The sequence below is a fragment of the Marmota flaviventris genome, chromosome 4 (genome assembly GCF_047511675.1).
Source record: "Marmota flaviventris isolate mMarFla1 chromosome 4, mMarFla1.hap1, whole genome shotgun sequence".
Lineage (NCBI taxonomy): Eukaryota > Metazoa > Chordata > Mammalia > Rodentia > Sciuridae > Marmota > Marmota flaviventris.
The window spans coordinates 125,299,332-125,443,510 of NC_092501.1; the positions used below are offsets into that span (position 1 = coordinate 125,299,332).

General features: G+C 37.7%; 2 protein-coding genes, 2 non-coding genes and 2 pseudogenes across 6 annotated transcripts; 3 read left to right on the forward strand and 3 right to left on the reverse strand.

Annotated features, from left to right (window-relative positions):
- The first annotated feature begins 2,747 nt into the window (after positions 1–2,747).
- Positions 2,748–44,968, forward strand: LOC114087273 (large ribosomal subunit protein uL1-like; annotated as a pseudogene).
- Trnae-uuc (transfer RNA glutamic acid (anticodon UUC)) lies at positions 21,485–21,556 on the reverse strand. The gene has a single exon. It is a non-coding gene; the product is annotated as a tRNA-Glu (tRNA).
- On the reverse strand, positions 29,744–29,849 carry LOC114087503 (U6 spliceosomal RNA). The gene has a single exon (XR_003581838.1). It is a non-coding gene; the product is annotated as a U6 spliceosomal RNA (small nuclear RNA).
- A 2,258-nt stretch (positions 44,969–47,226) lies between the features above and the next one.
- On the reverse strand, positions 47,227–90,069 carry Nufip1 (nuclear FMR1 interacting protein 1). Its single transcript, XM_027928853.2, has 10 exons — positions 89,616–90,069; positions 87,373–87,455; positions 85,930–86,028; positions 84,801–84,863; positions 83,764–83,840; positions 71,706–71,798; positions 64,317–64,507; positions 58,624–58,740; positions 49,056–49,288; positions 47,227–47,537 (listed from the first exon to the last, which is right to left on the reverse strand). Exons 1-10 carry the CDS (start codon positions 90,022–90,024, stop codon positions 47,442–47,444), a joined length of 1,461 nt encoding a protein of 486 aa, XP_027784654.1. The 5' UTR covers positions 90,025–90,069; the 3' UTR covers positions 47,227–47,441.
- An 80-nt stretch (positions 90,070–90,149) lies between these two features.
- On the forward strand, positions 90,150–118,076 carry Gpalpp1 (GPALPP motifs containing 1). 3 transcript variants are annotated; one of them, XM_027928987.3, is made up of 9 exons: positions 90,150–90,334; positions 98,837–98,969; positions 99,888–99,983; positions 103,735–103,840; positions 105,735–105,866; positions 106,551–106,715; positions 109,099–109,197; positions 113,903–114,118; positions 114,735–118,076. In XM_027928987.3, exons 1-8 carry the CDS (start codon positions 90,247–90,249, stop codon positions 114,116–114,118), a joined length of 1,035 nt encoding a protein of 344 aa, XP_027784788.1. In that variant the 5' UTR covers positions 90,150–90,246; the 3' UTR covers positions 114,735–118,076. The 3 variants fall into 3 exon arrangements, with proteins under 3 accessions (XP_027784788.1, XP_027784787.1, XP_071467589.1); XM_027928986.2 differs by lacking the exon at positions 114,735–118,076 and having other exon boundaries at positions 113,903–114,244; XM_071611488.1 differs by lacking the exons at positions 109,099–109,197; positions 113,903–114,118; positions 114,735–118,076 and adding an exon at positions 107,584–109,079.
- Positions 118,077–118,122: 46 nt separating this feature from the next.
- LOC114087441 (cAMP-regulated phosphoprotein 19 pseudogene) lies at positions 118,123–119,803 on the forward strand (annotated as a pseudogene).
- Positions 119,804–144,179: the final 24,376 nt, after the last annotated feature.

Below are 144,179 nucleotides of genomic sequence, written 5' to 3' on the forward strand. Positions count from 1 at the left end.
GGAGAGAAGCAATGAATGAATATAGTTGGGTTTGGGTGTACTTTTCTTGTTTAATCCAAAAGTTTCCAAAAAGCGAATTTAAATTTAGAGGCTTCAAAGTTTGTTTGTTTTTTTTTTTTTTCCAAGCAATCCTCAATGTTACTTTCAGCCCAGTGTACACATCTCAACAGAAGAGGATCCTTTCCTTCTGGGTGTCCCACCTCCCATACCAGGGACTGCCTTAAGTGATTCCTCACCTGAGAAAAGGAGGGTTTACCATGAGGACAGCAGAAAGTCCAGGGGCTGGTTGGGTTGGTGGCCCACTCCTGTAATGCCAGTGACTTGAGAGACTGAGTCAGGAGGACCCCAAGTTTGAGGCTAGCCTCAGCAAGTTAGTGAAAGCCTGTCTCAAAATAAAAATAAAAATATGGGCAGGGGATATAACTCAGTGGTAGAGAGCCCCCAGGCTCAATGACCAGTACTGCATAACAAACAAACAAACAACAACAAAATAAAACATTCCAGGGGCTGAAGGGTGTAGGAAAATACCTGAGGCCTTTCAAAGTCTCATTTTAAAGTGACATGAGGCTCCTTTGTATAAATTTCATATAGACTTGTCTTAAACGGGAGTCCAGTCATGGTAACTAAAACTAAGGTTTCTTTCCTTTCTTAAAAGAAATTTGCCATTTCCTGTGTCCATACAATCATGGCAAAAGAAGGCAAGTCAGTTCTCCAGATGTTTCAGGTCCCAGGACCCATGTTTAAATGACAAAAACATAAAAATAAACCGAATGAATTTATTTTAAAAAGTAGCACACTGGTTCTCAGTCAGAAGAAGCTTTGCCCCATGTTGGGCCACATCTGCAGACACTTTTCGTTGTCACAACTGGGCATGTGCTGCAGGCACCTGGAGAGCAGGGATGCCACTCACCCTAAGTGCCCAGGATGGTCCTTCTCAGCACAGACTTGTCTGTCCAGCCCCAAACATGAAGAGTTCCAAGGCCAAGGAGCTCAGGTCCAGCGCTTAGAAAATCTCTTTAAAGCCACACGTTGATCATGTTTCTCTCCTGCTCAAATGGCTGCACATTATCTTTGAGAATTTGAGTTCTTTGGCCTTTCAGACCTTCTAGAACTTTCCCCAAGCTTCCCTTTCCAGCCTTCTCTCTTACTATTGCCCAACACCAACCTGCCTACCCCCACCCTGGGCCTGCACACACACCGCTCAAGGCCTTCACAGCTCTCCCAACTTTAAAAGGTCCATTCCAGCCTCAGCTCTCCACCGCAAACCTTCCCTGTCCTCCAAGGACTGGCCGAGCCCTGCCTCCTCAAAGCTCTCAGGACCCACCCTCTGGCTCCACCACACGTCCCCTCTCCACCTCAGGACACTCCAGGACGCTCTTCTCCTCCTGTCCCACCAAGGTACCAGCTCTTTTCCACCTCTGTCCCCCTGGTTCCTCGAGGGACCAGCTGCACCTTATTCTTAGGTTTCAGCTTAAATGACATAACTTCAGAAAAGGCCCTCCTGATGTCCCGTTCACTCCCTAAGTTCTCTGTCACCACTTTTGGTTCCTCAGTACTACTTGTCACCATAGAGTATCCTGTCTACTCGCACGCCTAGCTTACTTCTCTCCTGCATTTTTTCTCACACTAGAATATTCATGCAGAGGACAGGAACTTTTCAGCTTGTTCTTCCATATGCCCCAGCCCCTTCACAATCCCATGAGTCGGATTCAAGAAAAGGTTTCGATACTTATTTGTTAAATGAATGAATGAGCACTCTGACTCATACACGGGGGTTTTGTTCCTGAACTCCTGGGGTATCTCTCTCAATCTCAAGAGCAGAGCTGCTTTGCCCTGGAGGAACAGCATCATGCATTAGATGAATAAGTGTCTGCCACACTTTAGTATCTACAGTTTCCTTGTATTTTATTTATTTATTTATTTATTTGGGGGGGTACTGGGGATTGAACATAGGGGCACTCAATCACGGAGCCACATCCCCAACCCTATTTTGTATTTTATTTAGAGACAGGGTCTCACTGAGTTGCTTAGCATCTCACTGTTGCTGAGGTTGGCTTTGAACTCGCCATCCTCCTGCCTCAGTCTCCGGAGCCGCTGGGATTACAGGCCTGCACCACCACCACTGGCTTTTCCTTGTATTTTAGATTTAGACTCCACAGTAAGCTTGTTTCACAGATAATTCTAAATAGTTGATGGCGGAAACAGGAAGCAGTATTCTGATTGGTTAGTAAACTAACATGTAGGTAGTAAATGCTGATGGGGATTTCCCAATTGCTACACTTCCACTATTTGATAGCACTGCTGTACCTCATTTATTATCACTGGGCCTTTATGCTCTTTCTGGGGACAAGTTTCCATTGGTCTTTTTATCAAACTCTACTAGTTCCTTGCTCTGCAAAGATCTGGCCAACAGCCTCTCCACTGCCATTGGGCTTTGCTCTCTGGGGCAGATGTGAACGAGAATTGGGACTGGACTTGCACAACATTTTCCCATAATTTCCTCCAGTCACCTGGTAGAAAGGCAATCTATCTCCTGCTATTCTCTTTTATCCTATGGTTTTAGAATTTTCAGTTGGGAAAGACACTTACTTAAAGACCATTTCTCCCAGATGCCTTTGCCCTTAGTCATGGGCTGTGAGACAGAGTTCTGGATGGTGGGAGGCCAACAGAAGCTATCTGTGCAGTTTTCTAATGGCACACTTAAAAGATGAGGGCCTTCCCTTTTCCTCTCCTGGCTCAATGTAGACATGGCAGTGCCTGAAATGCAGATGAGGGCAATGTCCAGTGATGGCAGAACAGTGAGACTGAAGGTAACTAGATCAACAACATCATAGCTGCCACGCGGCCCTGATGAGGGGTCGAGACAGTTCCATGCTTTTCTATCTTCTCCACTAAGAAAATCAGCAGCACCATTTTGCCAAATTGAGGTAAAGGAGGAGTATGTGCATATTGCTCAATAAAAACAGGAGAAATTCTAGATGTTGAGCTCATGTGTCCACTATGTTCCTCAGCCAACTCTGCTGTCCAGGCTTCTCTTCATTGACCTTCATTGGCCTTCCAACTTTTTTTTTTTTCAGTACCAAGGAGTGAACCCGGGGATGCTCAACCACTGAGCCACATCCCCAGCCCTTTTGATGGTTTTGTTTTGTTTTTTTGTTTGTTTGTTGTTGTTTTTTTATTGATACAGGATCTTGCTAAGTTGCTTAGGACCTATTAAGTTAATGAGGCTGGCTTCAAACTTGCAATCCTCCTGCCTCAGCCTCTCAAGCCTCTGGGATTACAGGTGTGCACCACGATGCCTGGCTGGCCTTCCAACTTTGATCTTGTCCATGGGCACTGCTGAGACTGCACAAAATTATCTGAATAATGGATACCTTGAGAGGACCTGAACAGGCGTGTCTTCTGCCAGCAGTGCTTTCTGCATTCCCACATGGAATTTGCCCCTTTCCCTTTTCTCAGTTTTCCCTCAGGTTTCGTTTACTGCACCAAGACTGAAGCAGTTCCCTTGGTCCAGCTTTAGAAATGCCCCAGAACATGTGCTCTGAACTTGCTACTGTAGATTGTTTTCAGGTTATTAGAGACCCCTCAAATTTTAACACTCTTTATTGACAGCAGGACTATAGATGATCAGGACTGGGAATGTCACTCAGTGTAGAGTGCTTATGTAGCATGCACCCGGTTCTGGGTTTGATCCCCAACAATGCAAAAATAAATAAATAAATAAAGTTGCATATGATTTCAATGAGGCTAGTGAGGACTAACTAGTCCAGCCTGATGCTGGAGAAGGAAAAGGAGGAGAGGAAGAGGAGGAAGAAAACAAATGATCACAGTGTCCCTAAGCAATCTGAATGGAAGCAGCCAGGTAGGCGGGAAGTCAACTTATCCATGCCACAGGTGTTCGGCACCTGCTCAGGTACTATCCTAGACACTAAGAGTATATCAGTGAATGGACAGATTAGGACCCAGAGATCCCACTTGACTTGGAGGGAGACAGACAAGGAAGAAGAAAAGAAGGAACAGAGGAAGGAAAGAGAGTAGAGAAGAAAAGGGAGAAGAGGAAGAAGAAAAAATAAGCCATTTCAGGTTTTGATAAGAGCACTCAGAAGAAAATACAGAGGGTCAGAGACTCTGACTGAGCTGATCAGAGGCTTAAAGATGCCAGGCCATTCATGGGGATGATGGTCCGGGGAAGGAGGCAACAGAGGCCAGTGCTCTGGGGCAGGAACACTAGGTGTACTCAGGGGCAAGTAGAAGACCTTTGCTACAGCCACGTGAGTGAGGGGGGGAAAGCATAAAATGGTTCCGCTCATATTCCTTCCAGCCCCTCAAAAGTCCACTCCAAGTGTTGGAAAGATCAGGAAAACAGAAAATTGGAGGCCCACATTTAACCAGTGTTCTTTGCAATAAGAAGAGAGGAAATGAAGGAATCTCTGGAAATCTGGCTTCAGGTTCTGAATGCCCCTGACATGTCACTGTCCCTCAGAGAATACCCTGCCCGCAGAGTTTCTGCGTATTAAGTGTGATCATGACAATAAGTGCTGACAGTCAACAGTAGGACAAAGCTTCACTGTTCGATGTTCAGTATCTAAAATGCATACCTTCTAGCACATGTGGATTCTAAAGCTTCCTTTCACTAAACCTGCATGCTTGATGGAATGATCCATCCTAAAAGCAGGTCTGAACCTTTTAAACCAGAAGATTCTTGCCTTGAACTCCTCCTCCTCCTCTTTTTTTCCCCTGCATTTGTGACCAAAAGCCCAGACAGCCTCAACTCAACTTTGAATGATTCAAGACAGGGATCCAGTCGTGCCTCTGGGATGGATGAGATGGGCTCATGGGACTCTATGTCCTTGGACTTCAGATTGACCTTTGAAATGAACATTACTATCTCAGAGACTGCTGTCAGGCAACTGGGATGTAGATTCTAGAATATACCTTTCTTCTTCTTCTTCTTCTTCTTCTTCTTCTTCTTCTTCTTCTTCTTCTTCTTCTTCTTCTTCTTCTTCCTCCTCCTCCTCCTCCTCCTCCTCCTCCTTCCTCCTCCTCCTCCTTCTCCTCCCTCCTCCTCCTCCCTCCTCCTCCCTCCTCCTCCTCCTCCTCCTCCTCTTCTTCTTCTTCTTCTTTAGTCATATGATAACTTATGCCTGTTTCTGTGGCATTCCTCCTATTCTCCTTAATTTCTCAGAAGCTGTTGCTGGCAGGTCCTCAGTCAATTATTTATTCATTCATCAATGGGGGTACCATCATGTACTGGCCATGGTCCCTCCCTTGAAGAAGCTTAAGTCTGGTGGGGAACACAGATACTGAGCAAGGAATTTCTGGTATAAGTGCTATGGAGGACAAAGTTAGGTCCCTTTGGAAACAGCTATCTAATGTCCAGCTTTGGCCCAGGAGCTCTTGAGAAATTAATTCTATCCTTTGAAGATTGTTCTAGTGAGCCCTGAAGAAATAACAGAAGAACTGGTTTTGCTGCCTGCCTGCCTGCCTGCCTGCCTGCATTACGCTATCTCCCTGAGCCTGGCTTCACCTCATCTTTCTTACTCAGAATCAAAATGGACTTTTGAGCAGTGTTAACACAGAACATGGCGGGGTAGTGGAGAGAGCCCAGCATTTGGCCTGAGATGATCTGGGCTCAAATCCCATCTTTGCCTCTGAGAACTCTCTACACACTCTTAGGATAATAACCCCCATCCCCTCTCACAGGGTTATTGTGAGGATCAATGGGATCATTTACATGAAAATGCTTTGCAAACTATAGTGCATTATTCTCATGTCAGCTGCGGTTCCACAAGTCTTAGCGTATTCTGGACTTCAGCTTTTCCTGACACTAATATACAGATTCCCGCTATTCTTTTGTGACACCCTTCATTGCATGCCCCTCCTTCCATCTTTTGTTTGCGTGCATATGAAATCCCAGAGATGATGGCTTTCCCTCTCTGCCCCCCTTTAAGGCCTCTCCCTTTCTTCCTTGTGATTTTCTGAAATGGTACAGATAGGGCGTCATTTAAAGCTTCATCACCTTCCTGGTATCTTTCAGAGTCATCCTCAAACCCAAATCTCACATGCCTCTTTTCCACTTGAACAACCTAGAGAACCAGAAAGTTCCTCTTAATCCAGATAAAGATTCTCTCTCTCTTTCAGACTAGGGTCAAGCCAAGATCATTCTGCCCCATTTGGTGGTGGCTCTGGAGGCACTACATGGAAGCCATGGGTCAGAACTCCCTGCAGTGACTGATACAATATTTCAAGCCTTAGCAGCTATTGGTCCTCATGCTCCCAAGTTTTCAGAGCAACCCGAGACCTACCTCAAAATAGGCTTAGTCAACCCGAGAAAGCCTTGCATGCTTGGCTTTGCTGGCTGCCATGTGCCCCTTCGCCGCCTCACCAGGGACCTTGACCTCAGCCTCCCAGGCAGTTTGCAGCAGAATGCCAGATGCAGCAAGCTTAGAGCCGATTTGCACCTGCCCAGAGAGGCAGGTCATTTCTCCCAGGACAGGAAGCAACACAAGCATAGCTCTTCTTGGCCCAGGCAGGCCACCATTAACCGAGTGAAGTTACTTCCCACTCTATTCTGAACTACACAGAGGTCTTTGCATTGTTAGAGGTCTTAGAGTTAAGCTAGAGTGTCACGATCCTCCACATTGGCAAGTTCTAATGGTTGCCAGGTGACATCAAGGACCAGGGTTGAAGAGGAGCCTTGAGGCCAGCCAGCAAGCAGAGGCTGTGGGTTAATTGGGTGTTTAAGTACAAACAGGTGAAAAGTCAGCATACCAAAGGGAAATGAGCATCATCTTTTCCCTACATCATTTTGAGAAGGTAGCTGGGTCATTGCAGTCCAGATACAAATCCTGCATTGGAAGCACCCTGCTTCCGGTGACAGGAACAGGGAAGCAAGTATGACAAAACGCCAGGTTGTTGAGGTGAGGTGAGGGGCCAGCATAGCCCCTCCCCACTCTGGGCAGATAAGCTGGGGACCTAGCAGGGTCCTCATCCCAGAGTTCACAAGCTTTCTTTCCTGGCCAAGGCAGCATGATAAACTCAGAGAAACATCCCCCAGAACATTAAAAAGGATGCCACCCTTGTGCAACAACCCAAAGTCCAGCAGAACGGGGGCAGCACCCCAGCTCTCATCCTCCGACCTTTGCTTTACCAAGCTACGGTCTCTTTCTTTGGAGTGACGAATGAGGAATCCTGGAGGGTGTATGTGCATTTTCAAACAAAGATCCAGGAGCCATTTGGTTCCTGCACAGGACCAAGTCTTCTCTTTATTCCTTTTCTTTAGCCTTCTAAATTCAATCTACCATCTTCCATAGTCATTACCAAATCTCCTGTGTCAGACAGAAAGTACTATTGTTTGCTTGGAACACAAGTTTGTTGATATGCTGGGATAGGACACATCTTGCAGACAGCAAATCAAGAAGCATTCTGAAAAACAAGCACTGGCAAAAGAAAAAAAAGAAATGTAACTTTATATTGTCCAAAACACTCATGGGGGAAATACCATCATTTTTCATTGCTGCAGTGGACTTTTAAATTCTGAGTACTTCTTTAAAATGTGTGTCCCTTTAGGTTCTGACAATGAAAGCCTAAGATTTTTGTTGTTTTTTTTTTTTTTTTTGGTCATGATTCTAGAACTGATTAAGGGTTTTCTTGGAGTTATTTAAGAAAGTGTGCTTTTCTCCTTTTTTTTTTTTTTTGGTTTTGGTTTTATGGAAATGTTGACCCATCAGGATTTACTTAAATCCTCCTTGGTTATGGGCCTCCCAAGACAAAGCCATATCCATGGCAACCACAGGCTGCCAGCACAGGAGAGAGACACATCCAGACACAGAGTATAATAGCTCTGTTTACTGATGACTAAGATCTTGAAAGCTCCACTGTACATTCCCACTCGCAGCTCAGGCCTAGCTCCAAGCTGTCCTCGTCCTCCAGGCCCAGCATCCATAATCAGACCCCCAGAAGGAGACAGAAGCCCTTTTTCCCAGCCCTGGGGGCAAAGGATGGGCCGCCTCTCCCAAGTTCTGGATGGTCCTGTGGAAATAGTAGGCCAAACTGAGAGGGAAGCTGGAAGAGGGCGAGTCATGAGGACACCTCTGGTGACTTCTTGGCCCTGGGGGTTTCCTTACCTAGCTGCAGCTGGGAGCAGCTGCCCTCTAAGGCCATCCCTGCTCCAGAGATAGACCCTCGGGCCTTAGAGGCCCAGGCAGCAAGAGCAGGCCCACTAGGGTTCACGGGCAAGTGTTCGGCAATTTACTTGGACCCCCTTCTTACTCCAGTGCATCTCATTCATCAGCCTTTTCCACGTGGCAATAAAAACCTGGGAAACATACCAACCCCAGAAAAGCACTGTGCACACCAACACCTCCCAACTTTCTGACACACAGCCACAAAACAAGCACACACACATTTCTCACCTCCAATAGCTCACTGTGATATGTTGGACTTGTATTTGACCAAATTTATGGGCAGCGATTGATTTGGAAATAGTACTGTCAATTCCATTTTACTGCATATATCAGAACAATTTCCTACTAACTAATACGATTTTTTAAAAAATATTTTTAAAATATTTTTTTAGATGTTGATGGACCTTTATTTTATTTATGTGTATGTGGTGCTGAGAATCAAACCCAGTGCTTCACACATGCTAGACAGGCGCCCTTCTACTGAGCTACAACCCCAGCCTCTAATATGATGTTTTGACTTTTAGTTTTAGAAATATCCAGGGACAAACTCTTCAGTTGCATACATCTGAGACAATTGTTCAATTGATCCAAATTTTTTTTTTTTAAATAAATTCGCACAGCTCAGGAGTCTGTATGGTGGAAAAGGCCCTAGTGTGTGCTCTCAGTCACCCCCAGGCATCAGGATGTTTCAGAGATGTCAGCCTCCTGTTGACCTTCATTTGTTGCTTTCACCTTTACATGTGGATGATTGGGTTGACTCTTGAGTGGCAGGGCTGGCTGTGAATAAAGGGACAAAGCTTCAGGCCAGTTATCAAACCCCTTCCCCCAATCCAGGGGGAGGTAGACGGTCCATCTTCTCAATCTGAAACAAAACCTGGGTGTGCTGGGCCTTGCCATTTTAGCTGTAGGTGATATTATTTACTTAATCAACATTGTTAACCATTCACCAAATGCTCTTCTCTAGAATTTGAAGGTCTGTTAGTGCACAATCTAGATCCCATTAGATCTTTCTCAACTGAATCAACGTTCCCCTTGTCAGAGTGCTACCTTCTCTTATTGTTCTTTGCAAGCACAAATCAAGATGGTTTTAAAAAAAAATCTTGTAAGGTGGAGTTTTGGTCTGCTCCCCTTTAGCTGAGTATGGAAGACCTTGGAGAGATTTATGAAAAAGAAATTTCTATATTAAGAATCACAATCATTTGAGTTCTTATTTAAGGGTTAGCAGAAACAACTGGTACTTTCACATGGTAGAAAGAGACTAATTTCAGATAAGATAGATAAAATAATAAAAAGGGAAAATGAACTTCATCCCATATTAGACTCAGCTAAAATTAAAAACATAATGAAAAACTTGGATATTTAGAGAGAGCTTTGTACATTTTAAACATGATCTTTGCACTGGGGATGTAGCTCAATGTTAGAGTGCTTGCCTAGTGTGCATGAAGCCTTGGGTTCAATCCCTAGTACTAATAAATAAATAAATACATGTGATTTTCTAGGGACAAGATATAAACACAGGTCTGGGGCTGTAGCTCAGTGGTAGACCGCTTGCCTAGCACATGTGAGGCCCTGGGTTCGATCCTCAGCACCATATAAAAATAAATAAATAAAATAAAAGTATTTTGTCCATCTATAGCTAAAAAATGTTTTAAAAAAAGATATAAATACAAATGCATATAATTATTTTGCTCCCAAGTAAGTCAGATCCCAGGAGTTTGTAACTGTCTAGTCTCCAATTCAATTCCTCTTTTCTTTAGGTTATGTCCATCCTAAGGCAAACAGACCTACAGAAAAAGCCACATCTCTTCTTTCAGGAATATTATTAAAATTTAAGTCTTTTGTGAGCCTATAATTCATTCAAAATAGAAAAAGTGAAGTGAGAACAATAAACATGAGGAGACTAATGAGCTATGTAGACTCAGTTTACCAACTACAGTTTGTCAGCAAGCCTAAGAGCACATGACACATAGGTGAAGTTAAATGGCTGACGAATGAGGACAACTGGCTCTGGAATAGGTGGATAGAGAGCACATGGAGGGAGGGCCCAGAAGAGGCACTGGGAATCTATGACTCCATCAGCAGTTAGTGGAAGCAGCAGCTTATTTCCGTGGTTGCTTCGTTTTAAGGTCCCAGGTGTAGACGCACACCTCTGGCACCACGGCTGGATTGCAGTGTAGCCACCTGGCCCTCTGATCCTCTCCTCCCCACAGATAGGCTTACTTGTTTCTCCCAAGGCTAAGTTGGGGGAATCAAGTTCAACAAGCCTTGGGGACATTCTGAGGGATCAATTGTGCTGCCAATACAAGATTCTTTTTTGAAGTTCATGTCTTAAACTCATTCTCCAGCTTCTGAATGGGCCATAAGCCACTGGTGAGTAAACTGAGCTCAATATCAAACAGAATGTGTGGCACTGAGGTGGGTCACTATTCCTCCCCTGATTCGGCCCACCCTGGACACTCCAGGAAGATGCCCGGCCAATGCCAAGTTGAAATGCTTTAAAAGCCAGCAGGTCTGGTCTGAGATCCTCGGCTACCCCCACTCGTCTCTTTTTGAGCACAAAAGCCAGTTCCTCTTTGTAAGCGGTTGCCCAGCACACGGCTCTGAATGGAGGAGCCCTTCGCAAATCCTTTTCGCTTGGCCTTGTAACATGAGCTCACGCTCCTTTTTTGGCAAGGACACTGTGGAAAATTCCCTGTACATAGAGAGCTGGCTCCATTGCCTAGCAATTCTACGAAGTTACCTCTGTGCTGGTCAAAAATGGAACACCCAAACCATCCTCAAGCACCAGGATCTAAAACAAAGAGTTCTCCTGGCACTGACAACAAGAAATAGGTCCCAGCTTACAGCATGGGGCTTTGCTAAGGATTTAGAATAAACCTGGCTCTGAGCCTAAGTCACAGTGACTGCTGTAACTTGGAGCCTGCTGGGACCTTAGCAGGCTCCAGATATTGCCAACGTTTTGGCAAAGCTATCGAGCCCATGTACCTTTCTCTGTGTCACATTACCATCATCTGTAATCATGAGCAAACAACGACTGATTTCATAAAGACATAAATTTGGGGAGGGTGCTGGGGGGGATCAGGTTGCCCTGGGAGCAGCATCTGCTTTGGCACCTACCCAACTTGGGACGACTGTCGACATGTGACACCTTAGGAGAAGTTGTGTATTTTCTTCAAATCCCACTTCCTTCACTTAAAAAAGAAATAATAAATTATTTTTGAAAATAGAAAACAAAATGCCTACCAGATGAGGTCAATATGAGAATATTTAAATAAATAATGTATATGGCTGCTTCACAGAAGACATGCTGATATTCTTCTTTTTTTTTTTTTGAGGAGGGTACTGGGGATTGAACCCACGTTTACTTAACCACTGAGCCACATCCCCAACCCTTTTTTAAAAAAATATATTTATTTTTTAGGTGTAGATGGACACAACACAATGCCTTTACTTTTATGTTGTGCTGAGGATCAAACCTGGATCCCGCTTGTGCTAGGCGAGTGCTCTACCGCTGAGCCACAACCTCAGCCCTTTTTAATGTTTTATTTAGAGACAGGATCTCACTGAGTTGCTTAGTGCCTCACTGTTGCTGAGGCTGGCTTTGAACCCACAATCCTCCTGCCTCAGCCTCCCGAGCTGCTGGGATTACAGGTGGGCACCACTGCGCCTGGCTGATATTCTTGCCTTCTCTTACGGTCCTCCTCTTCCAGTCCCCTTTTCTTTTCTCAAGCAGTAATTTTCAAACTCTTTTAACTGTGAGAGCTTTTAAAAAGTTCAAATGAATATGTATGCAGAAGACAGACATTGAAAGTAGATTACAAACCAAAGTGTCTACAAACGAAGCACCTAGTTTTGTCCCTTCTTCCTTGCCTTGATGGTGGCTTCCAGAACTTAAACACCATAGAGACAGACTTCCTCATTCACTGGGAGCCCCTGGGGGTGCAGGTATATATGCCTTTACCCACCTTCCACAGCCCGGCAACCCCCCATCTTCCTAGACCTGGGAAACTGAAATCTTCCCAGAGAGGGCTCTGGTGTGTTTAGGGTTTAAATAGAAGCCCTTTGGACCAGCATTCTCCCTCTTCTGGCATTTTCTCTGATAAATTCACTTTCTAAAGGGATGGCTGGGCTAGCAGCCCAAGAGCTCTTCCCAATCCCGAGACTCGATTGTTCTTGTTGAACAGTTGGATCAATTGAGCAATTTGCCTCTCAGATATTCAATTGAAAAATTTGTTCCCAGATACTCGAACTAAAACACGATTATGATCATAATTACATACTTATTCTCAAAAGCTGGAAAATTAAATTAAGTATAAGAAGGAGAAATTATATCACTTGTTTTCAACCTTCTGTAAATAGCCATTGTTGATGTTTTGATCTATTTCTTCCCTGCTTTTATGTATATGTGCACTACTTATATAAGCATATCAATAGGTAATACAAAGTTGGACTCAAACTATACATATAGTATGGGATTCTGCTTTTTTCCATGTCATTAAATAATATTGCCTATAAATAATACTAGCTGTAAAACATTCTATCATATACAAGCAAAGTTTATTCATCTTCCTATTGCAGTTTCTTTTAATCATTTTGAGCATTTTTTAACTAAAATGATGTTGTATAGAAAACATCTGTGTTCATAAATCTATCTTTGTCCTGCTTTGATGCTTGATGTATCAAAGATATAGATTCTAGCTAGGTGTGGTGGCACACATCTACAATCCCAACAACTCAGGAGGCTAAGGCAGGAGGCTTGTAAGTTGGAGGCCAGCCTCAGAAAATTAACAGACCCTGTCTCAAAATAAAAAATAAAAAATATCTGTGAATATAGTTTAGTGGTAAGAGTGCCCCTGGGTTCAATCCCCAATATTGGGGGGTGGGGGGAGATATAGATTCTAGGATCAAGAAACACATTTATGGCTCTTGATATGCATTATATGCTAAATAGTTTTCCATGAAACTTGTCTCAGTTCATCTTCCCCAAAGAGTAAACAAAAATCTATATACACAAGAATTTATCATTCACCAAGAGTGTGCAAGAATCAATATGCCAATATCAAACACCCACTTTACAAAATTATCACTGAGTCTTTAGTAAGTCAGAATCTTTGACAGATTCCTCACAGAAAATCGTAAGATCAAAAGGGATTGTAAAATTTGCAGGCTTTATTGACCAAGACTTATAAAAACAAAATAGCTGAACAAGCAGCCCAGAGCCCCTATTGGCTCATAGGGCACTTTTGCACAAATTAGAAAAAGTCACATCTTCATCATGACACTTTCCTGCCATCCACCTGAAAACAATCGTAATAAAGATCAAATCTACCATAAGTGTGACAGGAATGGGGGCCTTTTGAGCCCTACAGTACTCAAAGATGTCTGTCACTGCAGGTCTAGAGGTCATTATGCAAAAAGTTGCCTCTGTCCCTGCAGACCAGATGCAGACGGAACCCTTCAACACCTGCCAGGTGTCCCTCTCCACCCAGTCCCTCTCCACCACCCACTGCTCAGTTAGAAAACCCCTAAGCCTTCTATTTGCCTGGAAATTGTGACCGCCCCTGTAGGTGTCTGCTTTCACAGGTGTTCCAGCCTGTATTTCCTGTCCTCTTAGTTGCTCCATTTAGATATCCCAGCCAGTGCCTCAGATTTGTCAGTGCAGACCAATCTCATTCTCTCTGCCCCACTTCTCTGCTCTCTGGGGATGCTTATCATCTTGGGGTTGTCGACAAATCAACCCTTCCCTTCACGCCCCACCACCGTGCTGTTGCCAAATTCTGATTATTCCTCCTTCACCTCCCTTAGCACGTCACTCTCTCCACCTCCCTTGAATGCATTAACCTCAGTCAGGACATTAACGAGCACAGGTGATGGAAAATTACTCCTGATAACTGTCAGGTTCTGGACTTAGTGAACACATTTGATGCTTACAAAATCTCCTGCTTTGCTCTTCACTCCAAGCTCCCTTTATTAAAACTTAAAATGGAAAATAGCACTGGACGCGGAGGTATCCAGAAGCAAGAAATGATTGCTGGGCTCACTGTCTTTGCCAAAGAGACTTGCTGAGCTTGTGCACAGTGAGAGTCAGCGTAGAAACTTAAGCACAATGAGCGTCAGGGTAGAAGGTGACGGAACTGGACTGGTTGCAGGAGACTAGCCAATGTAGGTAAAATCTACTGAGGGGGATCCTTGATGAAAAGATGAGTTCCCCAGGTCTGTTGTCAACTGCTGCAAGATCCAGACAAAACCCTGATGCTCTCCCAGGTGCTGCACACACCAACATTCCAGTTTGGTTACTTTGCTTTTGAACCATCCAGTGGAAATCCTATTGTAGGTGCCATCCCTCCAACTAATCCACGGTTCAGATGAAATAAAAATCCCCAAATCCCCAGCATCAGACACAGACACACCCCAAGGATCCACTGTTCCCATTAGAATTGATTAATTAATTAATCTATTTATGTGTTTGGTGAGGGTACTTCCCCTTAGGATGTCTGGAAAAAAGATGGAGCGAGGCGAATGCCAGGATGTCTCAATTGTCCCTTGAGCTACTGCCCTGAACACTTACCCACCTATTGGTTAACAGCTTGTGGCCATAACTGACCTTCTTTCCTCCATCTCCATGGAGAAGAAATGATGACTGGAAGTAAAGACTTTGGCCTTGCTCAAAGAATTTGGGTTCTTTCCTTATTTTTTTTTTTAGGGAAGTCATCTGTGTGCTTTCTGGAAGGAGATATGCATCTTTCTTTAGGGCAGGGCTGATGATACCAGAAGATGGGGTGGCCAAAATGATGTTGTTATGCTGTGTGCATGTACGATTGTGTAACAACAGATCCCATCATTAGGTGCAACTATTATGCACCAATTAAAAAATATGGAGAAAGAGAGAAGAAAATAAAAAGATGTAGCTGGCCACACTTAATGGTCTTAGGGTAAGAGGCAGCCAGGCTAGAGAGACCAACTTATAATTTAGGGGGGGTTTGGACCCCATGGAATCAGTCAACTCAGAGGCTGTGTTCAATCACTTCGATTATCAATTATGCCTACATAATGAAGCACCAATAAAAACTCTGGACAGCAAAGTTCAGGTGAGCTTTCCTGATTGGCAACACTCTGTGCATATTGTCACTCATCAATACCAGGAGGGTTGCATGCTGTGACTCCAGAAGGAGAGAGAACAGAAATTTTATATGATATGTCAAGAGCTTTGTAATGTTTTGAACAACTAATAATAATAAAAAAAGAGAACAGAAATTTTGCATTTGAAACCTTCTCAGCCTCTGCCCTAAGTGCTTCCTTTGACTGATTTCAGTCTGTATCTTTTCCTGTAATAAACCATAATTATGAGTTCTACAGCTTTCAGGGAATTCTGTGAGTACCTCAAGAACATCCTTAACCCTGAGGGTGATTTTGGGAAACCTCTTACAATTGTGGTTGGTGTCAGAAGTGAAGACAATTTTGGGACTGTGCCCTCAAACTTTGCAGTTTGACTAACTCTGGGCAAATGGGCTGAGAGCAGAGTGTAATGTGATCTAGGTTAGTCCACAAGGAAAGCTTTCTTTTACTACCCAGTTGCCAAATTCTGAAAATGAGGTTATGGAATCCTTCTCAAGAGACCTGCTAAAACAGTCCCTTCTTCCTTCAAAAGTGTGATTTGTGTTGCCCACAGCAGAGGACCAGCCAGGAACTCTAAAGAGCAAGGAGTTCAGGGCTGGAACTGGGGCTGGAACCCTCCCTGCACTTAAATCTCCAGAGGTTTCCCATCACATTTATAAAGAAATTTAAACTTCATACCCTATTTATGTGTTTTGGGGTGTGCAGTTTCCCCACTATAATGTGACTTTAGATCAATGCCAGGATATAACAGGTACCCTATTAATTTTGCTAAATAAACCAATAGCCCAAACCTAAAGAATCTAAAAATGCATATTTGCCAGTATGATTTTACCTCTGGCTTCATTTTCAAACTAATTTTATTGAGTTGCAATTCATATACCATATAATTCAGTCATTTACAATCAGAGATTTTTAGTGCAACATTGTAAATATATCAAATCACTACTATGTATATGAAATCACCACTATTCAATTGTTCTGACTTTCTTTTAACTCCAGCTCCTCTTTCCTCTCTAAAGGAGATGCCAATCATAACACCCAGTAGGCATCAATTGTAGGGAGGGCCCAGCGCCCAGCAAAGACTCATTCCTTTCTAGCACCTCCCAACAGAAAGCTAAGAAAAGGAAGATCTTCTTTCAGGTGGGGAAGCCACAAGGAATGAGTCCCAAGCCACCAGTGCCCAGATCCCTTGCAGCATGGAAGCAGCTAGACTATAAAAACTGAGGATAAATCGGACCCCCAGGTGGAAGGAGACACTGGTTCTGTTTGTCCCCGAGACCTGCCACACCACTTCCCACAGTTCGGTTATATAAACCAATGATTCTCTCTCAGGTTTGAACTGAAGTCCTTGTCCTGCTTACACACTCCCTCAACACACGTTTATTAAATCTCCTGTGTGCAGGGCACTGACCTTGGAATGTACCATCTCACTGGGCTGTGGTAAGTGTGGTAAATGCCAGGAGAGGGAACGTGCAGACCTGAGCATCTCACCCACCATCCAGGCCAGGGGGGACTTTAGGGGAGAAATGACTTTGAAGACATAACCTTAGAAAGCAATAAGTATCAGAAGAGATCTCCGAGATGCTAAGGTAAATCAAAACAGATCACCATCAGAAGCGAGGGAAGCTGCGTGAAGGATGTGACATTTGAATCACGTCTTAAAGGATAGATAAGATGCAGATATTTAGAGAAAGGATTTGGGGTAGAGGAAAAATTGAGCAAAGGCCAGATATAAGAAGCAGTGTGAAATTAACCAGAACTTAAGGTGCGTGAGGGAAAGAGGCAGGAATTAAGCTGTAAAGGGACCTTGGGAGCACTCAGCAAGTCAAAGGCCTGAAGGTTTACAGCAGGGAGCAGCATGCTCAGCTCTGTGCTGTAACAGGCAGTGGAATGTGAGCTAGAAAAGATGGGTGAGATGGGGTCAGGAGAAGCCAGTGTGGTTTCTATTGGGAAAGCCCAGGGAACAATACAGCCTAAATCAGCTCAGCTGATTCAGAGGAAACAGATATGTCAGTGCCACTGAAGAGGTACCAATAAGATGTAATGCTAACGCCTGTAATACAAGCGGGCTCAGGAAGCTGAGATGGGATCATGAGTTCAAAACCAGCCTCAGCAACTTAGCAAGGGCCTAGGCAACTCAGTAAGACCCTGTCTCTAAATAAAATACCAGAAAGGAATGGGGATGTGGTTCAGGGGTTAAGTGCCCCTGAGTTCAATCCCCAGTACCAAAATAAAGTAATGCTATGATTAGATGAGGTGGCTGTAGAATTTGATATAAGGAGGCTGATTCATACTGGGATAGGGAGGGGGAGCATGGGAAGAATAGATGAACTCTAGGTAGGGCAGAGGGGTGGGAAGGGAAGGGAGGGGACATGGGGGTAATTAATGATGGTGGAGTGTGATGATCATTATTATCCAAAGTACACGTATGAAGACCCATATTGGTGTGAATATACTGTGTATACAACCAGAGATATGAAAAATTGTGCTCTATATGTGTAACAAGAATTGTATTGCATTCAGCTATAATATATTAAAAAAAATCAGTGGTGGGCTAGGCTTGCCTCATGCATGTAAGGTACTGGGTTCGATCCTCAGCACCACATAAAAATAAACAAATAAAATAAAGAAAAAAAAAAAGGAAGAGGTGGAGGAGGAAGAGGATGGTGGTGGCAGCAACCAGCATTCCTTGACCTTAAACTGGACCAAGCACTTTATATGCATTGTCTCAATCTTCACAACCCTAAAGACAGATTCTATTATTATTATTTTTTATTATTTATTATTATTTTTATTCTATTATTATTATTATTTTATTATTTATTATTATTATCTTAGTTGTAGATGGACACACTACCTTTATTTTATTTGTTTTTTATTTTTATGTGGTGCCAGGGATCAAACCCAGTACCTCATGGATGCTAGGCAAGCACTCTACCACTGAGCCACAGCCCCGGCCCCCAGGTTCTATTATTTGACCCATTTTAAAGCTGAAGAAACTGAGGAACAGAAATAAAATAACTTGCACCAAAAGAATCTTGATGACACTTTAGAAAATAAGGAGTGGGGCAGAGGAAACTTGGGAAAGGAGGAAGAGGTCACTTCTGTACAAATTTAAGATGGCCACTTTCAAGGACCTCAGCCACCACTGCAGTTTGAATGTGTCCCTGACAAACGGGAATGGTCTTACCTACATTTTCTTAATGAGAATACAACAAGATTCAAGATGCCAGGCTTTCCTAAATCAGGATAGATTATCTTGACCACTCCCCCCCCCACCATGCCTGTCATTCTGCGACAAAAGGAAATTAGATTCTTCTGATAAGCTTTGTTTTTCACAAAATAATGTGGGATGATTACCCTGTACCCTGTGGTCTTCTAGGTGTTTGCAAATTGATTTTTTGATTATTTGTTCCAGTGATTTTCCAGGTATTCAGTGTTTTTCCAAGTTAGATTTATAGTGTGGGTGAGCAAAATTCATACCTGCCTTCCTTTTTTGTATGAATATGAATCTTTGATGTTATTTAGGATATTTTCATGCAGAATCAGACATACTCTAAGGGAATATACATCCAGACCTATGTGATGTAAGTCCACTTTTGAGGGACATAAAGCAATCTTCCTGCAGAATCCCTCAGAGTTTATAACATAGGCAAAACCAGAAATGTATTGAGAAATATAGTTAATTCAAAAACCTCAAATAAATTCAGTTCATTGCTCTCTAGAAATGTTTGTATGATGAATTTTTTAAAAATATTCAACAGAAAGATTACTATGTTAATGTAGCTACACTGTGAACACTGACCAAAAGCAAGATAAAAAAGAATTTTCTATCATTTACTTTCTCTGCACTCGGGGCATCCTTCCTGAAGCCAAGACTTGGAGGGAGTGGTGGTTGACTAGCCCAGGAATTCCATTTTTTTGTGAATACATTCTACTATGCTTTGGATATGGTTTGAGTGTGTTCCCCCAAGGGTTCCTGGACAGAAATTTAATCCCCATTGTGAGGTATTGAGAGGGTAGAAATTTAATCCAACCATGGTGTTTAGATGTAGGGCCTTCTGGGGGTGATGAGGGTTAGGTAAAGTTCATCAGAGTGGAGACCCTAGGACTGAAGACTGGTGGCTTTAGAAGAAGAGGGAAACCAGAGAGACACCTCTGTCCTCCCTATCCCCACGCCATGCCTTGTGTTGCCTTTGGCCAACAAGGAGTCCATAAGGGCCTCACCTCCCAGATGTGGCTGCCCCATCTGGGACTTTCAGCCTCCAAAAATGTGAGTTAAATAAACCTATTTTCTTTATTTCATTCTAGTAACAACAACAAAAACAGACTAAAACACGATCTAAAGTCCAATACTAGAGAATTGGAGGAAGAAAATCCCAGAATAGACCTTTCGTGGCCCTAACCACAGAGTCCTTTCAGCTCAAATAGTCTTAAGTTAAAGACTGGTTTTGAGGATATTTAATGAAAATTATGTCAAAAGGCCATACAAATGCTAACTATAACTTAAGTAACCATTTCCCTGCAAAGTTAAACACTGTTGCAAACACCTAAAAGACCACAGGGTACTGGGGAATCACCCAATATGAAAAGTTAAGAACTTGTCCTTAGATGTATTAACTATGCTCTGAGTCCCTGAAATACCACAGACCTAGAGAAAGCATTTGTCAAATCTGTGAGACAAAAAAAAAAATGCATTTTATGAAAATGAATGATTAATAAGATGAGGAGATCTGACAGCTTTCATATAAATGGAACTCACCTGCTGTCTGAGAGCAAATTTTAAAACAAAAAGACAGGTAGCCCTTGCCCTTGGCTGCCCTGGCTGCCCTTGCCTCTTTATAGCCAGAAGCCCTAAGGACTACATTATTTCTTGTTGTTTTCCTAAACCCTAAAAAAAAAAAAAAAAAAATCCTAAATATTTAGCCCCTTTATTAAGCATTGTGTTAAGCATGCACCTTCAGTCACCTACAGGACCCCTGCCTGATTCAGGGATAATAATATTATCTAACAATAAAATAAAGACCAAATTGAGAAAGTGTGTAAAGTACTTATCCTTGTTCATAGTAAGTGCTCAATAAATATTACCTATTATGATTATTAAGATTTTTATTTTCTAATCAATTCTGCTTCTTTCAATACATACAAATTATCTGCTGACTGATCAGTTTCTCCTCTAAGCTCTTTAATAGGAATTTTAAGTAAGCATATATTTTACCTACTATTTTTCTCATGAAAGATGACATTTGTTTTGTGTCCCTTAAACTCCCAAAGGAGTTTAAAAAGAGAACACTCTGCCTGGCATTTTCACAGTCATTTCTCAGTGTTTATGGCATTCTGGGAACAAATCGGGGAAGCTTCAGAGAATTCAACATGAGTGGGAGAGAAACGTGGCCTCTAAACGCCTTGGAGTTTTTCCTATTGGCAGAGGTTTGGAGAGGCAAGCAGAGGATGCACTTATTTGGGTAATGCTTGGAAACGGTCTTGTCACATGGCAATACTAAGATTTCTAATTGTAGTTGAGCGTATCATGAATGTTGAAAGACTCAAAAAACAAACAACAACAACAACAAAAACCAAAACCAGAAAGTGTCAAATATGTTAGGTAGTGAAAAGAAAGTGGTATTTTTTGCCATCACTTCGCTCCTCAATATTTCTAATAACCTAATTTTCTTTTTCTGCTTTTTTCTATCCTATACAACTGGCTCAGTGAGTTGTCTGAATCCCAGGCCCAATTGCACACTGAATTGCATTGCCCTTAATATCTTTTATGGTTATATTGCCTCCCACAAAGGAATGGTTTAGGCAACTTAGGAGCCCTATAAGTTCTAAAATTGCATATTTTCTTTTTCTTTCAAAGAAGAGCATTTTGAGTCGTTTACTTCATATTCACAGTGCAAGGAGAAATTATGGCAGGAATATACATTTTACCACGCGACCTGCCTAATTCCCTGCCTCTCGGCTCCAATCCCTTATTTCAAAAGCGAACTTTGCTTTAGTGAGCTCTTTGCTTTCAGCTGCTACCGGCATATGAGGCCAGTTCTGGTGGTTTTGACCTGACCCTCTTAAGACCCATTCTGCCCAGCCTGTTCTAAGTAGAGGCTATAGCTTTTACTAAAAACACATTCCTCGCAGTTACAGTACGTATAAATTAGCTTTTCTTTCTTTTTAAAAGGTTGGCGTTCCCACACCGGGAGTCGAACCCGGGCCGCCTGGGTGAAAACCAGGAATCCTAACCGCTAGACCATGTGGGAGACGACGAGGGCGCTCCTGAGCTCAGGCAAATTGAGTCTCTTCACTGGGCTTCCGCCAGCCCCGCCCTGCTCCGCCCCGCCCTCTTGTAAATGCCCTCTGCGCCTGCGCGCGCTCTGCAGCTTTTTAACCCTCTCTGGCCCACACGCAGTTCCTTCTTAAATATCCTTCCAATCTTTTTTATCCGTCTACCCTCGCGCCTTTTGTCATCGCATTCTGTCTCCTGGTCCTAGATACCATGTCGACAGCGACGTGGACATTGGATTGGATGAGCCATGGTTTATAATTCCTCTCTAGAACTCGAACAGAACACGCACTGAGCTGTGTTCCAAGGTTAGAGGCTCTTGAAGAAGCGAGCACCGTGGGGGTCGTGAAACCGCCGCCCCGGGTCCACCCTGACCGGCTGGGCCCCCAGAGCGCTCCAAGCCACCAGCCTCCAGGGTACTCTCCCCTTTCTCTGGTCAAGGCTGGCCACAGGCACCATCCTGTCCCCAGAAAGTTGATCTTTTCCCTTGAAGAAACAGAAACAGGAATGAGGACTGCCTGGAAGCCTGGAACATTCCAGGTCCTGTTGACTCAGTGGCTGAAGGCGAGATTTGTGTCACTGAGAGCAGGCTGTGGCGGTCTGGAGAAAGGCCCTTACTGCGAGCCTTCAGGATGGGTGGAAATTCCTTGTGGTTTCCAAACCCCTTCTCGATTTGAAGCAGCATTTCATGGGGAGCAGTTCATACTTTAGCATAACTCTATGTTTGGATAAGGGCAGTACAGAGAGTCATTTATTCGGAATGGCCAGTGTGGGAGAGTATGGCTCTGGCGTCCTTGTGGCTCAAGCTACACACAGTTGTTTTTATCAGCAGCGGACTTTTTGGAGCCCATCTAAAAGCTAAGGTCCCTCTTGCTCCCCACCTGCTTCAGGGGCTGAGAGGTCCCTGAGCTCTGTATGGTTTCAATTGTGACACTTCTCATGAAGAGGGAAGGCTTGGGACAGGCCAGAAGAAGAAACTTCTGCTTTTCACTCATTTCCACGGAACTAGCTCCCCGGCCAGGAATGAACACAGTACAACATAATTAAAAGTTAAGGTAGCTGTGAAGAAAAACTAGAAGCATTGACTGCAAACCTACTATGCATATGAGACACACCTCCAAATGAAGTGGGTCTTAACCACAGGTGGCTTTTCCTGTTCTGTCTTTGAACAGTTTCATTGTTTGTCTTTTAATCAATGAAATAGTTTCTTTTTCTTTCTTTCTTTCTTTTTTCTTTTTTCTTTTTTTTTTTTTTTTTTTTTTTGGTGGACATCTACTTTGGAACACCCAGGAATCCTTTCCAAAACTAACCTCAACAACAGAATACCTAGCATCCATACTTTTCTTTCGGATGCCCAGAGATTCATTGTACTGACACTTTTCAGTTTTGTATTTCCACGTGATGATAATTCTTATTAAAAGTATCTTCCCAGTTTTAAAGATAAAATTTCTCAGTGTTACCTATACATTGGGAGAGCACCATTCATAGGCTATGACCAAAATGCAAGTTTAACTTTTGTCTCATTATCCAACTAAGCTGAAATATGTTCCACTTTTCTTTTAAACACTGAATGAATACAGTAATAGAAAAAGCTTTATGATCACTTGAAGTAATATAACTCACTTAAAGATAGTATGCTGTTATGATACTGTCTTTGGGGTGGGGTTGTGACTCAGTGGTAGAGCACTTGCCTAGCATGCATGAGACCCTGGGTTTGATCCTCGGCACCACATTAAAAATTTAAATAAATAAATAAATAAAGATATTGTGCCCACCTAAAAGTGTAAAAAAGTAAATATTAAAAAATATAGTATGCTGTTCAATAACTCAGTCTTCATTCAAAATAGTTCTTCTCCCTCCCGACCCTATCCCCAGCTTATGCAAGATTTCAGGTTAGAAGCAGTGGTTTGCTGGGCCTGGCTTACATTGGCTCACAGGAGCCAACTGTGAGCTTCCTAACTCTGTGTTCAGTAACATTGTCCTGGTGGCCTGAGCTGAGAGTATTTACACCATGGAAATCCGCAAATGATAGGAGGCCAGGGCTTCTTTCCTTGGCAAGCTGGAAAGATTGATAAAAAATAGTGGTGTGTCAGTTAAATTTTTATCACACAAGATATGATCCACTTATTACTTTGGCCTTCCTCCCTTGAAGGCCCCAGGGCTCTCCAAGATTGAAGTGTAGGAGGGGAGGAGAAAGAAAGGACAGAAGTTCCTACTCAACTGCTACTATCCAGAGTCACCTTCCTGCTCTCTGAGCCTGCACTTGTTTTAGGGCTCTTCTCAGCCTACTCAATGGGCTCATCACAGGCTTCCCTGCGTGGGCCCCTTAGTCAGTATCTCACAGTGAACCAGCCATGTTTGGTCTCAGACTAGTGGTACCAACATCACTAGTGAGTTTGTTAATTCAGATTCCCAGCCCTGCCACTGGAAGACCTTCAGGAGGGAGGCCTGGGAATCTGAATCTTAACAAGCTCCTTCCCATAAATGATTCTGATACCACGAGATTTCCAGAAATACAGAACTACAAAGACTTCAATCTCTAAAAGCCCATTATCCCCAAACCCTCGGATCTCTGATTGGTTTCCATTATTCCCTTCCTTGCTCAAAAGCCTGAAAAATATGGCTTCTGGCTGTCTGCTGTGTAGAATCTAAATTCCCTGGCCAGGCCTTCCCAGCCTTAGCACAGCTTGCTGACATTGTCCTCTGGTGCCCCTCTTCAGAAATGCCACATTCCAGCTTGTCTACCTGCTGTGCCTCACCTGTCCTTTTGCTCTGCCTGGTTCTTCTTTCCTCATCTGACCCCAAGTGCCAAGGCTAGCTCAGCCCCATGGAGCCACCTCACTTCCTTCCAGTCACAAGGCATTCTGTTTCTTCTGAATTCTAAATCACAAGCCTTTAAAAACTGGTAATGGGAGTTTATGCCTTGCCACCCTTATTAGTTATTTAATAGGAAGGCCTGTGAATAAAAATTAGATTCCATAATCCCCCTGGGAACCTAGTCCAGCACTCAATCATTCTCGCCAAATAGTCCTTCCTTTTATCTAACTTAAATACTTCCTGTTATACTTCTATGTGAAAGCTGCCACCTTTTCACCAGCAGCATGAACAAAATGTTCCTGGGAGGAGGGGAGAAAAAAAAACGACGAATTTTTGAAGCTTAGCCAGACCAGTAAGTGAGCTGCATTTCTTTAGACACACACACACACACACACACACACACCCTACTTGTGTTGACACAAGGAACAGTTATTCCTGTTCCCATGCATCTAAGGCTGATTCTCTCTGGGCAGCTCTCCCATTTTATCCACCATTCGATACTGGGGTGGGGGGGCTCAAACATATTGTACTTGCCAGACATCTACATTAGCCAGAGTCATGTGGGTGTGATTGAGGCCTGTGTTTGCCAGTTGTTTAGGATTAAGGGTGGTTTGCACTGCAGTGAGCCCAAGAGTCATCATTTATCAGGACCTCCAAAATAAGGACCCATTAAAATTCCACTCTCCCCAGGAAGCTCTGCTCAGCACAAAGTCTCAGTCTATGGCACCAAGTTAACCTCCAAACTCTTTTAGGTAGCAGCACCTGCCCTGCTGACAAGGCAGGGTGAGTTAATCTTCATGGCCTAACCCTAGGATCAGTTTCTAAAATTGGGTCTGATCTCAAGAGGTCCCTGGGTGACAGAGCTTCCTCAGGAACTTGTTTAGATCATGTAACTCTGCTCCTCACCTCTATCCCAAACCTACCGGCTCCTATTTGTCCTGTGACTGAGGGCAAACATCCTTGAACCTCTTACACTGGGTCAGGAGCTCATTCTGTGCATCCTCGCTGTGCATCAGGCTGGACCTATTTCCCTGCGTCCTCCCTGTGGAAGACTGTGTGCTCCTTGATCATAGAGTCCCGATCTCAGTCTGTTATACCCCCAGCTTATGTATAGTACGGGGCTTTAACACACCTAACTACTTAATAAATCAATGTCAAAATGACTTCATTTCTTTGAAGACTTTCCTATAAAGTTCACTTTTTTTTCCTCAAATCAGCACATAACAAGAGGAAACTATTCCTCAGCTAGGTAAATATTTTTCTTGACATATGGGCAAGAAAGTGTTTGAGTAATTGATCATTTGATTCATTCCCTTTTTTTCTTTTTTTTAAACCAAGGATTGAACCCAGGGGCACTTAACCACTGAGCTACATCCCCATTGCTTTTTATTTTGAGACAGGATCTCGCTAAATGGCTTAAGGTCGGCTAAGTTGCTGAGGTTGGCTTTGAACCTGCGATCCTCCTGCCTTGGGCTCCCAATTTGCTGGGATCACAGGCATGGGCCACTGCCCCAGGCTCATTTACTTAGCCATTAACCAATCTCAGAGGAATAGTCTTGGTTTCTACCTAGCACCTACAAGACAGAGCAACTAACTGAGAGTCTCAGAGGGCCATGATTTTAAGATTTGAATACTACAACATAAAACAAGAAACCACAACTCTGTCTCCTAATGTCCTTCACACACACTTTGTCCCATACCTTCTCTTCACCAGTCTGATAGCATAAGACATTGCCAGACCATGAGGGTACACATCCCTATTCTTGTGCTATTGGTTTGTTCCCACCAGGGCTCAGGCCTGGTATAGATGTGCTTTTCTTGTTTTGTTTTTTTTCTGCAACCACATTCAGGAATGGTGAGTCTTTGCATTGGCATCTTGAAATTTGCCCACCGGGGTAGTTTCTTTTTCCAATTTGCTCAAGTATTGAAATCATGGTGCTCCAAGATCCTCAGTTAATTTGTTTTGTCCCTAGATGCTAGGAAGAAATTAATTTGGAAGAAATCAATTTATGAGAGGTTAAAACTATTTGTTTCCTTTCAGGACTTCCCACCAGTACTTCTAAGTTGAATAAGTTTTCTAAACTCATTTTCTTTTTTCCCTGTGAGAAAATCAATCTCAATTATCATCAATGAATCCATGGATAGGGATTGTGTCAAGTTCAGTGTTCATCATGGCATCCATATTATATTCACCCAGTATATGTTTGACAGTGCTTGACATAAAAATAATAGCTCTCACATACAGGGTTCACTGTGCCAGGAAATTCTGAATATTTTAATATAATAATTTAATTCTCACAGTGTTCCAGTAAGTAGGTACAAATATTATTCTCATTTTACAGATAAAAATGTTGAAACACAGTATCCACCAAATTACATTGTGTGCATGTACAAATATGTAACAATCAATCCCATCAATATGTACAACTCTAATGTACCAATAAAAAATGTGGGGAAAAAAGGTGAAACACAGGATGGTTATATAACTTGTTCAAAGTCTGACACTTAAAAGTCATCAATGCAGGATTCAAATGCAGGCATTTTGTTCTGGAAACTGAACTCTTAATATATCTTCATATATCTTAATAAATCTGTCTCTACTACTATGAATATATTGCATAAAATAGGGAACTGTCATTAATAATGCCTTCAGCAACAACGACAGCATATATTCTGAAAGCTGATGACATCTTCTAGAGAGAATGAGGATGATGTTATGGGATTTTCTTAATTTGGTGAAAATACACATTTTGTGATCTAAGACTTCCTAGATGCTAATTGGCTCAGAGAAGTCATCTGCTCTGTCCCTTTTACTCATTCACTCATTTTCAAAAATATTACCTTCTTTATGACTAGTTAAAAATAATATTATCCTCTATCAACCCAGCCTAGCAAAACAAATCTCATTCTCCCCACCCCTACCCCAGTCTGTACTCAGAGAGAACTTAGCTAATGTTCACTGATTGCTGGATTTGAATGATTCATACAGTCAACAAACCAGGTCCAAAAGATGTATGATGCATTAAACATTCTGTCCTTCCAAAGCTACAATCTACTTGACATCTGCACCAGTCCCTCAGGAAGCCTTCTTAGCTTTACCATGAAAATGTATCCAGAATTTGATCAGTTCTCCCCATGCTATGGCCAAGCCACTATTATCTCTTATGTGGATTACCAAGAGTCTAACTCGGCATCTCCCCTCTTCTCAGCACCGTAGGCAGAGGGACCTTGTAAAACAAAGCAGATCGTGTTTTCTCTCGTCAAAACCCTCCAGTGGTTTCCCATCTTGCTCAGAATAAAAGTCTGGACTAGGACAGCCCGCACCTTCTGTTCACTATCCTCCCTGCTGCGCATGCACTTTGCTCTAGCTGTACTACTCTCCTTGCAAGTGTGGGGAGGAAAGAGCTTTCTAGACTGAAGGACCATCTTTACCCTTTGCTTCCTCACCTTCCTCAGGTCCTTAAGAAATCATCTCAGTGAGATGTTCCCCATCCACTCTAGCTAGAATTTCAGTAAACTGCCTTTGCTGGCTTTCTGTTTTCTCTTTAAAACTGACATTTGACATACTATGTGTCTTACATATCTATCTTGCCTGCTGTCTTTTCTAGCAGTTTGCAAACAGTGTTTGCTGTTTTGCTCACTGCTCTATCCTGTCTTCAATGAAACTTGATATTCAATAAATATTGGTTGAACAAATGAGGGAACAAAGATGGCTACACAGGTGACTGCTTTCAAGATCTGCAAGTGGAATCAACAATAATCATTGAGAGGATGGAGAGGTGAAGAATCACTTCTGGTAAGGGTCATCATAGAAATATCAAAAAGGAGGTAGGATTTGAGCTGGTCTTTGGCAATGAGGAACTTTTGGGTAGGTGTAGCGGTGGAGAGAACGTAATACATGGAAGTGTAACATCAGCACACCCCAGGAAGAGGTCACTGTGAGACATGCTGGTGGGAGGTAGAGTGGAGGTTCCCAGAGAAGGTGATGTGGAAGCCTTAGGCTGGGGAAACTTTGCAGGAAACTCATGGAGCTTGGGTTTTATGGATCAAGATTCCACACTGAGTCTTTCTCCCTGCTTGATCTATACATCCCATAACCAGAGTATTCCAAAATCACAGAGTATCAAATATCTGATGTGTTGACAGGGCATAAGAAAAGTAAATACCAGCATTTCTCATCAGTTACACAGTAATATTGACTGACACTTGCTATTCACAGAACCTGTGTTATCAGCAAACTTATTGTTTCCCAAGAACAGAAAGGCAACTTTGATCAAGTATCTGGAGGCCAGGACTTCAAGCATTGCACATAATGAAGTTGTAAAAAGAAAACTCAAGAATGCATTGGAATTCCTCCTACAGTCAGTATATTATGACTTCCCGCATACTATATACTACTGTTAAGTTCATACCACTAAGACTTTTCAAACTAGGAAGCAAGCTAAGTAGATATGACTCTGAACCTTTAAGCTAATGTGATTTGGGAGGGGAACCATTCATTAGAACATGCTGTTAACTTCCAAGATGCTGATAGACAATTCCTTACCACTGGAAACTGTTGAACAATAATATCTGTCTTTGGATCCGTTCTCTGGATAATAGCATTGTAGAGGAGATAGGGATGTACTAATAAGTACAGAGCAAGTCAACTACTGATTACTGGTCCCCAAAGAGTTGAATATCTTCTTAGCAATCCTTTAAAATCATAAGTTCCCATACCACATCAGAACAGTGTTCTCTCCCATTGCCTGTTCTTTTGGAGCCTGTGTTCTTTCCATTGTACTTAAGAAACAAACAACAGCATTTTCTAGTGACCCTCAAAAAGCAGACACCCATCTGCATTGCTGTTCATCCATTTTTTTTTCCCACTCTTTCCCCGGGTAAAATGCTAAGCAAGGGATTCACAGCCCTTGTTAAAGCAGAGGCAGAAATGCAAAAGTGAAGCTGTGCAGCAGATGGATTGGAACCAGCAGCTGTTAATATTCCTGTGGAAATCTATGAAGAACAGCCAAATAGGAAAGCAAAGCCTATTCTTTTTTTTTACTCCCCTCTCCCCATCCGGGTACTGGGGATTGAACCCAGTGGTGCTTTATCATGAGCTACATCCACAGCACTTTGTGTTGTTGTTTTCTCCCTACATCTTTTATTGGTGCATTATAGTTGGATATACTGATGGGGTTTGTCGTTACGTGTTGGCACGTGGCACACAATACACAAGATAACAGTGTGATTTGGCCAATATCACTCCCCAGTACTTTTCCCCTCTCTCTTCACCTTTCACCCCTTGGTCTCTTTCCTCTATTGATCTCCTTTTTCCTTCCTAGCCTCCACAGATGAGAGAAAACATAAAAATGGGAAACACTTCACGAATTTGCATGTCATCCTTGCACAGGAGCCATCTAATCTTCTCTGTGTTGTTCCAATTTTAGCGTGTGTGCTGCTGATGCGAGCACCCAGAGCCCTTTTTATTTTCTCAGTTTGAGACAAGTTCTGGCTAAATTGCCCCGACTGGCTTCAACCTTGCAATCCTCCCTCCTCACCCTCTAAAGTCACTGGGATTAGAGGTGTGTGCCACCACACCTGACAGCAAAACTATTCTTTCAGAGCTAGTTATGGAGGGAGTCAGCATTTAGAAAGACTCAAAGGCAGCAGAGGAGTGAGAATGCCTTAGTGTAGGAAGCAAGGAAGGTTTCAGGCTTGTCCCACTGATAAGCTGTTGGACTAGGAAACTGGAGGTGGGCTACTTAGAAGGGGGCATCCTACGGCATTGGTTTGGGATGCATGCTTGGCTTTCTCTGGTTGGTCCTAAGTTGGAAGTTGGGGCAAACTTATGGAAACTCAGTTATTAATCAACTGCTGGACAATTGGGGCTATTACAGACATTGCTGTTAGCTTCCTGGATTGTTACTGGAGCCAATATTCAGACTGCTGTGAGTATGACTTTGAGCACGCTGGCTTCCCAGGATGTTGGTTAGAGGTAAAGGGCTTGGTTTCCTGGGCAGGTTGCTGCAGTGTGGGTCACAGTTCTATTTTGGTGCATGGTTTGGCCATTGTCCACATGAATACTCAGGTTTTCATTCCCAAGAGGTCAGCAGACTCCCTGTATTCAAAGCTCTTTGCCCATTCAAAGCTCTTCTTCAGGACAACACGCACTTTAGCTTCTCTTCATTCCTTGCTTCCACTCGCCAGGCAGGGCCTCACTTAAGGCCCAGCAACGCTGAAGCCTTCCTTCATTTTCCCCTCATGGTTACAGCCCTCCTACCTTGTTTATCTATTTGAGCGAGACCTCTCCTTTACATTTAAAGCCACTTCAAAATCACCTCCATACCGTTACAGATGGCAGGACACCCCAAATGTTCCAGTTTCCCTTCTCTTTCTACAGTGTTTACATGCCATGTATTTATTTACAAGGGCATTCTGTATCATATGATATTAATATAAATGACAGTGACAATGCCCATTCCAAGACTGGCGAGGGTAGTGACACATATGGAGAGGTGTTTGGTAAATGGTTCTGAATGACTGATGCCGAAGAGATGCCCCTACACAACAGAGCAATTCCAGCAGACCAGTCAGAAGAGTCACAGGTGACCTAGTCTGTTCATTTCTTTTGCTATAAAAAATGACAAAGTCTGGTTCAATCCCCAGCACCACACACACACACCAAAAAAGTGGCAAACTCTCTCTCTCTCTCTCTCTCTCTCTCTCTCTCTCTCTCTATATATATATATATATATATATATATATATATATATATATATTTACACACACACGTATTACATGTAATATATGTTACATATACACAGAAAATATAAATATGTAGAAAAATTTGCATCTGCACAAAACAGGTAGATACTTTTGTCATTATTCTCTAAATAATACATTATATTCTATTAGAATATATTTTCTAATATAACATATCACCTAATATGATATATATTATGTTGTATAACATAATGCAATTATGTATAATATATGATGTTTATTATATATATGATTTTGTTATATAATATATATTAGGTGTTATAAGTAATTTAGAGATTAAACTTTACCAGAGGATGTACATAGTTTATATACAAATACTCTGCTGTTTCATATGAGGGACTTGAGCATCAGATTGGGGTATCCATGGAAGATACCCTCAGATACTAAGGGGTGTGTGTGTGTGTGTGTGTGTGTGTGTAGAATATACACATGAATTTTATCCAGGTACTAATTTAATAAAATTATCACTATGATAATTTTATTAAATTTATCTAAAATCCCCATGGCAATTGCAAGAATGAAAAAAGCCTTTCACATTCACATTCAGAATTACAAAATAATCTGGGTAAGTATAATAAAGGCGAAAACAACAGAATCCCATAATGACATAATAAATGTATCATGAAACCTAGATCCAGATCATCTTCTGGAATACCCTAGATCTGACAATATATCATGAAAATCTGATGTGGCCCAAGCTATTGGCAATACTCCAGGATCATCACTATAATCAAGATCCATTCAATTAAAATAAACGTGTTTTTTTAAAATTAAAGCTGTCCATTATAAAACCTTCAAATACTTATATGGTTAAAGTCAGTTATTGCTATTTTAAAATGGCAACAAGACACAGTAGGGTTCTGTTGATATTTTTGTCCAGTTTATCTGGGCCTGAATTCTGGATGAAAAAAGAATGGTCAGTAGAGCCATTATTGACAAAATCTTAAGAGTGTAACACTACTCTGTTAATTTGACAAGTTCTGGGTTTTGCTCTTTGTCCTCTTTCTCTCCTCTGAGAAACTTTCTTGAATACAAAAACCCATCACCACTCTGGAACTCAGCCAAGGGCCAGAGGAAATACAAATAATAAACACCACTGCTCATTTGCATCAGGATTTATAGCCTATAAATCAGCTCATATACTGAAGTCATGTGGGCCTCAAATTGCACGAGAGATATAATCAAACATCTGTCGTATTTTCCCTTTAAAAATATATCAGTCACTATCAGGGTGGGGTATAGACTCAGGAATCTGTACACACTCTACGAGAGCCCATAAAATTGCATGCAATCTAATAAAGCTGCCACTGGGCCTATATCTCCCTGGGGTTATAACAGCATGCTTCTTCCTGCCTCTTCCAGGATACCTTGTAAAATAGGCCAGGTAATCACCTGTGGTGCCAAGTAATAATGCAGGATTTCCAAGTCAGCTGTTCATGGCTATTCCTTTCTCTGACCCAAGAAAGATATTAAGTTAATGCTGGAGACCTTTCAGGAACTGCCTACCTGCTTCCCAGGTCATGAATCATTCTTCCTCCTACCTTCCTAACCTCTAGTCAAACAGGCTTTTTAAAATCCTTGTTGGTTATTAATGTCTTCAGTGATGCTGGAGTGGGGACTCTAGTCCATGCTAATAGGAGGCACTAGAGGAAGAGTGGGAAGCTGTGGGATTCCTGTTTTTGAGAGTGTGGCTTATGACCACAGCATCTCATCCTAGCAGCAGTGGAGGGCTCCACCACCAGCAATTGCTTACAGTTATTCCAACAGTTCTAAAACCAGCCTCATCACTGCCTCACCTCACTCTCCCTGCTCAGAGAGACCCACACTAACTAGCCAGAATGCCCTCCTGAGAAGTCTGAGTTCCAGCTCCACAGTCTCACCTTTATGATCCTAAAGAACCAGGACCTGCCAAGCAGGACCTTGCCTAACCCAGAGGTCTGGATCTCAGCCCTACAGGGCTATGCTCCCAGCTGCTAAGTGTCAAAAAAAACTCCTAGCTTCATGCTTTTTTTTTTTTTTTTAATCCCCGGCCTAGGGGTGATTAATGTTTCCTATCATTCTTACTTATGTGACAACTGAGTGTCCCCCTTTGTCTTTTCTTTTTCCTAATACCTGGTTAACAATTCTTTATAAAAGTTCTCTGTTAAAATTCTTGTGATTTCCGTCTCATAACTGTGTTCAGTACAAGTCTAATTAATAAAGGAATTCTTTCTATCTGGTTTCATATCAACAATTCTTTAAGAACACAGGGGCTGGTTGATGTATTCCAGGAAGACTTTAATTGTATCTATTAATTTATGCTACAAGAACTGGTCCTCAATTTACTAAGCTCAGAAATTGACCATGTCAGCAAATTGAAAGCAAATTTGTCCCTCAGATCATTGGCATAAGGAAGGAGACATATGTGAACCTGCATGACTGCAAGTTATAATAATACTAAAATATAGTTATAATAATACTAAAAGTTATATAATACTAAAAGATATAATATCCCTGTGTCAGAGACAAAGGATTTATTCTAGCCAGCATATCAGCATTGTTTATACTGGTTCCTTGAGCTCTGATTTGCACTCGACATCGTGAAGAGGGATAGGTGATATCTGTGAGCTGAGTTAGAACAGAGTACCCCTGATCTTAGGGAACCTGGATCTTTTATAACGGGCAGTAAACATGCCAGCCCTAATCTCCACAACAGCCACTTACTCTCTTTTCCTAAGATATTTGCTATATGAACATCCTTGAAAAGAGTCCAGAACAAAGGAAACATAGGAGACCCTGTCTGCCAACATTGATTTGAGCTTACATGTGAACCTAGAGCAAGGATAATTCAATTGCTTGTGTTTATACACCAGGGATCTCTATAGAAACTACCTATAGTAGTTTTAGTGCCATTGCATCTCTCTGAAAATCTAGAGATTTCTAAATCACAGGAAATTAATCCATTTTCTCATTAATATTCTGAAAATGCACACACTTTATAGAGACAGAATAGTTTAGTTATTGGCCAGAGTAAGACTTGGCTAACAATATTTGTATATCTAATATATATATATATATGTTTTTATAATCTTAACAAAAGATATTGCCCTAGATATTTGGTGGACCAAGATGAATGACCTCCTAGAGCAATGTAAATGTGAGATCAGAGTTGATGCCTGAGATATATAGCAAGCACTCAAAAATCAGTAGTTATATTGTAAAGGACATGGCAAATAACAGAAATGAATTTGAGTATAGTTGTATAAAACAAGGAATTTACAGGCTGGGGTTGTGGCTCAGTGGTAGAGTGTTCAGCTAGTGCGTTGGGGCCCTGGGTTCGATCCTCAGCAGCACATAAAAATAAATAAAAACAAAGGTATTGTGTTCAACTACAACTAAAAAAATTAAGGAATTTACTACAAAAATGACATACTATCTCCTAGAACACAAATAGAAATGTAAACAATTTTGGAATAGCTACCACTATGTTTGGATATGGTTAAGTGTGTCTCCCAATGCTTCTTGTGTTGAAAGCTTGGTTCCTACTGTGGCAATGTTAAGAGGTAGTAGAACCTTTAGGAAACTGGGGCCTGGTGAGAAGTTATTAAAGTGTCTTGTTGGGGGCACAACCCACCAAAAAGATTAAGTTAGTTCTCATGGAACCCTGAGTTGATTATTGTGAAAGAGCTGTTACAAAGAATCACACCTAGCCACTCCCCAGAAACTCTGGCTTCCAGTCTCACCAGGTGATCTCATTCATGTTCTCACTATGATGGCATCTGCTACAATGTCCTCACCAGAGCTTAGCCAATGCTGATACCATGCTCTTGAACCCCCAAACTGAACCACATCCCCCTTAGGAAGTTTATTTATGTTGTTCAACTTCAGGTATTTCATTATAATAACACAAAATGAATACACCAACCCTGCCCTGGCTGCTCTGTTCGTAAAATATGGCATCATTTCCCACTGCTCATTCTACAGTATGCCGGGCACAGTGCTTGAGACCTGGAAAACTACAGGAAACACACACAGATACAGTTATTTTTTTCTTTTTTCTTTATTTTAAACGTTATAAGGCACAGAGCCTGCAGTCTAATAGAGAGAGAGAAATCAAAATATAACACAAATAAATGTAATCTGAAATGGTAGTAACTGATGAGAAGGGCAGTTGAGGGGCAGAGTAAGTATAAGGAGGACCTGACCCATTTAGGAAGGTCAAGAAAGACTTTCCCAAGGAAGTGATGACTGACCAGAGACCCAGGCTTAAACAATAAGACAATAGGGAAAAGGAAATAGCTTTCCAGGCATGAAAAAGAGCAAACACCTCCTGGCAGGGAAAGTATAGTGAGGAACCATAGCTGGAGCTCAGGAAGATTAGATGAACTGCCCAAGGTCACAATAAAACCAAGGTCAAAGAACAGGGATTTTAATCTAAATCTTTGCAACTCCTGGGCTACTTTCATTATACTATCAATTTCCTCCATCAGCAAAGATGATCTTTCCACTCAAACCTTCCATCAGAGATCTATCAATTAACACTCTCTCCATAGGAAAATCAAATCACACAGTAGAACATGAGGGAAAAAAAAAAAAAAAAAGGCTTGAGCCATGGAAACTAAAGCCCTTACAATGGAATTCAGCTTGCTGTTTCTTTGTTGAGTGTGGCCAGGAATCTTGGGAATGGTCCACGCCAGTGGTTTTCAGTGTGGTCCCTGGACCACGGTCATCAGCATCTCTTGGGAACTTCTCAGACAAGCAAATTCTCAGGCCCTGCTCAAAACCCATGAATCAGAAACTTGGGAACTGGGACCCAGCAATCCAGTGGGAGCTATGGATTTTATTTAGAGACAGGGTCTCACTGAGTTGTTTAGTGCTTCGCCATTGCTGAGGCTGGATTTGAACTTGCCATCCTCCTGTCTCACCTCCCCAGCCACTGGGATTCCAGGCGTGCACCAGCACAACCTGTGTTTTAACAAGCAAGAGCCCTGCAAAGACTTCTGCCATACACAGTGGCCTACATCAGGGCTTCCCAAACCTATCTGATCATCCTAAGCACCTGGGGGAACTTGTTAAAAATTCCTGAGCTACACTCTCATACCTACAAAAACCAGATATAGTTTCCTGGGAACCTATATTCAGATTATCAGACTGGTTTTGTAACCACTGATGTACACTGAAGTAATAGTATTTCTGACATAGTAAGCAAATAACTTTCAAAAGCCATTTGTCCTTGTTGGGTAATTAAAAGTAATAAGTATTTCGGGTTCTACAAGTCAGACTGAGCATATAATTTGATAGCTATCTTCTTAACCCTCGGATTTTAAAACAATATCTTTCAGAAATTTCCTATTTGGACCCTTACTGATAAATGTCTCCTTGTCTAACAGGCTTATATTATCATGACTACCACAAACTGTATGATATCTAATAAGCGCTGACCAAATATGTAAGTCTTGTTATTTTAGCTCCAACCTAAAAATCTGTTCTTGAAAACATCCCCAAGATTTGAAACATCAAAAAGAAAAGTGTTCAGTCTTGTAATACAAACACTCAGTTTAGAATTATTTTTTTCCTGTTTCTAGAATGAAACAGATTTTCTGGAAAGAAATAGTTTTTCTATCATAGTAACTTAGCATTGATTTAAATAAACATACAAATAAGTAAGAGAGATATAATTTATTTTTATTTTTTGAGATTGAGTCTCACTGTGTTGCTAAGGCTGACCTCCAACTCTTGGAATCATGTAATCCTCCTGCTTCTGTCTTCCAATTACAAGGTACATGCCAACCCCAACCAGCCAACATTATGTTTAAAAAACAAAACAAAAACTTCCAGAGCTAAAAGAAATGTTACTATCCTAGATTTATTTCCAAGCAACACATTTTCAAGAATTTTTCTGTATTAGAATTTTCCTGGATTTGTGCAGTTCATATGCAAATAGAATAGCCTGGTCTCTCATAGGTAATTTTACATTTCAGAAGTTCTTAAGACGTGAGCACTCTACCTCTGAGCCACAACTCCATCCCTTCACTTTTTAAAAATAGGCCTAATTATTGGTTCAAATGTCTTCTGACAGTTTGGTGGTTAGGGCCAGCAATCATGATTATGTAAAATCTCAATTTGTGCTGATACCACTCCAATAAAACAAGCAAGCACTTTCTGTAGTTTAAGAACATGAAAAAGAGCATAGGAAAAAGAAAAGTTACCCTTGATTAAGTTACTCTGCCCCTGATGATATAAAAAATTGCTTAACTGAAAAATTACACAATAATGGTTTATTTCCTAGGCTAGGGATATAGCTTAGTTGGTAGAGGACTTGCCTTGCATGCACAAAGCCCTGGGTTCTAATTCCCAGATCTCACACACACTCACACACACACACACACACACACACACACGTTTATTTCCTATGGTAGGGTATCAACATCTTCAAAGAAAAACAGAACAACAGAAATCCTTCTGTACAGCACAAAACCCAGAAGGCAGTACTAAGAAGATAACCCATTTTACCTGTAGAAATAAGAGGATTAGAGAAAAAAAAATTGCTTTAGGCCCTCTTCTATAAATAGGGAATTTAAAAAATGGTAACAGATTCCTATCTCATGCCATATGCAAAACAGATTAAAGACTGAAATTCAATATTATAAAAGTGTTAGGAGGAAAGAATATAATGTATTTGGGGATGACACCAAGATTCAAAGCCATCAAAGAAGCAAACAGAACCAACCTTACCATTTGTTAAAATACTAGCAAGAGATTAAAATATTTCACAAAAGATTGAAATCTACAACAAAGCGAACAAATTAAAAAGAAAAAGACAAGCAACCCAAAGAAAAATAAAGGATTAAAACAGACAATTCACAGAATATAATGGCTAATAATAGTGATAATGTGAAAAAAAAAAAAATGGCCTTACTCATACCAGGGAAATGAAGAAAGAAAAAAAAAAAAAAAAAACCCTTCTTTCACCTGACAGAGTAGCATCATTACTTTATTTGCTGTTGCAGGTTCTCATCCCTCGTAGGGTCATCTAAATATTATAACCAGTGTTAAATTTGGGAAGTCCAACACTGCAGAGCCCTGCACTGTTGCTCTGAACTTAGGGCTGCTAAGTGGACCCGTGCTCAGGGCAGCGGTATTCTGGAAGGAAAGAAGCACCACCTCCCCATCCAGTGCCACATGAGTTATGGAAAGGGGACTTGGACACTACTTGGTCCTTTTTTTCCAGTCTCATATCATCCTGAAGCACAGAATGGCCAACCCCTAATAAACTGAGGAAATACTTAAATGCTACACATGACATACTTCATGCATCAGCAAAGCCAGTCAGATCTGTAATGCATTGGTAAGAGCATGCGCAAAAAGAAATTCTCCGGCACTTGTCAAAGAATAATTTTTAAAAAGTCAAAAGTATAAAGTATGGACAGGTCAAAAGATTTATTTAACTTATTACCAAAGGACCCTCCCAGATAACAAAAAATGACACCACAAAAGGCCACTGGAATGAGATTATGAAGTGAGATGCTAAAGTGGTTAACACCCTACCAGGTTAAAACACTGTAACCTCTTTTCTACCAGAGAAGAATAATAGATAATTATTTGCAGATTATCAATATTGTATAAGCTAACAAGTAGCTTTAAAGTCTGGGCCTGGATTGACAGTAAATCATAGCCAAAAAGTGTCAGTTAATCATTGGATGGGTTTGTTGGACACAGCTCTAATATATGGTTTCTCAACCATTTTGGTTTCAGGATCCCTTCATGCTCTTAAAGATTATTGAGGATATCTAATCCTAGAGATTTTGTTTATGTAGGATAATATCCTACCAGGGTAAAAAGCATTAGAAATTAAAATTTAAAAATTAAACATATAAATTCACTTAAAAACACAATAAATCTATTTACATATTAACATAACATTTAAAAGAAAATTCTGCTTTCCAATACAAGAAATATTTTTGGTATCATATCAGGGTTTTTCAAAATCATTGGGATTTCTAAATAACAACTTTTTAATGACAACAAAATCACAGACGTGACAGACACTATAGCAAGGATAATCAATAGCTAATGTGTTAGTCAGCTTTTTGTTGTTGTGACCAAAATACCTAACAAAAACAACGTAAAGGAGGAAAAATTTTGGCTCCTGGTTTCAATGGTCAGCAGGCTCCTTTGCTCTGGGCCTGAAATGAGGCAGAATGTAATGGCAGAAGGGCATAGTGGAAAAGCTGCTGTACTCATGGTAGCTAGGAAGGAGAGAGGAGAGGAGGCAGGGGGTCCCAAGGGCACATTCCCACTGACTTACTTCCTCCAAGTATGCCCCACCTGCGTGCTTTCCACCACCTCCCAGCAGGCCACTCAAATTATTGATCCATCAAATGGATTAATCTACTGATAAGGTTGGAGCCCTCATGGTCCAATTATTTCCTAAAAGCCCCATGGTCCAATTATTTCCTAAAAATTATTTCCTAAAAGCTCATGGTCCAATTATTTCCTAAAAGCCCTAACATTGCTGCACTGGGGACCAAGACTTGGGGGGGACATTACAGAGCTAAACCATAGTGGCTAGTAAGCGTACAGTTAAAGCACTGAGTGTATCTGTCTGTCTCTCTCTCTCAAACTCACAAATCCTTAATCTACCACTTTAGAAAATTCTAGAAATAATGTAATAATCAATGACACTTTCCATTAGCTAGTATTCTGATGACATCATAGTTTACACAGCCTTTGGAAAACTGTTGTGCAGTAATAAAATAATGAGATTGAAAAAGGCAACTAATGCCTTAGAATTATGAAAAGTTTTAATTTCACAGAACCCATAAAGTCTTGGATATATACCCACAGGTCCCTAAATTACACTTGGACTACTATTATTCTGTGTGACATTGAAAGGACATGCAGTAACTCATTTTCTATATTTCAAGTTTTGGTGCGTTTTTAAAATGTATCTTTAATGAGAGTATAATTTGATATAGCCTTTAAAAGCCACTTGACTTTCGATCCTAAGACTCTCCTACAGAAATACACATACAGTGTTTCACTGTACATTCAGCAGGGATCACTGTAGGATAATTAACACTGAAGAAAAACCAGAAACTGATTTCTCCATAGGGGAATGATTTAGAAGGTAAAAGCAGAGTTCAAAGACAGCTTCAGCAACAGTGAGGCACTAAGCAACTCAGTGAGATCCTGTCTCTAAACAAAATACAAAATAGGGCTGGGGATGTGGCTCAATGGTTGAGTGCCCCTGAGTCCAATCCCTGGTTCCCTCTTCCCCAAAAGTAAAAGCATACACATACATGTAGTGCATATATGCTGTTATGGTTTAGATATGAGGCATCCCCCAAACTTATGTGAGACAATGCAAGGAAGTTTAGAGGTGAAGTGATTGGATGATGAGCGTTTTAGCTTCATCAGTGTGTTAATCTGCTGAAAAGGATTAACTGGGTGGTAATTATAGGCAGATAGAGTGTGGCTGGAGGGGGTGGGTGCCTTTGGAGTATTTATTTTGTCCTTGCTAAGCAGAGCTTCCTGATGCCATGTCCCCAGCTGCTTTCCTCTGCCACACTTTTCTGTCATTGTGTCCTGCCTCACCTTGGTCCCCAAAGAATAGAGTCAGCTATCTGTGGACTAAGACCTCTGAAACCAGGAGTCCAAAATAAACTTTTCCTCCTCCAGTTGTTCTTGTCAGGTCTCTTGGTCACAGAAGTGAAAAAGGTAACTAAAATATGCACACACATACACATTTATGTACACATGCATATTCATGAAATATTGTCAAGTGAAAAAAAAATGTAAAGCAGCATCTGATGATTTGTGTGGTTAAAAACAAATTTATACACACATATTTAGACACTTATAAATAGAGTTTAAAAGTTATACTGTCAGTATCTCTGAGGAATATGATGGAAAGGGAAGAAGAGGGGGCAAGACAATTTTCACTTTTTCTTATATACTAGTGGATTATTTGAGTTTTTAGAAAGAGCATATTATTTTTGTCATAAAAAAACCACCTAAACTAAAAACAAATGTTATGGTTTGGATCGGAGGTGTTTCTTCAAAGTTTGTATGTCAATGAAAGAATATCCAAAGTGAAATGATTATGAGAGCGATAACATAATTAGTCCCTCCTAGTCGGATATACTAACTGGGGAGTAACTGTAGGCAGGCAGGGCATGGCTGGAGGAGGTTGGTTACTGGGGACGTGCCCTGGAACGGCGGCTCTTCCCTGTGGCCCCTTCCCCTTTGTCTCTATCTGCCATGTCCTTCCACCATGATATTCTGCCTCACTTGGGTCCAAAGCAATGGAGTCTGCAACCACAGACTTCATCTCTGAAACCACAAGCCAAAATAAACCTTCTCTTCTCTAAGTTGATCTTGTCAGGTATTTTGGTCACAGTGACACAAATTTACACAACAAAGAATTAAGAGACATAATAATTAGGTGCAATATATTATGTTACACTGAATCACCAAAAAGGACATTCATAAAAAACTGATGAAATGCGAATATAGTCTGTTGAGTTTTAAAAACTGCACTGAGATTTCATCTCACTCTAGTCAGAACGGCAATTATCAAGAATACAAGTAATTCTTGGCTGGGATTGTAGTTCAGTGGTAGAGTGCTTGCCTTGCACATGTGAGGCACTGGGTTTGATCCTTAGCACCACATAAAAATAAATAAAATAAAGGTATTGTGTCCATGTCCAATAAAAAAAAATTATAAAAAAGAATACAAATAATACTAAATGTTAGCAAGAATGTGGGAAGAAAGGTTCATTCATACAATGCTGATGGGATTACAAATTGATGCAACCATTCTGGAAAGCAGTATGGAGGTTCCTCAAAAAACTTGGAATGGAACTACCATTTGACCCAGTTATCCCACTCCTCAGCATATACCCAAAGGACTTAAAATCAGCATACTATAGTGACATGGCCACATCAATGTTTATAGCAGCTCAATTCATAAAGCTAAGTTGTGGAACCAACCTAGATGTTCTTCAATAGATGAATGGACAAAGAAAATGTGATACATAGACACTATGGAATATTACTCAGCCATAAAAAGGAATGAAATTACAAATGAAGAGATTCAGTCTGGATTAAAAGAATCCACTACCTTTCTCCTTTTGTTCCAAGTACCTTGCATTGACATATTTTATTTTATTTATTTTTTTAAGAGAGAATTCTAATATTTATTTTTTAGTTTTCGGCGGACACATCTTTGTTGGTATGTGGTGCTGAGGATCAAACCCGGGCCGCAAGCATGGCAGGCGAGCATGCTACCGCTTGAGCCACATCCCCAGCCCAGCATTGACATATTTTAAAAGAAATAAAGATCAGGGGTTGTAGTACATTCCCAGGAAGCTGAGGCAGGAGAATCTCAAATTCAAGGCCAGTCTGGGCAATTTAATGGAGGAACTACAAGCATGATTAGAATACCTACCGTTTTGAGAAACTTCTGTGAATTTCTCAAAATATTGTCCCCCAGAGAACTGTATCAGGATCAACTGGAAACTTGTTAGAAATTCAAATTCTTGGGCCATATCCTAAAGACTCTTCTGAATCGCTGGCTCTGGGGCAGGAACTTGCAATCTAGGACTGAGCAAGCCCTCCCAGAGATTCAGATGTACAGAAAGTTTATTGACCCCCCATAATACTGATTGGACTGACAAGAAATAAGAGGGGAGAGGTTCAACCCAAGCTGGCCCTGAAGACAACAATTAACAAAGTTAAAGCAGTCCAGGGACACTCAAAGCTCAGTAGATTAATTGATGAAAGCTGGAGATCTATATAGTTGAGTCAAGCCCTAACCCACCCCACCTTCAAAACCAAGTGGCGGATGGAAGTGGGACATGGCTCTGCCAAGAAGAGTGCCATTTTCAGAATAAAGCCCTTTATATGTTGGCAAAGACATAGGAATGAAGGTGAAACAAGAGCTCGATCTTCTGCCAACTCCCCATCTGGTATCTTCAAAAAGTCTGCCAGTTAACAAGCCCCCTTTCTCAGTCAAGGCTAATATCTTCAGGAGAAATGCTGGGAAAATGCATGTCAAACTACCAATGTTAATTAAGTGAATCTTTGCTAAGAGGGGACAACAGATAGCAGTAAAGTTAATTAGTAAGTTGAGCAAACAACACTTGACAATCAACAGGGAAAATAAATAATTCAAGGAATAGAAAATAATTTGAAAATTCTGATTGATATCCTGAGATGTAAGGATTCTACATCCATGAAAAAAGAGGAACAAGAAAGCAATCTTGAATATTTAAAACATATTCCTAAACTTAAAACAGAATAGAAAAACTGAATAATAATGTAATAGCTATGTCTAAAAAGTTAATTAGTGAGCTAGAAGATAACATCTGAAGAAATATCCCAGAACAGAGCAAAAAGAGCAGACCAAAAAAAGAAACAAACAAACAAACAAACAAAGTGGAGTGACAAAAGATCAAGAGGTCTCACATATATATGCAGAAATAAAGTAGATAAAAACAAGAAAATGAAAAAGTCATTTTTCAAATGGCCCTTAGTTCAAGAATGATATAATTCTTGAGATGAAATGACTGAGAGTGGGGTAAGCAGAATGAAGGCCAAATGTCCCACATACTAGACACATGTTGGTGAAATAGGATTCTAGGCATGAAAAAGAACATACTAAAAGTTTTTCATGACAGAAAAATAAGTTAATTATCAATAAATAAAGAAGAAAGATAATCAGACTGGTATATGATCTTAATCAGCAATACTGGACACTAGCAAACAATGGTGTTAGACCTTCAACATTCTGAAAGGAAATGATTATAAGCCTGAATCTCTAAACTAAAAAAAATTTTCAAATTCAGGATTCAAAATCTAATTGCTTGAGGATATGTTGCAGCAAGCCAGAAAATTAATCCTGGGTTGTAAGAAAAAGCAAGTAGGAAACTGTAAAACTCAGTTGTCCAATAAATATTTAAACAGAATGTTAACACACACCCACACCTCTCAAGATAATGGATTGATCTGAAATTAAAATCCCTCATGATTTCACTAGAAGAAAATGTCTGGGAGATGGGTATAAGTCATAGCAACTGGTAAACTCTAAACATTAGCAAAAAGGATGATCACTAAAGGAATAGCAAAAGGTTATTTCCAAAGCACAAGGAAACTGAGAAAAAACCAGCACCCAATCAAGTCAATTATACACTGAAATAAAAACAAGCAGCAGTTATTACAGCACAAGGCACCACAAGCACCAAAGTGCCTCTCAGCCCTGTACAAAGCTGTGCAAGAACTCCTGCTTGGGACCAGCACAAGTACTAGAAGATTTTGGAAATGGTGGAGCTGCAGACCAATATGAAGAACTATGACCCCTAGAAGGACAAATGCTCCTGAGTTACCAGATGGCTGACGTCCACTCCCTATCCCAAATTCTCCACCTATGTTCTGGGGCCCAGAAGCAAGTGATGAAATCTAGGCTGCAGACACCCCGACATGGATGATAACAAGGCTGTGGTCAAGAAGTATCATGCCTTTCTGGCCTCAGAGACTCTGATCAAGCAGATCCCATGAATCCTGGACCCAGAAGGCTGGCTGAGTCCAAAACATTGAGGCCATGACAGTGGATAAGGTGAAGTCCACCATCAAGTTCCAGATGAAGAAGTGCTCTGTCTGGTCATGGCTGTTGGTCATGTAAAGATGACAGAGAGTGAACTTGTGTATGATATCCACGCAACTTCGTAGTGTCACTGCTCAAGAAGAGTTGGCAGAACATCCAGGCTTTCCACGTCTGGAGAACTCACAGGGAAAGCCCCAGAGCCCGTACTGCGGTACATCCTAGTCAATCCTACTGCTACCAAATAAGCAAACGACCAAATAAAAAATAAATACAATCTATACAAAATAGAAAACAATAGGAATGATTTCTAAAATTATAGAAATAATTCAAGCATTTCAAGTATTTCAATTAATATAAATGGATTGAATTCCTCAGAGATTCTGACATTAAACTCTCCAAAAGCTGTTTTGATTGCATTAAAAAACATACTAACAACAAAGGAGAGTATTTCATAGTTATAAAGGCACAGCTCACCAACAGTCATGTAATACTTTCATATTTCAGAAATCAATTGGTTAAATGAGTGTTAAGTTAGGAATATACAAAGTTTAAAAAACTAATAAGCTAAATCCAAGATACCTTTTATCCAAAATCAGACAAAGTATCCTCTACTCTCTAAAACACAAAATATTTACAAAGATTGATCATCTATTCCATAGAGTCATACAGACTATATTCTATCCACTTGGAAATTTTAAGCGTATTTTAAAATAATTCCTAGGTTACATATAAAGGAAACTGAATCTGAAATTACTTCTTAGAAACAAACAACAGTCTACACAGCCAGTGTCAGCTGTAGCCAAGGCAGTAAGACTCAGGAGCATTTTCAGTCTTAAATGTATTTATTAGAAAACAAGAAATGTCGAGAATAAAATTGTCTATAGAATATACCTTAAAGCAGCACTTGTCAATCTCTCTAGAGAGAGAGTGGTTTGTGTAAGTAGTCCAGGAGCCTGTGAATTCATTTGTCAACTCTAAGCCTATGGAATTTGCAAGCTAATCAGGAATAAAACTACAGACTGCATCACAATTTAGAATATCAACTTGGTTTGTAACATTAGTAGGTCATCCTGATGAGATGAATTGGGTTGGGAATCACATCACTGAATATATAAAAATGAAACTCAAGCCAGAGGCAGTGGCATAGGTCTATAATCTCAGTGGCTTGGCAGGCTGAGTCAGGAGGATTGCAAGTTCAAAGCTAGCCTCAGCAACTTGGCAAGCCCCTAAACAACTTGGTGAGCTCCGTCTCGATACAAAAAATAAAACTGCTGTGGTGGTAGCTCAGTGGTAAATTGACCCTGGGTTAAATCCCCAATCCCCCAAAGAAAGTAAAACTGAGTTCTTGAAGTCAGGCAAGGCCTTACTCACTTTTATACCTTTAATGCCGGCATGGTGGGAGCACATAAGTAAGTAGTAAACAGTTTATAAGAACTGAATTAATATACCAGGCAGATAATTTTCCAAAATATATGGGTTTCATTCATTGGAGGAGCAGGAGGAGACAGATTAAAAGGTCTGCAGAGTGGTTACAAGACTGGGAAACAATGACTAAACATGAATCTTAATCTCAGGTCTGTAATGTCGCTAGTGTTACATGCCAGGCATTCCAGGATTCTGTGGAGAACCTCACGAATATAAAGGAGCCTGCCTGAGAGCCCCAGCATTCTTAGTTTTGTTTTGTTTTCCTGGCAGCAAGACTCATGAACTTCAATAAATTAATATTCAACTATAATAACAGAGAAGTTTTAAAAATCTAGCCTCTTTTAGCTATATGTCAAAAGGGTAGAATCCAGCTATAGCTAGCTCAAAGCTAGAACATATGATCAAATTCCCTATTATGAAAGACAAAAAGACCTCAGCTTTCACTTAGTTAAAAAAACTTAAAGGCTTCAATTACTACCTTCATTGGAAAAATTTTAATTAAACCTTAAAACTGAGATGATTATCACATTACCTCATAAACCAATCTTTCTGCTACAAAAAAACAGTTTGAACCTCATCAATTATTATACTTTATATATTTTGGGGGGGAGGGAAAGGAAGAGTCTGAATTTGAACTACTTTTTAAAAAATACTTCAATTAAATCTAAACATACTAAGAAGACATAGCTATACTGATATTTCAAACATTTAATATCTGAGCTATGTAATATCTGAAGCTAGTATAAATGAGGATAATTTAAATTTTAAGACCTTCTGATTATATATTAATTGGATATGGTTTATTTTTTAAAATCCCCCTTGTTACAGTTACAGAATAACTCTTCATCTTCTGCATTAAAAACAAAATGTATTTCTTTGCCTAATTTTGCTTAGCTGAATTAAGCATTTTAAAAATTTTCTTCTTTGCTATTAAACCAGTATCTTCAGTTCTTAACTGGACTAATAATAGTCTTCCTTGAAAGACATCAATACATAAAAATAAATACACATTAAAATTCTCCCAGCAAGTACTATATATAATCCAAACACACTCCTTCAAAAATTAACCACGTTATTTATTTGCACAGAATCAAAGCAAAGACTTGAAATTCCAACATAATATTCTATGAGGCTTATAGTTTACCAATACAGTTTTGGGGAAAAAAAAAAATGGTTTTGGGTTTTCCTCCATTAACTTGAGGATGGTATTATTTTACACATTTTATATGCTTCAGTTATATGTGCTGAAACATTACACACCTATACATCTTTAGTTTTCATTAAGTCCAAAAAAGTCTTTTTTGATGATATATCGAACACACTGAAGAATCACGTTTCTTTCATGTCGAATGTCCGGAGCTAGAAGCTAAAAAAAACAATTAAAAAAAGAAGATTATTAAGTGATAAAAAACATACTTGGGAAATACAATTTAAAATATTAAGGTGCCTTCCTCATATAAAAAATAAAGAATAATAGGTGTGATTATATTTACTGATTATTTTACTAAAAAACAATGCAAAAATATTGCTTTTCCTTTTAGCTTATAAATAGAATACCTGTTTTTTTTTTTTTGTTGTTGTTGTTTGTTTGTTTGTTTTTTAAATAGCACAGTTTCACATTTGGGATCCTTTCTAGGGATATCTACCAAAGGACAAGAAAACAGATACAAAAGTCTCCCAATTATTTCATCTAAAAATCAAGTCAAGAGGATTCCCTTAATAGGACACAGTGATCCCTGTCTTTGAGCACAGCTACTTGGGAGGCTGAGGCAGGAGGATTGTGTGAGCCCAGGAGTTCAGAGTCAACTCAGACAACATAGTGAGGCCCTGACTCTTGAAATCTGTAACAGTGTAGAAACTGTTAAGTACAATAACACTGAAAGTAGTGGCAGAAAAAACAACATTCATAGACTTTCATAACTTTCTATTTTTGTGCTCATTATAAATAAAAAAAAAGTTAAGGGATTTATTTTCTATTTATTTTCTGATGGCATTAATATCTTCAGAAACATCACCCAGGGACCTTCAAAAAACTCAGGGAACCAAAAGGAGAAATAGACAAATCAATGAAAAGATGATTTAACTTACCACTTATATGGCAAATATTTTAAAAGTGTGATTTATTATATAGAGAATAAAGAGTATATTGATGATTCATTTTAATAAGCAACTGTATCCACATCTAACACCTCATTGTATAGTCAAAGAACACTTGAGCTACACTTTTTTGATAACTCAAAAATGGACTTTTCACAGAACAACAATGGTTTCAAAACTCCACTAGAAAAAAATGTGGAATACTTTTATTATTCGTCTTAACCAGGAAGATAGCTGATCTTTGTACAGCTTCATTTCCACTGCTTAGAATCAAGACACATCACATACTCTCTAAATCTGAAACAATTTTTGAGCGAATAATGCCAAAAGGAAAGCCAACAATGCACAAAATAAATGAAAGTAAATACAGTTCCCAAAGACAGGAAATGGGGATTTTCAGAAAACCTTAGGTCTTTTCTTCCCATTACTTTGTGTTTTCAAGAAGTATTCACATTAAATAAATAAAACCTTTTCTTCTTTTTCAGCCTGCCACTGTATATGGCTGTGCTTTCAATGAGAACTTTAGCCTTAATACATGTTTCTTCATCAACCAGTCAAATCTACATTCTTTGATTTTAAGCAGTTTTGAAAACTATAATTATTTCACATTTACTAACACCAGCTATATGCCAAATGCAGCTTTAGAATTAAGATACACAGACAAGTCTTCAACAACCATATGCCTCTGGTATCCTGAAAACATACACACACGAGCAACAAAACCATAGTGGTCCTACCTTAATGACATGAGGACACAAATGTTACAGTGCAAAGAAAAATCACTTACCATTTCCAGGAGATATGGATGGTGTGTTCTTGGCTGAAATAATTTTTCATAGTTGGGACAATGTTTTTTCCTCTTAGGGTTTGTCTTTTTAAAACCTTTCTTTCGGTTCTCATACTTGGCTCCTGAGAAATTTCTAACAGTTGCTTTAACATCTTGTCTTGGACTCTTGGGAGGACTGCTATGAGCAACCTGGTTTTCTGCCACAGCTTCTGTTTCAGTCTTGACAGGAGTTGCTAAGTGTGAGGAAAAACAAATACAAAAATTATTAAAAAAAAAAAAAACAACAGGTAAAACTTTCAAAATTAATGAAAACAGCCATAATATTGTCTACTTAGTAACTTAAAATTATGAGAGGTTTTGCAAGGCATTTACAATGTATTCCAGAACTTTTTTTGGGGGGAGCTATAACTGCCAAGAATTGAGGAGACTACTACAAACAGCCACAGAAAGTAATCCCTATGAAGGAAGTAAGACCAGATGGAAATTTGAATAAAATATCTATAGAAATAAAATCTATAACAACAGCACAAAGGAAAGGGAAGAAAATGCTAAGTATATTATTATATAATTCTTAAATTACATGTAAAGTGAATGATTAAAAAAGTACATGTGGTAAGTTAAAACTGTTAAAAAATAAATAAATAGGAATAGCTTTTAAACCAATAGTTTCACTGACCTAAAAATATAAAATTGATCCAAAACAAGACTGGGAAAAAACGGAACAAAAATCAGATGAGACAAACAGAAACAAACCATATCAGCAAATACTATATATGTATATAGTTTAAACACCTCACTTAGAAAGCAGAGATGGTCAGACTAGAACTGAATTGAAATGCAAGAATTCCTTTCCTTACATAGTTAAAACTGAAATTAAGCCTCAGTTTCCAAAGAACCATACAAAGCAAGGACTGCATATGACAATCACTAGAAAGCTGGAGTGGCTGTATCAACATCAGACAAAAAATAGACTTTAGAACAAGGAATATCATCAGCAATGAAGAACAGTCTTCATACATAAAGAACATAAAACAAAAACACCCAATAAGATTTTCAATATACATGCAGCAAAAACTCAGGGAACCAAAAGGAGAAATAGACAAATCAATTATTAAGGCCAGAGATGAGAGCACTCTGATCTATGTAATTGAAGAACAATTAGAAAATAAGTAGGAATACAGAAGACCTGAACACCCCTTTCCACTTTGTCAACTCAAATTGACAAAGAATACTCAACCTCAACACATATTCATGTGAAATCAAATGAGCATTCACCTTGTATTGGACCATAAAGACAAGTCTCAGTAAATTTTAAAAAGTGAAAGCAGACAAGAGTTACATTTTCTGACCATAACAAAATTAAAATGAGATCATTAATGGGGAACTAGCTAGAAAACCTTAAATATTTAGCAACTAAACATACTTCTAAATAATTGTGACATTAAGTATACACTTGGTCTTTCTCTAGTTTCCTGTCATACATCTCTTAAAATTCTTGGAATCTCCAAAGTGATAACTGTAGTTTTGTATGCTAGTAAGTTCAGTGATGGCTGGTAGTCTCTAGGTAGCTTCATGATGAGGTGCCACTCACTGGAAGGAACAATAAGGTTAGAATTTTGCCCATCTCCCAACTTCCAGGAAAGAAAAAGAGGCCGAAGGTTAAACTGATCACCAGTGGTCAATGATTTAATTAGCCATGCCTGTACAGCTCAGCCTCAATAAAAACCCAAAAGGACAGAGTTTGGAGAGATTCTAGATAATCAAACACTTGGAAGTTCCTGAAGATTGTTAAGTACGGAGAGGGCATGGAAGCTCTGCAACTCTTCCCCTGTATCTTATCCTATAGATATGTCCATTGATATTCTTTATAATATCTTTCATAATAAAATAAATCAGTAAATTTAAATATTTCCTTGAGTTCTGTGAGCTGCTTACCAACTTAATCAAATGCAAGGAATGGGTATGTGGGAATGCTGATTTATAGCCAGTCAGCCAGAAGCAGAGGTAAAACAACTCAGGACTTGCAACTTGCATCTGGTGGGGGTGAGGAGACGCCTCAGAGATTGAGCCCTCGACCTCTGAGATCTGACACCACCTCCAGAGAGTGTCAGAACTAAATTAGAGGAAACCCAGTCCACTATTGGAGACATTCAAACAAATGAGAAACTAAGACAAATCAAAAACCAGAAATAAATAAAAAATGACAGGGAATACAAATCATATCTCAATAATAACCTTGAATATTAACGGCTTAAACTCATCAATCAAAAGACTTAGACTGGCAGATTGGATTAAAAAGCAAGACCCAACAATATGCTGTCTTCAAGAGACTCACCTCATGGGCAAAGACATCCATAGGCTGAAGGTGAAAGGATGAGAAAAAACTTATCACTCATATGGATTGCGTAAACAAGCAGGGGTTTCCATTCTCATTTCAGATAAAGTAGACTCCAAACCAAAGTTAGTCAGAAGAGAGAAAAGACATTTCATACTTCTTAAGGGAAGTAATTATAAATATTTATGCCACAAACAATGGAATATCTATGTACATCAAACAAACCCTTCTCAATTTCAAGAGTCAAATAGACCACAATACAATAAACTGGGTGACTTTAACATACCTCTCTCACTATTGGACAGATCTTCCAAACAAAAACTAAATAAAGAAACTATAGAACTAAATAATACAATCAATAATTTAGACACATATAGAATATTTCATCCATCAATGAGCAACACATGACTCCTTTTCTAAAACAGACCATATCTCATGCCACAAAGCAACTCTTAGTAAATACAAAAAAACAGAGATAATACCCTCCATTCTATCAGACCACAATGGAATGAAATTAGAATGAATTAGAAATCAACAATAAAATAAAAATAGAAGCTACTCTAACAAATAAAAGACTAAATAATACACAATTGAATGACGAATGGATAGTAAAAGAAATCAAGGATGAAACAAAAAAATTCTTAGAGGTAAATGAGAACACTGATAAAACATATTAAAATCTCTGGGACACTATGAAGGCAGTACTAAGAGGAAAGTTTACTGCACTGAGTGCATTCATTTAAAGAATAAAAAGTCAACAAATAAATAACTTAACACTATATCTCAAAGCCCTAGAAAAAGAAGAACAAATCAATCCCAAAAGCAGAAGAGAGGAAATAATTAAAATCAGAGATGAAACTGAAACAAAAGAAACAATTGAAAAATTTGACAAAATGAAAAGTTGGTTCTTTAAAACAGATAAACCCCTGGCCATGCTAATGAAGAGAAAAAGAGAGAAAACTCAAATTACTAAAATACAAGAAGAAGAAGGAAATATCACAATAGATACGTCTGAAATACAGAAGATAATTAGAAACTATTTTGAAAATTTATACTGTAATAAAATGGAAAACATCGAAGACATCGACAAATTTCTAGAGACATATGACCTACCCAAACTGAATGAGGTCACACATGATTTAAACAGATCAATTTCAAGTAATGAAATAGAAAACAGCATCAAAACCTACCAACCAAAAAAAGCCCAGGACCAGATGGATTCTTAGCCAAGTTCTACAAGACTTTCAAAGAAGAATTAACACAAATACTCCTCAAAGTATTCCATGAAATAGAAAAGAAGGAAACTCTTCCAAACATTTTATGAGGCTAATATCACCCTGCTACCAAAACCAGACAAAGACACATCAAGGAAAGAAAACTTCAGACCAATATCCCTAATGAACACGAATGCAAAAATTCTCAATTAAATTCTGGCAAATCGCATACAAAAACATATTAAAAAGATAGCGCACCACAATCAAGTGGGATTCATCCCAGGGATGCAAGATTGGTTCAACATCCGGAAATCAATAAATGTAATTCATCATAATAATAGACTTAAAAACAAGAATCATATGATCATCTCAATACATGCAGAAAAAAGTATTTGACAAAAAACAGCACACCTTCATGTTCAAAACACTAGAAAAACTAGGGATAGTAGGAACATTCCTGAACATTGTAAAGAGATATATATGTTAAACACAAGGCCAGCATCATTCTAAATGGAAAAAAAATTGAAAGCATTTCCACTAAAAACTGGAAGACAAGGATGTCCTCTTTCACCACTTCTATTCCACATCATCCTTGAAAATCTAGCCATAGCAATTAGACAAAAAAAAGAAATTAAAGGGATACAAAGAGGTAAAGAAGAACTCAAAATATCACTATCTGCTGATGACATGATTCTATATCTAGAAGATCCATAAAATTCCACCAGAAAACTTCTAGAACTAATAAATGAACTCAGCAATGTAGCAGCATATAAAATCAACACCCATAAATCAAACACATTCCTATATATCAGCGATGAATCCACTGAAAGAGAAATTAGGAAAACTACTCCATTCACAGTAGCCTCAAAAAAAAAAAAAAAAAAAAAAAAAACCCTGGGAATTAATCTAACGAAAGAGGTGAAAGACCTCTACAATGAAAACTACACAACATTAAAGAAAGAAATTGAATAAAACCTGAAGATGAAAAGATTCCCCATGCTCCTGGATAGGCAGAATTAATATTGTCAAAATGCCCATACTACCAAAAGCGTTATACAGATTTAATGAAATTCCTATTAAAATCCCAATGACATTCTTCATAGAAATAGAAAAAGCAATCAAGATACTTATTTGGAAAAATAAGATCCAGAACAGCTAAAGCAATCCTTAGCAAGAAAAGTGAAGCAGGAGGCATCACAATACCAGACCTTAAACTATACTACCGAGCTATAGTAATGGCATGGTATTGGCACCAAAATAGACTTTTAAACCAATGGCGCAGAATAGAGGACACATAGACAAACCCACATAAATACGGCTATCTTATACTAGACAAGGGTGCCAAAAACATTCACTGGAGAAAAGATAGCCTATTCAACAAATGGTGCTGGCAAAACTGGAAACCCTTATGTAGCAAAATGAAATTAAACCTCTAACTCTCACCCTGCACAAAAATCAACTCAAAGTGGATCAAAGACTTAGGCACTAGAACAGAGACCCTGTGCCTAACAGAAGAAAAAATAGGTCCCAATCCTCACTATGTTGGCTTAGTATCCGACTTCCTTAACAAAACTCCTAAAGTGCAAGAAGTAAAATCAAGTATCAATAAATGGGACGGATTCAAATTAAAAGCTTCTTCTCAGCAAAGAAAACAATAACATGAGGAGGCAGCCTACAGATTGGGAGAAAATCTTACCACATGCATTTCCAATAAAGCATTGATCTCTAGGCTATATAAAGAACTCCAAAAACTTAACACCAAAAAACCAAAAACCCAATCAATAATGGGCTAAGGAACTGAAGTGACACTTCACAGAATAAGAAATACAATTGATAAATGAATATATAAAAAGGTGTTCAACATTTCTAGCGATTAGAGAAATGCAAATCAAAACTATTCTAAGATTTCATCTTACTCCTGTCAGAATGTCAATCATCAAGAATACAGCAACAATAAATGTTGGCGAGGATGTAGTAAAAAAGATACACTCATACATTGCTGGTGAGACTGAAAATTAGTGCAACCAATCTGGAAAGCAGTATGGAGATTCCTTAGAAAACTGGGAATGGAACCACTATTTGACCCAGCTATCCCACTCCTTGGTTTATACCCAAAGGACTTAAAATCAGCACACTATAGTGACGCAGCCACAACGTTTATAGCAGCTCAATTCACAATAGCTAGACTATGGAACCAACCTAGGTGTCCCTCAATAGATGAATGAAAAAGAATATATACTCAATGGAATATTACTCAGATTTAAGGAAGAGTGAAATTATGGCATTTGTCAGTAAATGGTTGGAGGTGGAGAATATCATGCTAAGCGAAATAAGTCAATCCCACAAAACCAAAGGCCAAATGTTTTCTCTAATATGTGAATGCTAGTTCACAATAAAGTCAGGGGTGTGTGTGTGGCACTAGGGAAGAATAGCATTACCTTAGATTAGGTAGAAGGAAGTGATGGGGGGCATATGGGTATAGAAAAGATAGTAGAATGAAACAGACATGACTGTATGTATATTTGTGACTACATGACCAATATAATTCTGCAACATGTACACTCAGAAAAATGAAATTATATCCCATGTACGCATGATATATCAAAGTGCATAAATGTATTCTACTGTCACGTATACTAATTAAAAAATTTAAAAAATAAAATAACAAAAACATTTGTAAAACAAAACAAATTAGCAAATCAAATCCCTCAATGTATTAAAATGGCAATACACCATAAGCAAATACATTTTATCAAAGAAATGCAAGTTCATTTGATATTTGAAAAATCACTCACTATATTTCACCATATTTTGAGAATAATGAAGATAAAGCATATAAACAGCTAAAAATTCACAATTTTTTTAGATAGGGATCTCCACCCCTCCTCCCAAATGGTTATTCTTTTTTTTTAATATACTTTTAGTGTTGATGGATCTTTATTTTATTCATTTATTTATATGCGGTGCTGAGAATTGAACGCAGTTCTTCATATATGTGAGGCAAGCACTCTACCCACTGAGCCACAACCCCAGCCCCAAATGGTTATTCTGTGTATTTATTTACCATGAATCAAAGTGATGTGATGTGAAGAGTTCTATCCTAGAAGTTGAGAAACTGAGTTCATTGCTTAGATAAGAGTTGGGGAGTCTAATCATATTTCTTAAAACCCTCCAAACTCAAATATTACATAGGACTGAATGCAGCAATTACATCAAAGAAAGTATAGGGTAAATGTTGAAAGTACAGACTCTGGTGCCAGACTGTTAGGTTCAAGTCTTGTTCAAACACTTACTAGCTTCGTAACCTTGGAGTAAACTACTTACCTCTACCTAAATTTCCTCGTTTATACAATGGAGATAAATGATGGCACCTACTTCATGAGCTTGTTGCAATAAGTGAGTAAAGCACATAAAACAGTGCCTGGCACCCTGTATGCACTATATGAAAATCTGCTGCGATACCTGTGATAATGTTTCTGCAAAGTAATGAGGAAAATAAGATAAATACAGCTATAAAAGAATAGAGCTAAGAATCCCTAAAGTAGTTTGTAGGCTGAAAACTGTAGAAATAATAATTAAAAGGCAAGAAGAAAATCCAGTGCACCACTTCCTATCATTTCCTTTCCTCTTCAAGTGTTAATCACTTGATCTAAGAACGAAAATGTCAAATGAATCAGGGCTTGTATTGTCAACGATCTGCTAAAGAATGAGGAACTGGGACATTTGTATTTTTCTCTTTCTTGAGATATACATTTCCTAGCTAAGTAGTGCTCTTCAATTCAAATAAAAGTTAAACATAGCATTTAGCTCTTTCAAACTGAAGTCACTATTTGCTCTGTGGTCTTTGGACTTAGTTTTGAGCTTGGAGGTCTCCTCATCAATAACTGAACCAGTTTAAAGAAACAGTTTTTAGGGAGTTGCAAACTCCAGGAGGATAGCAAACCAACCCATTTGGAAATAATACTCATGGAAATTTTCTTTCTTATTTATGTAACAATGATTCTGGCAGCCCCAGATCTGCACATACCTCCTCTTCCTTTGCTTCAGTCTTGCTTAGGGACCCCTTCCTGCTTACCCCCTCATACACCACAGAATTAAAACTGAAAGCTAGAGATTTGCTACTGACTGGATGGCTTAATAAAACAATTTGAACTATATAAAATAATTCTTAAGACTTAGAAATACACCACAAAGGCTTTTTCCTTAAAGCAGAACATTTAAAATAATTAGTCAAAATTAATTCATACAAAATCAAATATATATTTTATTAGGTAATATCCTCTGTTATCTACAAAAGGAAAGGTCAAGTTACTATTCAGGAAGATAGCCACGTGGAGAAGGATATGAAGGAAGCAATATAGTTGGTTTCTTTAAGATTTTTTAAGTCCCTATACTTAAATTTTACACCAGCTCCACCACATACTAATGTAGCAAATATATCCTAAGTCTGAGGTATAAAATGAAGGTGTGAGAGCACACAGATCCCTTCCAGCTTCCTTTCTTTCTTCCAATTTTAAAATGGTGACAGTCTCAAAATGAAGACATAAATATAAAAGTATCAGATGTTTCATCTTAAGATTGAGAAAAGAAAGCATCAGCTCACCCTGTTTTTATGGGATTCAGTAATTTGGAAATAGCTTGCTTTCTTATCGCCTGTCATAAATACAACTGAGAGGTGGGAAATATAATATGTGTTTAAAGAACAACTCCACCTTCATATCAGTATATTGGAAACAAGAGTAAGAAATCAATATTGTGTTTCTTAAAATTAAAAATAAGAAGAGGCAACCATCTGTTAAGGAATACTCTGATAAAGCCAAAGTAGTTTATATTTCAAAATTTGAGTAGCTTTTAACAAGCTACCAGAATAAGCTATAGCCCATTAAAAAGAAGAAAAAATTCCCATGTTACAGAGATATAAACATCATGTTTCTTACTAAAGCCCAACTCTTTCTTAGTCAACATCCTCCAAACACACACACACACACACACACACACACACACACACACACTGATTGTCTTTAGTCAACAAAAATGTTGCCATCTATATCCCTTGACATTCAACTCTTCATTCTGTTAACAACACTTTCAGACCCTGTGTTCTTATCCTCGGTATAGCAACTACTTTGATTACACACCTTCTCCTGAGATACATACACAAGAATTCTCTCACAGTTGGTAGAGTCTTAATAAAATTACTATGCAGATACAGGTTTCCACAATTGCAGGACAAAGACTTATTCACTCAACATATTCTAGGTTATTGATATAAACATTGGATTAAAATTTACCAAACTATATTACATCTATAACCTACTCACAGCTCTTGTATGTGGCCCTAAAACAGATGCTACAGGAGATTAAATTGGTTTATCATAATAAAATACAAAATAAGGGCCCACATACTATCATTTGCGACATTACCTTTAAAAGTAAGTCACGTATCCTGAACATCACTGACCTCTCAGAAGACTCTTGAAGGAATTCCATTTCTTCCAACCTTTAAATAACACAGGCTAATATGCAACCACAAGTACAGAGTTCCTGTGTTTCCAAATAAGATAATTTATGTAAATGTGCTTGTAAAGAGTAATATCCTCTACACATCTAAATTTTTCCATCATCCTCTTTATCATCAAGGGCCTCTCTCCATCTACCAAAGGTGCTATGAACATATTGTGACAAGGGTTCTTGATAGCAAAGAATAAATTCACTTTCTTTTTGCTATTTCTTTTATTTCATTATTTCATTTTCTCTTTTCTTTCCTTTTCTTTCATTATATTATAATCACTTTTGCTTTTTTCTTCCAGTAGCAATCCATTTTTTCTTCCAGTAGCAATCCATTTCCCTATTTCCAACTTTATCCCATGTTAACTTCACTTCTGAATCAAAGGAAAAAGGAACTTGAAGATCAAATAAAGAATATGAATCTTGGATGCTATTAATGCACAGTGTGCACCAAAGGCAAAGGGCAACAAAATAAAACAACTTTGCTGTAGCAACAGAGGCCATGACTTACCGTCTGGTTCACTCTCTGACCCTGAGAGACTGCCATAGCTGCTCATTAGTGAACACAAAGCTGGTGTGACTTCCTTAGGTACAACTGTATGCTGTGTTTTCTCCTCCTTATCAGACTCTGAAATAAAAGGGGAAAGAACAAAGATTCAAACAGTGTATCTCCAAATATCCACCACTATAAAAAAAAGAAAGCTGTCTTCCAGTCTTTCATGCTAGTAAAAACAAAGGAATTTCTGCTGGGCACGGTGGCACATGCCTGATCCCAGCAGCTCGGGAGGCTGAAGCAGAAGGATGGCGCGTTCAAAGCTAGCCTCAGCAACTTAGAAGGCCTTAAGCAACTCAGCAAGACAAATTGTAGTATTTCCTTCAAAGACTTAAAGAAAGCCCACCCTCCTTTAATCCTTATGCAACATCCTACGACTTTCACTATAGTTACAGGTGATTAAACCAAAACTCAAATGGGCTGGGGATGTGGCACAGTGGTTAAGTGCCCCTGGGTCCAATCCTGGGTACCAAAATGAAAACAAACAAACAAACAAAAAACAATTTTCTGATCATTTCTTTAATCTTCCCAAAACACAAATTGCAGGAGTATTCTTAGTTTAAATCTTGACCAAAGAAGTTATGTGCTACAGGGAAGGAGAAGAATGAATGGAAGCTGTAAACAACTCAGTTAACTTACTGTGTTTCACAGGTTATGGAATCTAGGCCTGCCCTAAATTAACTTAATTACACAGGTTTTACTATTAATTTACAGGTAGTGGGAAGGCCAAAATTGATTTAACTTTACTGGATGAGGATCATTAACTCTGAAAATTCAATTTAGGAATAAAAAAATATATAAAAATATCCACCCCCTTTTGTTGTTTTCAAGACTAGTTTTTAGGACCCAAATAATATTTAAACCATTCTAGGCTTAGTGAAAGAGTTTTACTGAAATGAACCTACTCCAAAGATTTTATTATTTAGAACTTCTAAGAATTTATGTCAATAGGCCAACCATGAGAATTTAGCAAACACTAAAGAGCCTGCCAAAGGTAAAGTGTTTGATCAGAGCCCAGCAATCCTAGTTGTAGCCCCAGGACACCACCCATTACATTTATTTTTGGCAGCTCTAAAAAACACATCAACAACCAATAAAAATAAAGCCTGACTAAAGACAATAAGTAGCTTGTCCATTTAATGAACCAGCTCAACCTACAACCAATATGAAATGTCTCAAGAGGAACACTTAATGTTCACTAAGACAGTCCAAGGGAAACTAAAATATGCCACTAGGAAGTGTCAGTAACTTTTCATGTGAATGTTGACCAAGCACCTTCTGCTAAAGATATATCCATCCTCCTATGCCACCCACAATGCCAGCACCACATCCCCTAATACTGTTCCTTATTTTAAGCTAGATTATTACCTTTTCTCTTGGATGAATAAAGGAAAACATGCAATTTATATGAGCAGAAATCTACCACAATATTAGTACAAAGACTATTCATCCACTGTCTGAACAACCAAAGACAAAATAGTAGCATTTCCTTCAAAGACTTAAAGAAAGCCCACTCTCCTTTAATCCTTATGCAGCATCCTACGACTTTCACTATAGTTACAGGTGATTAAGCCAAAACTCAAAAGAATTCAACTAAATTTCTTTCAAGTAACTTACTATAAAATGGTTGGGTCAATGTAAAATCTAGGCTACCTCCCCAATTCTCAAACGAATGAACTATAATGTCTCCTATAGATTATCATTATTATTAAAATGAAGCCCCTGTATCAAAATGTATTAATGGCCAACAATAATGTTAATGACTTTTTGTCACAGTTCCATTGCTCCCCCCCCCCCCTTTTTTATGGCAAAACTCTAAACAGCTACTTGATAAAATTCACCACAGAAATTTGGGTCTAAAATTTCCTTCAGTCCACTACTCCAATCTGTTTCTGAGGACCACCACACCAGAGAAACTTTTTCTTCTTCTGAGTTCACCTGGGTCCTCTGTGTTTCCAAATCTAAAGGTAATTTCTTGGTTCTCCTCTTATTTAACTTACCAACAGTATGTAATCATGTTCTGTTTTTTAAAATCTCATGGCTTCCAGAACGTTTTCACTTAGCTGTCTTTTCCCAGTCTCCCTTCTGAATTCTCCTCACTTACCAACTTCCAAAATTATGAAGTGACCCTGGGTCTAATTCTGAGAGACCTTTCTCTTTGTGCCTCCCCTTCCCTAGATGATCTGATGTTCCCTAAAATCTTAACATTATCTATATGCTTGTGAATCACACATTTGTACCTTCAACCTTCAGTTTTCCCTTAACTCCAGAATAATACTAACTGCTCATCAAGCATCTTTACTTAGATGTCAATTATCTCAACTGTGTCCAAAATTAAACACTTGATTTCCACTTGGCACATGCCCTACAGTATCTCCCCCTTGATAAATATCAACTGTTTCTTCTTAGGGTTAAGCCCAAAATGTAGCAATTATCCATGAATCTTCTTTCTTTCTCATACCTCATCTACCCAATTAACAACTGCCAACAGTTATTTCAAAAACAAATCCAGCATCATACTTGTTTCTCACTACTTCCATTACAACCCAAGGCAACATTGCTTGCATGGAGAATTCTAACAGCCTCCTAGATCTTGACAGGACTCTGCCCAATTCTCTTCATAAAAAGTCTATTCTCTACCAAAAACATAGATCATATGACCTCTCTGCTCGACCTGGGAATAAAATCCCAAGACCTCCCTGGGCCTACACAGCTGGCCTGACTAGACTGGACCTTGCACTTGTCTTGTAACAAACCCACTTTCTTCCTGGCTTACACCACTGCCACCTGGCTGCTACCTCAGCATGCAAGGCAGGTCTCCCTGGGGTATGTGCACTTGCTGCTCCCTCTGCTGGGACTGCTGTAAGTATGCAGCACTCGGATGTCTTTTTCATGTCACCTCCAGAGTGCCTTCACTGATCACGCCACAGAAAACAGCAGAACTCCTCCAAACACCATTTTCCTATCCTTTACTCAGCTTCATGATGCTTATATCCACCCAACATATTGTGAGTTTGTTTACTGACTCTCCTTATTATGGTTTGAATGTGAGGTACCCCCCAAAAACTCACGTGTGAGACAATGCAAGAAGGTCTGGAGGAGAAATGATTGGGTCATGACAGCCTTAACCCAACCGGTGAAATAATCATCTGATGGGATTAAATGAGTGGTGAGTAGACGTAGGTAGGGTGTGGCTGGAAGAGGTGGGTCCCCAGGGGCATGCCTTTTGGGTATATATTTTGTATCTGGCTAGTGGAGTCCCTCTCAGCTACTAATCATCATATGAGCTGCTTCCTTTTGCCACACTCTTCTGCCACGATGTCGTGCCTTACCTCCAGCCCCAAGGAATGGAGCCAGCTGTCTGTGAACTAAGACCTCTGAAACCATGAGCCTCCAAATAAACTTTTCCTCTTCTAAAAGTGTTCTTGTCAGGTCTTTTAGTCAGAGCAATGAAAAAGCTGACTAAAACACTACCCAAACCAGAAGGCAGCTATAAGACAGAAGGGGTTTTGCTGTATTCTCAGAGCCAAGAACAATATGTAAGTATTCAATAAATATCTGAAGAACAAACTATTGCATGAATTAGACAAGGTTAATTAGCACAGAATCAGAGTGCTAGTAAGAGGTTGGGCCAGGATAGAAAACTAGATTTGCATGGATCTAAAGTGTATAACATGATTCCATTTTTATTTTTAAAAAATCATATAAATGGGCACAGGAGGTGGCTGGGTGAGGCTCGGTGGTAAAGCGCTTGCCTCCCACGTGTGAGGCACTGGGTTCGATCCTCAGCACCACATAAAACTAAATCAACAAAATAAAGATGCTGTGTCCATGTACAACTAAAAAATATTTTTTTAAAAAATGGGCACAGGAAAAACATTGGAAGGATACACAAAAATATGTGAGCAGTAGTTGAATTTTTAAGTTAAGAGAGCAGTTTTTAAAAATATTTTATGCTTTTAATATTCCCACACCTTCTCTATTACTTTTGTAGTGGGAAAAAAATAAAGAATGAAAAATAAAGAGAAACAGTGTTCTTCATAATTCAGTTCATAAACACAGGCAAGGCTTTAATTGGCCCATGGAGTCTTTTACCCTCCTCCCTTTGGTTTTTAACTTTCCATGTGAAACAATTTTGGAACTATCCAAGTATTACAAAGCACAGGAGTTTCCTTCCATATACCTCTCACTCAACTTCCCTAATGTTATCATCTCATATAACAAAAGACACTTATCATAGCCAACAAATGAACACCAGTGCCATCTTACTACCTAAGCTAAAGACCGTACTGTCATTTCCTCAGTTTTTCCATTAATGTCCTTTTCTAGTGCTAGGATCCAATCTATCATTCCAGACTGAACTTAGCTATCATGACTCCTTAGTCTTCTCCAAATATGTGATAGTGTCTTAATCTTTTCTTGTCTACCAGGAACATTTTTGAAGACTGTTGGATCAGATAACAGCAGAAAGTCCCTCAGTTTGGGTGTGTCTGACATTACTGATGATTAGATTGAGGCTAGGGATTTTGGGGAAGAATAATACAGGAGATGAAGCCATCTCATCACAACATAGCCCATGATATCAATATGACTTACCACTGGTGATGTTCACCTTGATAACTTGGTGCTCTGCCTGATATCTCTACTTTTATAAAGTTACTATTTTTCTCTTTCATTATTTACTCCCTGAAATGAGTTCATAAATTTATTCTTATTATTCTCAGCCCAACATTCCCTTTTGCTAAGATCCTTTATCATCCTAACACTGTCAATAAACTGGTTGTTCCCACATTTCCTGCCATCTATGAATTCAATAATTTGTCATGTGATTATCATGAAAGCAACTGTCATCTGAGCTGAACAGAGATTGGAATCAAACCTATAACGAAACATCATTCCACTCATTAATCATCTTTTGGAACTCCTCTTCAGTAGGAAGCATATGCAATTAAATACAAGCCTCACAATGTTACTGGAGGGGAAGGTCATACAGAATTTTTACATATACATTTTCATTTTTCTGAAGGGAAAAACAGAAGCTAAGGAGCTAAGGGATATCTGTGTGATAGCAATATTTGGGGATGTTCAATTTTTGCCTTTAAAGCAAGAGTCAACTTGTCCTATTAGTTATACAAGGAATTTAAGGATAAACCATAAACATATGAAAATATATTCTATACTTTGAAGAAAAATACTATTATGCAAATACAATGAATTAATGTCATTTGCCCATAGGGACCATGATTGTGCTCAGTAGTATAAATACTGGCTTCCATAGAATTACTGATTTATAAGCAAGAGGAAAAAAAAAAAAAAAAAACATGTAAAAAGGCCAAATTGCATCTATGGAAACTCAAAACAATCTTTAAAAAAAAAAACAACTCCCAAGATTACAGCATACTTTGGAAATTACCCAACAAATCTTTCTCCCATAGCCTGCCTGCCCCATGAATTCCGGCCCAAGACTCAGAAAAGATGTTCTGAAATGAGGCTTTTCCACAAGAGACTTCTCTTAAAAACAAACAAAAAAAAGCATCTTTCTACATTTTTATGTATGTGTTATCCAGCTTTCCACAAAAGGGGCTATGAGTAACCAACTTCAACATCATTGTCTGTATGCTTATAAACACATTATTTTCCTATTAACTTACCAGAATCGCTATTTATCAAAACGCCAAGAGGATCTGCCTTTGCCTCAGGTGGACCTTCAGGCTTTGAACCAGGGAGGTTTTCTGATCCAGGGACACCGCTCTGTTTGACATCATCATTTTTCCATTTGTGTTGTCTACCAGGACTTCTGATCTTGGCCATCTGTGAATTTCTGGACATCCCCTTCATCTTGCTGGAATAAGAAAAATGCAATTCTTGGTATAAAAGTCACTAACCTTTCAAGGAAAAGTTGAAAAAGACTACTGAATGAAAAAAAAAACAAACAAAAAACCCAGATGTTAAACCAATCATTTGTTGCCTAGTACATTAAATAGACCAAAACAAACAAAAGTCAGTGGTTCCCAAAGACAGAGAGGTGTTAGTAGAACTTTAAAAGGATAACACTCTACAATACACCATATTTTATTCATCCTCAGCCACACATTACCACCAATAAATATTTTTGCCCCCTGAAATTGAGCTGTGCTGTGCAATCACTGACAAATCACAATTCTACAGCCATCTTAAATAAAGTGCTCTTCAATCACACAACTACCTCTTTTACAAAGAAAACAAGTACTTAGGAGGCATTTTCTAATTTAAGTCAATTTAAGAACAACAACAAAAATTCATTAATAATAAATTCTCTAAACAATAATCAAAGTGTCTTCTGGTAGAACTGAATTTCCTCAAGGACATGCATGCTATTCCAATTTGCCATTGTTTGGGCAAAACTCCTTTTTTTTTTTCTTTTTTTCATTAACAATGAGGTGACAGAATTAGAAATTGGGTCCAAATTTCAATTTTGTCTGTGTTCTTTGGATATATTAATATCCCTGAGCCTGTTCACTCCTTCACTTACAGAATGGAAATCAGAGACATGGAGAGAATTAAGATAATATAAAGTACTTCACTTAGAGCAAGGTAACATCTTGAGCCCTTAATAAACTATAGTTATTACTATAACACTTTCTGAATCATTTGTTGAACCAATATATTCAGTTTACATCTGCCATCCAAGGGCTCAAAATCCTTTCAGGGTCACTATAACTCTTACAGAATATCATTCCAAAACTTCATATACATATACTCCAAATTTTGCAGAAAGCCAAAATTTATCATGAACCAATTTCCAAGACCCATCCACAAGGATCTAAGAACTCAACAGCTTCATTGCAGGCAAAACAGGCACAGTTTTACTGGTTTGCCTCTGGTATACTCTGTCTCTGGCCCCACGAGGACAATGAAAAAATGCCATTTTCCTTGGGCTCCCACTCAGATACCTTCCCTGCATCCAGTTCCTATTGCATCTGACCATAGCTGCTTTTTAAATATTTATTTTTAAAGTATTCACTAATATGTAATGAGTTAGGATGATCCTTAACTGATAAGATCAATAAGATTTTATTTAAAAACTAGTATATCTGGTATCTGTACTCTACCCCTCATTTGAGAATGTAGTTCTACCACCTTACTTTTGACAAGCCTTTGAAAGGAAAAGTTCATTTAATCAATACTTTAAAACAGTTACAAAAGGTATAAGTAAAAATACAGATGTCTATAAAATGGACTCAGGAATAATTTTAACTAAAAAGCTAATATAGATGAAAATGGAGCATTAAAAAAAGCTCAATCAAAAAAAGCAAGGAAGTAACAATATGACAAATTAAAAAATAAAACAAGAGAAACAAATAGAATGATGGTGATGAAAAACTACATTAGCAATTACACTTTACATATACTTACATTTATATATATATACATAAACGTACATATACGTATATACGTACATATGTATAAACTGAGGACTATTTAAAGACAAACGTTTTCAGTTTATTTTTATTTTTATTTTTTTTTTTGCGGGGGGTGCCAGGGATCAAATTCAAGACCTCACACATGCTACGTAAGCGCTCTTAAAACTGAGATACACCCCCTACCTTCAGAATGGATTATTTAAAAGGAAAAAAAAAAGTTAAAAAAATCCAAATTATATATTATGTAAGAAATACACTTTAAACATGACACAAAACATTTAAAAAGCAACAGGCTTTTGAAAACACTATCCTCTCTCCACTGCATTATATTGCCATCTTTATCATAAGTCAGGTGATTGTTTATCAATGGATCTGTTTATGATCCTTATTCTGTTCTATGTATCTGCCTATATTTGGCAGGTAAATGGATGGAGTTAGAGAAGATAATACTAAGTTAGCCAATCTCAAAAAGACAAATGTACAATGTTTTCTTTGATATAAGGAGGCTGATTCATAGTGGGATAGGGAGCGGGAGCATGGAGGAAAAGACGAACTCTAGGTAGGGCAGAGAGGTTGGAGGGGGAGGGTGGGGGCAGGGGGTTATAAATGATGGTGGAATGTGATGATCATTATTATCCAAAGTACATGTATGAAGATACTAATTGGTGTGAATATACTTTGTATACAACCAGAGATATGAAAAATTGTGCTCTATATGTGTAATTAGAATTGTAATGCATTCCATTGTCACATATAAATAATAAAAGAATAGATGTTAGATTTTACCATATATTTTTCCTTATGCATTAATCTAATATCATTTTACTCCTTCATTATGTTCATGTGTTAAATAACATTTTATTTTCAGTTATCAGACTCCTAGAATAAATCTCATTTGGTCATGATGTATGCCCTTTTTTCATTTGGCTAGATTTGATTTGCTAAGCCCTTGTTTAGGACTTTTGTGTATTTACTCTATATATATGCTTCTTATTTTCCATTATTATAATGTCCTCAAGATTATATATATTGGACTCTTGTTCTTTTTTGTTTTTGTTTTTTGTGGGGCTAGGAATCAAACCCAGAGCACTCTGTCACTGAACTACACCCTCACCCCTATATTGGACTCTTAAAATGAAATGCTGAGTTTTATAAAACTGGTAATAGTCCTGTAAATGCATGAAAGAATTTGAGTGAAGCCATCAAGACCTAAAAATTTCTTTTGTAGAAAGGTTCTTAATTATGGATTCAGTTTTCCTAATAGGCAACTACCAAAAAAAAGTCTGATGTTAACCTCTTGAGTCAGTTTTAGTAGTTTATATTTTAAATGTGTTGCTGAATTTCCAAGCATTTAGGGTTTTTCTAGTTGTCTTCCAATTTTTGGTGGAATTTCACTTAGGTTGTGTGATTTCAGTCCTTCGAAATGTATTGATATTTATTTTATAAAGTTATGTTATTAGATACATACAATTTTTTATTGTAGTGGTCTTCCTTTTTTTTTTTTTTTTTTTTGGTATTTTTTCAGTGTATATGTGTAGTGTAAGGGATTAAACCCAGGAGTACTCTACCATTGAGCAATATCCCCAGTCCTTTTTGTATTTTATTTTGAGACAGGATCTAGAGAAGTTGCCTAGGATGGCCTCAAACTTGCAATCTTCTTGCCTTAGCCTTCTGAGTAGATGGTATTACAGATAGGAATCACCCTGCACAGCTACGCTGACCTTTTTAAGGTTATAAAATATTCTTGTTTATGTCTAATGATGTCACGCTTTAACATCTGTTTAGTCTGATACTAATAATGTTATACCAGGTTACTTTTGGTTGGTATTTACATAGCAAAACAATTAAAACTCCATCAACTGAAACTCCTAATGGGAAATTTTTAAAAAGGGACCTCAATCCTTATACAATAGTTAATTCTAGGAAAGGTAAAGCAACAAATCTTCCTATAAAAACAGAGGAATAGCTTCAAGAACTCCTTCAGAAAGTTTTCTTAAGCAGAACAAGAAATAGTATTCACCATAAAAATAAAACACAGATAAATTAGACTGGGTGAAAATTTAAAACTTTCATTTATCAAATGACAGCATTAGGAACTTCCATTCTGGTCAAAAGAAAGGAACACTGACCATATTTTTCCTGCCATCTGAATCAACAACAAAAAACTAGGCAAAATGCAGAAACAAGGGTTTCTATGACACAGGCTATCAAGCAACAGGAATACTGATTGCTGAGAGATGGGAAATGAATGAGCAGTGAGCCCTACAATTGCCAAGCTTACTGCCTGAGAGTTTCCAGATTGCCAGGAGGACTGCACCCAGCTGGAACCTGGTGGACTCCCTAAGTTGAGGAGTTGGAACTGGGACTCCAGGGAAAAAGACTTCTGCAGTTTTCAGAAATTCACAGAGGGCAAAAAGTTGTAAGAGACAGAAAATTCAATTATTTAGCAGAGAACTTATCAGCCCATACATGCAAGAAAACTATACAAGGGCCACGAAAGAACCACCCAAAAGATTAGAGGTAATGGTGCCTACACCTTCACATGAGAGTCAGAACACAGTACCTGTTTTCACCTACCAGCATAGGATAGTATCTCAGAAAATACATGCCACAGTAATGAGGAAGAGTTAGTTCCAAACTAAATACTGCTTTGGTCACACCCAACAATTCTCGAAAGCAAAATGCAAAAAGATCAGATTGTTGTTAAGCTACTTAGCTGTGTACCCTTCCCTCCCCTGCCAAATTTTTAAGAACATTTAAAGGAATGTAAAAATATTTAGCACCCAATGAAGTGGAATTTTCTTATATTCTGTCAAAAGTAATTAGACATGCATTCAAGCAGGAAAAACATGACCCATAATGAGGAGAAAAATACAAACTGATCCAGAACTGACACAAACATTAGAATTAGCAAAGTTCAGTTATGATAATTGTAGTCCTCATGTTCAAAAAGTAATGTCTGAGATAAAAAATGCAAAATATACATCGAGACAAAAATATGAGATTAATGCAAGATTAGTCACTGCACAAGAAAGAATAATAAACATAAAGGTATAGCATCAGAAACTAGTATGAGGCACGTAGAAAAAAAAGAATTATATAAAATGAAGAGAATTAGTGACTTAAGGGACAATTTCAAGTAGCCTAATATACATGTAACTGAAGTCACTGAAAGGGAGAGGGAGGTGAAGAAAAAAAAAAAATTGAAGAAATAATGGCCAAAATTTTTTCAGTTTTGATTTGAAACAAAACCCATAAACTCATAATTCAAGAAGCTCAACAAACCTTAAGCACAAAAAACATGAAGAAAACCAAGGCACATCATAATCAAATTGCTCAAAACCTGATGGAGTCAGAGAAAACAGGCACTTGTATAAAGAAACAGTAAAATGATAAGAGGAGGTTTTTTCATTGGAAAAACTGAGCAACACCTTGATAGCATTATAATTAAAAAAAAAAAAAAAAAACCTGTTAACTCAGAAGTACATATACAGCCAAAATATCCTCTAAAAAAGGAATGCAAAAATAAAGGCTTTTTCAGACACACACGCTGAATGGAGTAATCGTCAGCAGACCCTCAGCTCACTATAAGAAATATTAAAGGAAGTTCTACAAGCAAAAGGAAATAAGCATCAGATGGATCTACATAAAAGAATGAAGAGCATCAAAACAGTAACCACATCGGTATCCTAGCTATCAACCAACCAAACCCCAGCTATGGCTGAACCTTTTCAGCAGATGTGCCTGGCTTCCATCTGACCCAGATATCTGAGTAATTATTAACTGTTATATATTTTAAAAAATAGAATAAAAACATTAAGAGAGTAAAAAGGCAAGCCAAAGATTAAGAGATAAATATATACACACATGTCATTCAAATGCATATCTAAGGAAATCCTCCAAATCAAGAAAAGCAATCCCAATCAAAAACTAGTCAAAGACTTGAACTTGTACTTCATAAGAGAATATTACAACAGGCAATAAGCATATGACAAGATGCTCAACACCATTAGTCAGGAGGGAGCTGGCACAACATGGGAGAAAGGTGCAACATTACCAATTATTGATTAATGTAAAAGAAAAATTACATGCCATTAGCAGAAGGACAAATTCATTCAACCACTTTGGCAAATTGTTTGGCCCTAGCCAATAAAGCTAAACATACAACTACCCTATGACCTAGCATATGTAATAATGAGTATTAATGTCACAAAATACTGTAAAATATGTGCAAAAGAAAGTTTACAGCAGCTTTATTCACAACAGGCCAACCTAAAAATAACCCAAATGACCAACAGCAGAATATTAAAATTATATACATAATCTCAAAACTAAATTCTATAGAACAATAACAATGAAACAATTTTCAACTACATATGATATGGATAGATCTCACAAAATAATTTTGTGCCCTAGAAATCACATAACTAAGAATACAAATGATATGATTTCATTTATATAAAGTTCTGGGAACAGGCAAAGTAAATTTATGATGATGGAAACCAGAAAAGCGGTTACCACTGGGGAGCAGGGAAGGCTTAAAAGCTTTGTGAGGTGAAGATGTTCTGTATATTAATCTGTGTGGAGGTTACACAGATGTGCTGGAGTCTGTGTGCATGCATGTTTATGTACGTAAAAACTTCATCAAACTTTGCATTTAAGATTTATATATTGTAATTATATTACAATGTCAATAAAAAGTAAACAAAATGAAAAAGTTGAAAAAAATTCAATGAAAGTGAAAGGGAGCGTTGTGGAAAGATTATCTCATACACTGCCAATGGGAGAGCAGACTGGGCCAACTTTTATGACAGATATTTGGCAGCATCTATCAATATTATAAACACACATACCCTTTAACCCAGCAAATCCATTTCTAGGAATCCATCCTTAGAAATACTTGGGTAAGTTTTTTATGTACAAAGGCAATAATGGCCACTTTTTACTAGTTAAAGACTCATAAGAACTTAACTAGTTAAAACAACAAAAAGGCAGGACATCTGTAAACTTCCTACACATCTTTAAAGAATGAGGTTTGTGATCAGGATGGTGGCTCATGCCTGTAATCCCAGGTACTTGGGAGGCTGAGGAAGGAGGGTTACAAGTTCAAGGCTAGTCTAGACCCTGAACAAAAAGGGCTCAGGGTATGGCTCAGTGGCAGAGTGTTTGCCTATTATGATCAAGGCCCTGGGTTTAATCTACAGTATTACATTAAAACAATAATGATAATAATAAAGAGGTTTGTTATATATTAATATTGGATGATCTCCAAGTAAAAATTTCAATGTCTAAAAAACAAAATGCATTAGTGTCAAAAATGGAAGGAGAAAAAAAAAAAAAAAGACCATATCCTTCATTTATGTCCTATACAAATGGAGGCTCTCTGGAAAAATAAACTGGGTTGCCTCTGAGAAAGAAGATTAGCTGGGAGACAAATATTAAAAGGACTTGTTTACTATATCTTCACTATATTTTTTATAAAAAGTAAAAAAAAAAAAAAAAAAAGAGTTACTAAAGCAAAGATTTCAGAATTGGGAATGGAGAGATTTTAAGAGTTTGGTTTTTGCTCCTTTGTATAACATACATATTCTCAGTTAAAATGAGCACTGAGAATATCAACAATATTAAAAAACTTACCCATACTGTGTCGTTGTCAATACTTCTCCTCTCTTTTCCCTTTCAAGTTTTAACTTTTTCTTCCTTTCAATGTTAGCCAGAGTTGGGTAATTTCTAGAAAATAAAAGAAGTTAATCATGAAAGTGTTTTTTGAGTATAACTTTAAGCAACCAAGTAACTACTGAATTTAGAAGTTTTTAATGACTAAAAGAAATCAATAAAAATCTTCAATTACTTCTAGAATTTTTTAAAGAGGGAAGAATCTAAACTGTAACTATGTTACTCAAGGCACAGACCAGCTGCTGATCCACCAACTTTGCTACCAGTCTACAACTAGGTAAGAAGCTTATGCTAGAATTTTTTTTAAAGTATATAACGTGCTCAAACTGATCTAATATGTCTACTTAGCATGTACCTACAATTACTTAAGAAAAAATTTAAGTCTATTCAGTTACTTATGCAAATATATGCTAGATACACTTAAAGTTACCAAAATAAGTGATAGTTCTCAAAAAATTGTCTCTCAGGAAGAACAGGAAAAGCTCAAGAACAGCTGTAACATAAGACAAAATATAATAAGTATCCAAAAGACTATAAAGATTTGGTGGGTGGGGGCTGGGGAAATAGCTCTGTTGGTAGATGCACAAGGCCCTGGGTTCAATCTCCAGCACCCCCCGCCCCCCTCCCCCCCCCACACAAAGATTTGGTGGGGGGAAGGAAAGATTATATCAAAATGCAGAAATCCAGGAAGAAAGGAAATTGGTCTTAAATGCTGTTAAGAAATAGCAACCATAAGGGAGCTTCAGAGTGTTCTAAGTAGAACAAACAACATAAACAAATCAAGACCTCAGAAAGTCCAAAAGATACCCAGGGAATAACTTTCTATGAAACTTAAAATAGTTACAGGCAGTCAGACTGGAAAGGGAGGTTCAGGCCAAAAGTTTATACTTAAGTCAGAAGGTGATGAAAAGCTGCAGAAAGTTATGAACTCATGTTTGAGGCTGTGATTAAGATACAATCTGACAGCAATATGCAAGATGAATCGTTTTCTTTGTTTCCTGGCACAGCTATGTGGAGATACAGGCCTCAAACTCTGATGCTGAAGAAGATAGAGCACTGAAATATAAAAAAACACAAAAGAAGGGGAACACAGACTGCTCTCACCACACAGCCTGGCCACCGATAAGGGTAAATTTTGAGAAACGTTAACAAATTGTGTTCTGCCATTGTTTCTAGAACACTTCATCTTTTTCTTCTTAACATCTGCATGACTAACTTGAGTAGCACAGACAATAAAATATAAGGCCTAGAGGTTAGCCATACTGGAAGATGGGAATGGAAATGACACTGGTAGGTGGTGAAGTAATCAGAAAAAAGGTGATGAATTTCAATAAGGGCAGTACAAAGCAATACATCCAGCCAAGAAAAATAACCTCCATAAATAAAAGATGATGAATGTCCAAGATATAAATAAACCTAAGAGGAAAAGATCAAGGTCACAGGAGATAAAAATCTGATAGCAAGTCAGCAATATATGACTATACTTTTAGAAGACACACATAATCTAAGGTTATTTGAAGTGGACTCTGGCTCTTGTTCAAATGCAAACTCTTCTTCCCATAATACTCAAAAATGGTCAGTATTCTCAAGGCACTGTGTCAGTTCAGTTGAAAAGGATCATTAAGGAAAAATAAAACTTGGAAGAGATTCAGAAGAGACTCCAAGTTGATTAAGAGGGTGAAAAAATAAAACCTCTGAAGAAAGATGAAAGAAACTATTTACAGCCTCTAAAAGATGAGAAGTGACAATAAAATAGTCTTACAGGGAGGATGGTAGCCAGCTGTTCTCAATCTGAAGACAGAATATGCAGATGCAGAAATGATGAGAAAAACAGTGATGATTTTCACAGGTCCCACAGTTGTTAGATAGGGAACTCAGAGATCCTCAACCCTGCCACAATTCTCAAGTTCTCTTATTTGTCCTTATGGTGTTTCTTCGCTATTTTTGTTCTAAGTGTTGCAGATGGTTAACATGGTGGGCCACAGAGCACACAATACAATTTGTATCGCAATGCATCTTGTACAGGTAAGCAGATGCTAAGTATGTGCTTATCAATGGAAAAGAATTTAAACATTTGTTGCAGAAAGTGGATTCAAAAGATATAAGAATTACTTAAATGAGACTAATTAAAGATTCTATGGAAACTTGCCAGTAGAAGGCTTTCAAAACAGCTAACTTTCTTGCTCTGGCAGATTAAAATATCATATTCCTAAAGGTAAAGAATCTTTTAAATATCCCTTCCAGAGTTATAAGATTCTATTTTTCAGTGCTGAAAAGAATCAAATCCTCTTCCAAAATTTGTACCATTCTTATTTATACAGAACCCAGAGACTAAAAATTAGGGAATATAAAGATACTAGAAAACAAAATTATCACAAAGGAAGGAAACCAGAAACTCAAGACCCAGCCACATACACCAACAACAACCAGGAAGCCCTACTCCACCAAAATAAAACAGATATAAGAATAAGGAAAAGTAAAGGATATGATATAGTTCAGATTCTTGAAGATACAAAATAACAAAGACACTACTAAAAAAAATCATAAATTATGCTTTAGATTACAGAATTATAAAACTTGCTCCAATATCTCCTGTTAGAGAATGTTACAAAGTTATAAAGATGCAACAAGGGATATTTTCAGTTTCCCTATATTTTTATCTGCTAAAATAACTATTTCCCTTGACTTCCTCTATCTTTCCTCAATATCCCAAGAACTGGTCTTGACATCAAATGCTCCTCTTCTTTTTCCCTCTTTCACTTCTTACATCCTCTTTGACATCCCCCTTGCCTATACCTTAAGTCTCTGATGACAATCCTTACGTACTAAATCCTTACTAACTCATAAATGGGCAAAACTGTACCAATCATTATTTCAGCTCTTATCATTCAAGTCACATTATGCTCTTCAACTTTTTCCTTATTCTCAAATTACTACCCACTCATTGACTTTTCTTCTAGGCTTATTCTCTGTAAAATACAATCCCTCTTTACTCTCACTGAAACACACTGCTTCAACGTAAGATATGATTGTGTTTCTATTTCAAAGACTTTCTGAACTTCAAAAAGATGTAACTTTATTAAAGAGCAAATCGCCTCTGTTGGAATTTTGCATAAACTAGGGACATAAAAGGATCTTCTGGGCCACAGTGAGTACTAAAATAAAATTACAACTACTCCACCTAGTGGACTCCCTATCCGCTGTGAAATATATGACACTGCTTCCAAAAAAGAAAGATTTTAGAAACAAACTTTAGAAATAAATCTCTACCACTCAGTATCACCTAATGCCAAATCATACATCTGTACCTCACAGATCAGGAATTAAGAAAGAATTATCTTTTCCCCAAAAGGCATATATTGTTTTGTAAGCTATTAGAGGGAAGATTTGTGGTTTTTAAATACAGTGGGCCACTGAGTTTGGCTAATATGAAAAAAATAATGATGGATAAAGACAAAGATGTGTGTTCTTTAAAGACAAAGGAGCAATAAACAAAGCAAATTATAGAGTTTCTTCCAACTTTAAAAGTTCTACTCTGGGAAATATTCTGCAAGTTTTTCTAATATAGCAACTACACGAAGACTTTATCTTTCCTGCATGTCAAAAAGTACAGTGTGTTCCTCAGAAAAAATGTAGCTTTCACAAGAAAGATAAAATTCTAAAAAACAGAATTATTCTGACATACCAATGTAGAATTCACTCTTTTTAGGAGTTCAAGTAACATTTTTTTTAGAAGTTGAAAATAACATAAACCTAGAAAGTATGTTTTCATAATAGACTTTTTTTTTAATTAGGTGGGTGTGGTGGTGCATTCTGTCCAGTAATCCCAGCAACTGAGGAAGGCTGAGGCAGGAGGATCACCAGTTTGAGGACAGCCTGAAACTTAGCAAGAAACTTAGTGAGATCTTGTCTCAAAATAAAAACTGAAAATTTTTATTGGGAATGTAGCTCAGTGGTAAGGTACCCCAGGGTTAAATTCCTGGTACCAGAAACAAAAAACAAACAAATAAAACTGCTGGTGGGGAGAGTATTAGTGTATTTTTGAGAAATCTATCAGGCATACCAAAAGGAGAGAAATATTTTCCATATTTTCTATTAATGAGGCATAATGTGAATGTTTCAGAATATACTATGAGCAAGAATTTGGGAAATAAGATATGGAAGAACATTAGATGAATTTGCCAAGTGTAAAAAGATAATATCAGAGCAATTTTTTGTTGTTGTTTTGTTTTGGTACTGGGGATTGAATCCAAGGACATTAACCACTCAATCTTTTTTTTTTTTGTATTTTATTTAGAGGCAGGGTTTCACTGAGTTGCTTAGGGCCTCACTAAGTTGCTGAGGCTGCCTTTGAATTCACAATCCTCCAGCTTCAGCCTCCTGAGCCTCTGGGATTACAGATGTGTGCTACCATACTGGGCCAGAGCACTTATGGACACAGCTACATCACAGGAACAAATACACCTCATCCAAAATTGTCACCCTCACCCAATTTCCTCATTCTGTTTAAACATCTCTAAAATTCACAAATCTATAACTCTATTTTTCACTCAATACACTGCCCATTCCTTTTACAAGGCACTTCTGATTTGGTCAGTGTACCCTTAGCCCACATTCTAGAAACTAGAGCTAAATATCTCCTCAACCTCCACCTGTCTTTCATAAAAAGAATCCACCAATAAGCATGGTAAACATCCCTTTATTCAGAATTTACTTCCAAATTTCATAACAGCTTTGAAATTCAAAAAGCTTCAAACTGTGCCACCAATTCCAAGGCAAACATTGCGAACTGTATGTTCTCCCCTCTTCCTTAACCATTTTGTTTGGGGACATCCCATCAATTCCACTGCCACTGAAGGTGGCAAAGCATCCTACTTCTAGCCAATGAGATCTATATGGATATCTCCTGGTTAGAGCTAAAAACACATCTACTGCTTTCCCAATGAAAAGGGGGAAACTGGGCTGTGTCCTTTTGCCTCTTTCTTCTTTATGCCTAGAATATGGGCTTAATATTTGGATATGTGGAAACTTTCTGGTGGGCAAAATAAAAAAAAAAAAAACTTATTGAAGAAAAATGAGAGAGCTGATGCCCAGTGCTGCTGTCGAGCAACAACGGCAGCCCAGCCTTTTCTGGTGTGTGTGTGTGTGTGTGTGTGTGTGTGTGTGTGTGTGTGTGTTTAGACCTCTTTGTTCTAAGCCACTGTTGTAAAGTTCCATTTCCTGGAGCATGATCCTAAATGATTCAAGCACCACTGCACCCTAGCCACCCACTTTAATCTGAATACTTTTCATGCTCAAAAGGCATTTCTTGGTCTAAAATGCCTCCCACTAAAAGATTTGGCAGTTTCTTTTAAAGGTAAACATGTATTTAACATTATGACAAGCCAATCCCACTCTAAGGTATTTATCCAAGTCAAATATAAAACATATACTCAAAACAAAAATTATATATGAATTTTATAAAGGCTTTATAAAGGTCAAATACTGGAATCAACCCTCAATTAGGAAAAGGATAAATAAACTGATACAACCACACAATGAAAGAAAAAAACATTCTGCAATAAAAAGTGAATCGTGCTACATACAAGAACATAGATAAACCTTGAATCAGACTCAAGAAGCCACATACTGCATGATTATACATACATGGCACTCTGCAAAGGCATGACTATATGAACAGAACACAGTTTTGACAGGAGCAGTGGGGCATACTTATAATTCCAGTGACTCGGGAGGCTGAAGCAGGAGGATTACAAGTTCAAGACCAGCCTCAACAATTTAGTGAGACCCTATCTCAAAGTAAAAAATAAAAGAGGCTACGGGTGTGGCTCAGTGGTTAAGTGCCCCCAGATTCAATCAACAGTATTGAGGAAAAAAAAAAAAGAACAGATAAGTGGTTGCCAGGAGAGGCCAACCACAAAGGACATGATGGAATTTGGAGGTGATGAAACACCATTATATTTATTTGTGGTGGTATTTATGTAACTTTATACATTTGTCATAACTGCCCATTAAAAAGGGTGAATTATACACTATGCTATATTATACCTTAAAACAAATTAGGGCAGCATTTCACCTCTTACAGGAAACCCTGCAAAACAAACTGATGTGCCTCTGAAAGACCAGACATTATTGTCCCTACATGGCTAAAATTAATGCTTCAATTGCCATGGTCTTATGGGCACCTCTTTTTTATTTTTCCTACATCTCCACTTGGAAATATGAGTCTTAAAGGCAAGAGTCCACTCCTGTTTGTTTTTGGTGACCTTAGTCATAAATAGCAAAACCTTTGCTCTTTCAAATACTGAATAGTTACCTCAAATTTCAAGCTAAACTACTGTCAAGAAGTTACTCATAGATTTCATAATTTCCACTAATCCATATTCAAAGGTTGCTGAGATTTCCTGCTAACATTAGAAAATCAAACTAGTCTTTAACCAGGGACTGTCATATAAATACATACTACCTAAGCTAGTTTTCACCTTCAAATAATAATACTCTCAAGTTTCTCCAGCCAGTGGAAGTATTTTTCTTTAAGCACTTGTTTCATAAAACCACAAGGGGGCACAGTTTACATTCAGGCTGGGACAAGCTACTTTAGAAAGCAGTGCATTCAGAAATAACTTGGGTTTGTCTCAGTGGTCTGTCCTATGTGGTGAGAATTTGAGGCTCAAAAATCCAGCATTTTAAGTGCTACTGGTGACATTACTGACTTGCAACCATAACTACTAATCAGATCAACACATTTCTGCCCAACTTCTCTAAAAACAATGAGTATTGTTCAAAATTTCAGCAAGCTTTCTCTAATCACTTATTGTATGCAACAAAATAGAATTACAACCAAAATAAAAATAATTTAAAACCCCACTTACATTATTAATATTTACAAGCATTCCTTATATCTCTGATACCCTGGGATATTTAAAAGCCATGTGAAAGATATTCTTACCTAATGCTTACCATTTATTCAAGAATAAAAAACAAATGCAAAAAGTTTGCCAACAGGGCAATAAGGGACATCTATGCTAAATAGGCATAGAAGGGGACTCCATATTGAAAGAACAGCAAGACATTCCTCTAAAGAAATGAGGGGAAAAATATCCCCCAACATGGCAGGACTTCTGCTGGGCTAAGAGCAGTGACTAGGGAAAAAAAAAAAAAAAAAAAAAAAAACCCCAATCAATAAATGGGCCAAGGAGCTGAACAGACACTTCTCAGAAGATATATAATCGATTAACAAATATATGAAAAAAAAAATGTTCAATCCCTAGTAATTAGAGAAATGTAAATCAAAACTACTCTAAGATTTCATCTCACTCTAGTCAGAATGATAGTTATTAAGAATACAAGTAACAATAAGTGTTGGCAAGGATGTAGGGGGAAAAGGCACACTTATACATTGCTAGTGAGATTGCAAATTGGTACAACCAATCTGGAAAGCAGTATGGAGATTCCTTAGAAAACTTGGAATGGAACCACCATTTGACCCAGCTATCCCACTCCTCAGTTTATACCCAAAGGACTTAAAAATAGCATACTACAGTGACACAGGCACATCAATGTTTATAGCAGCACAATTCACAATAGCTAAATTGTGGAACCAACCTCGATGTCCTTCAACAGATGAATGGATAAAGAAACTATGATATATACATATATATATATATACATATATACATATATATATATATATACATATATACATATATATATATATATATATATATATGTATATATATATATATATATATATATCTTCCCAATGGAATATTACTCAGCATTAAAAGGGAATAAAATCATGGCATTTGCAGGTAAATGGACGGAGTTGGAGAATATCATGCTAAGTGAAGCAAGCCAATCTGAAAAAACAAAGGCCAAATGTTTTCTCTGATAATTGGATGCTGATCCATAATGGGGGTGGGGGAGAGCAGAGGAGGAATAGAGGAACTCTGGATAGAGCAAAGGGAAGGGAGGGGGCCCATGGGTAGGAAAGATGGTAGAATGAGATGGACATCATTACCCTAGGTACATGTAAGAAGACACAAATGGTGTGACTCTATGTACAAGCAGAGAAATGAAAATGTGTGCTCCATTAGTGTACTATGAACTGAAATGCATTCTGCTATCATGTATAACAAATCAGAACAAATAAATAAATTAAAAAAAAATTTCTAGAAGCATTAGCAAAACTAAGAGGTCAAGGGCTAGGGATGTAGCTCAGCTGGAAGAAGAGTTTCCTAGCATGACCAAGGCCCAGGGTTTGATCCCCAGCGTGGGAAAAAGAAGAAAAAGAAAACTGAGAGGTTAAAGTCTAAAAACCTGTATGAAATATGATAAATAGCAAGTTTAGCTGAGACCCTAAATTTCTCTAAGTAATAATGTGACAATAATCAAAAAAGATAAACTAGCTCACATTAGAATCCTGAGTGCCAGTTTTAAGGAGCTTTGATTTGTTATTTTCACCTTGCTAAGATAAAATCAGTTTAACAGAAATTTTAAGTTTATATTACACAGTCTTCTGTATAACTAAGAAACATACATATACTGAACATTTAATTTTCGACCACAAAAGAACAAATACAAAAAAAATAAAATAAAACTTCTCATCATCAAGTAAGTTCCTTAAGTCAGATAACACTGCTGGGCATTCACTTGCAGAGTATATTTCAATTGTGTGGTTCTCTGGAACAAGACATAGAACGTCTTTACATTGAACCAGGGTCAAGACTGCCAGGTGAGTGAGATAAAGAACAATGGATGATGTTATTTAAGGGCACTGAGGTACTGACCCGAGTGGCTGAAGTGCGCTATGTTGGGTAAGGCAGTGAAGAGAGAAAGGGAGTGCAAGAAAGAAGGTAAAACACAAGTTAAGGGATGGGAAGACTCAACTAGTCCAAACCCACACAGAGGGTAACAGTAATAGGTGGGTGGATGTGTGGGAAGGGATGATCAAAAAGGAGTATGTCTGGGGGCTGGGGCTGGGGCTCAGTGGCAGAGCGCTTGCCTTACACATGTGAGGCACTGGGTTCGATCCTCAGCACCACATAAAAATAAATGAATAAAATAAAGACATGCTGTTCATCTACAATTACAAAAAATTTTAAAAAAGAAATAGAAAAAAAAAAGGAGTATGTCTAACTTGAAAATTCAGTGGCCATGAAGGTAAGTGGCTGAAACCGCATGGAAGTGAAGAACACTGGAAATCCGAAGGTTAAAAGGTAGTGAATGAGTTCAAACTATACATACTACCTTTGCAGCATCTATCATGCCAAGAGCAGGTGGCAAAGACAACTTCTCTTGTTAAGAATTACTGGGGGTAGATGGTAGAATTGAAGAGAGAACTACGAACAGATGGCAGAAAGCTCACAGAAGGGCCATGGAATAATCATCTGGAATCCCCATCAACATAGGTCCAACATATGTCACAAAATCTATTGTCACTTTTTGTTCTTGTTTTATGTGAGCTTTCATTAGCAATCTCAATTGCTAATCCAATCTTTCTATTGAAATTCTCTCCTCCACTGTTCCATGATAGGAAGTCCTATTTCTTATGCCTGTCTGGCTCCCACTCCACAGATATATTTGGTCTCTATTAGACCTTTAAATGTTGGAAAGGATCAAGATTCTCTGTTAGGCTACCCTCTCTTTTCATTTCTCTCTGCCTCCCTCTCCCCCCTCGGGATCTATTCCACATTCAAAGCTCCATAATTCAAAAAAAATCTCTGACCCAGGCCTGCCAAGTATCAATGCTTACTCAACATCTTCAAGCAGCTAAAATAACAATGAAATCAAAGTATACAAAATCAACCCTGACTCCTTCCAGGGTTCTCTATCTCAGCTACCATCTTTCATTGAAGTGCTCAGTCCAGAAACTTGGAAGTCCCCTGAAAACCTCTCTCCTTCTCAACCTCATAACCATTTAATCACCAAGTACTGTCTATTTTCACCTCCCAAATGTTCGGCATACACCAGTTCTCTCCATCCCTGCATCAGACACCCTTTTAAAGCTCTATAATTTCTTATCTATACTTTCAGCTCCTTGAACATGCCAATCACTGGCCACTACTCCCTGCCTACTCCTTATCTTTTCATAGTCCTGAGTTCAGATCAACCTTCTTTAGTCATGAAAAACCCTAACCTTCTAGACTACATGAGGTCCTCTTCCTCTTCCATGCTGAAAGGGAAGAAAAGTGGAGGACTGTGGGAGAGGGCAATAGCTACATAGTAGAAGAATCATTGAAGTTGCTTACCATTAATTTAATAGTGGTTCCATGTTTCCCATTTATGTAAAAATTTAATTTATACAACCACTAGAACTAAAAGAACCAAAGTTAGCAAATCTAAAGTTCATTTCTGACCTTCCTTATTGCCTTAAGTAAACTTAAAACATGACTCAATAAGAATTTAATAATTTCATTTACTTTATAATCATTGCTGACTAGTAACCATTTCATTTCCCTCAAAAGAATTAAACATTTATATAAGGGAAAGCACCACTTAAATGTATTGTCCTCCAATTGATCAAAGTCAGAGATAAGTATCAAGGGGAAAAACAAAAAATCTTAGTGTCTTAATAGGCCACTTCCACCCAACTAGAGGATACAATCTTCAACACCATCATTGTCAGCTGGTTTCCCTCAGAATTACCTCTAAAGTCTTAAAAGGCAATAACTAACTTTTTCACAGAATCTAATGCTTACAATTGACCTTGGTCAAAAACTGCAAAATCTTTGTTCTTTCAAATACAGAACATTTACCTCAAATTTCAAACTAAACTACTGTCAAGAAGTTACTCAAGGATCTCATATTTTCCATTAAGAAATATTCAAAGGTTGCTGAGATTTCTTGCTAACATTAGAAAATTAAACTAGAAACCAGCTGATAACATCTGGCACATCACTACCTGCAAAAATGGATTTAAACTGAAAATTTCTAAGTTGAACAAAGGACAAATGCAACCTGCTAGTCCAAAGAGTATTAAGTATCTTTCTTGAACTTTAAAAATAACTTCTCTCTTTTTCATCTTAGGCTCTCATTTTTTAATTCCAGGAAAATAGCATTTGACTTTAAAAGTACACTGATCATTAAAATAGTTGAGCCTTAGTCTTCTGCTTCAGGATGAAGTATCTGAAAAGATAGTAAAACAGAGCCCTAGTGGGATTTTTCATAAATATATTCTAGCTAGACATCAACTAAATTTTCTTACCTTACAAATCTAAAACCACAAGCCATAATGAAAGGCTCAAATTTCTTAAACTTTAATTACAGAAATGAATTCCTGGTCTTTTTATAGATAGCAAATGTGTCTTATTCATTGCTATATCCCCTTTGCCTAGCACATAGCAACCATTCAACAATTCTCTATTGAATAATCAAAAGAATAAACATAGCAAAGTATTACACACTTTAAAAATAAAAGCACACACCCATTAATGCCTCAGTCACTGAATATCTAATAGTGGCTTACAGTAGCTCCCTCTCAAAGAATATAGTCCAATTATGAAATATTTGTTATCTAAATAGAATTCTTATTAAGTCTCCCCAAGAAAACTACATTCAGTAATAATCTCATATAATACTAGCTTATAGTCCCGCTCCCTAGCGCTAACATTACAAAGGAATTCAATGAATTTAACTACACTTTTAAAAAATACATGTCTATCTTAAAATCAAGTAACAATATTTTTTAAAATAATTTAAAAAAATATTTTCTTTTTAGTTGTAGACAGACACAATACCTTTATTTTATTTTTTTATGTGGTGCTAAGGATTGAACCCAGTGCCTCACACATGCAAGGCAAGCGCTGTACTGCTGAGCCACAACCCCAGCCCCAAGTAGCAATATTCTTAAAGTTACTATGTACCAACTCTGAAGGACTAGTCATTTTCAGCTGAATATTTGCAATGTTAAAAAAAACAAATTTCCTTTTACAAGTTATTAAGATCAGACTGGCCATTATTTTGAAGTACCCACAGTATAAGAAGTTTATTTTTCTAGTTGTGAACTCTTTATACTCACTTTCTTCTTTCTTCCCTCCATCTTGCAATCTCCTCTGGCGTGTCTAACTTGATCTTCTTCATACCAGGAGCATGCATCTAGGGGCAAAAAGCCTGCTGAACACCAGGAAGCATATTGTGTGCTTCTGATTGACTGGAAAACTTTGTATCAAACACTAAATTTATAAGCAGAAATTATTTTAAAACTAAGTTAAGCAGGTTTTATCCATCCTTATTATGACTTTTCCTTTAAGGAAAAAGGAATAATTTCTCATATATTTAAATTAATGTTATTGATGGGGAACAAAAGGAGTAACATAACTGTAGTTATAAAGCCAATTTTTCTTTTTTTTCATATATAAACACACACTCCAAATTTCTATTAAAAATATAAATAAAAGGCCATTTTGCTACATAAATTTGTGAACAACCAAGGAAAGCCAACTTTCTTTTTTTTAAATTTTTTAAAACATTTTAGATAAAATTTTTCAAACAATACTTAAGATCCATAGCATCTTTATAGGATGGGGAGCTATAATAACCTATTTTCTCAATTGATTTTAAATATCCAAGTAAATAATTTACCAACCAATATTGAGGATGGCATCTGAAGAAATGAGTAGACATAAAAATTTTAAGAGCTGGGATTGTGGCTCAGTGGTAGAGCACTTGCCTAGTAGGAGGCACAGGGTCTGATTCTCAGCCCCACATAAAAATAAATGAATAAAATAAAGGTCCATCAACAACCAAAAAATTTTTTAAACATTAAGTAGCAAGTTATAAAACCAGTACAAAATTTAGAGTCAAAAAACTCAAGTGCAAGATTCTTAGGAATATTATATTTTTAATCTGTTAGAATTAGGCCTATATTTACCTATTCACACAGTTGTTTGTGAGGATAAAATTGAGTAAGAGATGTAAAACTCCCTTACAAAGTACTCCATAAATATTACTTCTTATTAGACCAAGTGAATAAAAAGCCGTGAAAGAACAGATTAATAAAACAAGAAGAGCATGTAGCCAAAAAAAGAAAAAGTTTAAAAAAACTCAAAGACTTACATGTTTCCAGTGAAACTGGACAATCTTCTCATGTGCAGTAAAAGAGCAATCTACTTCAGGACACTGTAACAGTTGTTTAAAAAGACTATTTAATGTTTTCACACTAAGTTTACCCTTTTACATATACAGAGATGTATTCTGGTCTTGTTATATAATTATCCATCTATACAGCCATACTACTTTGTTCTTATGTCAACAGCAAAACAGAGATCACTCCAAAGCACAGCTGTATTTAAAAAGAAAAGATGGTAAGGTACGGTGGCACATGCCTGTAATCCCAGAAAATCAGGAAGCTGAGGCAGGAGGATCACAAGTTGGAGGCCAGTCTGGGCAATTTAGCAAGACCTCATCTCAAAATTAAAAATAGCTCAGTAGTACAGCAACTCCTGGGCTAAATCCCTAGTAGCTTAAAGTAGAGCACCCCTGGGTTAAATTGAAAGGAAGGAAGGAAGGAAGAAGAAAGGAGAGGGAGGAAGAGAGAAAGAAAAGAGAAAAATAAAGAAATAACATTTTCAAAGTATATAGCACAGTATATTTCATTTACTTCATTTAGGTAAAAAGCTTGACATCGGCAATGCTATAAAATGTGCTAAAGTTGAAAAATATTTCTATAAATGAAGAGAGAACTTTTTCAAACTAAGAACTTTCTTTTTCTTTTTTTTTTAACTTTTAAAAACATTCTAGATAAAATTTTTCAAAAAATACTTAAGATCCACAGCATCTTTACAAGGTGGTGAGCTAAGGCAAATTATAGTGTGGTTAAATAGTCAAGGAACCTTAACCTTGACCTTGAGCCTTAACCTCTTTAAGGAAAAAGAATTTACAAAGATGCACAGGACAATGAGAGGGAAGGACCTAACTTTTAACAAGCAGTGGAGGTGCTCATGTTCAAAGAGCTGCCACCTCTCCCTTCTATGCTGGTATCTTACTATCCCTGAAGCAGAGGGCATCCCTCTCTCAAACCACAAACTCCAATGCCACTGTCTCTATTCATCAAGTCATCAAAGAACATTTCTATAACAACTACGAACTTTTAAGAAACACACACTCCGAATTTTCTGTCAAAAATATATATAAAATATATATTTCATTTTGCTACATAAATTTCAGAACAACCAAGGAAACCTACTTTTGTATGTTCAGACATGTGTTTGTCATGCTTTTCTTGATCTTTAAAACCACGATCACAGGTATCACAAAATAAGTGAAAAACTTGTTCCTTTCTTTTCTGTAAACAAAAAAAGAAGAGGGATTAGGCTTTTGGGGGTAAATCTCAAGTCAATAATACAAATGTAACTATCTGCCTAGTAACACATACTTGTGTGATATAACTAAATGTAAATCTAACTAGATTTAATCTAATGTAAACTATGAGTCAATTTTGAATTGGCAATCTAATTAAGACTCAGTACAGAAGATGTCAAAGGATCTAAAAATAAATATTTAAGGTAAACTTACATTTCATCTTTTAGGTAAAGCACTATTTCATGAATTTTTTAAAAAATCACAGAAGGGGGACAAAGAATCATTTCGGTAAGGATTAGTTGTTTCTGAGTCACAATTTGCTATTTTTATGCTTAAACATAACAAAAAGCTTATTATAATGATAGAATATATAGAAAATAGAACTCCAATTCTTTAATGCTAGGATTATGTTAATAAATATATGCACTTGCACAATATTTTGTAAACATAAGCCACAAAATTTTCATGTCAAGTGAAGGACACTAAATTCATGTTGTAGACAGATCCAACTTATTCTAAACTAATAGCATTGTTTATAGATTTTAAATTTAAAAGATCTGATCTGTAAACTATAGAATAAAGGAAGTTATCTTAATAAAGCATTATGCTTCTGAAGTATAAGCATATAATTATAGTGTGGTTAAACTGTTGCTCATTTTTAAAAATAAGACATTTTCATAAAATGATAGATGCCCACTTTTGAAAAAACTGAAATATTAAAATGAATAAACAATAAATAACATTTAGAGCACAAAAATCCTGTCTGAGTTTCAGATATTACTTTATGCATACAGGATAACTAAATACTAAATTAACCCAATTTTAATGCAAGAAAAAGAAACAGAAGCTACTACTTTTTTACTGTAGACACCCATTCTTAAAAGGCATTTCTCTGTTAAAAAAAAGATTATGAAAAAACAAAGTCGTTATAGTGTGTTTTTAAATACGTGCTTATAAGAAAAAATTTGGACTTCTAATCTCCCAAAATTCCATCCCTCATTTCTCAATCTGCTAGTAAGTTTTTAAATTATCAAATTCTAATAACATTTACAGTATTTGTAATTGTAGTTCTCAATTATTTTTACTCCTAATATTGTATTGAAAAAGATTCAATGTTTTCTTTTTCTATAATTTCTTCACTCATTTTTCAAAATAATTTTGCTTTAAGTCTTTACTTACAGCTAAGATCCTTAAAAATCGTATTGCAGCAAAGCTCTACTATGTCAATAATGAATGCAAAACATTGAAATAGATATGATAGAAACAAAAGATAAAATAATAGTAACAGAAGAATCAAACCATCATAGTCAAGAAATCTTAGAAATACCTTTTTTTTCTGTTTTTTGCCAGGAGAGAAGTTAACATTAGTGAATTTTGCATCATATTTTGGTGGAAAATAAGAATGATTAACTGAAAAACAAAAACAGATCCATTAATGTTTGCAACTGCTCAATTATTTACAATTTAATTTACTATTTAATTTACATCACAGATACTTGAGTAAAAACACCGGTAAACTACCCATTATAAGAAGAATAGCAGTTCTAACAAATTAGCAAAGACTATGATTAATGATTTTTTCAAATGAAGAAATACTGGTGAGATTACATGTCCATATATGTGTTAGGTACCTAGTACAGGAATGAACACTCTAAACCTGATGAAATTCTTTGAGTTATTTTAAATATTAGAAATGTAACCAGTGAGGGGTAGGATTGTGTGTGGCACTGGGTCCATCCTCAGCACCACATAAAAAATAAATAAATAAAGGTTAAAAAATGCTTAAAAAAAAAAAAAAGAAAGAAAGAAATGTAACTAGTGAAATCCCTAGTCCTAATCCTTCAGCATCAATTTCACACCAGGAAAACAAAAAGTTGTGAAATATGTGTCCTTTCAAATCCCACCCTTTCTACTCCCTTCCATTCTCATGACATGATTTAGAAACCCTGATCTTCTGCCTATGTTACTGTGCCAGCTTTCTAGATTGTCTTCCAGTGCCTAACCCCTCTCTTCCAACAGACCTTGCATTTCGATATCACAAAAATATTTCTCCAATAACGTCAATCAGGGTCAAAAATATGCAAATAAGGGGGGATATAGCTCAGTGGTATAGCACTTGCCTACCATGCATAAGGCCTTCGGTTCTATTCTCAACACTACCCAAGATCCCAAAAAATCTGCAAATGGCTTCCTAAAGTGAGATTCCAGGTTATTTTCTCATCCCACCCTTTCCCCATAATTTCCACATACTCTGCTTCAGTCACACCAGAACACTACAATCTCTAAAACTCATGTTATACTGATACATCTTTAACTCCACCTAAGAAGTAGCTCTTCCCAAATTCTACAGATCTCCTAAGGCTTCTAAAAACTTTTCCCAATTTTCTCTGCACTCTAAAAACTACCTTTTATATGCCTCTATCATCCAACATATTGTGCTGTGATTTATACATATCAAATCTGACCTAGCAAATTCATATTCCTACATCCAGTACACAGTAAACACTAATTGTTTGAATTCAATTTAATGTATACTGGGTTTTATAATGAATTGGATAATGATTTTAAGTGAACAATCTTTGTTTTACAAGCTCAATTCCCAGTTTTCTAAATCTGATTCATCCACTCTGCCCTATTTCAGTTAATAACCACTCCATCCTTCCAGTCATTTGGCAAAATTTCTCTCATACACCACATTCTATCTTTCAGCAAATCATTTTGATCCTTCCTTTAAAATATATCTGGGGTCTAATTAGTTCTCATCTGATTATTTCTCACCCCCAGATCTCTACCTGATCCAAGTCCCCAATATCACTGGAACAACTGCAGTAACTTTCTAACAATCTCCCTTTCAGTCAATTCCCATCAACAGCCGTAGGGTTCCTCTTAAAATACAAATCAGATCAGGACACTCTCCTGCACTACCCATCTCATAACAATAAAAGCCAGTCTCATCATCTACAAGGACCTACCAAGTCTGCCCTCAAGTTCTACCCTCATCCACAAGGACCTATGAAGTTTGCCCTCCTTCCCAATCTTCTACAATTGTACCCCAGGCTCAATCTTCTCTAGCCACAGTAGTTTTCAATCAGATGTACAGCTTCTGCCTGAAAGCCTTCACCATTACCTTTCCTTCTGCCTCCATTCCTCCTCAGAAGTATGCATAGTTCTGATCTCTCACCTCCCAGAAATCTGCTCCAATGAATACCAATGAAATTTAAAATTACACCATTATTCTTCTTTCTCTCTCTCAACAGCACTCATTACCTTCTAATTCACAATTCTGTTTATTGTCTATCTTACTACACTAGGGAGATACTAAGCTCCACAAAGACAGGATTTTTGATTTCTTCACTGCTATATTCTCAGCTCCTCATATATAGGTGGAATTCAAGAAACAACAGCTAATGAATGAGCAGGCAGGGGAATCATTCCATTAGAACATATTTTGAGACATCAATTACCAGACTCCAAGAGTACAGGGCAGAGTGATAATGAGGAAAAAAGAAATGGGATAGGTAGGAACAGAAAGCGGGATAAAGGGTGGTACCGCAAGGAACCACAGCCTACCTGGAGGATTGCAGGAGTTCTGCTGATGAGGGAAAGCACCAGGAGACTGTCCCCAGGACCAAGATGTCGAAGCCTGGAACTTCCAAGCAGGCTGGCCGCTGAGCTGAGGCTGAGAATCAAGGGGGGATTGGGAGTCGAAGGGGGGCTGCGTCCCGGGCAGAATCTGGGCATCAAAGGGGGGTGGCGCCCCGGAGAGAGGCTGGACCTTCATCCGGGGCTGCGCCTCAAATGAATGCTCTGATCTGGCAGCAGGCTGCAACGAAGGAGGCGGCACTGGCGGCAGCATTGCCCAGAATACCCAGTTGTCCCGCGGAGGGGCGGCGTTGCTCATGGGCCCCAACCTGGGAGTCGGTTCGGGGGCTGGAAACCACCCCGGAGGGCTCATAAAATTACTACCTGGCTCTGCCATGCTACCTTCTTCTAAGCTGGGAGCCCAGCGTGCGTCTGTGTAACAGGCCTTACACATCACTTCCGTTACTGCGAATTTCACGGCTCAGCCAATCACAAGCTGTTACATCATTGGTCGGCGCCGGAAGACTTCCAGCAGCCGCGGAGCGTCCGGGGCTGCGTTTGGGGTAGATTTGAACCGCACTGATAGGGGTTGACGGGTGATCAGTGTCCGCCGTCGCGGATGGCCAGGGACCTGATAGGGCCGGCGCTGCCGCCTGGTTTCAAGGCCCGCGGGACAGCAGAGGACGAGGAGCGGGACCCGAGCCCGGGTAAGCGGCTGCAAGTCCCCTGCCCGCCAGGCCCATCGCTCCCTCTCTGGTCCGGTCCTGCTGTCTGAGAAAAGGTCTGGGGCACACGAAGGCGGAGGAGTGGGGAATGGGTGCGGGCCGCCGCGAGCTTACTCTCCTTCCCAAGTCCTACCAATGGGGAGAAGGCTCCTCAGAAACCGAGCTTTGGTCCGAACGACGATACATTCCCACTAGGTGCTCCATGTCCGCAACGCTGTGCTAATTGATGAGTACACGTTCAGTCGTTCAATTCCTCCTCGCTACTGTGTAAGGAAAGAACTTCCTGTGTTACAAGTGGGGACACCGACAAGTGAGGCCAAGAGATGCCCAGATCACTCAGCTCATCAGTAGTGGAGCCCACATTAGAACGAAGCTGCTCCCCTAGCTTCTTCCCAGTAGTGCTTTCTAACGTTCAAGACCTGGCAGAAGATCTGATACCCTCTAGCCCCAGACCTGCCTGCTTAGCTCTCATTTTGTCATTCCATTGACGCACACAGCTCAGTACTCACACTAGTCCGAGTTTCTGCACGCTTCCTCAACTCTGTGCTTTCTTCGGGCCTCAGGTTGAACTTACTAGACCTCTCTGACAACCTCCTATCTGTCTTCAAGGCCCAATTTAAGTGTTACTTCAGCGAAATCTTTCCCAACTCTCCCAAGCATTTATCCTCAGGGATTTTCCTTGTTGAAGGTTGAAGAAAAAATGTAGGTAAATTCCACTGGGTGAATGTTCTGCAATTTATTTATCCATTTTAATATTGATGGACTTTGAGTGGTTTCCATTTTTTGCCTGAACAAAAAGTTGTGTACTGTGCATTGTAATACATGTCTTATGGAAGATTCTTCCAGCTTCAAAGTACCAAACTTCTCATCATGTATGAGAATTCTAGTTATCTTGTGTTCTCCGTAATACTTAGTTTTCTGTCTTTTTAATCTGATGTTTTTTAGCTAGAATCTCGTGGTTGTTTTAATTGACAATCTTTTCTTGGGAGTGGGGGTTGTTGGTTGACCGTTTGGACATGTGTACAAGTCATTTGCTCATTTTTCCATTGAGATTTATAGAGTTCTTTATATAGTCTAGATATGTCACTTTTCGGATATATGCATTAGAGTGGATAGAAATAGCCCCTCTGATTCTATAGTTTTATTTTAACTCTCTCATCGGTATGTTTTGATGAACAGAAATTTTTAGCATTCTGATTTGTAATTTTTTCTATATTCTATTCAAGAAATCTTTGCCTATTCTAAGGTTATAAAGCTATTCTATGTGTTCTTCTAAAAGCATTGTTGTTTCAGCTCCCATGTTTACTTTAACAATCCATTTGTAATTGATATTTGCTTGTAGTATAAAGTAGGGATGAAGTATTTTCCTCCTCTGGGTCTTCAGTTGGCCTGGCCCATATTGAACTAACTATTCCTTCTCTGCTGTACTACAATGTCATCACCTTCCTTAGGGTGACCAATATATGTGAATCTAAGTTGTTATTTTTTTCTTTCATATTCTAACAAAATATATGTAATCTGAGGTATATCATATTAACCATTTTTAAGTACTCAGTGGCATTAGGTACATTTACATTGTTGTGTAACCATCACCATCATTCATCTCTAGAACTTTTTTATTTTGCAATACTGAAACTGTATCATTAAACAAAATTCCCCATTCCTCCCTCCCCCAATCCATGGTAATCATCATTCTACTTTCTTTTTTGCTTTTATGAAATTGACTGTCATAAGTATCTCATAAGTGGAACCAAACAGTAGTATTTGTTACTATTGTTATTGTTGTTTTGTAACTGTCTTATTTCACTTACCAAAACGACTTCATGTTTCATCCATTTACCACACAACAGAATTTCCTTCAAGTGGAGATTCTTGAACCCAGTATGATATCTGCCCTGTGTTCCTCATGCTCAGGCTAACTAAGAAAAAAAAATCACTGATGAGGGAGACCAGTTCAGAGGAGGAAGGAGATCATAGATCTGTGATGGAATGAGTAAACATCATTCAAATATATATTCTGGAAATTGACTGCTTGAAAATGTCCCCTGAAATCATGTCATGTTAAAAACAGTGAGGTGCTTACGTTTTCTTAAAACCAATCCACATGCTTCAGATGTTCCTCTGCAAACCTAAGTGAAGCTTTGGCCATTGTGACACTAACTTTAGTTCCTGATCTATAGTGACTTTTACCTCCATTAATTGAAGCTGCATTTATAGTCACACTCTGGACCCTATCCTACCTCCAGAAACTTAAATTCAGATCTCATTCTCAGCAGAAACGCTTATTAACCCATCATCCTCACTCAGTTACTCCTATCCCATTTGTCTTTTATCTATTTTTTTTTTTTTTTACCTCATTGAGCTGTCCAGTCTCTATGTGTCTAGATTCTCTCTTCAATTATTTTTGTCCCTGATCTACCTAGACTCTAGGGCCCATCCACTTTTGCTGGTGCTTTCCATTTCCTTATTTCATCAAGTATTCTGTTAAACCCATCCAGCAGAAAAGAAACCTAGCCCTGGATCACTACAAAGATTTATCTCAGTAAGCCTATGTCTAGGCTGCCAAATGCTGCTAAGAGAAATCTCAGACTTCCATAGAATAATGATACTAAAAATTATAGTCTCTTCCCTGTTTCCTTAATTCTGCCCAGAAATCCTCACAGGTTTCACTTAGGTTTCTTCCCCACATTAGCATCCCTGGCACGCACTCACGTGTGTGTGTGTGTGTGTGTGTGTGTGTGTGTGTGTGTTTCTGATGATTGACCCAAGGCCTTGCACATGCTGAGCAAGGATTCTACCACTGAGCCACTGTGGCTTTTTAATACCTTCTTTTTCTTTCTTAAACTTTGTATCTCTCTTTGTACTTCAAAGTGGATGCCATCATAATAGAACTTCCCAGAAGTTGGTTACAATAACTAAAAATGTTCTTGAATTTATTTTTGTCTTCCTTTCATAACAGTGGAAGAGGGTCTTGTGCCCTTCCAAAACAAAGTCTACATTTTACTCTGGATTCCTTCTTTTTTCTCAGGGCTTCACACCCTTAACATTTAACCACATGTTCAAATCTTTCCCATCTTTTAAGAAAATTCTACTTCATACCTCCCACTAGCTGCTCTTCTCTTACTGTCTCTGGATCCTCCATTTTATCCTAACCCACTGCATCCTGGCTCCTGCTTTTGCCAGGCCACTGAGACTGCCCTCACCAATTTCTCTGTGGAAATAAATATCATTTTATTGCTGAATTCAAGGCTTCTTTTCATTCCTGATCTTGCTTGACCTCATAGTAGCATGTAACCCCACTGATCCTTCCTTCTCTCCCCTCTTGGTCTCAGCCATCCCAAACACTTTTCAGTTCTCTGTGAGCTGGGCTTCTTTGCTTTTACTCGTTAGCAGATACATTTCCTTCTGATCAAATGACTTTTTTTTTCAATCCTCACCCGCTTTACCTAGCTAACTCTCTTATATTTTAGGCTCCAGTCAACCATCACTTTTTCTAGGAAACGTTCTCTGGACATTTCTACCTATGGCCTGTGAAAGACTAGGTTGGGTGCTCCTTCCATAGCTTAATCGTGTTATGGGGTAAGCGTTTTTCATGTAAAGGACCGGATAATAAATATTTTAGGCTTTGCAGATTAACATATATATAACAAGAGAAAACAATTTTTTTTTTCAGTACTGAGGATTGAATGCAGGGGTACTTTCCCACTAACCTATATTCCCAACCCTTTATGTGTTTTATTTTGCTAAGTTGCCAGGCTGGTCTCAGACTTGGAATCTTCTTGTGTCGATCTCCCAAGTAGGTGCGATTATAGGCATGTGCCACTGTACCCAACTCAAATGTCTGCAAATTTTTGTTGCAATTCAAAACATAACATGATGGAGTATATGTTTTTTTTTTTTTTTTTTTTTTTTTTTTTTTTTTTTTACAAGTCTACTAATGAGAAGAATGGCATTACCTTGGGGGGGGGGGGTATAACATTTCATTTAATTGGGATTCAGGGTTGATGTCCCCAAACATCAAAATCAATTGCAAAACAAAGCAATTGCAGATATTCATCTGTTAATGTTAATGCTGACTGTAATGAGATTTTATATATTATACTGAGTCCAGTTTTGTATGCATAATTCTGTGTGATGGATGTTGCAAGGAAAATATAATGAAACCTAAGCATGACCCCTGTTCTCATGGAACTTGTAATGATGTAAAATTACCATTGCAGAGGGAGAGCTTCTTTTTTTGGTGATACTGGGGATTGAACCCAGGGCTTTGCACATACGAGGCAAGCCCTCTACCAACTGAGCTGTATCCCCAGCCTGAAGAGGAGCTTCTTAATCATAAGAGTCACAGATTTAGGAAAGATATGAAAAAGTTCATTACATGTGCCTAAGATCATTTTTGAGATAAATTATATAGTTCAGAAGACAGAAACTTATAAAAAAAAAAATAAAGCCAGGAATGTCCTTAATTTTATTAGGAAGTCAATAATGTAGATTCATTTGCACTTTCAATATTCTTTTTCTTACCTTCTCTTAGTATTCTGTTATTTCCTTATATAATACTTATTTCTCTTGATTCAGCTCAAATAGAAATTAATGATTTGGTGCATGTTTGTAATCCCAGAAACTCGGGGAGAGGCTAAGGCAGGAGGATCACATGTTTGAGGCCAGCTTCAGCAACTTAGCAAGACTCTGTCTCAAAATATAAAATAAAAAGGGCTGGGGATGTAGTTCTGTGGTAGAGCAGCCCTGGGTTCAATCTCTATTGCCAACAGAATAAAATAGATATTGATGATTTTATGTACTAAATGTCACTTATTTGCATCATCATTTTAAAAGATAAGGACATGTGTTCTTGGTTGAGTTTTATCTTTATCTGCTTATTCTGGGTGTTTGTTTGTTTGTTTGTTTTGAGACAGGTCTTGCTAAATTGCTTAGGGCCTTGCTAAATTGCTGAGGCTGGCTTCAAACTTGCAATCTTCCTGCCTCAGCCTCCCAAGTCACTAGGATTATTCTTCTTTTTAAATTTATATCCTACTTTTAAAACTCGAGGCAAATTTATCTGTTAGTTATAATACCAAGGACAGCACATATTTAGACCATATTAAGCTCTTTAATCACTTGAATCGTATAAAAGAATAATAAAATTTCTTTTTTGATACAAACCAATCTAAAACTCTCCAGTAGTGTCCACTTGATAGTTACATTGATAGCACCCACATATAAGAAAAGGAAGAAATAAAAGAGAAAAAAATCCCTCTTTAATATTTAAAACCAAGAACAGGATGAAAAGAACTATTCACTATGAGAGCAAAACACAGTTCCCTAATCTCCTAGCAGGACAAATTATTCATCGAGGTCAGAGGTCAGATATAATCACATTTATAGTTGGGGGACATTTGCATACTGAGGCATTAAGTATTCTTCAATAAATCCGTGAACAGAAGACATAGGTATGAATGTGATTCTTAAGTTTTAATGTTTTCCTCTTTTTGCTGCTTTACTGTAAGGCAATGCAATAGTGGAAGTTTAACATTTATTTTCTAAAACTCTTTCCTTTAAAGATACAAATACTGAAAATACATCAAATTTTTTAATACTTAATTTTGAATTTTTAAGTCGACTTATTGAGTATAAGCACTTGTTCTATATGTCTTCAAAGTTTTTGCTTTAACCTCTAAAAAAAGGTTTTTTTCATTTCAAATCATAAGTGTTCTGGGTGAGAGGAATCACTCATCTGCCTGTGACCTTTTAGGAAAGCTGTTTTGTTGAAGTGCTGTACCTATACTTATCCTAAATTTGAGTGGACTATGCTTTACTGTATATAAATGATGAATTCAGTTTCTGAAGTTAAACTTTTTATTTGCAATTTCAAAAAATAAAATCACTTGTTCTATAGTAATACTCCAGAACAGATAGGGAAAAAAATTTTAGAAGTAGGTCAGTGATCCCAAAACTAGCCTTAATTTCTCCCCTGAGGTTTACACTAGTATGCTCAAGTACTGCCTGTGAAAAACAAACCTTGACTCTTCCCACTAAACCTCTTCTCTTAGTCTAGAAGTCTCCCGACATGAGAGAATACCATTTCCATCCAGTTATAAGACTCATACTCTTGTTTGATTTTTTCCCCTTCACTTCTCACATCTACATGATTAGCAGATCCTCTTTGTTCTTCCTCCAAAGTATGTTGCAGATAAAACCATTTCTTAACTTTCTAATATATATTTCCTAGTCTTAATATCTCATCTATTGTCTAAAAGCAGTTTTTTAAAAAAAATTTCAGTTAATTCAGGTCTCTTCTGACTGAAAACCTCCTTATAACTGCCTGTTGTAATTAAAATCCAAACTCCTTTTCATAGCCTATACTCACATTTATTAAGCACTTATTACTCCAGATACTTTGCATGTATTAACTGATGTTGTCTTCACAACTATCATGGGAAGTTGAAACTATTGCTAACCTCATTTTTACAAAGCAGGACTGTAACACAGGAAGGTTAAGTAACTTCTCCAAGTCACACAGCTAATAAGTGACTGGGCTGTAATTCAGGGTCAGTGAATCTGACTCCAAAGCACAGAATCTTGCCCCTTTATGCCATCCAGCTTCATCTTGTCATTTTACTTTGCTTTAGCCATGCTGGCCTTTTTGTTCCTTGAGTGTATAAAGCCTGTTCTCTCCATAGGATTCCCCCCGCCCCCACAGACTCTTTTATCTAAAATGCTGATTTATTGATTTACATATACTAGGGATTAAACCCAAGGGTGTTTTACCACTGAGCTGCATACCCAGTTCTTTTATTTATTTATTTTTATTTTGAGACAGAGTATCACTTAGTTGCTGAAGCTGGCCTCAAACTTGCATTCTTCCTGCCTTAGCCTCCTGAGTCATTGGAATTATAGGCATACACATTGTATGTGGCTAGAATCTTATTCTTTTAGATCATTGCATGACCAGTCAGCTCATCATTTAATTTCATCTAAAGGCCTTCTCAGGGAGGTGTTCCTGACTACTTAGAAACCTCTCACATGGCAGGTGTGGTGGCAAATACCTGTAATCTCAGCTACTCAGGAGGCTAGGGCAGGAGGATCAAAATTCAAGGCTAGTCTGGGCAACTTGGCAAGAACCTATCTCAAAAATAAAATTTTAAAAAATTACTCTCCCACATATTTTCCTATTTTGTAGCAGCACTTCAACTATCTGGATTGATCTTCTTTCTTTTTATGTTTGCTTCTTTGGAAGTATTTGTTCAATAAATATTTGTTGGATGGGTGGTTGGATGTTGACTCTGTTGAATATTGGTCAGTTTAGTAGTCAAGGAAGCATAAGACTCATCCTCTTGTTTGAATAGGCTCTGAAATCACGCTGGTGTGTCATATCCCAGCTCCACTGTTTAGTTGTGTGAAGTTGGGCAAGTTACGTATAATCTTTTTGTGCCTCAGTTCTTCATCTGTAAAATAGAAATAAGAATAATACCTCCCTAGTAAAATTGTTGTCAGAATTAAATAAGTTAATGAATATAGACCTCTTTAAACAGTACCCAGAACATAAGAACTCAAGACATGTTATTTGTCATTTAATGACTGTCATACTCAGAATGCTGTTTGGAAATTTATATTTTCAGGCCTTCTTTCAGGCCAATTGAATCATAATCTCTGAGAAAGGGGCTCAGGTTTGTTTGTTTGTTTGTTTGGTTTTGGTTTTTTTGGTTTTTGGGGGGGTTTTTTTTGGTAATGTTTTGACTAGTCTGATAAACATCCAGTTTGGGGAATTAGTACAGTATACTTTTGGCATCACCACTGAGGATTAGCATGGACAGTTGTGTCTATGTAATATCATGCATTGACACCAGGCAGTAATTTTTAATTTTGCTGAGCAAAGTGCTCTAGCAAGTTGTCCTCAAAAACCCTCACCCTCTTCCCAGCATCTCTACCACAGTGTAGCCTCATTCTTTTTCCTTTTTCTACGATCAAGCAGTAAAAATGACAGTGACTAATTTTGTTTGTGCTTAAAAAAATCAGATTGAAAAGAAAACTGAGAAATATTGTGATGCCAGTAAAGATATTTTTTAAAGTTGTAGCTGTTAGAAATCAGAATGAATCATTTTTTATTTTCAATACATATGGTATGGAATGGCAAGTTTATTGGTTGGTTAGCTCCATGACATAAATGTTGCTTACCATATGCTGTTGATAAAAAAACATAATCAGAAGCCGTATTGGTAATATCAGAGAAATATGTTATTTGTTATAAGTTTGGGTATTAAAGATTTTGTGACTTTCATAAAAGAAGTGGTATAAGATCTGATTTCAGCCTTCCTGGAGTTTTTGTCTTTCTGACAAACACAGGAGAGATTTAGATTCAAGTCCATAATAAATGATAGGCAGCCAGTGCTGTGAATTTCAGAAAAGAAAGTGAAAAATATCAGCTAGGAGGCCTCAGTTAAATAGTCAAGGCTAGTTATGATACACACAACAAATCTTCTTTAGTTGCAGGACCAGCTCTGCCCCCTAATTATAAAAGCAGTAGTTCAGATTCATCAGACAGTGATGAGGACAGTAGTTCTTTGTCTGAAGAAGGAAATCAAGAATCTGAAGAAGATGACACTGGTCCAACTGCAAGGTAAGTCACTTAAATTTAACAAACCAAGTTGCAGACCTAGCGTAAGTTGACTGGAACTGATAGCTAGTAAAGGGATATTTATATAGTGCAGGAAGAAATGATTTTATATGGCATTCCATCATAAACTAAACCTTTTACAAAGAAGTTTATTCCAGTAGTGTATAGGCTGTGGAGATATTTAAAATTTCAATAAAATTCTTATAAAAGAATTTTTTCTTAAAGTATATTGAAGTGACTAAATATACTAAATAAACCACAGAATTTCTTTTATTTAAAATTGTATATACAATAGATATTTGTTTAAATAAATCAATGATTTTCTTCTAATCTACCCTCATTCACCCTGGATCCATGTAAATAAGAAGTTGTATCTTTGTTATTGGGTAACAAGGTATTTTGATGCATTTAAAAAATTATGAGACAGGGCTGGGATTGTGGCTCAGTGGTGGAGCACTTGCCTAGCATGTGTGAGGCACTGAGTTCGATTCTCAGCACCACATAAAAAATAAATAAAGGCATTGTGTCCATCTATAACTAATAAAAATATTTTTTAAAAAAATTATGAGACAAAAAGACCTTTAAGTGAGACTAAAAGCCAAACTCATATGCTTTTCACTAAGAAACATTTAGTGAAATCTTCTTCCATTTAGTGGAATCTTTAATACTACAGAAAATATAGAATACTGATATAGTACCTCTTTAAAATATGACCAATCTCTATTTTAAGCCAAAAAATAAATTCCAGGAAAAGATTAATTAAGAACTACTATATTGTCCATTTTTTATTATTTGGCAAGATTAATTTATTGATTTAGTGTTTACACAATTAGTTAAACTTAATACTTCCTTTAAAAATTAAAATTTTTCTTTATGAGAAATTTTTGACATATGCATTAAGATCTACTACTGTGTTTTCAGGAAACAGAGGAGAAATCAGGACGAAGATGATGATGATGGGTTTTTTGGACCAGCCCTTCCTCCTGGATTTAAAAAGCAGGATGATTCTCCTCCCAGGTAATAATGTGTAATATTTCGGGCTAGTCTCTTTTAATATTTCACTGTCTGTTAATTGATTAAAGAGTTTTCTGAAATTATTTTTAACATATATTTTCATAACATTTGAAATGGGTCATTAATAGGAAAAAATAATTATTTCCGATAATAAACAAATATTCACATGTTTTTGACACTTATATGAATTATTAAAAAAAGTCCACATCTCTTATTTGATAGTCACAAAAGTGTTTGGTGATAGACTGGATGGAATATTATCCCTTTTCCTGATTAAACAAATACAGTGGCACCCATAATAAGTGGTAGACCATGGGCTTGGATCCTGATGTTCTGACTTGTTATTCAATTATTTTCTTAAATATTTATTGATAGAAAAACAAACCCCTGTATGTCAAATTAGACAATTTCTCTGAACATCAAATTTGTCTTATGTAAAATAGAACAATGACATACACCTTTCGAGATGTTACAATGGTTGAGATTTCCTACTCTCATGCATACAACATGTTTTTGTCTGTGAGTGTGTCTTACATGGTGACTAGCCCAGAGTAAGTATATAGTAAACATTGATTCCTGTTGTCTTCTCAGAACTGCAAAATTTTAAAGTATTGAACATAAAATTATATACTAAATTGTATATAATTCATACCATAGATACCAGTTTGCAAGGCCAAGCAGAAAAGATAACCAGAGTTTATAATCACCATGTAGCAAGTCCTCCTTCCATGTACTCTATTTCTTTTAGATATGACAAGGATAGGCAAATACCACCTTTTTTTTTTTTTTTTTAGTCCCAAAGCTAAGAATGACTTTCACATTTTTTAAAATGGATATATTTTTTAATATCTTTATTTTGTTTATTTATCTTTATGTGGTGCTGAGGATGGAACCCAGTGCCTCACATGTGCGAGGCAAGAGCTCTGCCACTGAACCACAATCCCAGCCCCAGACTTTCACATTTTTTAATTACAAAAAAAGTTTCCTGTGGCCCTCCAACTTTAGAATTTACTGCCTAGCCAGGCATGGTGGCACATGCTTGTAATCCCAGTAGCTTGGAAGGCTAAGGCAGGAGGATCACAATTTCAAAGCCATCCTCAGCAACTTAGTGAGGTCCTAAGCAACTTAGCAAGACCCTGTCTCAAAATAAAACATAAAACAGCTGGGGATATGGCTCAGTGGTTAAGTACCCTGAGTTCAATCCCTGATACCAAAAAATAAAATAAATAAATAAAATTTACTGCTTGGCCCTTCAGAGAAAATTTGCTGCCTCCTGAAATAAAGCATTTTTTAAAAACAAAAGCACATTATACATGGATCATCTCTAATCTGAAAACCTGAAATTCAGAATGCTCCAAAATCTGAAACTTTTTGAGCATTGACATTACACCACAAGTCTGATGGTTCAGTGTATACTTTGTTTCATACACAAATCATTTAAAATATTGATATTGATATAACTATCAGGCTATGTATGAGTTGGATTTAAAACATAAATGAATTTCATTTTTAGACTTGGGTTCCATCCCCAAGATATATCTATATCTATATATGCAGATATTCCAAAATCTGAAAAAAATAAAGCCACATCATAAACAAAACAACATAAAATATTTCAAAATCTGAAATTTGAAACACTTCTGGTCCAAAGCATTTTGGCTAAGGATTCAACCTATACTTAGATCTATAGCAGTTTCTTTCTTGAGAATTACATTTGGCAATAATAAAATCTGTGTGTAAATAAATAGCGAGTAGCATAAATTAGAGTAAAAAAACTCATACACAACCATAGCATGCCATGGTTATATTTACTATATTTTAGGATTTTATAGACTACTACTTTTATTTCAACAAACCGCCTGAGGCCAGAAAATTGAACTATAATTGCAGGCATAGCTTTACTAAAAATTATACTCAGAAAAACCCATGCTGTACTTCCTTCTAGCTTATAAATCATAACTAATTGGATCCAGCAGTGCCAAACTTCCACGTCTTTCATCTGCAAAATTGTTATGTTTAAAAAGGTTTCATGAACCAAGACAGGAGGTTATTAAATGGTCAAATTCAGAACCCAGACTTTCTGGCTCTCGATACTGTTTCTTCCTTGCCAAGAAGTCTGTCTGTGAGACTCTAATTGAGCACAGTGCAACCTGGGGGATTTAGCTTGGGACTTCGGTGCCATCTGTGTCAGTTACATTGGCACAGCAACAACTATGGTAAAAACATTGGTACAAAAGCAAGGGTGAAGAAACTGGTAAGTATTAACAGGAGAAAAGATTATTTTTTCCATACATAAAATCAGGCCTGATGGGAGGGGAGGGGAGGGGAAGGGGGGATAAGAAGGGTAGCAGAATAGAATAGACATTATGATTGCTGTATGTATATGGGTGACTTTATGATCAGTGTGATTCTGCAATCTGTACAATCAGAAAAATGAGAAATTATACCCCATTGATTCAAATGTATGAATTGCCAAGATCATTGTAATGTCATGTGTAGCTAATAAAAAAAAATAAAAATAAAAATAAATGCTAATATAGGAGAAAGAGAATGATGGCTTTTCCCTCTCAAGAATAAATCCAAGTAATAATAATCATAAATATTAGTATTTATGGTGCCAAATAGAGAAAGAGGGAAAAAAAACAGAAAAAAATCAGTCTCAGAATTCAAGAAATTCTCTTTTTTAACTAATGTCAAAATGTTCCCTCAGAATGTGACACTGGGGCAGCTCAAAAGAAAATTACCTTTGGCATCAAATAGGCCAGGGCTTAAACTCCAGCTCAACTACTTACTGGATGTGTTGACCTTAGGTGTTAATTTTGCCCTAAGTGAAATGACTAGAAAGCAGGGCTTATACTGATGAGAGTTGTTTTAAGGAAACAGGTACACTGGTTGAAATGTGCTTACAGCACTTTTTCCTTCTACGGATCACAATGAACTACTTGTATTCTACATTTACACATTTTTACTGGATTATTAGGATGTTGTATAGATTTTTATATTGCCTTGGCTTTTCCCCCCCCCCCCCCCAGATACTAGGAATTGAACCAAAGGTTGCTTTTTCAGTGAGCTATAGCCCCAGACCTTTCTTAATTTTGAGATAGTTGCTAATTTATCAAGGACCCTGCCAAGTTGCTGGGGTCCTCACTAAATTGCTGAGACCCGCATCAAACCTATGATCCTCCTGCCTCAGCCTCAGCTGAGATTACAGGCATCATGCACAGCTTATTGCCTTGGCATGCATATCATGAGTTACTGACATCTGTTGTATGCACATGCTATATTTGTCTTTAGGAAAACTGAGTTTCTACTTTAATAGTTCTGGGTATGATTATAATATCCTTATGCTATTTTCCCATGGAAAGTGAATATCACAACTGAAAGAAAACCAAGGCACTAAATAAAAAATACTTTCATAAGTTTCAATACATCTAAGGCCTTTTTAAGAAAAATTATCATTTTATTTAGTATAGTTTTTTTTTAGGAGATAGGCACACACTAGTGTCACAAAGATTGAGAATTATTGGTTTATTATCTAATTGACTAACAAATAGAAATTTTAAAATGCCAAAAATAAGTTTTTTAAGACACCTAGTAGAAAAAATATTAAGGTAACACTGGTGAAAGTAATATGGTGAATAAGTTTTTTATTTCCAAGATTTGTTAGTATCTGGTTTTATTATTTTTGTGAGCTTTTATTCTGAAAACTACTTTAAAGTTAAGGAGAATGATAAATGTGTATTTTATTTTTCAGGCCTATAATAGGTCCTGCATTGCCACCTGGTTTCATTAAATCTGCACAGAAAAGTGACAAAGGCAGAGATGATCCAGGACAAATATCATCGCATTTTAACTCTGAGGTTTGAAAAGTTTCCATTTAAAGGAAAAGATGTAACAAAGTCAGAACTTTAGGGGTAACTATGATCATTTGACTCAGATGTAATATAAGACTCAGTTATATTCAGATTAATTTAAAATTGTAACATATGTACGTATTACCAAAAGCTGTTCACAAACCTGAAATTCTGTTAAGAAAAACAGCAAGACTGACTTTGAAGGGGATTTTAAAGTATTAGAAAAATAGAATATGATGAAAGTTTAAGGAATCATTGTGATTTGACCTGAAGGAAAGAAAACAGGAGGATTTTAATATAGTCTTTATCTTAAAATTAACTCTCTCATTTTCAGTTCTGGTACATGTATAACAAAGACACTGGTAGTTAAGTAATTTCTTATGAAAAGAAGTCAAATGATTTTGGAGTAAAGTATGAAGGCTGTTTAGCTCCTTGAAAATAGCTGAAATTTATACAGCACTCTCATTGTTAGTGTATTTTACCCATACATGGGTATCTAATCTTTATCTTCTCCACAACTGCATAAAATGAACTTTTTCCATTACCTTACAGATGTCTAAGACCAAAGAAATTGGGTAATTTACCTAAGTTTACATGATTTTTGCTTATCGAAGCCATGTCTTAAACCCAGTTCATATGACTTTAAATCACATCTTCAGTCTCTTATGCTTCAGTACCTTCTTACAAATGAATTCAGGTCATCAAGAGACTCCAGTTCATCTCCACTGAGAATTTACCACTAAGGTTACTCAAAGTAAATACAGCCCAATGGTTAAGATCATGAACTTCAAGGTTACTTATTATTTCTACAAGTGTTTCTACAGCACTTGTCGTGTGTCAGGCATATAGTTACAAAAATGAATATGTCAACAAATTATGTTGTTCCTGCCTTCAGAGGACATCCAGAATCCAACCACATCTTTATCCACCATGGTCCAAGTGACCGCACATTTCATCTATTTGATTGGTTAGTGGGGAAAATGAAAGCAATATAAATGATCTCCTGATCTCACTAGTTTAAAACCTAAGAGGCAGAAACTGTCTGTCAGAGCTGAAGAAAAAGCATGTTGTTGTTACTCATTTTAATAAATCTCCTAGAAGAGAGACTGGAGTTGTAGCTCAGTGATAAATTACTTGCCTCGCATGAGTGAGGCCCTGAGTTTGATCCTCGGCACCACATAAAAATAGATAAACAAACTAAAGGTTAGATTCTTAAAAAAAAAAAAAAAAAAAAAAAATCTCCTGGAGGAAAAAGACAACCTGTAAGCCCTAGCATGGACAGCATCTAACACAGACTCATACATGGAGGCCATTTGTCAAGATGACTTAATAAGAATAGGTTGAATTCAATTACCATAATATTATTTTATCTTTGAAATGAGTAAGGTACTTTTAGAACTGAATTAATTCATTTGGGTCAGAATTTTGTAAATTATTGCATACTATTTCTTTTTCATGAAGACTGATATAGCTCCCAAGAATGCCCTGCTTACATACATCTTATTCCAAGGAACTTTTTATATACGGTGAATAAAATTAGCTCCAAATGTGTCATCTCTGACCTAGTAGTAATAAGAATCAGAATACTTGTTGAAAAGAAGTCCAAGGCCACTTCTATATCTATCAGGTAGAGCTTCAATAGTTTAATGAGATCTACTGTGGACTGAGGAGGAGAGATGGAACAGTCCACGTGCCATGGATTTATCATCTCTGTACAGTGTATTTGAGGAAGGCAAGGAAAAGGTCCTTATTGTTTAGTAATAGGCCAGCAGTGCATTGCTTGCTTTTTTGTTTTATTATCTTTGGGCAATCCATTTCAGTCAAATTTAAGTAATTTAAAATTATTTCCAGTAACTTGTAGCTCTGCTATTGCATTAAAGGTAACATTTTATTTCCAAAGGAAACAGATAGCAGTGAGGATGAGAATATTGTTGGACCAATGCCTGCAAAAGGACCAGTTAACTATAGTGTAACAACAGAGTTTGAAAAAAGGGCCCAGAGAATGAAAGAAAAACTAACCAAAGGAGATGATGTAAGTTTTAAAGGTACTTTAATAAACTAAATAGAGGGCTGGGGATATAGCTCAGTTGGTAGAGTGATTGTCTCGAATGCACAAGGCCCTGGGTTCAATCCCCAGCACCACACAAATAAATAAACAAACTAACTATCTAAATAGATTAAAAATCTAAATATTTGAAATAAACATCAATATGTGTGTGTGTGTGTGTGTGTGTGTGTGTGTATACGCACATGCCCACACTATATAATCCAGAAACAGTAAAGGAAAAGACTGGAAATTTTTTTCTACTAAAAATATTCTGTATGGGGCTGGGGTTGTGGCTCAGTAGTAGAGTGCTTGCCTTGAATGTATGAGGCCCTGGGTTCAATTCTCAGCACCACATATAAATAAAAATAAATAAATAAAGGTCCATCAACAACTCAAATGAATAAAATAAATAAAATTTTTAAAAATATATTCTGTATGGCAAGAGATAGTCAACAGAATAACAAATTGGATGAAAATATTTGTTACATGCATGGCAAATGTATATGACAAAAACATTGAACCTTTCTATTAAAGTCTATTCAGTAAATTTAAAACTTCAGTTGAGAAAAAACATTTGTTTATGCAGTATTTTTATACACACACACACACACACACAAACTCACACACTTCTCATGCTTCTTTTTCCTTAACTTTTTATTTCTCATAAAGGATTCACCTAAACCAATAACGAGAGAGTCATGGATGACTGAACTTCCTCCAGAAATGAAAGACTTTGGTTTAGGGCCAAGGACCTTTAAGAGAAGAGCTGATGACAAATCCGGAGATCGATCAATCTGGACAGATACTCCAGCTGATAGGGAAAGGAAAGCTAAGGTAAGAGGTTTTGTTTATGTGTTTCTGTTCATGGTGGCTCAATTTTGAAAAGCTATAAGGCAAAATTATTTAAAGGTACTACTTTTTGAAATTATGATTCCAAAGGGAAAATATTTCTTCCCTGAGGAGAAGTTATGAAGAAGGAAAGTCATACTGGTTATTATTTTCTGATAAACTGCCTCATTTAAATCCCAAGAAAACCCTGAGACATAGGTTTATTGACTTCATGCTATAGAATAGGGAGAAACTAACTCTGTAACACCAGGTTATCACAGAGCTAGAAAGTGATGAGCAAAAAGTCCATTTTAGATGTTTTTAACTCCACATTCCCTTGTATTTATACAGCACACTAATTACATGAAAATATATCTTTTAAACTCTATTGAAAAAACAACACTTATATATTTTTAGCAAATTACATAATACCTCAAGAATCTCTCTCAAAATAACATCTCCAGTGCACAAGCTTCATGTGACTGTCAAGATAAGCAAGAAACACCTTCATTTATATGTAAATAAATCACCAAGACAAATTATAAAACATCTGTACACAAGATACATTATTATTTTCCCAGGTTCTCTTCTTAAGGCTTTTTGTTTATTTTTAAATAGTCCATTATGTGTTAGTCATTGAACCAGTGTCCCCAACACTACTCTACTCCTTGAATTTATTTCATCTAAAGGCTTTCCCTATATAAGTCTTAAATGCTTGAGTAATTGTCACTTTATGATTATAGCTTCATCGGTTTTTATATTAACAGTTCCATATTTAATTCATCCTGCTAATTCTGTTTGTCCTATTCTCCAAAAAGACAATTAATTCCCTTGCTTACATGAATCTTTTATTTTTGTCTATATTTATTTATAGGTTTGGGTCCTATTTCTTATATGTAAGTGGATGACTGACCTACAACTAGCTATGAGGAATCATCCTCAGAGGAAAATATCACAGAAAAATGACACCAATGGAAACCAGGCAGTACAGTTGAATTGAAATGATTTTAATTCCTATGACTGAGTTTTTTAGACCTGGTTGTTCCTTTCTGTGCTGAAATATTTTGTTCAGTGTTTACAGTGGACATATAAGGAATTATGAATACCCCTTAAAATTTAGTATATAGTATCACTGTATACTATATCTTAACTATATCAGATCCCAAAACTGTTTATTTTCTGGTATCTTTGCTTCTATGTAAAGTTCATGAATAATTTTTGTCACAAATCTTGACCATATTTCCTTCTTGATAGATTCTCTCCAATCACTTCATATTGCTTTTTATATTTGATTTCACAATGTACATACATCTCCATAACTCTAATGCTCTTGTGTTCCACTTAGCCAACATGGCCTAAAAGAATAAGATTGTTCTTTAGAAAGAAATGAAAAAGTTGTGTATAAGTTAATTGACATCTATTATATCTTCAGGTTCCAGTCTTGAGATCTAACAGTTCCTTAATATTCATCTCCATTTTAACATAACATCATTTCTCTCAATACTTATAAGTAAGAACCTCTGCTTTCTGAAGAAAATTTTATGAGAAAATAAGAAACATGCTATTTCTATGTTCCTAATGTACTTTATTTTAAATGTTGTTTTAATTCATTATTAAGGAAAAATTATAATGAGGGCCTCCTTGATTTTTCTAAGCAAATAACATAAAAATATACTTTGAGAACAATGGTTTTCACTTATTTTTATGTGTGCCTTCCTTATTCATGATTGGGAGTATATTCTATAGAAAATCATAGTGACATGTTTTCTTAGTTTGTTGAAAGTCTACCTAAATACCCCATTTATGCATGTATGCTATGATAAATGGAATTTTTGTTTTGTTCCAAATTTCATTTGTCCGCTGTTGTTATATTTTGTATATTGACCTTGTGTTATACAACTTTGCTATATTTGCTTGTTAGTTCCAAGAGGTTTTCTGGTAGATTTGTTGGGGATGGGGGGTTGTGTATACTCTCTGTAAATAAAGATAGTTTTTTTATTAATATGTATACCTTTTTATTTTTACTATTTTTGAAAACAAAATGGAGAGTTTGTTTTTAAGCCTATTTATATTCCATCATTATTAGTTAAAACTCATCCTGAGTTTGATAAATACATGAGTTCTTGCAGTTATTGTTTAGATACGGTTTTGCATTTGTTGCTTTTGAGGTTTTTTTGGCTTTGTTTGTTTGTTTTCTTATTTTCAGGAAAATCATAGAACACTAACAGATCCCTTATTATGTATATAAATACTGCTGAATGAAAGGAATTCAAGAAGCCTGGCTGAGTTCAGTTTCTTGTTACTTAATCTAAATAAAAAGAATATATTTCTTTGTCATTATATCTTAATGATATGTCTCAATAGTGTGTTATCTGTTTGCATTCCTCAGGAAACACAAGAAGCAAGAAAGTCATCTAGTAAGAAGGATGAGGAATATGTATTGTCAGGAAGAGATAAGAGGTTGGCTGAGCAGGTATCCTCATACAATGTAAGTAATAAAATTAAATATATAATCTTTTATCTTTCAATTCTCTTCTCATTTTTTTGTTTCTTTTATGATTGCCTCTTTGCCTCATTTTCTACACATCAATCCTGAAAAATACTTGACTTCTATATATGTATATTTATACAAAATCTTTCTATGCATTCTATGAAATATTTTTAATTTTTATTTTACCTAAGGTATGTATCAGAAAATTAATTACTAGAGTTAGGTAGCACTTGATCAGCAAGCAAGAGTTCTACTAAGGCATAGACATTCTCAGTTCATAAATCTAAATTATAAGCATACTTGGAGTATTTTATGGAAAAACTTAAATATCAGAGAAAAATGTTTCCTAAGTAAAATTCAATGTACATTTCTCTGCTAAGATCTTATTCACTTGGCATACATCATTTTTTGTTGCTCTCTTTTCTCTTAAAAACTAGAGAGTATTCTATTTCAAATAATAAATATAAATTACAGAAACCATTGTTCTCTGAAAGGTCTACAAGTATTTAGGAAAATGATCTTCTGTTCCCTGCATTTTAGTGTGAAGCTCTATCAAAATTGATTTATTGGACATATATTGACCAGTATCACAAACAATGAAGCATAAATGAAATATTTTTGGAAACAGACCAAAACTTAACCCATTATGAAACATTTATTAAAACTGATAATGCAAAAGTCAAGTCTCCACCAAACTGAAAGAACAACTATCATTCAGAACATGTTCTCTGACCACAAGGAATTTAAGTTAAAATTCATAATAATTTAAATACCATATAACTGGAAATTAGAAAAATTCAAAATTCAAATTTTGCAGCAAAGTGGAAATGATAATGAGAAGTTAGAAAATTCCTAGACCTGAATAACAGAAATGCAACATATCAAAATGTGTAGGATGCAATATGAAGTGGTGCTTAGAGCCAAATTTATAGCATAATGGTTATGTTAGAAAAGAACACTTTCTCCAAAGTGACATTTCTTATTATAAAATTACACTCCCACTTACCCTATGACACCCCAGTTTCACTCTTGGGTTCCCCTCCACACAAAGAGTAGAACATGCTATATTTATACTGACCTAAAAAGACTTATGCAAGAATATTCATAGAAGCTTATTTATAATAGCTGAATACTACAAATAACCCAGGTATCCATTAATAAGAGAAAGAAAAACCAAACCGTAGTATAAATGAAACCCTACTCAGCAATGAAAAGTAACAAATTATAAATAAATGCAGCCATGTGGATGAATCAAACTCATTGTGCTTAGTGAAAGAAGCCTGGAGCAAGTATATACTATTTATATGAAAATTTATAATATAGCTAAATCAATTTATGGTGGAAGAAAATCATATTAGTAGTATTGGAGTAGGGTTGTGAGATTTGTCTAGGAAGCAGCATACAGAGCTTTCTGGAGTGTTCGGAAAGTTCTAGATCTTGATTGGATTATAAAGCTTAGTGGATATGTGCTTAATATTTGGGTACTTCATTGCCCAAACATGTAAATTTATCTTTAAAGAAAGTTTTTAGGGGAGTATGTAATGAGGTCTGTAGGTTACCTAAAAATGCATCCAATGCTAAAATTTTGGTTACTTATTATGAAATTTACTCTTTAAAATATTAATGTCATCTCTTAACACTAAATCATTCTTTAACCCCAAATCTCAGCATTTGGTAAATTGAGGACTCTTTAAAATATTACCACGAAGACAATAAAAATCAATCAATTAGAAATTAAGAATAAGCTTTTAAAAGCTGTTTAAACTATTCCATTCAAAATAAATCACTTTAAATACTATAAATTATTAGAAAACAAACCATTTTTGTTTAATGATTAAATGTGATGATTCAGCAGATTGGTCATTTAGCAAATTGATTTCTATATGAATTGGCTTTCAACTCATTATTTTCATTGAAACAACTACTTCTGGGTGTTTTTATAAACTTTTTTATAGTTTAGCACTAGTTTGGTCCTATGTATCACGTGTACAGATTATACTAAACCAGACCACCAGTAGCACTCCTGCAACAACTAATATGAAGATTCATTTCTTTTATCATCATAAATTTGAGCACTTGGATTATTTACATTGATTATAATACTCCACTAGTTCAATGTATTCCCATATCTATCGATGTTTAACTAACATAGGAAATCAGTGCATTGAAACCTGCTGTCTTTGTTTCTTTATTTTTATTTGCTTTTTGTTAACTTTTATACAAAAGTTTTTCTCATTAATATAAATCATTTTTCTCAGTAATAGCTTTAGATAAAGTAATAGGGCCTTTCCCATTCTGTTCTTTCTCACATCAGCATGCATTTGCTTCAGACTTTGCATTTGCTTTGAACTTTGTTTCCTCCAGTTCTTTTCCAAGTCTTCAGACCTTCCCCTTCCAACTGTAATTATTAACCTGTTGGCCCCCCCCTCATTTTATTACCTTATAAAGGAGTTATTTTCTCATTAGCAGAGAAAGACATGGATTCAAGAACAGGAAGGAAAAACATCAAGTTTTTATAGTCAGCTTTTTTACATTTAGACGAACATCATTATACTTACATTACACATATGGTTTCATATCCTAAAATTAACTCTTTTCCACTTCTCCTTTGGGTTGGCATCCTCTCTTACATTGATACCAGGAATGATCTACACCAGAGAGTCTACATCCAGTGAATCACCTGTCTCAGAATATGGGTGGTAAAGCACACATTTCTGCCCCCAGTTAGCAGTTTTGATTCACTGAATCTAAAATGGGACTCAGGAATCCGTATATCTTTTTAGCCAGTCAGGGATGGAAACCAATAGTCTTCAAATATTTTTGTTAGGTGTCCCCTAAAAGAAATTTGAAAACCTGTATATTTTTACTTGACATCTGAAATATTTAATTATAAGTTTTTATAGTTACCAAAGATGTAGTTTATAGCATATTAACTTACTATTAAATTTTTCAAATAGAATCTTAAATGCCATAGCAATTCCATATCTAGTATAATCCATTAAAAGATATCTGTGAACAAGCTCTTCCTTAACAATTTTATTTCTCCTTTTTTTTATGTTCAGTTTCACTTCTCTTCTGCTACAGAATTCCACGTCCTAGTAGAATTACTTCTGCACTTGAAACTCATATTTTACAACTATTTTGGTAAATCATGTTTCTCTGCAACAAAAATATGCACATAAATTGAAATTGAAAAGATTTTAAATTTCCTGTGTCTAACTTTAAATGTTAACATTAAATGTGTTAACATTAATGTTAATTTCTAAATTAAGTTGTAATTTCAGTTGATAAAACCATGTAAATGACTAGGCATAGAAACACACCTATAATCACAGCTACTTGGAAGGCTGAGGCACAAAGAGTGCAAGTTTGAGGCCAGCCTGAACAATTTAGCAGGACCCTGTCTCAAAATAAAAGATAGAAAAGGACTGGAGGTATAACTCAATGGAAGAGCACTTGCCTAGCATGTGCAAGGGCCTGGGTTTAATTCTCAGTACTGTTTAAAAAAAAAAAAAGTCTAAATACATTATTCATTTTGATAAATAGTAAACATAAAAAGTAAAATGTAGCCATGATACACGCCCGTAATCCCAGCAACTCAGGAGGCTGAGACAGGAGGATCACAAATTTTGAGGCCAGCCTCAGCAATTTAGCAAGGTCCTAAGCAACTTAGCAAGACCCTGTCTCAAAATAAAAAATTAAAAGGGCTGGGAATGTAGCCCAATGATAAAGCACCTTGAATTCAATCTCTAGTACCAAAAAAAAAAAAAAAAAGTAAAATTTAATTGTAATTTAATCTCTTTAATGAAAGACTGTTTTTCCTGTTAGATCCTGGTCTTTGGATGAGTGTTACTTATTACTAGAATAAGGTTTTAGTCTCAATTGTGTTCTTTTGTTTGTTTGATTAATAGTTAAGAAACCCAGGTTTATAAAAAGAAGAAAATGGAAATGGAACATATTTTGTTACAGTGATATATTCAATTCTTGTATCAACTTATGTGTTCTTAAACCTCATATTGACCTATTAATAAAATTACTGATGATCTCTCAACTATCAACTCATTAAGACTTTTTTTTTCATATTGGTCCCATAAATTTGTCCTTTCATTTTTTCTTTACATATCTATACATCAGGAATAATAACATTCAGTTTTTTGAGATAGTAAAGATTAGAGTAAATGCAGTAAATCCAACACAGCATTTATTGACTGATTCTACATACCTGACACTATATTAAATCCTTTATATTCATCAGATCATTTAACTCCTACCTCACCCTAATATTTACAAATTATTACCTTGACTGCTGCCATCTTACAGTTGAGAATATGAGGCTTCACTTACTTGCTAAAGGTTACCATTGCTGAAAACAGCAGCACTGTCCTTGCAATTCTAATTTTTCTAATTTGAAATTTAGTTCTTAACTGTTTCTCCATGCTGTATGTATTGATTGCCTTTTTTTTTCTTAGCAAAATTTAATGATTTTCTTTTAGCCTCCTTTAGTTTTGTTGAAAATAAAGAATTAGAAAGCATTTGATATGTATTATCTTCACAGATGTGATCTTGGATTTGGAAAAACCTGTCGGAGTTTGTAAAAAACCCTCCTTAATGTGTGCTGTTGCTGTCTATTTTGTTTCATGATCATATTCTGTCAATAATTTACACAAGCTAGGTTTTGATCACTGCTCTCCTGTTTCCCCAGGAGTCAAAAAGATCAGAATCTCTTATGGACATTCATCATAAAAAATTAAAAAATAAGGCTGTTGATAAAAATAAGCCCCAAGAGAGAATACCATTTGACCGTGATAAGGATCTCAAGGTTAATCGGTTTGATGAAGCTCAGAAAAAAGCCCTAATAAAGAAATCTAGAGAACTAAACACCAGATTTTCACATGGCAAAGGCAATATGTTTTTATAAGTAAGTATTTTTCAGAAAAATGTATTTTCATACTGGAGAATTTGAACTTTTCTGAATACTCTGTTTTCTATAATAATTATGTGCCAAGATCTATTTCCTTTTATAATAAAGTAGATTATAAGCCTACATTATTTTATACATAAATTGTGATTTTTGAAAAGTCAGCTTTGTGGGATAAAAAGTGTGGTCTACTAAAAAATAGCCTTGCCCTCATAATAACCTAACCAGGCATTACTATCAAAAATACTAAAGTAAAAGTTCCATTTATGAGAAATGGCAAAGGAAAGTCTGTTTTGAAGCTTGAGTATTCAATGCTTTATTAAAGAATGAAAAAAGGGAGATTTGCTGGTAGTTTTTATGTAAAACAAGATCATAGTTAGAAAATATTCATTGCTTTGGAAGGGCCTCTGTAAGTTTAATTCAGACCATTTTACCATTCAGCCCAACCTGGGAAAGGTTTGAAATGGTAATTAAGAAGTTGAAAAAGACCTAAGATTGCTTCTTAAAATCTTTATGATATTTACTTTTATGAAACTTACATCAATAGTCAAACGTAATTTTAATATAAAGTTAGAAATGTTTTCCAACTTACCAAATTCTCTTATTCTTACCTCAGGGGGATTTCCCTGTGCAATGAAGAAAAGTTGAAGAATACTCTTTTATCTGTCTCTTCACCTTTAGACCTTGGTCTTGGGCTTCTTAAGATTAGAGATTACTTTAACCTCAAAAAAATCATACAAGTTTACCTTCTTTTGTGTCCTTGAGGTCATGTGGAATCATGAAATCAGTGTTTCTTATGTAGAATAGAATATTCTGTGTGCCTCTGGCTTCCAAGGAATCATGGGCTTTTCTTCACAATTAATTATTTTCCCCTACTCCCCGCAACCTGCTTTTACCACTCCTCAATTTTTGTGATGTGATACAAGTTCCCTCTAAGATCTGCTCAGGACTGTTTGTTGAAAATTTACCACAGCCTGGACCTTCTTGACAAATATATTTGCCCTGTCCTGGAGTGAATGTGTCAGGTACTTGGCAGTAAGTTCATGAATTTGGAATTGGTTGGTTTTCCCTCCAAATGCAGCTAGTGAATACACAGTTACTAGAAAATAGAAAGGGTATGGATTTTGTCCCTTTTGTTACCAGTTTGCTTGTTCTGGCACTCAGGGTTTTTATCCGTTGTTTGGAGTTTTTGGCTTGTTTGTTTTTAAGCCAGAAAGTGAGTATTCTAGGTTATCTTGTGTACTAAGGAAAATATATTTTGATTTTTAAGTTTTTATAACAAATATTTCTGAGGGTGGTAATGCTGACAACTGTTTATCAGTGTGAAGTCTGTAAAACTCTTCTCCATGATCTCACCAAAGAGTGTCTTGGAACTTTGCTTTGGGATGATCTTATTTTTCCCATTAATATATTTAACAGTTTGTGGTAAATTTATTGGAACTGGATCTTTTATATCAATCATGTATAACTTTTATTTAAAAACCAAACTAATAATCACAGTACAAAAATGAAAAATCTATGATCATAACCCACTATATTGGGAAGATTATAAGTTTGTAATGCTTTATACACTGCCTCTTAAGACAATAAACAGAAACTTCTAAATAGTTAAATGGAGCCTAAATGCAAATTCTAGTTCTGCTACTCCTGTGTGATGAAGCGCAGGGGGTTTTGGTTTTTTGTTGTTTTTTTTTTTTTGGCAGGGGTATCAGGCATTGAACTCAGGCACTTGACCAGGAGCCACATCCCCAGCCCTATTTTGTATTTTTACAAAAGGGTCTCACTGAATTGCTCAGCACCTTGCTTTTGCTGAGGCTGGCTTTGAACTCATGATCCTCCAGTCTCAGCCTCCCCAGCCACTGGGATTACAGGCGTGCACCACTGCACCCAGCTGAAGCACAGGTTTTAAAGATAAGGATTCTGATTCCCAGTTCATGTAAGCTTTATGAAAATCGAGTCAACTGTTAAAGTAGCAGTACATGGGCTAGGGTTATAGATCAGTTGGTAGAACATTTGCCTAGCAACTATGAGGCACCGGGTTCCATCCTCAGCACCGCATAAAAATAAAATAAAAGTATTATATTCATCTATTATAAAAATATTTTTTAAAAGTAGCAGTACATGATATTTTTTATAATATCAATGTAAACAGTGTCTTACTAAAGGGACATTACATTAAAAAGTTAAATTTTTCTCCTAAGTAAATTGAAAAGGCTTCTCATTATAAGCAGAATTGGACAGATCTACCTTTTGACTAAAAGCATTCTTTTCAGTGGCTAGTCTTTTCTGAACACAAAACTTCATACAAGAGTGTCTATTTCATTCATTTAATTCTATTTTTTTTTCGATGGGGGGGGAAGGTTTTCTCTTTCTACATCCTCACATATTTTTGTGAAATTTGGTATTTCTTAAAGTAAAAATGTCATCTTTGGATACTCAACTGAGAAGGATAGGGTTGTTTCTGTGTTATGATGTTTGCTTTCTCCCCTAAACTTCAGAGTGTCTGTGACTTTCACCTAAGGGACAGAACCTCTCCTTTCTAAATACTTGCAGTAGGTACTACCACACTGGCACCCCTGGAGCTAATGCTCTTTCCTGTCACCCTGAGGATAATTTTAACAAAACGTGAAGCCACTTCCAAAGATTTTGTTTTGTTTTGGTTTGGTTTGGTTGTTTGTTTATTAGTTCTAATCAGTTATATATGACAGTAGAAAGCTCTTCTATTCATTGAACACAAATGGAGCAGAATTTGTTTTGTTTTGTTTTTTGCCCCAATACAACATTGACCATTAAAGAACAAAGTAGTTATGTGCACGGAATGGAAAGATGTACTTCATTTCATCCCCTCCCCTCTTCCTAAGCTGCAAACTGCCTGTTTGAATCAAGTCTTCTATCCAACTGCTGACATTTTCAAATTAGTTTTAAATTCCCTACATTTCTTGGTCAAGTTTTATAGGCCTCTTACCCCTTTTGAAGAAGAAGAAAAGAGCAACACTGACATTTAGGTTCAGTGTGTCTAAAATTATGTGATTTTATCCAGCTCTCTAAGTTGTCATCTCAGATAGATGTAGATGCTTCAAATAGTAACCACATACCTGGTAAGTAACTGGTGGGGTTATTGGGTTTCACAGGTGGGACAAAAGGGATGGGGAAACAAAAAGTGAAAGATGATGCCTATACCCATTACACTTTTTGTATAGGGCAAAACACAGTAAATTAGGTCCTGCTCTGAAAGCCAAAGTCTTACTAATAATTTTTAATTTTATTTAGATGTAGCAACACTGGACATTTAATGATTCTTTGAATTAATGATTTTTTAGAAATGAAGTTGAGATTTACATAGTACTAAGGCTTGCATGCTCCATAATTAGTTAACAGTGGTTACATACATTCTTAATTCCAAAACATTATCCTAAATGTAGAATCATGAGGAATAGCTTTTTAAACTAGTTACAAGAGGTTCTTATCACTTTTGTTTTCACTTTTTCCATGATAATGTAATTATTATTTTAAAAAGGTCTCCATTGAGAAACCTAAGAGGAAGAATAAATGTGGAGGGAAGTGGCTAGAGATAGTGCCCATGTAACAACAGCAAAGTATTCTATTTCAGAATATTAGTTTATTTTATTTTGGCTTTTGATGCCATCATGAGATTTAAGTCTGCAGGCACACAAACTAATGCTGTTGTAGAAGAGGTATATTTTTTTGCAGCCTAGAATATTGTTTAATAGGGACTGAGGAGGTAGCTCAGTAGTAAAGCACATGCTTAGCACATGTGAAGCCTTGGGCTTAATCCCCAATGCCCCCCCCCACCCCCCAAAAAAAAAAGTTTATGACTATGAGATGTATAGGATTAAAAAGCTGTTCACTGCCCCTTCTAGTCTTTTCATTTTAAGCATGTCAATTAAAAGACTGTTTTTAGAAAAAAAAAGAATTCCTGAAGTGTAATTTTTTTGTATAAATAAAGTTTCATCTAAATCTGAGAAGTTGTCTTTATTTTGTTTTAATACTATTAGCTTTTCTGAAGCAGGCAATATTGGTAAAAAGAATATTCTATAAAGTCTTATTCTGGCCAACCAGAATATTATAAGCAGTTAGGAACGTAAGAAAGATAAATGAAATCCTCTTAATAGCACCATGATACAAGAGGTACTTGTACTGGGTGGTAACAATTCCATTGTTCATCATGTCACAGGATATGTAACAGAGGGTGAGTTTTTTCAGGATTGATTGCCTTTTAGTGGTTTGTTTTGTTTTGTTTGATCTCTCTACTTCCCAACTCGGAAGTGACCAAAAAAGATCTTTTGCAATATGAAAAATGATAGGAATACGATCATGTAGGGTCAAAGAAAGAAAGGTTTTAGAGGAAGTGTTCTGTCGCACCGGGCCGGAGGAGCAGGGCCGGAGGAGCAGGGCCGGAGGAGCAGGGCCGGAGGAGCAGGGCCGGAGGAGCAGGGCCGGAGGAGCGCGGCTAGGCAGAGGGAACGCTGTGTCCGCGGAAGTCCCAGAGGTGGCCTCGACGGAGGAGCAGAAGGAAATGGAAGATAAAGTGACTAGTCCAGAGAAAGCTGAAGAAGCCAAATTAAAAGAAGGTATCCTCACCTGGGACAAAAGCCTGGAGGTTCCGATTTTTTAAGGAAACGATTGCAGAAAGGGCAAAAATATTTTGATTCTGGGGATTACAACATGGCAAAAGCAAAGATGAAGAACAAGCAACTTCCTACTGCAGCCCCGGATAAGACAGAGGTCACTGGTGACCATATTCCCACTCCACAGGACCTTCCTCAAGGGAAACCATCCCATGTTGCTAGCAAGCTGGCTGGCTGATTAAAAGAGCTGACCTGCATTAATTTTCTAATTCCCATTATTTCTCCTCATATGTTACTTATCCACTTTTTATTCCTTTCATTCACTAAGTCATTTAAAGGAGACTGACAGCTTTGCAGGTAGTGATAGTGTGTGCTGCTATTGTAAGGGAATATACATGTGTAGAGGTTTTGATTAGTTTTAACAGTGCACTGATGACACTGATGAAAAGGACATTTTAGAGTAACATAAGTAATCTACTTGAAAATATTTGATTATATTACCTAAATCCTAATATAGGTTCCAACAAGTAATAAGCAAATATTACAATTTTAATGTTTTGCCTTCCTCGCTTATCTTAATTATAGCTGTGTATGTTACTCTTATTAATGTAACCTCTGTATTGATTTCTTCTGGATTTTCCTTCTGGATTTTGTCAAACAGAAGTTTAAGATCACAAGTTTGAAGAAAGATCACAAATTCAAATAAAAATAGGAGGGGCTTTGAAAGATTTGTATAACTGTGCTTGAACTTGAATGGCCTTAAGCCTATTTCAGCTTTAACAATAGAATTTTCTTGGGCAATATTTGCCCATCCTGGTGTAATTTACGTGACTTCAGTGCTTAACAGCTGCACTGAATACTAGCTGAAGCTACTATTCTTATTTAGTTCTGTAGTGTTAAATATCTTTCATTGTTGAAGATGTGAATGATGTATGCATGTGATCGACTGTTGAATTCTCTTTTGTGCCATTTTTGTAAATACAGTAATTTTGCATAACCTTTAAAAAAAAGGCTTTAGGGGGCTGGGGCTGGGGCTCTGTGTTAGAGTGTTTGCCTAGCATGTATGAGGCATGGAGTTCAATTCTCAGTGCCACATATAAATGAATAAAATAAAGGTCTATCAACATCTAAAAAAATTTTTTTTAAAGAAAGAAAGGCTTTAACTTCTCAGATCATTTCCATATATTAGGGATTTCTTGAAGAATTTCTATTTTTTTTTTCATTCACTAAACATTTATTAAATGCCCCTATGTGTGCTTGGTGCCAAGAACACACTAGTGACCTAGGCAAGTATAGTGCTTCTGGAGAGGAGATCCTTGCTGGTCACTACAGGATATTCACTGATAAGCAAAGTAGATTCCCTTCCCCATGGTTTTATATTCTAGTGGGAGAAGAGAAAAAAAGATCTAAATAAAGGAGATCAAGTAATTGCACATTGTGATAGGTGTTAGAAATGAAACAGAGTTGACAGGGTGGTGAGAGACTAGAATAGGTAATTGAAGATGAGAATCTCATTTAGGTAGAGTGATGACAAAAGATGTGCACACCTGTAATCACAGTACTAGGGAGGCTGAGGCAGAAGGATTACAAATTTGAGGACAGTATCAGCAACCTACCAAAACTTTGTTTCATAAAGAAGGCAATAAAGTAAAAAGGGCTGGGGGTGGAGGTAGCTCAGTGATAATGCACTCCTGGCTTCAATCCCAGGTACCACAAAAAGAGAAAAAGAACGGCCTCTGAAGAGAAGGTATTTAGGCTGAATCCAAAAAAAAAAAGAAAAAGAAGCTAGCAGTGTGAAAAGTGACTACATTTGCAAAAACTCACAACATTCATGAAGAATTAAGAAGCATGGTGGCTCAGGGTTGGGCCTTGTCATTAACACTGTAAAGCCCACATAAGGGTATCTAACCCAGCCCTGGAAGGTGAATAGGAGCCTCCCAGTGGAAGGTGTTTTTTTTTTTTTTTAGATATACATGAAAATAGAGTGTATTTTGTTGTATCGTACATACATGGAGTATTATTTTGCATTCTTGTGATTGTGTAGAGTTTCACTGGTGGTGTATTCATATATGAAATTAGGAAAGTTATGTCCAGTTCACTCTACTGTCTTTTGTATTTCCATCCTCTCCCTTCCCTTCATTCCCTTTTTTTGTTTTTAGTTATACATAACAGTAGTGTGTATTTTGACAGAATATATGTACGTAGAGTATAACTTATTCTATTTAGGTTCCCACTCTTGTGGTCATACATGATGTGGAGTTATCTGGGTCATATATATACAATTACAAGGCTAGGAAAGTTATGGCCGATTAATTCTATTCTTTCATATTCCCCTCCCCGCTTCCTTCCCTTTGTTTCCCTTTCTCTGATCCAGTGGATTTCTATTATTCTCCTGCCCAACCTCCCTTGTTTGGGGTTAGCATCCACAAATCAGAGAGACTATTTGGCCTTTGGTTTTTTTGGAATTGGCCTATTACATTTAGCATGGTATTGTCCAGTTCCTTCCATTCACTGGCAAATGCCATAATTTCATTCTTCTTTATGGCTGAGTAATATTGGAATAGACTTCTTAACTTCTAAGTTATAAATATTTTATAGGCTGGATGGTTCTGATAAATCTACCCTACTGGCTCTCTAGAATTACCCAGATATTTGATTTATATCTTATAACCACCTAGCCTAAATATTTTCTATATGTAATTCCAATGATAACTGTCCTAAGTTATCAGAATATTCATAAAATAAACTGAATATTTAACCTACAGTTTATCACAAAAACTGTAGTTATTTTAAGAATAGCTGGGTTTTTTTTCAGAAGTTATAAATTATTCATTTCCTCCTAGGCCTAATCATTGACAGTTGTGTAAATTCTTAAGACCTACATAGCACCAAATGAATTTAGCAGATAATGGTTAAGTAATCAATCTTTAGACTTCCAGGACATAACAGAATCTTTCCCTTCAAGGGACTGGAAAATACAGGTAATGAGTCTTTCTGATTGTAATCTGTGAAGCACTCTATCAGAATCACCCAGGGATATTGTTAACTGCAGAGCCCCAGGCCCACTCATATTGAATGAGATTCTTTAGGGTTAGAGTCAGAGAACCTCCATTTTAACCATTATTCCAGGTGATTCTTTATAAATTCCAGTTTAAGCCAATGCATTTATATATGTTCCTACAAACAATCCCCTCTTGTTTTTGTATATTTCACTTTCCTAGGTTATATTTTCCTAAGTACATAATCATATTATAGTTATTTTTTATAGCTATTACATAGCTACAACCACTAATACCAACAAGGCTTGCCTTGGAAGAGTGAATTGTCACCTCTGTTGCATGAACTAGTTCCTAAAAGCCTTCATTCTTCAAACATCTACCAAGCATTAGAGTGATCAACGTTTCTGTCAAAAATTCACTTCCATTAAAATTTACCTTATCTTGGGCACCTTTTAAAATAGAGAAGTCCCCTAAAAAATAGTTAGGTTAAAAGGTCCTGAGCCTGGCTGATTTGGGGACTAACTGAATATCCAGAAATTGCAAAACATTGAAAGGACAGAGTGGGCAAAATGGAAGATAAACTCCAAAGGGTGGTCTCTTCCATTTGACTATTTGCGGGGTATGGAGAATAATTTGCTAATGTTACTAGCACACATTGAGATCTTTTTTTTTTTTTAAGCATTCTTATTTTTTTTAATCTTTATTTTATTTATTTATTTTTATCTGGCACTGAGGATCGAACCCAGTGCCTCACCAAGCTAGGCAAGTGCTCTACCACTGAGCCACAACCCCAGCTCCTACACTTTGAGGTCTTTGATAACATGCATTTTGGCAACTAAGATATTATTTTACTTAAAGAGCTTCAAAAACAAATTTACTTTTATTTTTTTATTTTCTAAATTTTTTGTTGTTATAGTAGAAGGACACAATACCTTCATTTTTTGTTTATTTCTTTTTATGTGGTGCTGAGGATTGAATCCAGCACCTCACACGAGCTAGGCGAGCCATCTACTGCTGAGCTACAACCCCAACCCCACAAGTTTACTTCTAGATGCCAGTTTCTGCATTTGCTGACAGGAAAGATAACAGTAAGTAAAAAGATGTTAAAAAGTTGCAAAGGTACATCACATTTTGAGAACTGAAACATTTTCAAAGACCTATTCTAGAATATTGAAACATTATGTAGCTCATTTTCAAAAAGTCTTTTGCCCCTGCCCTGTGCTTTGTCTCTGAACCTATGGTGAAAAGCAGTAGTGACACAGGGGCTTCACTACAGGGACACAGTAGTATAGTCAGTTACATCCCTGCTTCTATCACTTCTGAGCCTGCTTATACTCACCTGAGTATATCACTTTGTTTGCAGCTAACAACCCTGTCCATCATAAGAGAGTTCTTATGGCAAATGATATTTAAGAGTCTAAACTTAGAGACAATAGCGTGGTCAAACCTGGACCCTGTAACTAACTGTGTAAATTTCTTTGTCTTTTTAATGAGGGACATAATATTCACCTCACAAAATGTTACGAGGATTACGTGAGAAGATATATTTAAACAACTAGCCCAAAATCCAACAACAAAAAAAATTTAAATTGTGGTTCTTATTGTAGTTCCCTAGACAACAGATCCACTCAGACCCACTGGAGTTGGACTGACTTATTTCTTAAGACCTTAGAAATTACTGTGTCAGGACTCTTGACAACAAATGATAGAAACCCAATTCAAAATTTCTGAAAGACTTTTATTCTCTTGATAGGTTTAAGATTGGGCCCAGGCAGCTATTTTTTAGTAAATTCTATATGTAATTCTAGTGTATCCCAAAGTGTGAGATCCAAATGAGGTTGGTTCAAAATTGATAAATTAAGATTTTTTGAATCAAAGGTATCAGTTGTGGCCACTGAGCTTTGATTCAAAAGATAGAGACTTATCTTTAAAAAAAAAAATAGAAAGATTTTATTCACTTATCTCAATGAACCCATAGAGTAGCCCTGGCTTTAGGTGCAACTAGATCAGAATGCTCAGAATGTGTCATCAGGATTCCATTTCTGTCCCACAGTCTGCTTTCCTTTATGTAGACTTCTTCCTTAGGTGGACTTCATAGATGGCAACAAACATGGGTAGAAGCACCTCTCAAGTGCCATCTTACCTGCTTGGCAACCCAATGAAAAGCTTCTCTTTTTCCTAATGATTCTAGCCAAAGTCCAAGAATGGATAATTAATCAGCTTTAGACATTTGTTCAGCCCTAAATCATATGATTAGAAAGTACATCAACTAATATCCCAGGCTTGTTCGTATACCCACTCATGGGGCCAAAGGGTAGGTTAAACTCTGTCTAAACCACATAGACTAAGAACTTGGCAGAGTAGTTGCCTAAATGAAAGTGGAAGTGCTACCATTGAAAACCAGGCTAACACATCCTACAAAGACACAAACATCTGATGCTTTCTATGGCCCACATTTCATATTTGATTCCTACCAGTTTTCTAAAGAGAATACCAGCATTTCATTTACCAAAAATGAATGTCATCCATATAGCTGTCAGTTTACCTCAGGTTTGCCAATCTTTGTGCCTGGCCATTGTGAATCCCCTTTTCATTAGGTATCTGCTAATCCAGTTCTCATAAATCTTTGTGAGGAGAGGGAGTAGGGAGGAAGCATGCACACACCCACATGCTTTAGAGGTGACATAGCCAGGGTAGGTTTTGCCCAAGAAGATGGTATTGTTTCCCAAAAGCCTTCTCATCCTATCCTTACTCATTTCTACCAAATTTTGATATCAAGAAGTACATTTACTACAAACAAGGTTCATGAAAAATGAGGCCATCACAGTTTATTCACCACATCCTGCTGTAATTTACAAATGACAATACAACTCAGAATGATTTATTTAGCCTTTTCATCTACAAATAAGAAAGAAAAATGAAAAAAAAAAATAAAGGATTGCCAGTTTCAACCCAATCAATAGTAAGGAAACCTGCCTGACTTTGGCAATTAATCATGTCTCTTGGATAGAAGTCCAATGACTAGGAGGCCCTGGAGAGAAGCTAATCAAAGTAGGAGTCAGATCCAAGCCCAAGTTGGGGGCCTAGTGTTAGCAACTCCCAGCTAATTATCATTTTGGTCAAGTGGACTAGTGGGTCACTAGATTCCTCAGTGCTCTGTAGATTTCTAATCTCTGCACATTAGTGTTTCCCTGAAGGAAACAGGTATTGTTTAACTGTTTTAGGTTTTTCATTGCTGTGAAAATTTCATTACGGTGACTAAAATACCTGACAAGAACAACATAGAGGAGGAAAAGTTTATTTTGGCTTATAGTTTCAGAGGCTCAGTCCATAGTCGGCCAACTCCATAGCTCTGGGCACAAGGTGAGGCAGAAGAACATCATGGCAGAAAGGCATACAAAGGAAAACAACTCAGGACATGTCACCCAAGAGGCAGAGAATGCTAGCTCTGCTCAACAGGGACAAAATATAAACCCCAAACTCATGACCCTAGTAACCCACCTCCTCCACCCACCCCATACCTGTCTACCTTTTTCACAATAATCCATACAGAGGATTAGGGTTACACCTCTCAAAATCTAATCATCTCACCTCTGAAAATTCTTGCATCATCTCATGCATTAGCTTTGATACCTCATATCTAAACCATAACAGTTACCAAAGGCAGGGAATAATTCTGGGCAGGCAAAATTTTAAAGAGGAAAAGAGAAAAAAAAAAAACTGTACTAAGTATACAACGTAACATGGAATAGTTAGAAATGGCTTTTTAAAAGTATTGTCAAGTAGAGGTAGTTCTTTAATAAATAGTTGCTTAACAATAGTAATTAAATATATTGTCATAGTGCCTCTTATTTATGACAGATAATTTATAGATATATCATGCCAAAGATGATAATGTGGGGATTTTTCTTATATAGGTAATTATTCATAAATGGACTTTGTTTATACTGCCTAGCAAGCAATTGAGCTTCAGTGTGGGTAGTAATGGCATTAATTTAGGCATTAATAATGCAAATTATCCTTATTAAAAGTATGAGCTTTGAGTTCTCAGTTATAATGCAGAGAACGGGTTCAGGAGTCATTTAGACAAGCTCAGTATGTAGGTACAGCCAAAAATGCTAGTACCATATTAGATAAAAATGTGAGAAAGAAGTGTAACTATGAGGTATCCACCTGAAAATCTGTTTCCTGTTCTACCTGAAAATTTGTTCTCTTATTTTGTGACACAGTTCTCTAGATTTGGTAAAGCTGATAAATTTACTGGCAAATTTGTTAGCAAGGGATGGAAAGCCAGTTCAGATATGGGGATTTTTGTCAGAGAAATGCTGGACCATTTGAAGGCTGGAAGGAAGAAGCAGATCCCAGATTACCCAGGAAGGGTGAAAATGAAAATGCTCCTGGCTTCAGGAGCCACGGGAATCAGTCTTGAGCCCTTAGGACTCATTTTGTCCTAAATCTGTACCCCTCTGTGTCTGCATGAGACCAGTCTCAATCTCTGTAGGCTGACCTTTTCCACATGGTAGAGAACATGACCCTTAACAACTTTGAGCTTCAGGCTCTTTTTTTCCATTTCAGTATGAAAATCCCCAATAAGGCTAACCTGGCCCTCTGCAACTCCCCTTCCATCCCTGGTGCCTTGTGCCCTTAACTCGTGCTGGAAGCCCATTCTCTGTTTTGAGACTGTGGATCTTGTCAGCAGTGCCATCTTCTTCCAGGGCCCAGTGGGCTCAAGTGAAGCAGAGGCTTGTGTGTAGGAGTATGCAGGGAAATTTTGGCTGCTGATGGTTGAGGTTATCCAGTTCACCTCTGCCACTATTTGCTTTCCAATTCCACCTTCCCAGAGGGCTTTGCACTGCATCCCAGTTTTCCACTGTGCCTCAGCAGCAACTCCAGAGACTGACCCTAAGGGTGCTTCAAATTTGAGTGTAAAAGACCCAGATAGCTGCTATGGGAGAGATGAATACATTCTCCTGGGGTTCATCAACTGTCCTACCTGGTCAGAAAAAAGATTTCATGTCCCAAGGGTGAGCAGGAGACAGGAACAGAAAGCTTGCCTTCCTGGGAGCCAATGGTAGAGCGTCTCAGAGTGAACCCTGATATCTGGATCCTGAGATGTAGGGCTCAGGATCTGTACCTTCTAAGGGTCTACACTGGGAAGGACAGGGGACTCTGAACCTTGGCAGCAAACTAAGTACATTTCCCTCCATCCCCAGGCCAGAGTATACAAATGCTATAGCTGTGTACTGAAGTTTGAAAACCTCCTCTCCTAAAACTAAGAAGTCCCAGGGAGGACTCAGGCTTGGCTTGGGTCAGCTGTCCAGCCCTGGATCAATGGATCGTGCCTGCAATGGAGGGGGCACCCTTATTCTATTTTGTGTTTGGGGTCCATCAGGCTGGATTGAAAGGAGGGTATCAATTCAAAACAAAGCAACAGTTCCTTCAGTCAGCATGGCAGTGGGGGGCAGTTCTAGAGAATGAGTGGTATTGAATGATCAGCCCCACAGAGGGCCTTTTTTCAACTCACCCCTTAAACATGTTCTGCAAAACTGTCTTCTCTTTTTCAGCTCATTCTCCTGTGACTTTGCTTTTTCTGCAGATACTTTATGACTCTCAAAGCTGAATCTCTGGGCATCCATCTTTCTTTACCTCCAAATCCCCTTCTTGCTGTCTTTTCCACTTGTGTGCTCCACAGGCACTTCAAACACAACATGATCAAAAGATAATTCAATATTTGCTTTAAATCAAAATATGCCTATAGAAGCAAAGACTATCTCTGGGGAAAAGCCCCACAAGAAACTGCTATATTCCAACCTCTCTTCTCTATTATCTCTTCCCATGAATGGGAATTACAGACAATAAAGTCACCTAATCCAGAGCTCAGGAGTCATTCTTGAACTTGGTTATGAATATAAAGTTATGGAAAAAAACCTTTTTAAAGTGCAAACTTGATTATGTCACTCCCTTACTTAAATTATTCCTCAGATTAAAGTATGTGACTACTTCACAAAGTCCTCCATGCTGAGGGGAAAGTGTTTCTACCTCCCTACTTACCACCCACCCATCCCCTGGTTGTGCCACCTGCCTCACACCTCTTCTGCTCTTTGCAAAAGGTGCCTACCAAATGCCAGCCAAGGATAGTATATAGTATTTAATCAATATTGAGAGTTTCTCCTTGGGTTTTCCCACCAGCACTAAGTCTTTGAACTTGCCTCTGACTGCGAATCTGTTTGAAGATAGCATGCATATGAACCCAGGTAAAGATGGGTGTTACTACATTTTATTCTCTGGTTTATTTCAATGACAGAATCACCTTATTGATAAAGTATTACATCTTTTAGCCTTGAGAAACAGAATTATTGAACATTCACCTCAAAAATATCCTGTAGTTCGATGACTCACTCAGCCACCCCTGCCAATGGGTCACTGCTCAATTATTGTCTCAATGGCTATTGGAACTATTACAACCCCCCCACACTTCCCATACCCATACCCAGATTGTGAATTCTCTGAAGGCAGTATTTTTTCTTTTTTTATTAGTATCATTTCTAGAGTCTAACTGAAATATAATAGATACTCAGTAAAGTTTATGAAAGGGAAGGAGAAGGAGAAGGATTTATAAATCCATAAATGGACAATTTTTATTGGTTCTTTTTAGATATACATGAAAATAGAATTCATTTTGACATAATTATAAAAGCATGGAATATAATTTGTTCTAATTCAGTCCCCAGTACTTCCCCTTAGAAGATTATTTTTAATTCCTAAATAATAGCAGTAAAAACATTCATTCTTTTCTTGAGTTACCACTGGTAATCTTAGCAAGACCACAAGGAGGCACTAGAATCCTACATGGGCTCCCTCTACCAAGAAAAGCCAGATCCAGCTAGAGTTTTGACCTGGGCTGGTAGCTTGTAACAGATGTCTGGCTGAACTGAGTGAGCCAAGAAAGATGGTTTGAAATGAGGACTGAGGGAGAAATTAATGCAAGCAGGCCGAAGAACTGTATGGTAAAAAAGACAAATGATCATTTTCAAGGGATTATAATACAAAAAAAATCGGAATTCCCCCTCCACCTCTGGATGACATCCCACCCCTGCCCTGGGGAGCCATACATACAAACGACCGCCTATTGTTCTCCCTCCCTAGGTATCTTTCTCCTCTAATTTAGCAAAATACTCAGGCTCATCATTTTGGGTTACAAGTCCACCAGGCACAATTTTCCCACTGAGTCCTCTCTTTTTCATTCCAGAACAGATTATAACTGTCACAAATATTATTGCCTTTTCTCCCCTTTTCCTCCCAAGAGGTCACTGAAATTTTCATCCCAGACCTTTAAACTCTAGATTTCTGTGTAGGCAGGCAAGAAAGAAAGGGGAAAAAAAGCCTTTTAAATTTCATATATCTAACTACTGCAAGGTACCGGGAATGTAACCATGGAAACCAGAGCATGAGTGTAACCATGGAGATCCATTTAAACCAGCTGGGCCATTACCATCTAGAATCTGGTAGGCACTAGCTGCTAGAAGAACAGTTAGCCTTAGTTAATGTGGTCAAGTGATGTCAATCGCTTAGTGTTTTACAGACCTTGAAGTATTGTTTGAGTACTGCCAATACTTTAAAATGTGAGGAAGAAATCCTTTTCATAGGATTGTCTGTTAGACCAAATTCTAAAGGCTCCCCTAAATCATTCTCCCTGCTCCCTAACCACACCTCGAGAGTCATCCCTTATTCATTTGTTCCTTCAGCAAACACACACTAATCACCTTGCTGTGCTGGGCACTCCACTGACCCCACTCTGTCTATGTCTCAGATAATAAACATTATCTGCCCCACCAGCTTTAACACTGAGGTTCATGTATCAAAAGGCTGCTTTACCAAAATATGCCAGAATTTGGGTTTGTACTTCCGTAAGTGAGATATTAATGAGCCTTTTTCCATTTTGAAGGAAATTCACTCTTCCCATGTCTTAGCAGTGCTTTGCAAAGTCAGATCCTTCTTTCCACGTCATCCCATCCACAGTCACAGCTTCAGAGGCCTTGGGAGAGTGTGAATCATGAGCTCATGAGCTGCTGTGTGGTGTTTTGAGTACCATTGTGCTAAAAGGTGGAGCATGGGGTCAAATCACCTGTCACCCTAGCCAAGATACTGGACCTCTTTGTACTTCCAAGTTTCCTTTTCTATAAAAGGGAAATAAAAATCCATTTCTTTGGGCCGTTCAGTGATAACTGCCCACAATTTTGAGCATTTAGTCCACAAGGAAATGTTATCTTCTGCCCTTGCCTGTGCCCCCCAGTATTACTCAGCAATATTTCTTCATGTTATTAGTGCCTTCCCTTATTTTACTCAATAGTTGGTCCAAATGTTTACACCTCCAACTGTGCTTCTAAAACCCTTTGGTTCAGAGACAGTGATGGTAAGGATAGTGACAGCCACACTTGTTATATGATGTTTAGCATACACCAGGCACTGTCCTAAGCATCTCCCATGTTTTAACTCATTTAGTTCTTACAACAATCCATTGAATATCATTATCATCTCTGTTTTACAGATGAGGGATCAGAAGCCCATAGTGTACAGGCACACCTCCTAATCATAAGCTATAAAATGGCAGAAAAAGCAACCCCAACAGCCTCCAGAATCTGCCCTCTTAACCACTGCACACAGGTCAGCCTCTTCCAAGTGATGATGTTTCCTACCTCAATGAGAACAGAGTCCAATAGCAGGAACTCTTCAGCTGTCTCCTGTTCAACCCCTATAACCGCCTCTACTAGCCAACAGCTTCACCCTGTCCCAGAAGTCTTTCTCCATGTTTCAGAGAAAAGTCTTTCTCCAGTCACTGCCACCTGACTTCAAGGTCTTTGCTCCTTCACTTTTCCCATCTCTTCCTGATCCTCAGTCTTTCCTCTCACTTGGCACCTCCCTCTCAACATGTAAAAAGGTCCAAATTGGTTCTATCTCCTACCCTTGTCCCCCTACCCCCATGTTGGTGATTGAACCCAGGGCTTCCAACATGCTAGACAAGTGCTAGACTCTCTCTGTTTGCCATCCTATCTCCTTTCCCAAGACAAATTCCTGGAAAGAATTCTCATTGGCCTGGGAGCTGTGGTGTTGGAATATCTGTCTCACATGTTTGAGGCCCTGGATTTGATCCCCGGCACTGCAAAAGAGAAAAAATAAATTAGGTGCTTTTCTTTACCTGCTCCTTTCCCCTGGGCTCTGAACCCTCTTCAGTCTGACTACTGCAACTGTTCTCCTGGAGGGGGGGGGGGCGGGGTCCCCCAAATGGCTAAAATTAATGACATCCTTAAAGCCCCACCTTGTTCCTCTCAGCAACAATTAACTTGCTGATCACCTGTTCCCCTTTAAAGTCTTCACTTCTTTGGCATGACCTTCTCCTGTTCTTCCATGCTCTGCCATTTCCTCCTATCTCCTCCTCTGGCTCCTCCATCACTGCCAATTCCTTATATTTGGGTGTCCTGGCTGTCCTTAACCTGCTCTTCTTCTATCTGGGGATGATCAGCACCATGTCAGTAGCTTTAATTAGACCTTGCTTCCAAGGAGGTCTACAGCCCTTGGTGGAAATGACAACTAGCCATCTGGATGATCCATGGGCTGCTCATCCTCAGCTCCTCTCCACTGTCCATGCAGAGCCCAGCTCATAAAAGCTGAGGTCATGCTCTATTTCTCCCCTCTCATCCCCATCACCCCAGGCACCTTAAAGAACTCCTCTCCATTCCTGATTCCCTGTCCTGCCTGAGCCCAGGTCCTCATCTTTACTCTCTTAAAATACATACCTCCTTGCCAGTCCCGCTCCTCCTTCAAACTTCTACCTTAATGGCATCAGCAAGGTCTTTCTAAACTGCAATCAACCCATTGCATAAAATTCCCCGAAGAACCTCAATACCGATGCAAGGAAAGGAATTCCTTGGCATAACAAGAGAGGCCCTTTCTGGTGTGACTCCTGCTTCTTTCTCCAGCCTCATCCACTGCCCATTCACCTCCCTAACCACTGTCTTTCTAAAAGGTTCAGTGGCTACAATGCTGGGCTGGATGTAATGGTCCCAAGTATTACTCTCCTCCTTCCCCGAGTGGCACTTTCCATTCCTCATTTCTGGAACTGCTTCCCCAGGAAACTCCATGTGTGTTCTCTTCTTCCTTTTGTCCTCCACCCATTCCCTTCCACCCCCTTATAGGCATTGCCTGCCTGGTGCTTTCTACATACTCTCATCCAAAAATTATCATTTGGTCTCTTTCCCTTTCTAGACTTAACTTTTCTTAAGGACAAATACTATTCATTATTATGCTTGTATTTCCTGTCTCTCTATTGCCCACTAAAATGTCTTATCAACAGTACTCATCTACTAAATATTAGATATTAATATGTTTTCAAGGGGATGGAAGGTGTCACCTGACACCTTTCATCCTCACCACCACTATCAACATCAGAAAGCACATATGAAATGCCAATGATAACAGAACAAAGAGACCTAACCATGTAGTAGCTCGGAGCCAGGGGAGGGTATTAGTCAGCACACATCCCACATGGATGACACACACCCATTGACACACAGATCCTGCTAATGAACACCCCAGGTGAGAGCTGCACCAGGTGACTTCTAATGTCTCTTCAAACTCTGACATTTTATAAATGGTGACATTAAACCAAGACATCCCATCTGATCAATTGCCACAGGAGGGCCTGTGATGTGGAAACTATTACACTAAATGTCATAATGAATGGAAGGAATTAACTCCAGTATTTAGATCAAAGACAAATACAGTTAAAGGCCATTTAGATGAGAAACTGGGGAGGCAGAGAGTAGCCATTCAATGAACTCAACTACATTTTGTGATGTGACCCAGCACTTTGCCAAAGTCTTATGTCAGGAGCTGGAGCATTACAACAAAAACTGTGTGGTCTCCTGGCCCAGTGAGGCAGACAGACAGACAACCCTCACACAAAAAGGTCAGAGAACAAGTGTGGCAGGAGAGATAGAGCAGAAGAGAGTATAGTTCTTAAGAAATTTTCAGTTATGATGCTTGGCCTGGCTCTGGAGAAGCTAATGGACTTTTTCAAGCATAGAAGGGAGAGCTTCTCACCAAGGCAACAGAGTAAACAGAAGCACAGGGTTTGAAGCCAAAGCACCTTGGAAACCATTGATTTTCTTCAGGTCACAAACAGCAACATAAGAATATGGAATCCTGCACCTGACAGGCCATGTGTGCAGAGTCTGGGAATGATTGGCAGCCTCGGGTGGCTGGGGCACAGGGTGCGGGCTGGGAAAGCTAACTCACATCAGTACTCAGATGTGAGGAAGGAAAAATAGCTGTTTTAGTCAGCTTTTTGTTCCTGTGACCAAAATATCCAACAAGAACAATTTGGAGGAGAGAAAGATTATTTGGGGCTCCTGGTTTTAGAGGTCTCAGTCCATAGCCAGCCAAGTCCATTGCTCTGGTAGGACAGTGGAAAGATGCGCAGTTCATGGCAGCAAAGAAGACAGGGGGCAGAGCACAGGGAAGATGCATCTTTCCAGGGCACACCCCTAGTGACCCACCTCCTCCAGCCACCCAATTACCACCTAGTTAGTCCATTCAAACTAGAATGGATTGATTAGGTTACAGCTCTCATAGTCCAATCACTTATTTACTTATTTCACCTCTGAATATTCCTGCACTAACAGGAACTTTTGGGGGACACCTCATATACAAACCATAAGAATAACTTTTTTTTAATGGAGGGGGGGAGAGGCTATATCTCTATGTTGCCCAAGCTATCTCTGAACCCCCAAGTCTCAAGCAATCCTCCTGCCCCAGCCTCCTGAGCAGCTGGAACTATAGGTGAGTACCATTGTGCCTGACTAATAATTTTTTAATTTAGTCTTATCAATGATATAGTCTTCCTCATCTACCTCTACCCACACTTTTGTCAGGAAAGGAAGTAACTATCTCATACAATAGCTTCACTATCTGCATAGGTAACCTACATCCACTGCCTGTCTCAGGCAGCCCACTCTGCTCTCTGTTTCTCTTCCTAAGTTAATGTTGGGGATTATCATTTTTGTTGCTCATAATGGCCAGAAAGAATTGGGGGCTTCATGAACCGGGGGCAGTATCTCCTTTCTCTAGGTTGTTCCCTTAAATCATTTGAGAGTGAAAGTGCCTGTCTTCCCTGGTCTAACTCAGTTTGATCCAGCCTAGTAGCAGTCCCTGGACTATGAGCCCTCACTGGGTCCCCAAACCTTGTGAAGTCTGTGACTTCAGATCACCTGGGGTAGATGTATCTTCCTGGCATGTGCCCTCACTTTTGTTCAAAGGAGGCTGGAGAAACAAGGATTTGGGACTTTCTGATTCTATAGTAGAGATAGGCAGAGCTCAAATAGAGAAGGTTCAAAGGTTGGAAAGTCAGTGTGACCAGAATGCACTTCATGTCCCCCCACACAGCCTATTATCCCACTACAGTCATCCCTCTGGATCTGAGGAGCATTGGTTCCAGGACCCCAGTGAATACCAAACCTGTGGATGCTCTAAAATGGCATAGTATTTGTATATGACATAAGCACACACTCCTGAATACTTTAAATCATTTCTAGATTTCTTATTGTACCTAACACAATATGAATGCTCTGTAATTGGTTGTTACATTGTACTGTTTAGGAAATAATGACAAGTAAAAGTGTACATGTTCAATACAGATGTACTTTTTCTCTGAATATTTTCTGTCCGAGTTAGGTTAAATTCATGGGTACAGAACCAGTATATCTAGAGGACTGACTGTACATAATGGTCCTTAGCTGCGCTAACTCAGGGGTAGGATTACCAAGTTTGAAAAATAAAAATACAAAATGTCTTGTTACATTTGAATTTCAGATAAATAGTGATTTTTTTTCTTTAGTATGTCTCATGCAATAATTGGAACATACTTATATTAAAAAGTTATTTGTGGTACACCTAAAATTTAAACATAACTGGGCTTTCCTGTTTCTTATCTAGCATCCCTCCTTAAGGGCATCTTTTCTAACTATACTACACTAATATACACTGTCCCAGGGCTTGGTTTCTGGATATGCTACAGATGCTCGTGTGCAAAATTCACATTCAAGACAACAGTCTGGCTGCCGAATCCTGATTCTGAGTTACCCAAATTGAAACCTACCCCAGCCTCCCCACTCCTGATTTCCTCCCATACAAGATTTTCATCTCTACCAATCAGACATATGCCTAGAGCCAACCAAGGTAAAGGTTATATTCTTGGAAAAGCAAAGGAGAGAATCACATTAAAATTTAAAAACCGATTACCCAGTTGCAATAGAAAGAAATAGAGTAAGCAGTGCAGAAAGATTTCATGAATTTTTTATACTGGGCTCTCAAATTCTGGGACCTCAAGTTTACTATGACTCACACTTAACAGGGTTTTAATAGGAGGTGAAACTATAAAGTAATGAAACTGATTTTCATGTGTGTTGTATGGTAATGAGCCTCGATGAGTCAACAATTACTGTTTCTCTCACCTCCCACATCCCAGGGTGGGTCCATTACCCAATTGCAATCTGTTCCTTTGATGCAAAACTGTGAATTATTTTCAAAGCCACCCCATTTCAATATATTATACACAAAAATGATAGGAGTATTTCCTAAGGTTACGTAAAATCATAAATAACACAATCAAGGCATACAACTTTTCTAAATTCTTCTCAGGCAACAGACACAAAGACTTGTTTACACAGGAATAATTAGACCTTCCCAAATCAATGTCAGCTTTCTCTGGGCTGCTAGACAAACCACAGTGGGATATTTCCAAGCCACAGAAAATAAATGGTGTCTTTTAGAGTTGGCTCATCTGTTGGAATATATTTTGTTAGCCAGCCTCAGGTCTTTGGAAAGAGAATCAATTTACATATTTCTTTAAATTAAACCTTTTTTCAATTTCTCAGACATGACTTGTCCTTCCTGTTTTGGAGTCTTTGGCACTGTTACTTTGAGAACGTTTTTCCTTGCTTCATTTGTTAACTCCTTTAGATGTCTGCTCAAAATCGTTTTTTTCAGGAAAAACCCATCCTCCATGACTGGATTAGGACTAAGGATCCCTTTTTTATGCCTTTGGGGTTCATTCTACCATTCTTTCTTAGTTTTATAAGAATATAGTTATATGGTTTTGGGGTTAATGTCTCTTTCCCTGTTAATTTGTTGTTGTTGCTGTTGTTTTGCTACTGAAGATTACACCCAGGAGCACTCTACCACCGAGTTACATCTCCAGACCTTTATATATTTTGAGACAGAATCTCCCAAAATTTCTTAGACTGGACTTGAACTTGCAATTCTCCTGCTTCTGAGTCACTAGTAATGTAGCCATGCACCTGTAATCTTCGGTAATGGACATTTTGGCTGAGTGCATGCCAGCCAGAGACCACATTTCCCAGACTCCCTTGCAGCTAGATGGGGTCATGTGACTAGAGTCTGGCTAATGGTATGCAGTCCATCTCTGAGTGTTGTTTTTAGAAGAAAAGGAGTATATTCTCCTCTGGTCTTTTTCTCTCCAGCAGTTTGGAAGGTAAAGGTGAAGGTGAGCTGAGGAAAGGATGGGAAAGGAAAAGGAAAAAGGAGTCTGGGTGTCTAGCCACCAGATTAACCCTCCATTCATTATGCTGATGGTTAACCTCAGAAAGGATTACGCTACTGTGATATTTAAGCTCTTGTATTGAGTCTGATTTAGCAGCCTGTACCAAGCAAATGTGGATTAGAACCCAGGGCCTCTTTATCCCAGATTCCAAGCTCTGAACTGCCACAGCATGTGCCTTTTCCATACTTCTTTTTGGCCTACAATTTCCATGATATATCACAGATAACACAGACCACTTGGTGAAAGTGGAGCTCCCCTCTGGTTCTGTTCCAGATCCCAGAATGAATAAAATAGAGCACCCTCCAAGAGATTTTTTTCTCTCTACTTTTCCCTAGTCAATTTTCATATATGCATTTACATCTGGGAGCCTTCATAAGGTTCTCATGAGCACCTGCTGAAATAAAATTACAAATAAGTAATTTTGTTCCTAGAATATCAGCAGCCCCACATGGCTCCCACCAACCTCCTATGCCATCACATTAAAAAAAAGAAAAAAGAAAAGAAAAGAAAGCTGACCATAATCAAGAGTCATGATCTCTCTTAGAGGTCAATATTGATTAATGCTATTTAACCCTTGGCAGTTAACATGTACCTTTCAGAGATGATGGAATCAAATCTAAAGAGCAGCCCCTTGGTCTGAAGAAAAAAGCAGTTGATTTTGGGGGGTTTCATTTTTTACTTAAATCTTTGGGGTCTGGAGGTGTAGTTCAATGGTAATGCATGTGCTTAGCATACACAAAGCCCTGGGTTCTATCCCTGGCAACACAAAAAAATTATTTTCTGTATCACACATAATATCACATGAATGCATAACATGTGCTTTTGTTATTTTGGTGCAATGCTTTTTTTTTTTTTACTCCACTTGTTTTCCTACTCCCTTTCCTCCTCTTCTTTCTCCCTCCAATACCAGACATTGCCCACCAACACACACACACTCACACACACACACACACACACGAGAGAGATCACCAGTCTAGTGTTCATTCTCTTGTGATTTGTCTCTGTGCTCACAAAATAATGTGTGCAGATTTAGTGGTGTTTTGTTTTTGTTTTTGTTTTTTGGGGGGTTGAGTAATTTTTTGCTTTATAAAGGCAAGAACTCAGTCAGTCATGATGGCACATACCCTATAATCCCAGAGACTCGGGAGGCTCAGGTAGGAGGACCAAGGCTAACGTAGGAGGATCTTAAGTTCAAGGCCAGCTTCAGCAACGTAGCAAGACCCTGTTTCAAAAGAAAACATAAAAAAGACTGGGAATGTAGCTCAGTGGTGAAGTACCACTGGGTTTAATCACCAGCACCGCCCCCCCCCAAAAAAAGAAAACACATATGGTTTCTACATATTTTTCTTCTCACTTAATGATACCTCATGAAAAGCTTTCCAAGTCAGTTGGTTTAACTTTAATTCATTCTTTTCAATGGCTGAGTAATAATTCAAGATGTTTGATATGCCATACATTGTTTAGCCATGGGTTTTGTTCACTGCTTCTGTCACCATGAGTACTATTGCCCTAGCATCCAAGTATATGTGCTTACATGAGCTAGTGGTTTTATCTCTGGGGAACAGAATCCCTGAAATGAGTTTTCTGGGTCAAAAGTCATATAAATTTTTAATTGTAATAAATATTATCTTTAGTTATAATTGCTTACTTCCCTAATATTTTTTAATTGTTTACCTTTACTTATTTTATTTATTTATATGTGATGCTGAGAATTGAACCCAGGGCCTCACACATGCCGGGCAAATGCTCTACCACTGAGCCCCAGCCCCAGCCCTGCTTACTTCCCTATTATTTTTTTCCTTCTAACCTAGAATTCTCTTTCCTTACTTCTCTACTATATTCCTTTCCTGCTCTATTTCCTATAATTAAGAGTGGAAATGTTTATGTGAGATCAAATATTAAAGCTAAACTATATGTTATTTGTATTAATCTATGAAAACACAATAAATATTATAAAATTTAAAAACCACTTGTTGTTGTTTGACTTCATAATGGCTGCCAATCTTACTGGAGTGAGATGGTATCTTAGGGTGGTTTTGATTTGCATTTCTCTGACTGCTAGAGATAGTGAGCATTTTTTCATGTACTTGATGATTGATTGTATGTCCTCCTCTGAGAAGTGTCTGTTCAGGTCCTTGGCCCATTTGTTGATTGGGTTATTTGTTATCTTATTGTTTAATTTTTTGAGTTCTTTGTATACTCTGGATATTAGGGCTCTATCTGAAGTGTGAGGAGTAAAAATTTGTTCCCATGATGTAGGCTCCCTATTTACCTCTCTTATTGTTTCTCTTGCTGAGAAAAAACTTTTTAGTTTAAGTAAGTCTCATTTGTTGATTCTTGTTATTAACTCTTGTGCTATGGGTGTCCTATTAAGGAATTTGGAGCCCAACCCCACAATACGTAGATCGGAGCCAACTTTTTCTTCTATCAGACGCAGAGTCTCTGATTTAATATCAAGCTCCTTGATCCATTTTGAGTTAACTTTTGTGCATGGCGAGAGGAGGGGATTCAGGATGTGGGAAAAGGGTACTCTTGTACATTGCTGGTGGGACTGCAAATTGGTGCGGCCAATTTGGAAAGCAGTATGGAGATTCCTGGGAAAGCTGGGAATGGAACCACCATTTGACCCAGCTATTGCCCTTCTTGGACTATTCCCTGAAGACCTTAAAAGAGCGTACTACAGGGATACTGCCACATCGATGTTCATAGCAGCACAATTCACAATAGCTAGACTGGAACCAACCCAGATGCCCTTCAATAGATGAATGGATAAAAAAAATGTGGCATTTATACACAATGGAGTATTACGCAGCACTAAAAAATGACAAAATCATGGAATTTGCAGGGAAATGGATGGCATTAGAGCAGATTATGCTAAGTGAAGCTAGCCAATCCCTAAAAAACAAATGCCAAATGTCTTCTTTGATATAAGGAGAGCAACTAAGAACAGAGCAGGGAGGAAGAGCGGGAGGAAAAGATTAACATTAAACAGATACATGAGGTGGGAGGGAAAGGGAGAGAAAAGGGAAATTGCATGGAAATGGAAGGAGACCCTCATTGTTTCACAAAATTACATATAAGAGGTTGTGAGGGGAATGGGAAAAAAACAAGGAGAGAAATGAATTACAGTAGGTGGGGTAGAGAGAGAAGATGGGAGGGGAGGGGAGGGGGGTAGTAGAGGATAGGAAAGGTAGCAGAATACAACAGTTACTAATAGGGCATTATGTAAAAATGTGGATGTGTAACCGATGTGATTCTGCAATCTGTTTTTGGGGTAAAAATGGGAGTTCATAACCCACTTGAATCTAATGTATGAAATATGATATGTCAAGAGTTTTGTAATGTTTTGAACAACCAATAAAAAAATAAAATTTAAAAACCCACATTGTTTTAAAAAGCTCAACAGGAAGAAATGAAGAATGTGACTATAGGTGTGTAACATGATACCAAATTAAGAATGTGACTATGTTATAAGTCATAAGACCTATTTTTGCTCTCTTTTTGCATTTAACCAAGATATATGTTCACAAACTCCCAAGCACTGAATATATATAGCAAGTGAATATTATCAATAGCAAATTACACAGTCCTCTGCCAATGTTTCCTAGGTAATTCATCATAGGAGATACTGCTTTCCTGGGGCATGCTCTGTCCCCAAATTCAATTCTGAAGACCATTTATTCACTTGATAAAGAGTCACTGACATGTGCTAGGTCCTGTACGAGATGGCAGGTATAGAGTAAATAAGATCTAGAAGTTCTCTGCATAGGGCTTTCCTTCTAGCCAAAGGGAAAGAGATGAAACACTTAATTACACATAGATTTGGATAATTTTTGATTGTTTACTTTTGTGCTGGGGAATTAAATCCAGGGCTTCAAGGATGTTAAACACACATTCTGCCCCTGAGCTATACCCCATCCCTCATAATATATTTTTAGTTGTGGGGAAATATGCTTGATGTACAACTTACCACCTTCAGCATTTTTAAGTGTATAGTTCAGTGGTATTCAGGAGTTCCCAAGGCTCAGCCACCATCATCATCCATCTGTCCATCTCCAGACCCTGTTCAACCTTTAAACTGAAACTCTACTCATTAAACAACAATCTTCCATTTTTCTCTCCATTTACTTCCTGTCTCTGTGAATTTGACTACTCTGGATACCTTGTATAAATGGGATCATCCACGATTTGTCTTTTTGTTTCTGGCTTATTTTTCTTAACGTCCTTACAGTCCACCCATGTTGCAGCATATATCACAATTTTCTTCCTTTTTCAGGCTAAATAGTATCCCATTTTGAGTATATGCCCCGTTTTGTTTATCCATTCATATGTCAATGTACACTTGGGTTGCTTCTACCTTTGGGATAATATTTTTAAACGATTCTTTTCATTTAAAGAGGTATAAGTTTCCACACTAGACACAGAGCCAAGGACTGGCAAATTATTTCTCCCACATAACTTCAACTACACATTCCCAGACAAAGTAAATATATGTTTGAACTACTATTTAAAAATATTAGCCAGTGTTTTTTCTTTTGAGCAAGTTCCTTTCCATTCTTTGTATTTTTTCCATTTAAATATTGAGGTCGTGTCCATTTCTTCAGAGTTAGCTTAGCAGCACAAAAGGCCTTTCCTCTGGCTATTGTCCAAACCCCAGGTGCTCAAGGAAATAGAATCAAGCAGGACTTCAGATATCTTAACAAACAGCTTGATGGGCAGATAACACTGAAGACAAGGTGAGTCCCCCAACACCTTCTTTTTTCTTCTCTTCCTCCCTCCAACTCTTGTTGTTTTCTTTTGTTTTTGGTACCAGAGATTGAACTCAGGGTTGCTTAACCACTGAGCAACACCACCACCAGCCCTTTTTATTTTTTATTTTGAGACAGAGTCTTGCTAAGTTGCTTAGGGCCTTGCTAAGTTGCTGAAACTGGCCTCAGATTTGTGATCTTCCTCAGATTTGTGATCTTCCTGCTCAGCCTCTAAAGTCACTGGGATTACAGGTGTGCGCTACAGCATCTGGACTCTCCCTCCAACTCTTGAGGCTTCATTCTACAGAATTATTTTATCCTTTGGGACCACAAATTGATGTTTCTTACCACCATGGTTGAATGGACTCTTGAAGTAAAAAAATGTGATTTTTTTTTTCTCACATGAGGTGTGACCAGAGGTTCCTCCCCCTAAACATTACTGACTTCATTACAGTGGTCTTGCACACTGTGAAAGAATGACTTGGGTCCATGAGCACCTGTTAGGAGGGAAGTGGGCTGCAGGTGTCAGGTCCCTTGAATCTAAGCTGAGACCTCAGGGATAAATGCGAAGTAACTTAAAAGACGTGGTCAAGCAGTCACATCTCCAGTGTCATTAGCCCCTCATAATCCCCTGCCATCTTCCAAAAAATATTCTCACCATGGCATTGTTATCAGCCACATACCCTTGCAGGAACTATTATTTTCCAATTATTAATATTGTTAAAATGCCCAAAGACCCTTGAAGATGTCATCATTTTCTAGAAGTTTTACATTGAGAATTCTCTAGATGTTTTAAGATGCCGTCTTGATTTTTGCAGCATTGTCTGCTAAACATATGAACATCTTTCATACAACAGACCTATCAGCTCACATATTCCCCCTCACGGTATTTATATTCGGCCTGACACTCCATCTTTCAGCATATAAAGCCATCATGTTGAGAAGCAAATACAGAAAAAATATTTTCCCACATTGTTAATTACTCCATTTTCAAGCAGAACAAACAGTTTTCCTCTTTTTATTCGGAACAGCTACTATGCTGCCAGCTGTGATTCCCGGGGACTTGAAGAGCATTTATCACCAGAATAAGCTTTGTTCTTTTTCTTAAGGAAAATAAGACTAAATTAAAGGCACACATATTTTCCACTAGCTAGACTAGGCACAAAATTTAGTTATTAATTTCTTAGTGTCCGCTAGTGACTTTTTAAAGTTACTATAATTTTAATAAATATTGAAAATATAAGCAAATTTAACTCTTCAGCCTAAATCTATTTTCTGAGCTTCAAACTCATATATTTAATATCACTATTGACATTTCTTTTTAAATATCTCATGTCATGAGCATCTCAAAGTACACATATGAAACTTAATTTTCTTTTCTTTTTATTTTTCCCTCCAGGATCCCCCACCCCTTCCTAATACTTCTTTATTTCAGTTCTGGGAATTGAACTCAGGGCCTCTTGTATTAGGCCAGCACTGAATTTTTTTTTAATAGCTTCTTTTTTAAAAAAAAAAAAAATTGTGGTTGCAGATGGACATCATGCCTTTATTTTATTTGTTTATTTTTTCATGTGGAACAGCTACTAAGGAGAGAACCCAGTGCCTCACACTTGCTAGGCAAGCACTCTGCCACTGAGCTCCAGCTGTGGCCCTGAATGCTTGATCTTTCTTTTCAAATCTGGTTTTCCACCAATCTTTCAATATCGATAAATATTACTGATACTCACCCAGTTGCTCTGTTCCTGGACTCTAGAAGATACTTCTAAACATCATCCTCCTGTCTATAGTGCACTTCTCCCAATTCTTCATCTGAGTAGCCTCCATCTATCTCTGGCTTAAATGTCACTCAATCAAAGGTTCTTTCCTGACCCTGTCCCAATCTAAATTATATCCCCTCAACTTCCCTATACTTCTCCCTTATAGCACTTATTGCATTTACCCTTCCTAAATGGTTAGTTATCCCCACGTCTGTTGCCATAATGCATAAAAAACAAACAATTCCTAATATCATTAAATAGCCTGTCAATGTTCAGACTTCCTTAATTGACCCATAAAATTTTTAAACTTTTTTTTCAAAAATTATTATAATTGGTTGAAATAGCATTTAAGTCTCTTTTAATGGATAGATTCTCCATCCTTATATCTCCATGCAATTTATTTTTGGAAAAACCGGGACCATTTGTCCACAGGGTTTGCCATACTGTGAATTTCAATGATTGCATTCCTGTTGTATTACTTTATGTATTTCTTAAGAGGATACTTTTATAAAAATGTAGTTTTTACCCTGTTAAAATATACAACTGAATTCTCATATTATGATTGTTTACATGTTATTTTTGGGCTCTGTGGAAGCAAATAACAACTCAAGCTCACTGCCTTAGACAGTGAGCTATAAACCCTTTTATAGGATGCTGTAAACCCTCCACCATCCCTGAAATAGCCTGGAGGGCTTAAATAACAAACATTTATTTCTTACCATTTTGGAGACTGAGAAGCCGAAAATCAAGGAGCTGGCAAATCTAGTATCTGATGAGGATACTAGATTTTCCTGGTTTCAGATGTCCTTCTTCCCGTTGTGTCCTCACATAGTAGGGAGCAGAGAGAGAAAGAAAGTTCTCTTCCTGTCCCCTTCTTACAAGGGCATTAATCCCATCATGGGAGCTTCACCCTAACAACCTGATAACTTCTCAAAGACTCCATCTCCTCATACCATCACAGCTGCAAGTGCCATCAATGTATGAATTTAGGGGGACCCAACCCCTCAGTCCATAGCTTTAGCCTAAGCAAAAAGATGGTACATTTTTCCAGCCCAGCTCTGCCCTGAGAAAACTGGTTTATGATAATGCTGAAACAGTTCTAAAAGTTTTCTATGATTAAAAGAGCTTACATTCTAATAGGGAGGTACAGGTAATAAGTTAAAAATATATGTTTGGTGGTAATAAATGTTACAGAGAAAAAGCATATGAACCTGGAGTATCCCAAAGACTCCTTCCCTCCCTCCATAGAAGAAAGTGGAATTGGTTGATCTGATGATGCTGGGGGACGGGCAGGAAGAGGGTACTTTTCTTTCTTGGAGTGACTGCAATCTAGAACTAGAGTTAGATGATA

Coding starts and splice junctions, on each gene's coding strand:
- Gpalpp1 (XM_027928987.3), top strand. CDS start 90,247: ATGGCCAGGGACCTGATAGGGCCGGCGCTGCCGCCTGGTTTCAAGGCC. Junction 90,335..98,836: donor GGAGCGGGACCCGAGCCCGG/GTAAGCGGCTGC, acceptor AATCTTCTTTAG/TTGCAGGACCAGCTCTGCCC. Junction 103,841..105,734: donor CATCGCATTTTAACTCTGAG/GTTTGAAAAGTT, acceptor TTATTTCCAAAG/GAAACAGATAGCAGTGAGGA.
- Nufip1 (XM_027928853.2), bottom strand. CDS start 90,024: ATGGCAGAGCCAGGTAGTAATTTTATGAGCCCTCCGGGGTGGTTTCCA. Junction 84,864..85,929: donor ACATGTCTGAACATACAAAA/GTAGGTTTCCTT, acceptor CAACTGTTACAG/TGTCCTGAAGTAGATTGCTC. Junction 71,799..83,763: donor TGGAGGGAAGAAAGAAGAAA/GTGAGTATAAAG, acceptor TTTATTTTCTAG/AAATTACCCAACTCTGGCTA.